General features: G+C 37.9%; 3 protein-coding genes across 5 annotated transcripts in view; all 3 read left to right on the top strand.

The window, feature by feature from the left end:
* Nucleotides 1–555: 555 nt before the first annotated feature.
* Nucleotides 556–58,263, top strand: LOC127626143 (ras association domain-containing protein 5-like). Of its 3 annotated transcripts, none has more exons than XM_052101719.1 (6): nt 556–1,296; nt 25,281–25,414; nt 52,073–52,183; nt 52,299–52,581; nt 52,674–52,789; nt 55,521–58,263. In XM_052101719.1, the coding sequence occupies exons 1-6, from the start codon at nt 576–578 to the stop codon at nt 55,671–55,673; spliced, it is 1,518 nt and encodes a 505-aa protein (XP_051957679.1). In that variant the 5' UTR covers nt 556–575; the 3' UTR covers nt 55,674–58,263. The 3 variants fall into 3 exon arrangements, with proteins under 3 accessions (XP_051957679.1, XP_051957680.1, XP_051957681.1); XM_052101720.1 differs by lacking the exon at nt 556–1,296 and adding an exon at nt 10,211–10,531; XM_052101721.1 differs by lacking the exons at nt 556–1,296; nt 25,281–25,414 and adding an exon at nt 36,503–37,248.
* Nucleotides 58,264–61,697: 3,434 nt separating this feature from the next.
* Nucleotides 61,698–75,007, top strand: LOC127626246 (dual specificity tyrosine-phosphorylation-regulated kinase 2-like). The gene is made up of 3 exons (XM_052101910.1): nt 61,698–62,592; nt 64,293–64,408; nt 69,051–75,007. The coding sequence occupies exons 1-3, from the start codon at nt 62,550–62,552 to the stop codon at nt 70,638–70,640; spliced, it is 1,749 nt and encodes a 582-aa protein (XP_051957870.1). The 5' UTR covers nt 61,698–62,549; the 3' UTR covers nt 70,641–75,007.
* Nucleotides 75,008–104,386: 29,379 nt separating this feature from the next.
* Nucleotides 104,387–144,179, top strand: part of mapkapk2a (MAPK activated protein kinase 2a) — a 64,172-nt gene continuing 24,379 nt past the window's right edge. Inside the window, exon 1 of the mRNA XM_052102007.1 lies at nt 104,387–105,041. Coding sequence (XP_051957967.1) covers nt 104,832–105,041 — 210 coding nt within the window. The 5' untranslated portion in view covers nt 104,387–104,831. The remainder of the gene's footprint in view (nt 105,042–144,179) is intronic.

Consider the following 144,179-nt stretch of genomic DNA (forward strand, 5'->3'; position numbering starts at 1 on the left):
CACTGTGTGAAACTTTTTTAAATGAGTTTTGTTCTTATTAAAAATTAACACTATTTATAAAATATATTGTTTTCACGTTATCTATAATAAATATAATATACATATTGATATTATGCATACATTATACATGTACATACATGTTGATATTATGCATACATTAATGCACAAATATTTATAATAAAATGGAATAATCTTTCGAATATTTTACACATTTGAGAATGTGACATGAATGTATCTGATACATGAAATGTAAACGTACTTATGAACTTTTTGCAGTATAATTTCTAACGGTTACTAAGCTTCAATGACAACCAAGTTGATTAATTGCATTATATTTCACCTCCAAATAAAAGTTTCTTGCCCTCTGCTATGCTATGTTTATTAACGCCGCAGTACAGTAAGTCATCACCATTACTTTTTGCTGGGCAGGCTGTGTCTTCTTTAAAGAGCGCGCGTCCGCTTCAGCCAGTGACATTCAAAGCGTTTCGCTGGATGAGTGTGCACGTCACCACACTCTCGCGCTGGCGCTTCAATTTAGTTTGTATTCAACGGGCATACTACTCCAGCCGAACGACATGGCGTCCGTCACTGTAGGACAGCACCCTTCTCAACACCACCTAGAATCGGACCAACAGCTGTTTCACAAACGGAAGACAAGCGACAGAAAGAAATTCACGCGTAAATGGTCTCCGGAGAAGATCATGCGACACAGTGAGGGTGATGTGGAGAGCGCGAGAGCCGCAGTCTCAGCTTCGCTTGTCTTATTAAATCACGAGCAACCTTCAACATCACAGAACCGAGCCTGTGGCGCCGGCTCGCCACGCTGCAGTAGTATGGATGGTGGACGTGACACTGAGATGCCAAAGAATACACAGAGTGGTGACATGATTGGTCACATATTACAGCAAAGCCGCGTGGAGATAGAAAACGCCAACAACAATAACGGAATAACACGCAGGCACAGCACCGCAGGGAGCCGGAGATGCTCGGTGAAGGACACTGTTAAGACCAACACGTCGTCTTCACCACAAGAACGTCGCAATTCCACACACAGCTCCCTGCCGGAGGAACTGGGGGGACTGCAGATTGACCGGTTGACACAAGCGAGATCTGGAGTTGTGAAGATGCGCAGCGAGCCTCTGAGAAGAGAGGCATCATGGTCTATTTTCAGTCAGAGGGACCCGAGGGTAAAGGCAGAGAGGGGAGAGGGCCACAGCTTCACCTCCAGACAGGTGAGCCAGGACTGGTGCGACGCCTGTAACCGCCAGATCAGCAGCGCTGTGCTCAAGTGTCAAAGTAAGTGACAGCTGTCTCTTTGTCATGAATTTATTTAACCATTGTTTTCTTTGTTCATTTGGTGAATGCTTTCAGCACAACTCTCTAAAGATATAAAGGCCCAGCAAACATTTTAATTGACAAAAAAGAGAACCAATCATGTTCAAAACCATGTTAAAGGGATAGTTCACCTAAAAATAAATAGTCTCTCATCATTTCAGCTCTGTTGGTCCTCAAAATGCAAGTGAATGTGTACCAACATTTTGAAGCTTCAAAAGGACATAAAGGCAGCATAAAAGTAATCCATAAGACTCCAGTGGTTAACACGATATCTTGAGAAGTGATGTGAGAAAGAGATCAATATTGAAGTCTTTTTCATTGTCAATATCACGTTCACGTTTACATTCTTCTTTTGTTTTTGGCGATATGCATTCTTTGTGCAGGGAATTTATGGTAAAAACTGACTTAAATATTGATCTGTTTCTCACCCACTCTTATCATATCACTTCTGAATATAGATATAACCACTGGAGTCATATGGATAACTTTTATGATGCCTTTATGTGCATTTTGGAGCTTCAACATTTTGGTACCCATTCAATTGCATTGACTTAGAGATATTCTTCAAAAAATCTTAATTTGTGTTCAGCAGAAGAAAATCACATCTGGAATGCATGAGGGTGAGTAAATGATGAGAGAATTTTCATTTGTGGGTGAACTATTCCTTTAAACTCAATCGACAATCTGGGTTACAGTGAGGCACTCGCAATGGAAGTGAATGGTCCGTAAACATTTAAAAACTAACCATTTCAAAAGTATAGCCAAAAGACAAACAATATGTGTTTTAACGTGATTTTAGTGTATAATAAAATTGCTTGTACCTTTTCTAAGTAAATTATATCCAATTTTACAACTTTGCTGCCTTGACGACATAATGCGATAAGCCCTAAAATCCTAAAACGAAATTTTAAACAACTTTACAGCTCTAATAATATAATTTTTTTTAACATAATAATGCATGCAAGAGCTTTTGTAAAATTAGAAGCTTCACATTTCTGCCTTTTTTAAACCTAACAAATATTGGCCCCATTCCATTGTAAGTGCCTCACCGTAACCTCAAATGTTCTTCTTTTTTTTTTGTTTTTTTTTTTTCAACCACACATGTTGTTGATTGAGCTTAACTTGAATTGAACCAGGAATATTCCTTTAAGCCAAACATTTCCTCAAGACACTCAATTTTTAGCCTGATGCTCTGCATTCTGTTGTATCCAAGCCATAAGTTGCATTTATTGCCACTTTTATATATGATATTGGCATTTGTTTTGAATGCCTCTTGTGTGAACTTCCAGTATATTCAATCAAAATGACGCATGCTGATACTCGCAGAGAGTTGAGGGAGGAGGTTGGTGAGAAAAGGAGGAGTCGGGGAGTCATTGTTTATTTGTTTTTCTATTTCATTGTCATTTTTGCTTATTAGTATGTGAAACAGAAGGGGATCCTCCCCCACTAGGCCAAGAGTATGAAGGGACTCTTAAATGACAGAATTGTGACTGAGGGGTTTTCTCTTCTGTTATACAATTGTGTTGCTTGTAGAAATGAATCATGACCATTTGACATACACAAGTGAGGTATTCTTGCCTGCCATGTAAGTATCTATGTGCAGAGGGGACCCAATTACCAGAATCATTTGCATTTTTCTTATTCATTTAGAGGTATTTGCTCATACTATTTACTGCACACTGGCTCTCTTGGTTGGTTGTCATTTCAATGCATGATTTGCCTCTGCTCTGTCGTTATTTCTGCTCTCCACTCTCCTATCATGACATGCACTGCTGCTAATGAGAATGCATCTCTTCCTTTTCGATTCCAAAGAGCTGACATTTCTATTAAAATATAATCCTATTCAATGGCTCATAAGCAACATTTATTACTAGAGAGCTGGACTTATCTATTGGCCAAACATCAGCTTCAGTCAATAAATCAGTTACTTGCAATCTCGGACATCAGCCGATGATCAGGGCCTATATTTCCAGGTTTAAGACGAGAGTTCATACAGAATGCTGGATAATGTCCTGCCATGATGGTTGTGAGTTTACCGTGATGCACACTGATTACAGACGTTCAGCCTGCGGCTCTACACAGTATGTTTGGTTGTATGTGTTTTCTGTATGTGTGTACATGGTGCATTTGTATAATTGTCTGTGTGTAAAGTGTTGCTGAGTTGGCAGTGTGTCAGCAGTTCTCTTTTGGAAAGGAACTGCATTGAACTGCTTGATAAAGGACAGACAGTGAAATTGCAATGATTTTATAGTGTACCATTTAGAATTGAGCAGGAATGAGGATTAGAGCCAAGAAATGGCACATTTAGTGATGCACTTGTCAGCCCATCCCATTTCAGAGCAGTCTTTTATCCCTGCAAATGGAAAAGAGTACATCTCAGTCTAACTAATACAGCCTATTCCAAAATATACTAACCGACTGCAGTGAAGTCAAATTCGGCCTTGCACTGACAGTCAGTCCTTATGACTTCTTCTCTAAAGCGAGAGAACCAATATTTTTTACATGGCTCATATGAAAGTCTCGTGCCAGTTTTCTTGTGAAATACACACTACAACAACAACTTTTATTCACTTTCACACAAATCATGGGCAAAACAGCAGATAATCAGTTCATAAACAATTTGCATTACACAACCAACTACATTTAAAGGGGTCATGACATGGGTTTTTTTATTGTATTATTATGTTCCCTTAGGTGCAATTATAGTATTAATATATTTTTTTTTTAAGAAAAACTTTTAGAATCTAGTGATTTATGACCTTTTCCCACCCTGTTTCTCATCCTCTGATTCAAACAGTCTGTTTTGGGGGCGTTTTCCATTTAAGACTTCAGTGTTAACGCTCACTGTTATGATTGGCTAACGTCAGTGCCTATGTATCAATTATGGACGCTCCCAGCCAGAACAATATGCAAGTAAACTAAGTAAAAACACTGTGATTATTCATAATGAATGAAATTGCGCTTTAAAAAGTAGTTTAAAGTTTAAAATAGATTACTTACAGTTTGCGTCGTCGTTGTTCCCAGAATAGTCGGCATGGACTTATCTTTGAGCAACAGTTTTCTGGCAAAGCCAGCATCATATTGAGATTTGTTCTCAAAACAGTCATCCTTAAAATGTACAGAACAAACGCTTAGGTTAACACTGCCGTGACTGGGACGTCCGCAAAAAATAAACTGCATCCATTTTTCCCTGACGTCTGGATCTTTCTTATTCAGAGGCTTATTCAGAGGTTTTGTTTGACCACAGCCAGGAACAGCACATCTGTGTGGCATCGTAATTTTCCTGTGCACAAGTAGTCTCTGTCAGAGCTTGCTGTCCATCGACTGAACACTTGTGAGGCGCACGGCGATACGAAATGAGCGTAGTTGTCTTGCTCTTAAAGCGTAGTTATCTTGTGCTGGAGGCGGTCATATGCAAACGCTGGTACGTCACTTCTAACCGTCACGTCACTTCTAACCATGAATCCAGAACGAGCTGTATTTTGAGCTTGATTAAATAAATGATTCGTTTAGAATGGGGAGGACGTCTTAAAATATTAAACTTGCAGGACGTTTTAATGATACAAAGACCTCTTATATGCCAAAAGATCAAGGCAAATTTGGTTTCTCATGTCATGACCCCTTTAACAAGCTTGTTCAAGTGCAGTAGCTCAATTGAGAGCGTTGCACTTGCAAAGTTAAGGATTTGGGCACGAATCCAGAAGAGAATGCGAGTCGACACTAAGACAAAAGCGTCATATAGAAGCACCACAAAATGGCGTAGTTGCCTCATGAATGCCCTTTTTGTCTCATTTGCTTTTATGATGCTATCAGTTAGGTTTACGTTTAATATTTAGGGTAGGAAGGTAGGTTTTGTTTTTTTAAAACTCGATAGAGCATTAAACTTAACCATCGGTTTGGGAGAAAATATGTCTTTAAGCGCCACACAGTGGAAATTTCACCTCAAAACAGCCATTCTGTCAACTGTCACTTTTCTCACTTTAGCTGATAACTGAGGGGGTGGAAAAGGCCGATAACTGGTTAATCTGCCAATAGTTTTTAAATTATATATATATATATATATATATATATATATATATATATACAGGGTTTTTCCTGCATAGAGAATTACTAGGCGGCCTCCATCAAATTTCGTGCTCCCTCCGGCTGTCTACAAAACTCTGGTGGGTGTCTTCGTGGAAAACACTAACAAACGTTAGTGGATTGTCATTTGTAACTACAAATCTCAACAATAATAATATAATAATTCTGTTGTCGAATAGTCGATTGATGTCATTTAACATAACTTGAGATCATATAAAGTTGACACGCAAGATGAGAGGAGCGCCGCCAGACTGGTTTGAACTGACAAAGTCTACGGTAACTCAGAAAACCACTTTGTACAATTGTGAGATGCGGGTTGGTGCCGTTTTGACCATACGAAGGGGACCTACACAATATTAGGCAGGTGGTTTGTGGCTGATTGTTGTGTGTGTATGTCTGTCTGTTTTGTAAAAATTTTTGGACCATCACTGTTGTAATTGACTGCAAAAAGAAAATGTTTCCAGACTGGTGAATAGTGCTGGGGGCTCCTTTATTAGTGGCTCATTTTGTCCACTTGCCATTTTTAGCTACACACAACACTAGCAGGACAGTGATGTCATCAAGTTGACCCAGGTGAAACACAGGTGGAACTTTATTTTCTTTGCAAAACCTTGTGCTCTAGATGCATAAATAAACATACTTTTTTTTTTTTTTTTTTTTTACAGAGAAGTGTTACACCCCTAATATATAGCCTTTCCTGCAGAGCAGCATCACCGAGTGGCACCAGGAATAATGCTAACCCAATTACAGCCATCCATCTTTTGAGGACACAGAGGCTACTGCAGTTAGCCAAGAGAGAAGAGGTAGTTTTTGCAGAAGCTCCATCACGTTTCATAGAGTTCCACTAATTCCATTGAAACCACATGGTTTTTAAGCACTTGTTCCTCTTTCTCCTTAAGCTTTCATTGTAAATGCCAGGGTGGGGTGCTTTTTTTTTTTCTAGGGTAGTTTTGTTGTGGTTTGTCACTGAGGGAGATTCAACCTGGGAGATTCAATTTGGGATGAGAGGGGAATTTCCAAAGGCAGTTTCTGAGATATGCTTCTTTCAGTTCATGGGGGTTTTGTGTGTTTGCAGCATTCCATGAACATGTTCTGATATGCCTTTATCATAAGCATTAGTTTCTAGTTCTCTTTCCTCTGTTGTAGGCTAAACCTTCCCTAGTAGAGATTTTGATGGAGTACTGTGTGGGAATATACCTCTTCATTCTTGGAATAACAAGTATTTGTTTTGTCAGAGTCTGAAAATACCATTGTTGCTAATCTTGGAGCATGCAGGGAAATGGTGTATTTAAGAGATTGTGGGGGTGGAGGCAGGCTAAAGATGGAGCATCTTGACTACTACGGATCACCATTTTAGTATGTGCACAGCCCATAATTACACATTATGAGAGAGAGCCAGTTTGAGAACATCAGTGGTTATGTCTTTCCATAAATGACTCTGCTCCGTCATGTTCAATTTCTTTCCCAAAGGAAAGAAAATCACAAATGAGATCTCAATTGTTTCAATGAGATTAAATCAAAGAAGACCAAATGGAAGTTTTCTGCCTCAGATTTTTCTCCTGTTGAAAATAACCCTAGTAATCTTCAGGTTGATCACACTGTGAATTCGGTTACAGGAGGCCAAAAGTTCTGCTGCTGAAAATGGTGCTTACCGAAATTTGAACTACTGCCCCAGTGGCAGAAGATAGAAGTGTTGTTGACGTGAAATCTCCACAGGATGGTGCCAAAAGCAAGTTGTATTTTTAGAGTTAAATAAAGTTATATAACCAATAGTAATACAAATTTTATTAACCCTACTCCTAACCCTAAACCATACCGTCGGTGTAGTAAAACTTTAATTTTAGAGCAAACATTCACCTTTGAATCTCACAGAAATGTTTGAGAATGCATTTCTTTCTGTTTGTCATTGAAGTGAACAATAAAAGAGCATCTTTGGAGCAATATCATTTTCCTCTGGCCTCTTTCTAGCTTAAAGAACACACACACACACACACACACACACACACACACTTTCAAAGCCTAAAACCTTTCATTAGTCTTTGGTTGCACAAATGCACAGCTAAACTGATTTTGAAAGACATACTGCGTGCTCTACTGTTTTTAGTTCTACCATTACAGAATTCTCTCTTGTAATCTAGTTACTCCTCGCTCTACAGTATATGACTTACTGCTGAGTCACAGCAGATTTAGACAAGGTCACAAGGTTTAGATGAGGTGAATGAGTGAGACGGCAAGTTCTCCTCGAAGCCTTTTCAGATATAAAGCTAAAAAAAGAGCTCCACACTGGGCCTGTCTTAAAGCATCAGTCTTACCAGCTCTGAGTACACGAAGGCAATCTCTCTCTCTACTTCAAATGCACTCCTCCTTCAGTCTGGCTTTATGTGTCTAATCTGGCTCATTTTTGTCAACCTCCCCCACTCAATTCAGCACCCATTTGTCTATAATGGAGGGATGCTGTCTGTCTGCCCTTGTGTTTAATCCATGCTAGTGTAAAATTGTATTTAGCCATATTGCAGATGGATTACATCCCGTGGATGCCAGTCAGACATCGGATTGATTTTTAATTAAAAGTTTCAGACAGTCGGTATTAGTTGGAAGAGTCATCCCCTTGGCTTCAGCAAAGTGAAGGGATGCTGCTTGGAGATGTAGACTAATTTACTATTTAAATCTTGACCTACGGAAGATCTGCATCCACTGCAAAGTCCTAAAAGCCTTTTAGACAGTTAAAATAAGAGGACAACCATTTAAACATTCTGAGATAAGTAAACATTTTGAGCTTTAAAAACCCATTTCCATTTAGCTTTTTTTCAGGTAAGAAAACTGAAAAACCTCCAGAAGAAGTGGTCTACTTTTCTAATCCCCCAGTTTAAAAAAAAAAATAAACCTTCTGGTACTAGCTTGACTCTAAACCTTAGGATAAAAAAACAACACTTTATATCAATGAGTTTATGTAATATCTTTGCTTGTGTTGTACAACATTTTAGAATTTTTTTGGTTAGATATGCATGGTGTTAACCTTGTTGAGGTCAACGGCAAACAGCAAAAGCTTTGTCTATGGGTTGTCAATGCAACATTCACCTTTAATGACAGATGGACTGGGCCTTTTAAATAATCACACTTCCTGTTTTAGTACTGTGACTTCACAGTATTCAGAGGCAGCGTTTTCTTATGAAACCTGAAAACCCTATTTTAAGTGGCCTTAACCAAAGTCTCTCTAGCAAGTCAGTCCACTCTGCACCATCTTTGGGATGCTCCCAGGTAGTAATTTGTAAACAAGTGTCATACAAGTGCAGCTATCTACTTGAATGAGGAAAGACCAAAATCTCCAAAACAATTGGTGAAGACTACAACCAAAGAACATATTTCAAATCATCAGAAAAATCTGACAACATTGGTATCATAAATTGTGCTTTTTTTTTTTTTTTTTTTAAACCTCTGATTATGCTAAAATCTCAATTTCCCCTCAGTAATAGCTAATGCGCATGCACATTCTCGAGTTGATTGATAGCCGATGTCTGCATCTAAAAGATGATTGGCTGTTTTACCTGAAAGGCGGGACTTCCTTTCTAAATCTGTTGACTGTTGGGTGTTCCAATTTCTTCCATTCATTTCAATAGAAGTGGCCCCTCTCTGTTAATAGTCTCTGCCTTAACTAGTAAAATTATCAGTGAGTTTTGCTTCACCAGCCAAGCTTAGCTGGTGAGGCTGGTTGACCAGTATGTTTTTTTTCTGGTAATGCTGGTTATCCAAGGAAGTTTTGCTGTTTAAGCTAGTCCAGTTCACCAGTATGTGTGTGAATCAGATGTTTGGGGCTGTATATATTTCTGCAGAACTGGAGTATTGAGTACAAGCAGAATATTGTATGTGTGACACAACTGTTGGGAGTTATCACAGACTATAATTAGGTTGCCCTTGGCTACTTCTCTCTACCTCTATATCTCTCTTGGACTCACTCCCTCTTCTGGGAGAACTGGGGTGTGAGGACCGCAAGAAATGTCTATTATGTATATTACATCTATTATAATCAAAAGTCAAATGCATTATATGCTCTACCTGGTATTTTTTCAGAGCAGCCATTGCTGGGTTTTGGATAAACAAAGGGTTAGCTTTAGTAACATGGGATTTCATTTTTCTTTAATAAAAAGACAGATCAAAGTTTTGAATCTCTAAATTGGAATATGCGAATGGAGATCTAGATACAAGGAGCACAGGACTTATTCTCCTTATTTATTGATAGAGAGAGGGACTAAGAAAAATTCAGAAAATGCAGAGAGTGGTCTTGAGTGTATTGGTGTTGTTCCCATGGGGCAGCGTGTTAATGATCAGAACTTGATACATCCTTTAGCACAACAGGTTTCTCCAAGCGTGGGATCATATTCTGACACCCAGGAAGTGGCATGACGATGTTGTCAAAGTGTGACAAGGAGAGACGCATAGAGGGAGGGACTGAGAGAGAGTGAGGGATCGATAGAGAGGAAAAGAGAGAGTAGGAGGTAGGAATGCAGTGCGGCTGTACCTTTAACAATTCAATAAAAAGCATGCTGCAGAGAGAGAGCCAGATGAGTGGGTGCAGTCTGATCTGGTATGAGTTCTGCACTGCATGATAAAAAAGGAGCACAGACAGAGAGATAGAAACCAGAGGAGAGAGAGTACCAGTGAGTGAGTAGAGGGGGGGATTGTGTCAGAGAGGGTATTGGGTGAGGGTAGGGGTGCAGGGTGGCAGAAAGGCAGGGAGGGTGGGTGTTCAGTCAGTGCACAACACAAAACCGAGTGCAGCCCTGCGATGGTGGACACACAGGATCGACTGGTGCAGGGATCCCACACCGCAACGCAACGGAGCTGCAGGCACCCAGCCCCAGCGGCAGTGCCCACTGTCCTGGCACCTGGAGTGGGACGCAGTGGTGGAACTGTGGTCATGGCCGCAACCGGCCGCAGATAGCGACGGTCATGCTGCCGGAGATGAGGACAGAAAAGGTGGTGGCCACCGCCTGCTTCGGACAGGTCTCCAAGCGCCTGGGTCGGCTCTTCCGCCGGCTACCCAAGTCCCGCTCCTGGTCCGAGGGCTTCCGCCTGTTGCGGCGCTCCAGCAGCAGTGGGACCCTAAAGCTATCAGGTAACAGGAGAGAGGGAAAAAGGACAAATGAGAAATAAGTGGAGGACAGGATGGGTGATGGCTTGGGAGGATAAAATGGTGTATGGTGTTTGCCTTGGGGGAACTTTATGTACTTTTGGTCTCTGTGACTAGACCTGTCCGGTTAGGCTTCAGTCAAAAACTCTTCAGTGACTTTAAGTCATCTTTCTTAAAGTAGCCCCATTCTGTCCTTGTTGGTGCATCATGTTCCCTCTCTTTCTTTCTCTGTCTCTTTCCCTCTCTAATTCTGTCTCTCATTCTCTCCCTACCTATTGTTTTCCAATTGTGTGTTGAATAGAGTGGGGTGGGCAACATTGATCTGTAACCCAGCCTGTAAAAAGCTCCTGTGGTTCTCGTATGATCCAGTAAACCAGACAGGCAGAGTGGAATATACAGTAATCATCATTGATGGTGTCAGGATAATGCTTAGTTATCATGCTATGGTGCCATAATAAACAATCCAACACATTTATTTAAGTAGTGCTTGACTGTGCAAAACTCACTGACACCATGCTAGCATGTTGTGTTTACTTGCCAGAGCATTGCACTGTGGTTTCTAAGATGTTCATAGTGGTCGCTAGGACATTGCTCGGTAGTTTCTAGGGGGTTGCTAGGTTGTTAACTGGCCTAAGTGAAAAGTTTGAGTTTGAGATAAGTGACCTAAGTTTGAGATTTTAAGTGAAAGCGAACCTTTCCTACTCAATATGACGAGTTACACTTTGAAGTTTAATACTTAACCATAATTATGAGCAATAGTAATATTGAGGCTTGCCTCAGCAAGTACCTCTAATTAAATCTGCCCAATCTTCAGGAAAATAAATTTGTATGTGTGTCATATCATATTCAGATTCCCATCAGAGACTATTTAGCAGAGACGGAGAAATTGAAACGCCCAATGGTCAACGGATGTAAAATGGAAGTCCTGCCTTACAGGTAAAAGAGCAAATATAAATAGATGCAGACATCGCCAGTCAATCAACTCAAGATCATGTATGTACACAATAGCTATACAATAACTGAAATTATTTTGTGTAATCTGAAGTAAAGAAGCACAATTTATGGTTCCAGTTTTGTCAAATTGTACTGCTGTTTTGAAATATGTTCAATGTGCACTGTCATGACTGGAAATAGCTTCCTGGGAGTGTTCCAAAAGATAGCCACCAGTGGACTGACTTGCTAGAGAGACTTTGTCTTAAATTTGATCTCAGTAAGGTTTTAGCAAAAATTAATTTTGAACTGTAGCCAAGGGAGCTGAATTTGAATTTTCCATTGATCTGGGCCGGAATCTCTTTGAGTACAGCAAGGCAAAGGTACAGTAGACCAGTCTATTGAATATAAAGTGATCTGCTTTAGTGCAACTTATCTTCCCTTGAAAGTAAATCAACACATTATTAGGGCTGTCAATCGATTACAATTTTTAATCGAATTAATTACATTGTGTCCTGATTAATTCATCGCATATACAGATATTTGCTGAGAAAGCCATCATATAAAAATAATTCAATATATAATTATTATATATATCAATATATAATTATACATAGTTATCTTTTAAATATTTTAAAATTATATATATAAAATACAAAATATTCAGATAATTACAATGCATTACATTCCTGTAGCAGAAGAGTTAATCATTGATAAGACCATACAAAAATATGGAATACAATGTATTGTTTACTATCATATTCTTGATCATAAGTCAATCATTGGCACACAGTTCACAGCAATCCATTTCACAAGTGAATTTGTCAGTCAGTTCGAGATTTATTATGAGGGCTTGTTTAAGGACCCAGTCAATTTACACCTACGTCAGACATGCTTGTGTAGCGACTCGATCTTTAAACACATCTTGAGATTTTCATCTTCCGATTTGCGCACCATCAAGTGTTTTGAACGCAAGAACATAACGCATGTTTGTGTTGTTCTGCCTACTGAAGCGTTTTCTTCACTGTATAAACTGCGCATTGCTCATACAGCTGAAATTTCACTTACTGCCCTCTGGAGTAAACAGGTGGTACTACAAGCTTGCATTTCTCAGGAATCTTCCTTTATTATGGTCCGGGGGCATGCGATTAATTGCGTAAATGTTTTGTTTACGCATAATTTTTTTGTCAAATAAATTGCACTGAATTAACGTGTTAAATCGACAGCCCTAAAATATTGATATATAGGCCTAAATAATTATGTGTTTTAAAGTGGAGTTCACCCAAAAAATTACATTCTGTCACTGTTAACTCATGTTGTTTCAGACCCATATTACTTTTTTCTTCCCTGGTACTCAAAAAGATACATTAGTCATAACATTGTCCTCAGTCACCATTCACTTTCATTGTATGGACAAAAGATAATGATTGAGACTAACATTCTGCTTAACATCCTTTTGTGTTCCACAGATGTAATAATGAATACTTATTAGAGCTGTAGTTCTATTATATGGCAGTCTGTAGCAACACTTAGAAATAAAATGGTCAATGCAGGATCACAGACTGAGTGCTTTGCTAATGATGCCAATCCAATTTGTACAAAAGCTGGTTGGCAAAGATGAGACTTTTTAGTCCCATATTCGGAAATGCATGTGATGAAGAGTGTATGAGATGACGGCAGCAGTTTTCTCCTTTTCCTCTTCATAACGTAGTTGGCCATCAGCTCGCGCGCACACACACTGACTCACTGCTGTGGATGACACATGCTAAGACAGAGCTCTGTGGCAGGGGGTATGGATTTTACATGTCTCAAAATTCCAAGCTTTTCAGATTTAAAGTTCATAATTGAGGCTTTGAGTTTTTGAATATGATATATATCAAACAAATGCAAATATAAAGGACAATTTTCTTTGAAGGCTTTAAAAAGCTGATTTGTATTCTGTTTTATTAGCAAAAAAACATTTAATTTATTTTCTTTAATCTTTCCTGGTTTGTATATAATTTTTTTGGGTGTAAATGCATTAGATGGGTTTACATTACAGTGAAGAACTGATATAGTCCAGGCTACCACGTGTATGTCCAGGTGACTGCAAAACAGTGTTTATTAAAGTCTCTGCCCACTATTGTGTCGAATCTCATGAAAACATGTCACAATTAACCCCAAAATCAAAAATGAATGAAAAGAGAATTATTATTTTTTATATTTTTTTTAAGATCCATTAAGATTCTTTGCATTGTGATGATATTTTAATGACAATTAGGCTTAAGCTCATTTCCCCCAAAATTCTCATTACCGTAATGCATCTAGAAGATTTACTTTTTATATATATATAATTTAATTACCAATATTGTTGTGATTCTGATATTAGATTTTACATCACTATAGTAATTATGTACTATATTACAGTACTTAAAGGTGCAGTATTTATACACTGAAAATAATATTTATTTTCATTACAGTCATTTTCAGAGGAGTGTCAAAATGCATAAACCCATCTAGCCATTGGTGTCTAGTGGTATACAGTACTACAGGATGCAGTTTTATAGAAGTACAGAAGAATTCTGCCAGCTCTGACAAATATACATGCAATTTTCTTTTTGTGCGAGTGAGCTTGATTTAGAAAGCATGGCTGTGAAATGCTGATAAGACCATAAACAATCCTGTCTGTATTCAGACTTTGACAGCATCTGTTCAGAGTAAATGTTACAAATACTTTAATTTATGTTTGTTGTCACTAATGACCCACCATTCACAATTACTGTGATTTTTAATTCACCATTTACCTCTTCTGCAATCAGGGTCAGCTTGACATTTGTAAGATAGATGTACATTTAAATCCATTTCAGTGGCATGTGTTAAGGTCCGCAGTGATCAGGGCAATGCATGCTTCCAGCTTATTAAATCCATTATATTGGCATCTAAAGAGTTTTGGTCATGCATCACAAGACAAAGCATCCTGATTCGGACCAAGTCGATACTTCACATCTTTTCACCTCAGCAGGCTTTGGTTTTCCTAAGCTAAGCATTAATTGGGTCAGGACTATTTATATTCATTATGTTTTTAAAGGGTAGGTATACTGAGTGCCAGCCATTGTTTTACTGTGGGATAATTCCCCCTGGATGAGAGCTGCTCTATATAATCTTTTATGATAATTGTTTTTATTATTATAAACTAAGGGAATTAGAATGTTTTGGTGACCGAACAATATTTGGACCAAATGGATGTATTAAGTCAGTTCTCCTCATGTACACACAGGTGTCCTAGTAACTGATGGTGTACTTCAGCACATCAACTGTGGACGTTTTACATTCATTTTGACAACCAGAAAGTGTCCAAATACTCATTGTCTTCATTCTGAATCCTTTAAAACATAACAGACTTCTAATAATGAAATGTTTTACTTGAAAAGTGCACTTGTGCTATATTTAAGTTTCCATTCGTTAACATTAGTTAACTCATTAGGTATCATGAACAAACCATTAACAATATATTGTTTACAGTATTTATTAATCTTTGTTAATGTTAAGAAATAGTTGACACCGCAACCAAATTGGCCCGGTTGCTAGGGAGGGTAGAGTCACATGGGGTAACCTCCTCGTGGTCGTGATTATTGGTTCTCACTCTCAATGGGGTGTGTGGTAAGTTTTTGTTTTTGGATTCCTCCCCTTTTCTCCCCAATTTGGTATACCCAATTCCCAATGCGCTCTAGGTTCTCGTTGTGGTGTAGTGACTCACCTCAATCTGGATGGCGGAGGACGAATCTAAGTTTCCTCTGTGTCTGAGACAGTCATTCCACGCATTCTTATCACATTGCTTGTTGAGCACATTACAGCAGAGACGTAGCGCGTGAGGAGGCTTCGCGCTATTCTCCGCGGCATCCACGCACGACTCGCCACGTGCCCCACCGAGATTGAGAACCACATTATAGCGACCACTAGGAGGTTAACCCAACATAACCCACCCTTGCTAGGGCAATTGATTGCTTGGAAGCCTGTCTCTCAGCAACAAATACAAATGTTTATTGTTAGTTCAGAGTGCATTAACCAATGTTAACAAACACAACTTTTGATTTTAAAAATATATTCGTATATGTTGAAATTGAGATTATAAATGCCATAAAAATGTGGTTCATTGTTGGTTCATGTTAACCAATTTTAACAAATGTATCCTTATTGTAAAGTGTTACCTATTTTATGTTTTAAACAAATACAACCTTGTATAATACTTTATGTAACACAATTACATTCAAACACTTTTTGGGGCCCACTATGCAAAACAGTTTAGCTGATTTTGTTGATCTATATAGGCTATATGTCATATAGTTTTTACACACACATGATGGGTGAAGGATGCCTTTATGTCACAATGAAAGAATGTTGCTTCTCACAAAGTTCCAGATGGCAGGGACTTGATGTGTATTAAAATTTATTCCATCTGTCCATGTGCTCTAACTAAAACTTGGAGCATGTTTAATGTATAGGCACTTGTCTCTGTTTTGGATTCATCATTTTTATCCATTGGGCCATAAACTACATGTGTGGTTGTCCATTTAAGTAAGAGAAGAAAAAAATAAACAAGGAAGCAGTGGAGGAAAAGTATACAGTTAGAATGAAACATTCCATATGTTGATATGTATATCAGTCTCTGTATCCAAATGAGTATGGTATGTATGACTTGTAGGATCATGTTGACTTTGTTCCCTTTCAGCAGTTATAGACTCTTGCTAATGCTACACAAGGACCCAGTGAAGTCTCCGTTAGCAAAGTGGAGGCGAGTCTGATGGAAGATTTGAACCCTGGTTTGAATTAAGGATCTGTTCAGATTAAATATGTACTCGCTGAGCACTTTATTAGGAACGCCTGTACATATTCATGTGATTTATCTAATCAGCCTATCGTGTCTCAGCAGTGCAATGTATAAAATCATGCAGATACAGGTCAGGAGATAGAGTTAATGTTCACATCATCGAGGCGCGATTGTTGTTGCCAGACAGGCTGGTTTGGTAACTCGTTAAAAGACTGTTATCAAGGGCAAACTTGAATCTTGACACCAGAAAAGATTCAGAGTAAGGTTATAGGGTCAGGTTCTCTGCCTTGGCTCAGAGAGAAAAACAGCAGAAAATGTTGCTGACAAGGCAAAATCTAAAAACCGAAAGACTGAGAAAGAGGTGGTTGGTGGAGCGTGCAGCTGGGGTGCATGTTTTTTTTTTTTTTTTTTTTAAAGCTGATGTGTGTAATTTTTATTTTTTTTTTTTCATGTTTAAATTCTCATATCCCAGTTAATATGTAGAGACAACTACAAAAAAGCCATAGATTAATTTAATCTAAAAGTATAACTCTGGCAACATAAAAACATACCTCTGTTGTTTAAGCGGCCGGTCCAGCCCAACACAACAACATTTGCTCAAGTTTGGGGTGGTACTATCTGTTTGTACAACCAATGTAAATCAGAGGAGTTTTCAAAACTGTAATTATTTTCACAATTCTAATTAGGATAGTAGCCCAGAACTTACACACTTCTGTGTCTGTGACTGGGCAAAAGTGGGAATTTATGGAGTGTTCATTCTTCAGAGCAAACTTAATCAAATTTATACTTACTGTATGAAAAGGGTGTCTTATACCCTGTAAAATCTAATAACCGTAATGGTGAATTCACACAAATCACAACTATTAACCAGCTGCAAAAAAAAAAAAACAATAGTCAAAAGACTTATCTTTTTAAGACTAAGTTTTTTTTTTAACCAAACAGACATAATTTATTCATTTTCTCTTTCACAACACAAGGTAAACACTCCGACACCACTCGCCTCTGCATCCCACTCCACAGCCATCAGCGTTCCTTGTCTGTGGATCACCTAAAATTTGATTGGCTAAATTGCCATGTACTAACGTTCGATCCACGCATTGGTCCGTCATGCGTTGGAGCCATTGGTGTGGGGGGATCTCACCAGAGGGTGAAGTCCTGCCGCAGCAGGTAGTAGCGGAGGGTGTGGACAGCACACTTTATTGGTAGACTCCTCAATGGTGCAGTCCTTCATCTCCCTCCGAGAGAGAGCTTGAGACTGATGTGCAGTCAACTCCGGCTCGAGCTCCGCCCTCTCTGGGACTATCAGGCCACAAGGACCGCCTCCATCCATGATTTTAGGAGGTTGAGGCGGTATATTTGACGTGCCCTGCCCCTATCCATTTGCTTAACCTCATAATCGGGATCTTCGACTCGCTGTGTGACCTCAAAGGGCCCTAGCCGCTTGAGGTGGGCAGTAATAAAAGCACTTTATCTCCCAGTGCGAGTCATACAGTCGACTTTGACATTTCCTGAGCTTGGAGCAAATTCTCCTGTGTTAGTTGACCCAAAGTCTCTCTAAGATTTGAATTGAACGTATTGAATATTATTTTTGCTGTTTTAAGGTTGCTCTTCCCAAGCTTCCCATTTGACCTCAAGCACACCGCATGGCCGACGCTCCTGCAACAGCTGGAATGGGGAAAACCCTGTTGAGGCTTGTGGGACCTCTCGAACTGCAAATAACAGGGGATCGAGTCATTTATCCCAATTTCTAGCATCCTCGTGTACAAACTTAGTAACTTTTCAGGGATTTATTAAATTGTTCCACCAACCCATCCATTTGTGTGTGGTAAACAGTGTTGCCGATCTGTTTAACAACTAATAATTTGTACAGTTTGCTAGTGTTCGTGACATAAATGTAGTGCCTTGATCAGGATTTCTTTTGGAATCTCCACTGGGAGCCTGTTTATTTTTTCATTCATTCCGAACCCGACTCAAACCCAAAGTCATAATTAAAAAAACTGACCTGGGCCCGGGTTGGGTTGCAGACCTCTAGTTCATCTAGGATGCTTTCGTTCTTCAGGAGAAAAAAGTTTGTCTTTTAAAGCCATTGTATAATTTAAGTTTAAGATTTATTGCAAATGCAATTAGTCTGTGAGCATTTCACACTAAGTAATCAAAGGTTGCCAGTTTTTCCCTGCAATAAAAAAAAAAAAAGAAAGTATTTTATGATTCCAAAATGTGTTTCAGACTGCAAAATCGTGGCCAAAATTGCACAGTGTGCACCATGATTTAGCTCTGAGATGAACTGTTAATACGGAGGTGGAAATATTTTTATGTATGGAAGAAAAGGGGAGATCAGAAATGTCGGAGGGAAGTGGGAGGCAAGAAGGCGTATGAGGGACAAAAAGGCATCAGTGTTCTCGCCTCTACAAACTCCCCCTCACATTCCAGCTATTGCAGGGGAGTTCGGTATAGTGTTCCAGCTAAGTAACCAATCCTTTACTGGTCAGCATATTTAACAACATGAGGAAGTAACCATGTTAATATGGGAAGTGATGTTTTAAAGGGACAGGCCCAGAGATTTAAAGAGCAGAGATGCAAGTATTTGACCTCTTGTACTGAGGAAATTCCACATATGGCCTAAAAAACATTGTGTTTAATGTTAGAAGGACAAGAGTTTGACCTCTGCAATGCTGCTCATTACAAGGGCTTCTGTCACCAGCACTGTTTTATAACAGCGCCAAAGCTTTTCCAGGTTATGTAAACAACATGGGTAATGCTCTATCCATAAATGGTAAATGGTCTGCACTTATATAGTGCCTTTTTAGCGCCTTTTTAACCTTAACGGTATTCAAAGCGCTTTACACTGTGACTCATTCTCCCATTCACACACACATTCATACACCAATGGTGGCAGAGATGCCATTCAAGGCACTAGCTTGCCATTGGGAGCAACTTGGGGTTCAGTGTCTTGAATGTCAGGACACTTCGGCATGTGGAGTCGTATGGGCTAGGATTTGAACCACCAACCCTGCGATTAGTGGCCGACTCGAACTGAGCCACAGCTGCCCATGACCCAAGTGTCTTCAAAAATTACACAAGAATTTTGACTGCTCGGTCCACAAGGGACTGTGGCCAAACAAATAGCATTTGGGGCACGTTTTCCTCCCAAAAATATACTAGACCTTCTCTCAGAACTAACTTTGTGCTGATCTCAGTGTGATTTTAGTGGATGTGTGAATTCTGTTTTCCTCTTTCACAGAGGTGTCTAAGCAGAGTAACCACAGGTGCAGTTCATCACATTAACTATAGACATTTTCTATCAACATTTGAAAACCAGATGGTGTCCAAATACTTTTTGCTAAATTTTGAACAATATATCCATTGTTTTGACATTTTGAAACCAGAAAAACTTGTTTTTGAAATGTTTTTCTTGAAAGGTGTGGTTGTGCTATCTTTTTCTAACATAAATGCCCCTTGGTTAGATATTTTGTAAATTAAAGCAAGAAACATTCATACATTTTTAAGTACATACATTGGGCCACTGTATGGGCCACTTCTACTTAACTAGGAAAAAATTGATAAATGTTGTTCCATTTAAAGTTATTCCATCCTTTCAGGTTGTTTAGTCCTTTTGGCTAAACAGCCAAAGTAAAAATTATAGGAAATTATTTTTACATTTATTGATTTTAGGATCTCTTGACTGTGGAACTGATTGTACAAAGTAGAATTTTTTTAGCAAAACAATTGGCCCTCTGTCTGGTCAGTCTTGGGCTCTTCATGGATATCGTATTATCCTGTACATTGAGGATACATCTAAAGACCTGTTAAATCTCAGCTCATCTTCTGCATTACTGTCTGTACCCCCAGAAGCTCTCAGTATTTAGCCCTTGGAGGCACTTCCCAAATAATAAGGGTTAGGGGGTTCAAACTGCAATGCATTAAGGGCAATGTGAAGATGGAGGGGGTAGGGAGCATATGTTCAGAGTGTTTAGTGCATTAGATTTAAAGGATAAGAACACTGGCAATAGAAGTGTGTTGCGTAGTGACTAATTACCTCGAGACCTCGAGCCTTTGTGTCTAAAGGGTTAATAATTAAACTATTATTGTGCTGCATTCTGTTTCGCAATGAAACACCCTGGCATTATATCTTTAAAGCATCCTTTATTAAAGTTCTAATAATAAGGAAGCTGGTTATGAAAATAAACTCTGAAACTGACATTTCTCTGTGCAGTCAGTGCCGTGTCTATGGGTTGCGTGAAGTGACGGTGGAAGAGATTGAATCCTTTCCCGGTTGATGCACACTCTGGCGCGGGGACAATTGTCACTCACGCGTTTGCTGCATCAAGAATAATAACATCATGGCTCGCAACGTAGTAAATCATAATATGTCACGGTGTGTATCTTATCATGAAGAAAATCGGCAGTACGTAGCTCTATTAAGAAGAGAATGTTTATTTTGAGTTAAAGATGGATCGAAGTGAACAAAGGTGAGGGAGTGTAGTCTTAACCCATTATACTGTACACTGGAACAAAGTGCGTTTTTGATTAGTCTTTTTTTTGTCTTGTTTTCCAAAATTACAAAAAACTGTACATTTAATTTAGGAGCTTTACTGCAGAAGAAAAAATTGTTATTGGAGAATGTTGAATACAATATTTAATCAGGACTCGACATTAACGCTTGTCTGGGACAAGTGGATTTTTGAAGGGGCAAGTGAAGGAGAATTTTACTTGCCTGACCTGGCAAGCAGACTGATTAAAATGTCAATAATGAAAAAATAACTGGCTATATTTCTGATAGCTTAGGCCATAGGTCCCCCTCGTGCCACCAAAACAGCGCCAACCCGCCCCTCAAAATGCTATTTAAAGTTTTTTATTATAAAGTTACCGTAGACTTTATCAGTTCTAACCAGTCTGGCCATTCTCTGTTGACCTCTCTCCTTAACAAGGTATTTCCATCCACAGAACTGCCACTCACTGGATGTTTTTTGGTTTTGGCACCATTCTGAGTAAATTCTAGAGACTGGTGTATGAAAATCACAGGAGATAACAGTTGCAAAAATACACAAACCAGCCCATCTGCACCAACAATCATCCCACGCACAAAATCACTGAGATCAATTTGTTTTTCCTATTCTGATGGTTGATGTGAACATTAACTGAAGCTCCTGACCTGGGTCTACATGATTTTATATACTGCACTGCTGCCACATGTTTGGCTGATTAGATAATCGCATGGATGATTGTTAGTGCCAGACGGGCTGGTTTGAGTATTGTATGTAGGTATAAAGGTTGGTAGGTAGGTTTAGAAAATGACAACAATGCTATAGTAGACCTCAGTGAAACCATTTTTCTATATTATTCGAAGTCAGACAATGGAGCCTCAGTATAGCCTTCAGTATATCACAGAAAAACATTTCTAGATTCTTTTCAGCAGTATTTTCTTCTGTGATATTTGCTGAGAACTGTTAACTACTGCTCAAGGTTCAAAATGTACATAAGATTAGGCTATTCAGCAGAGATGTTGCTAGGACTGAATGTTTTCATTGGTCTAAAAATATTTTTAGTATTAATGTATTAGTTTAAAATAGTCACATTTTTGTAACATTTCATACATATTATCTTTTCTGGTTTTAACAAATGAATTTTATACAGTTTTGTGTTCAGAACACTTACTGTAATTGTATGGTATTTGTAAAAAATATATATATATATATATATATATATATATATATATATATATATATATATAATATTTGTAGAAATATTGCAACATTTTCTCAAATTCACACCAAAGCAAAATATGCATGAAACATTTTTAAAATTTTTATTTTTTTTAACCAGTGGCTTCCTAAAATCACATTTAAGGGGAAAGGAAACTTTTACCCTGTATTTCAATGCTTGGATTCCCAAGGATCACAGTTAGTATATTGTGTTTATATGACCAGTTTAACCAGAAATCCAGGTAAATTCCAGCATTCACATACTTTTTTCGTGCAATTGCAATCCTAATAGTCTAATACAACAGAATACATTTATATTTTTTTGACTTGTTGATTTTATCCCACAACTTTAGTTTGATGTTTTTTACCTACAATATTACTACCTGAGTGTTGCTGCATGTGTCAGGGTTTTCCTCTCTAAAAGTTGTTCCCATACTATCGCTGTGTAAAGTTATCAGGATGTTGTGTTAAACTACACTTTTGATATCAAGCTGAGGTTGAAGGTGAGCGGCTGAGCCAGAGGGAAGCTTCACCTCCTCCCTTAATGCATTTCCTGACCCTCAGTTAGTCTGTTTGGTTTGGCTACTCTTTCTCAGTCCTGGTCAACATTCCCCTGAACATTTATATTTTGGCAGTGTTGCTGTGAGTGACACACCTAAGAAAGTGACGTTCATTTTCCACGTGTGTTATCTGTTTTGTAGGGCCTCTTGGCATTCCCAATGTCCTTTCACTGTATTTGGCACCTCCCTGCTCTTCCACACTGACAGTAACAATGTGTTTTCCACTGATAATCAATCTACTGATAATCTATCACTACCTCTGTGCATCAGCAGTGATATTGTTGGTCTTCAGAGACAGGTACACAACCTTGTCTAGATGTGTTTGTCTTTATTGGACTGGGTTTATAAAGAAAAGGTAAACACATTTGGCTCTGTCATTATCACTTCAGCATTTGTATTGCTGACCACAAACTAATATATAAGAACAAACCCTTGACACGTACTGTATGAATGTAAATACCATGCAGCCTCACTGCAGGATAATGTGGCTTCATTTAGAAAAGCATAGGCTACTCTCTTACTACTATTAATATTGCTGCAGTATAGCTGTGCACTTTATGCAGATTTTCTGTATGCATAAAATGGCATGATCTACAACATGTGACAAAATAAACTGTATACAACAGAGCTCACTGCATGGCATAATGTATCCTACAATGCAATGTGCTCTGCAATGTGCTCGACTTGACCATACATTTTCTGTGTGATGATTAATAAGATGATAGCTGGACACATTGTGGACTTAAACATGCAGTATACAGCATATACTATTCAGTATTCTGTACATGGTAAGCTAGAATTCCATTCCGACTATAGCCTGTGTCATGTAAAATCATGGTCAGCCAGTGCGGCAGAATATCTAGTCGTGCTGAAAGTTGTTTCCATGGTTACCATGTGGCTGTGAGCAGTGAGTGAAAATGGATGCTTGCTGGGCTTTTTTAGTTGTGTTTTTTACTCTCTGTACTGGTCTGACACTGGTGTCAGTTTGCCAGTAATGCTAAATAGAATGTTTTGGATACTAACAGCAGCTAGACTGTGTCTTCTTTGATATGCTAGTTTCCAGCAAGAACATGGAAGAAAAAAGGCCCTGGATGGGCTTATACGGGTGGAGAAAATTATCCCTCTTGTCAATGAGTCAAAAGTTTCTTGGCAGGTAGTTAACAACTGCAGTCTGTTGTTCTACGCCTTGTGAACCTTTTTTCACTGGCCTCCATTAACTTTTGATGATGTTGCACTCTGGTGCCATCTGGTGATTGTTGAGCTTAGTTATCTTGATCATTCTTTGTTGTCATGAGAAAGAAGTTGTGATTTGGATATAACTTCACAAAGACATGGTTAGTAAGCAATTTTATCACACTAAAATCATGTTAATACGTAACACATTTTGTTTAAGGTGTGCATGCAACATTTGCCTTTAATAAACAAATGAATCTCCAATGTGATTGGATCATTCAATAATCTGTAAATTTATCTCAAAATAAATTTGATAATTTCAGGGATTCTCATTAGCTACATAGATTTAAATAATAATTATATATTAGATCAAACTGCCTCAATTTAACTTTAAACATTACACAAATGTTCTCATGGATCTGGAAATTCTTTGCAGTGCATAGTGACAAACAGATGTTTAAGAAAGTACCCTGGGGGGACTTTTTTGTACCCCACTTTTGAAACAAAGGACATTTTAACATTTATTCACTGGCCTTATTTACTTCCATTGTAAGTGCCTTACTGTAACCACATTTTTTGCTTTTTTTAAATAAACGAGAGAAAATTTTTAATTATTTTTACAAAACTATGCCACAAACGTTGATGATTGAGTGTAACGAGGGTATTAATCCTGGAACATTTCTTGGATATTGCACGTTAAGATGAAAATTCTTAGGTAGGTTGTCAGGTTGAGAAGATTCAGCTTCTTTTTTTAATTTATATTTTATAGATGTGTTAACAAAATTGTAAAGAGCAAAAGAATTATACACACCCATATTATTCTCTGTAACTGTTCTTCCGAAAAGTGCAACATTTAATTGTGAGCATTAGATATCCACTAGATGGCGCCACACACACACACAACAATCTGAGAAAGCACAGAAACTGAAAGAAAGGTAAGTCAGCTTCAATTGATAAATTAGGTTGCCTGAATAGGGCACTGTTTTACAGTGCTATTGGCGTGTGTGTGTGTGTGTGTGTGTGTGTGTGTGTGTGTGTGTGTGTGTGTGTGTGTGTGTGTGTGTGTGTGTGTGTGTGTGCGTGCGCGCGAACTCCATATGACTGAATAAATAATAATATTTAAAAACATAACGTGCTTTTCTAGACCCTCAAAGCGCTTTAAATAGCATAGGGGGAATCTCCTTAATCACCACCAAACATTAATTATGTTGAGGCGACACCAGATACACTGGTTTACTTTACATGTATGTATTTAGCAAATGCTAAACGAGAGATAGTCATTCCAGAGCCGTTGTGTTGTCAGTGTTGTATGTGTGTGAATATCTGTATATATACTGTACATTTCCAAACTGCATGACATGCAGATTGTTTCATGTTGACACTGATATTTGCAGTGAATAAGCCACATGGCCCAGCCTTTGTCCACCCATTTCAAACATGGTGCTGTTTTAGGACCTGAATGAGTGTTGGCAGCCCTTACTTGTCCCCTAAACTGTGCTGTTTCTCTGTGTGATTCATGGCTTTTAGTGACTGTGTGTGTCCTGTTTGTTTCTGGCCCCCAGACTGCAGCTACACATGTCATCTGGAGTGTCAGGGGCTTGTTCAGCTGGACTGCAACCAACTAGACCAACATACAGAGGATGTGGTGGCATCCTCCACTCCACAGATGCCCAGTGCCACACACCCTCCGGATATGGTAAGTTCACTCACTCAACCATTAATGCTTTATACACACTCTATAGAGAGTTTTTAAATGCAAGGAAGCAGAACATTGGCAAGATCTGTGTCCTATAAAGTTTGCTGTAATGAAAAGCATTTTAAGAAAAAGCATTTGCTAAATACATAAATGTAAATGTAAAAAAAAATGCCAGTACAGATAAGAATTCCCTACAGATCAAGCTACAGATACGGCAATCTGTTTCTCACTAGACAGGTGTGAGAGACACAACTGTGTTTCACACTTTTCAGTGCCCTGGTGCACCTCCCTAAAGATAACATTTTAATAACAAACTCTTTTGGCTGTCGTTTTGTGCTAGTCTCATAATATTTAGTATAGATATTATGTGAACAGAGATGCAGGGTTTTTTTCAGAGGGACTGAGTTTTAAAATTTGCACAATTGTCTATTTTCCATGACATGTAGTACATTTAATATTGTCTCAATATAGTTAACGTTTTCATTTATTTAAAATGATAATGCTTCGCATGCACAAGCAGGATGAAACTGGTGTTCTTTTTAATAATTAAAAAAGTTTGAAACTTACTTTTAAAAGTGTACTTTAATGCGCTATTGAATTTTATGGCTGATTACGACTTCACGCTCTGGCAATCTCGCTCTCTCTCTCACGTACCCATATACAGCGCGCACGCAAAGAGAGGTAGTGCTTTTCCACTTTTGGTCAGAAAAATTATGTAAGGAAATGTTAAAAAGGTTTAAAATAAAAATACACAATATTTGATAGCCCCAGCTGTACAAAGCACATCAATATTAAGACAAATTCAAAATTAAGCAAATCTTAAAATCCCGGACAGATGCTTATTTTAGGGGAGGGGTGGGGTTGAAAAAGAGGATGTCTCCCTATCATAGTCATTGCTTAAAAAAGCCTTTCTGTCCAATTTCTCTCTTGTGGTGGCAGACTGTCTATCTGATTTAGGGGCCCCTCCTGTCTCTTTCCATCTCTAAATCGAGAATAAAGCAAGCCCAGCTGCTCTGTGCTGTCAGAGAGATTGAAAGCTGTTGAATGGTGAGCTGTCATCAGAGGGCATTATGGTTATTCCTCAACAGAAATGAAATTTCACATTAGTCCTCTACTCTACTCACTAAAGTGCTTTAGTGTTACTTTGGTCTTGTGAACTACAGATTGTATCAATAAGAGATTAGGGTAAATGCATGCAGTACATTGGCAACCCTGTTTACAATTGTCTGTTATCCACAGCCTCACCACAAGAGGCAGACATGAGCAGCTATATTATACAGAATGAGTCAAGGGTCTTGAACTTGTGTGATGTGTGATTTGCATGTGAATGCCTCCATTAAAGGAGCATGTGATGTCGGGGTGTCTACATGGATTCAATCTGCTACAGAACACATGAGACGCATCCCTAAAACAAGTAACTTAATGAATTGGGGCATATAAAAGCTTTGGTGTTCCATATGCCCTACACACTGGCATCTTTGTGTAGGATTCAAGGCGATAACAAGATACGTGTAATTGTCTTTGCTGCCATTTAAAAACCCCAGAGAGCCCTATCATTCTGCACTCAGACAGGCATTAGAAATGCACAGGAAATGCAGACAGCCTGTAAAGACTGCCTCTTACAACAGCCTGCTGCAGTGGCATCAGACCAGAGGTAATAGTGGACCTGAGTAACAGGTAGGGCTGAATCGATTAGTCGACATTATCAGCAACGTCGACAATAAAAATTGTCGCCAAAAATTGTCATTGTCGAATAGTCGTCTGATTTCATTTAACACAACATGAGATCTTTTAAAACGCTAATGATGATGCGGGAGAGCAACACTTCAGCTCGCACTTGATTGAGGAGAGGAAGAAAGAACAGCTCACAGTCCAGATGCACTCCAAACTTTCCAAACAGATTAAGGTGATGTAGATCACAGATTATTATAATACAAAAATGCAAAATAAATCAATACAGAAGCAGTGTCATTGTGAAATAAAGCGGAGCCAATGTGTATCTTGCTTTAAGGATTTTTAGATAATGTTAAATGGGAAACAAGACTAAAACACTTGATAACAATAGGATTATTTGCAGTAAAAAAAATTATGAATTCAACAATAAAAATACATTTTTCCCCTGTAATTCAGTGAATGTCATTTAGAGGTATTTTTAAAAGATGATGTTAGCTAGCCTGTTTAATACAACCTTTTAAGTCGGATACAAGCTGAATAGTTGGTTAAGAGCTAATGATTAATCACCATAAACATCACCATTTCTATTAGTTCAATTCGCGCAGTTAGACCAGTTTCATACACTAACTTGCAAACTCATCAATGCCACTTTGTTCATTCATGAAGTACCAAAAACATTCGTAACTTTGGACTGCCTTCTGCTGCACCACATCAGCTCTGTGTGTGTGATACCTGTGCCATTCCTAAATGTGACAGGCTTCAGTAAATGTTATATCACCCTATTGTGGTCTCCCAATGCTATTACACTAGACTGTTAAACAGAGGCCAAATAAGTGAATTGGAAACCATGCAAATTAGGCTTCTAATTTAAATGTTGGCTAATTTTAATATATAATGCCTCAAAAATATATCGATAAAATATCGTGCTGATTAATATATCAATATTTTATGACATCTCTAATTGATATTCCACAATATAATGCTGAAAATTTTATATTTGTTAAAAACATGCTATTGGTAGGAATAAAGCATCATTTTCCATCCATAAAAGTATGCCTTGTCTCCTCCCATATTCCTGTTTTATTTTCATAAAATAAAAATATTCACCAGTCGGCCAGTAACATTATTTACTGCATCATTACATGCTTTACATTGAACAGTAAGAACAACAATCTGACCATTGCTAAATAGTTTCTTGCACGATTAAAAAAAAAAAACTGTTTGTTAAAGGATACTAATGCAGCGCATATTCAAACGTATTTTACCTCAGTGGAAAATGTACCATCAGATGTTTATCTGATGCCTAAATGTTTCTTTCTCCAGAACTTCATGAGATACATGTGGAATTTTCCTCAAATTAAGAAATCAAAATGAAAATGTGAGTAATATAATCCTGATGATGTATATTTTCTGAGAGATGCAGTTTAACTGTACTGACACAATTAATAACCTGTGTTGTTTGTCACTGATACGCAAGAGGAAAAAACAGCGAATTAATTCCACTGTCATAAGGACAAAAAACACTCATGTAGATGAATCTCAACGAAATGAGTGTGTGCATCTCAAGGTCATTTGTTAAAGCAGCTCTTAGGCTTGAACAACACTGTTGTTGTTATTATATTGACATTTTCTGTGTGTGCATTTGCTATTTAGAGCTGTCAATCGATTCATTTCTTTTGCCAATTAATCAAATTTGATAGAAAATGCCCCCAAATAAAAAATATTTATTATTTTATATATTTTAATTAAAAATATAAAGTATCTATTCATTCAAATAATTAAATGTTTAACACACAATTTTTTTTTTTTACGTGATTACGTTTTTACCAATTTGACATTAGATTCTAATGTCAACAGCCCTGTGTGAGTTCCAAACCCTGGTTGGAATAGGGTGGAACCTTAGCAACGTGTCTGGGGGAAATTACACTTGTGTACACCCCACAAACACACTCACAACAGCGATTCTGTTAATGATCAAGTGATAGAGAAAGAACCTCTTAACCTTATTTTTTTGTTGTTGTTGTACAAAACAAACCATAATGAGACTTGTGATAAGCCGCATTTACATGTCCCGCTCGAGTGAAGCATCAGCATTTCCCTGGTGTCGTGTTGCACTTACGTTTTACCAAATAATTCAGATAAAGTATCATTACGTGGACAGTGCCAGCACTAAAAACAAAACAAGACATTACCTGCAAGCACTTTTCATGTGGTGTTCCAAGTGGCACAAATCATGTAGATGCAGCTACACAATTGCTGTAGCAAACTGGATAGCCACTATTAATATTGTGGAGGATGAGGCTTTAAGAGATTTATGCCCATTGCTATGAATTCACAAACTAAGGGGACTAGTTGTTTCAATTTGTCAACCTCCCACTTACACTATGGGAAGTGTTTAATGTTACTTGAAGCAAATAATGTTGATCATCTCCTTACAAGGCCACATGTCAAGGTCTGGGTAGATTAGATGGAAAGTGAACAATCAGTTCTCATAGTCAGCATGCTGAATGAAGATGAAATGGGCTGGAGTAAAGACCAGAGTGATTTTGACAAGGGACAAATTGTTGTGGCCAGACAACTGAGTCAGCTCCCGGTCAGCAGTGGTGAGTACCTACCACAGTGGTCTGAGGAGGGACAAACCACAAACCAGTGACAGGGTGTTGAGCGCCCAAGGCTCATTGATGCACAAGGGCAACAAAGGCTATCTCTTCTGGTCCAAACCGACAGAAGTTCTACAGTGGCACAAAGTCACAGAACATTTTAATGACGGTTACAGAAGGAATGTGTCAACACCCATAGGTGCAGACCAGTCAGAGCGCCTACAATGATACTCACCTGGTCCGATGAGTCATGTTTTCTTTTGCATCATGTGGAAGGCCGTGTATGTGTGCGCTGTTTACTTTGAGAAGTGATGGCACCAGGATGCACTGTAGGAGGGCGACGAGCAGGTGGAGGGAGTGTGATGCTTTGAACAATGTTCTGCTGGGAACCCTGGTGCTGGCCTTTATTGTGGACGTCAATATGATACATGCAACCTACCTAAACATCGATGCAGACCAGGTACACCCCTTCATGGCAATGGTATTCCCTGACAGCAGTGCCTCTTTCAGCAGAATAATGCACCCTACCACACTGCATACATTGTTGGGGAATGGTTTGAGGATTATGATGACGAGTTCAAGGTGTTGCCATGGCCTCAAAATTCCCCAGACCTCAATCCATTTGAGCATCTGTGGGATGTGCTGGACCAAAATGTATGATCCATGGCGGCGGCTCCACCTCGCAGCGCACAGGACTTGAACGACCTGCTGCTAATGTTTTGTTGCCATATACCACAGGACATTTTCAGGGGTCTTCTAGAGTCCATGCCTTGGTGGGTCGGCGCTGTTTTGGCAGCACACAGAGGACCAACAGCATATTAGGCAGGTGGACATAATGTTTTGGCTCATCAGTGTTTATAAATGCCAAAATATATGAATTATTATTTGATATGGATTTTCATACATGGCCATTTGTAAGATTACTGTATAGGGTTTTCTCAACAATGTCTCATATTGTGATCTCAAGATACCAATGTCTGCGATTTTCATTATGATTGTTCTCATAAAAGTTTTCCAAGACTAAATAATCAGAGCTATTCCATTCACAATTTTAACTATCCGCTCAATTTATAGCTCTATACTTACTCAAACTGCATATCAACAACTGTCTCATTTGTTTCTAATTATGTTTCTTCTAAGAATTTTTAGGAGTTAACTTTTAGGGAAACATTACTGATAACTAAGGTAAACATTAAATCTCCTTAGCTATGAAACAGAAACCTCTGTACAATAAATATATTTTACTCTTGGAAAAGATGAATCTCCCCTCTTAATCAAAATTTTCTAAAATATTCTACCCACATTTTGTTGCACTTCACTGCTGTTATTTTTGGGTGAAATTTTTCCATGTCTCGATCTCTCTTTTCGTACTTGTTTCATGAGAATACAAAATGTTCTTCATGCACAGTGCCCTAATTTCCCTCATATCATGCAGACACAATGTGCTTTCCGTCATATTCCTTTTATTCCCCTATGTCCTCAAAACATCATCCCCACTAGTGTTAACTCAGTCTAGTAATTGTATTAACAGCCTGCTTCTGAATGTTTTTCATTCTTGGTAGCCTTACAGTAACATCAACACTAATAGTCAGAATGTTACAGAGGGCAGAGATAGGAAGGCTAACCTTAGCTAAGGCAGTGCTCCACCCTGAGGCCACCAGATTTTACATCCCCATGGCCCTCGTAAAAATGACTGATTACACTTGAAAGCCCCTGGAGTCCACTGTGGGGTTCTACAACATCAGGAATAAGAATTAATTTGCAAGATTACAGAAGCTGTTATTATTTTCGGAATGTTTATTGTTTATATGTTTACTGTTACTTTGTGTTTGTTTGGGAGGTTTGTTTCTCCAGCTGTTAAAGGTATTTCATCGGCTTTGACGCTTGTATAGTAGTGAAGATAGGCGGTTGTCATCTCTTATACACATCCTTTTTCCTGTCCTCGGGTGTGTAAACATGCGCGCGTGCACACACAGCAAACACGCACTCTTTTGTGGTGCATGCACTGCAGCTCCCTCAAGCCACCATATAGCAACTGGGGACCTCAAGCATTTCAGCAGAAATGTCTTTCTCCCAATTTGCTTGTGCCATTTACACAGATTTTTATCAGCTCCGCCATCTCACCATAGCATCTGCTGTGTGTCCATATTTTAACTATCACCAATGTGATGTCACAACTGTAAACCAAAAGCCAAATAGCTATTTAGGTATTGTTTTAGACTAATGTTTTTGTAAAAGCAGCCTTTATCTTTTCAACCGTTAACATGGTAGTTTAATGCCATTTAACATTAATCAAATAAAGCCTACTCAAGCAAGTAAGAATAGATTTTACAAAGAAACGTTGCCATTGAGATGGTTTCCAATTTGAATATCCCAGTTAAAAAAACTACTCAAAAACTCTCCAGAATGCCCACTTTTAACAATCTTCTTGTCTATACAATGAAGTCCCATCCTAATTATCGTTGAATATTCATTTCACAAGGGAATACGTCACATTACACAGTTAGATATATTGAGAATACCAACTTAAGCTGACTTTAAAAGGCATGATGAATGACCCTTCTCTTCATGTGCTGTTTACATTTGTCTCTGTGCAACTATGATAGTGCACAGAACCCAGAATATATTATATACAATCACTTTTTTTTTTTCATTCCCCATTTTTGGAACCCACAGAAAATACCCACGCAGAGACATGTAATAATGCTCCTTACAACAGTCTCGTACTCTAATTACGAAATCTACCCATGCCCACACACAAATGCAAGCCATGGCTCAGGCTCTATTGCGTGGATTTCGGGAATGAGCTGGCAAGCCTAATTTACACTCCGTTCATTGTTGAGCTGCCTGTAAAATAATGCTGTGGCTAGAGCAACTGTTGAGCATCCCAAAAACAAGCTGAAAGAGAGAAAGGCAATAAAAGGGTATGTGCAGCATTCCACTATGTGACTTTTTACACTAGGAATGGAAAATACTCCGCTACATATTCAACACACACACACACACACACACACACACACACACACACATACACACACATGTCAGTGAGTAGTGAGCTGACTCCACAGGAAGTGATGTGCCAGATATGGCTGCTTTATCTACTTAAACACTCCATCGTTGTGGTTTCTCTAGCTTCTAACCTTTCAGTCTCTTCTTTCAGAACTCCACACCTCTGAAAACGGAGTGTACATGGTTGTGTGAATGGTGGTTAATCAAACGTGTGTATATATACACTCACTGCGCATTGACTAGACACCTGTACAACCTACTTATTCATGCGATTATCTAATCAGCCAATCATGTCGTAGCAGCAGTGCATAAAATCAGGCAGATACAGTCCAGGAGCTTCAGTTAATTTTCACATCAACCAGCAGAATGGGGAAAAATGTGATCCAAGTGATTTTGATCATGGCATGATTGTTGGTGCCAGATGGGTTGGTTTGATTAACTGCTGATCTCCTGAAATTTTCACGCACAACAGTCTCTAGAGTTTACACAGAATCGTTCCAAAAACAATCAAAAAACATCCAGTGATTGGCAGTTCAGTGGTTGACAATGCCATATTGATGAGTGGTCAACGGAGAATGGCCAGACTGGTTCATGACTGACTGACTCCGATAACCACTCTGTACAATTGTAGTGAGCAGAATAGCATGTCAGAATGCACAAGTCAAACCTTGAGGCAGATGGGCTACAACAGCAGAAGACTATGTTGAGCGCTTTATTAGGAACATAGTGTTACTAATAAAGTGCTCTGTGAGTGTATATACCATTGTTGCAGAGCATCTGCAAACTGTGCCAAAACTGTTTCTCCTACACACTTTGCCATTACCAAGCATTGAAAGCGATTTCAAGAGAGGAGGGAGAGAGGTGTTATAGCAGTATCAGAAACGTATCATATGGAGCATCTTAACGGCACTTAATACCACTGTGTAACAAGAGCTGAGTCCAGTGTCTGAGAGTTCAGTATCCCTGTCATGATCTGTTCAAGCCTTATGTTACTCTTCACAGAATGTGTCATCTGCACAATACTAAACCAATTACAGGAAAGAGCAATTAGAACAAAAATGGAGGAAAATACACCACTTTCTGCTTCCATGCCAGGAGAGACTGTTCATCTCATTCCCTGTTTGAAATGGATTATCATTGTCAGTGACATTGATTAAGCACAATACCCTAAACTCTCTATACGCACTTGAATGGCCCTTTTCACTCCATACTTCATTTAGTAGCGAGACAACTTCAGAGGCTGTATTTGATAGTGACAAATAAGGCTTTTCATTCACATTATATGTGATGAAACCTAGCAGGAGGGATCACACATGTTGGTCTCTCCATTTTTGGACCCCTTGCTGTTTCAGTGTGGAGCATTGTTTGGGTGATTTTACTTTGATTTTGCTCACACTGTCCAGCCATGATATTGATTATGTTTTTCTGGGCAATTGGATAACCCCCCTTACAAACTCTTTGGAAGAAAAAGATTGAGCTCTGGTGGCAATTAATTGGGGTGTATTGACAGTAGTCTTCTCCCCAGAGGGTTTGGATATCGACCAGCCCTTGAAGTCCTCCCCCCCGATCCAGCTCATTGATTATGATAATGCGACCCAAGGCCATAGCTTCATGTCATTTGTCATAAGCTGTTGGTGATGATGTTTTTATGTCTTGCTGCTCAAGCTCCACATTACACATCAGAGTTTATGGATAAGGGCTTTATTTTGTGTCCAGCAACAGAGAAGTCTGAAAGATGATGACAGAAATGTGGCCCAGTACATTGTTCAGTGAGAATCCAATAAAGCTGATGAGGGAAATCCAAAGTGGCTTTCAAACTCTGATAATTTATAGTGGCAAACTTTCATCTCCCTTTGTGAGGAATCACCTCCCTGCCAGAGAAACAGGGCTGAGGAAAGCGGGTAATGAAAAAGAGGTGACAAATGATCTCATTTCAAGCCATCATATTGCCAGTGTGTTTTACCATAGTAGCATTCTTTGGAATTGCATGCATTATGGTCTGTTTGTAGAGGCGCTAAAAGCATACATGGAAATGGTTACTGTAAGACCGCTTTATAAGAAGGTTTTTTTTAGTTAATGGACTGTTGGTGTCTTTTTGTTTGTTAATAAATAAAAAGTTGTTAGCTCCTATAATGACAATGAAAAGACTCTTGATTATCATGTACTCATATTTATATGGTTTATACAGTGTATACTGGTGCTCCAGCTGGGCTTTTGACCCAAGGTCAGGGTCAAAGGTTAAAACCAAAAGCCTGAATAAGGATCAGATGTCGCTTTAATTTTAACCTTCACAGAAAGTGTACATTTAATGTCTTGATGGTCTTGTAATGGTGTGTGTGTGTGTGTGTGTGTGTGTGTGTGTGTGTGTGTGTGTGTGTGTGTGTGTGTGTGTGTGTGTGTGTGTGTGTGTGTGTGTGTGTGTGTGTGTGTGTGTGTGTGTGTGTGTGCTCAGCTTTAATTAATGATCTTTTTGATTTAGATGCTGTCGAAATTTATTTGGCAATGTCCAACACTTCATCAGGTGAGCTACCACGCAAGCTAATCACAATGGAATAAATGGTGTAAATGTAGGTTGGTCTGTAATTCAAGCATTAAAATGTTTTTCAAATTATGTGTTTTGATATAACAACATAGCAGGGTAAGTAATGGAGTGAAAAAGTATGTTTATACAGCCATAAACCGCAATAGTACCTGTGATTTTGTGTGAAAGTGAATAAAAAGCAAAGTCACAGTGGAAAGACTGTAAAGTATGATAAATTATTCATATACAGTTCAACAGGATGTTCAGCTAAGGCCTTTTGAATTGTACCTATGGCTTTTAAAGGAGTCATGTAATGAGGAATCAAATTTTCCTTAATATTAGGTCATTGTACTATAAAAACATGCTGTGAGTTTCAGAACTCAAAACTTCCTTCCAGTCCAAAAAGAGCATTTATGATTTATACTCTGCAAAATTGACTTGTTTTGAAGTTGGCTACATTGTGACGTCACAGTGCAGTGTGAACAACTGTAGTAGTTTGATATCGTGGTTCACATAAATTAGAACATATAGCTATTAATGATTGCCTGGACTGTGTGCTTTCAGGGGATTTTGTAAATCACTTGCATGTTTCAGTTCCAGTAATGTCGGAGGGGGGTGTTTGCACTTCAGAAATGTTAGCCAATCATAACACAGTGGGAGTGTACAATCAAGTCTTAAAGGGGACAGCACAGAAAACCAAGTGTTTCAGACACTGGGCCAGAGACAGGGTGGAAAAGGTTAATTTTATACTATGAATGTTTTTTGTGCAAAAACCTTTACTAAATTTATAAGTGCACCTCAATGAAAATAACGAAGTAAAAAAATGCATGAAATGACCCCTTTAAATGTTTATTCCATTGATGTGTATTTTATTGAAAGAAATACAAAGGCTTTTTTTTTTCTTCTTTTGAAAGCCTGTATGTATTAATGTTACAGTTGCATTAACAATACTCTTGATTCATGCTGCCTGACATCAGGGACTGCCTGATGCACTTTGCAAATCAGATGCTATGTAAAATAGGCTCTAAAAAATATGCAGAGAGCTCTCTCACAAATGCACACTCCCTAGGAAGTGCCTTAAGTTGAGCAAAGAGCAGTTTCATGCAGGAAGAGCGATAGTGGAGGGGGGAGGAGGGTGTTTGCGCAAGCTCATAGGCAGATAACAGATCCAACCACAGATGGTAGTGCAAGCAAGAGAGAGCCTGCGCACGTTGGTGTGAGAGGAGGAGGAAGGGAGGGAGGTGCAGTACACCAGTTCTTTCAGTCACTGTGAGGCTGTAAGAAGCAGTTTGATATTCTCTCTTCTTTCTAGCATCTGCCGTAGCCTCACTGTGGACTGGAGCATCCATCTCAGTCAGCTGAAGGAATATTCACAATGTCTGTGCAACGTTCACACAACATTAACCAGATCTTCAGCGCTCAGGAGCCTTTTGACTGCAATCCTGTGTGACTGTGTTTGAGTTGGTAGACGCCAGTACAAGCAATTCATGTGCAGTGACATGCTTGCTTCAACCCTGGGCTTATTTTCTCTTCTAATGGGCAAATTGTGCTCTTATTTTTAATTTTTTTGTGGATTTCAAACACTGAACTGTTGATTAAACAAGCGAGAGAACCTACTTTTTTAACCACTGCCAGTTTGTCACCTGTGGAACTAGGCATCATTTATCGGCTGCAACAGTTACGCGCGCTCCTTGGAAAGTGCGCGCCGCTGAGTGACAGCACTCTTGAATTTCTGCACCGTGTTTCCGGTGGCACGTGGAGCTCTGGCCCTTCACCTGAAGTTGTGGTCCCCTGCTCCCCGCCCATCCTCCCCTTCCCTACCCTGGAGCCTGGAATGGTGCGTTTGGTCACCTGAAGCCCCGCAAAGGGTGGACACAGAGTCCCCCAAACTGGATCCTTCCCTGCAAATGACTGGCAGCAATAGCATGAGCAGTGGGTACTGCAGCCTGGACGAAGAGAGCGATGACTTCACCTTCTTCACTGCCAAGACCTCTTTTTTCCACCGGCCACAGGCCAAGCAAGTACCTAAGGTAGTGTATGAAGCCAAAGCAAATGGGATTGTGAGGGTTTTGAGGTACCGAGAGCAAGCACATTCACACCCAAATCAAGAAACGAGAAGCACCTCATGGAAGTTTGTATGGAAGTGAAACAGCATTGTTCTTGAAGTTTCTCAAGTGCCTAACAATTCATGAACTGCTGAATTGTGAGAATTTTTCATAGCATGCTATGCATGCATTTAGAACAGGTTTTTCACCTGATTGGTTTCCATGCGAAAAGCTGTAACAAGAATATGTTTAGTGTGATAATATTTGCCATCTCTTTTGTGTTTGAGATCACCCTTTTGTTCAGCATTACATGCACAATCTTGCACCATTTATGCTTAAGCGACATTAAGTGTGTTTACATGCATGATGTTGCACTGATTATGCTTAAGCGATTTCCCTTTATCTGCATAAAATCTTAAATGGTTTAAGCAAAAACCGATCAGCACATGTAGATTTTTGGCTGTTACCCTGACTTCATTCTGCATGTACACAACTCACTCAGCTAATCCAATGTGCACAATTGTTGGATGGATAACTGTTTATGTTTTGATGTCAAAAGAGCAAATAACCCATCGATTTCAAACCTCACGTGATTGTGGAGAGGATTTCTGGATTTTCTCCAATTCTAAATGTAAACAGGCATGCACACAAGGCATGCACTAAAACGTCTGTAAATGTGTTGTAGGTAATGGACAAAAATGTATGTGTGCCGATCGATTTTTGCTTAAGCAGTTTGAGAACTTTCTCCAATAAAAGAACACAGTAAGTCACTTACATGATCTTAAACGTTGTCAGGTTATTAAGCATAATTGATGCAAGATCCTGCATTTAAATGCACTCATTGTTGAGACTGTTATGGTAAGATTAGATGGGCTGTACAGTAGAACAAGAGCTTTGCCTATGAAATTGTCAGTGGAAACTTCCCCTGTATAGGGTGTCTGCAAACACTGATATAAATGAAGAGTTCTCTGAAGGACTCGCTTGACTTCATAAAGAAACAAATGTGTTTAATTGCATTATTATTTGACAGCAAGGGAACATACTTCTCATGGCAGCAGTGACTTTGGCACACCTGCCTGACTGAAAGCTTAGACTTACCCTAGTTTTAAGTAATGTACTTGAAACACTGTGCATAATGTGTTTGGGTTTGCCATTCTTGAAATGAGCAGATAAGGTTAAGGCAACATTTTTAAGGTTGACTCAGACTGGGGGGTGACTGTTCAAAAGTGTTAGTAGGAGGGAATTTCCACTTTTGTGTCAAGGTTACTTATTTACTAAATGTATCATATGCTCTTATGAAAGGTTTTATTGTTGAAAAAGCGTTTTAGGTCTCTTTTTCAAACTTTGAGATGGATAAGAGTAAAGTAGGCCTATTTCACAATCAATTTGAAGTACTGAATGTCCTGACAGATGTATATGTTTCGTTTTCTGTACAGCTTAGGTTCATTAATTTGCTCATCCTCAATTGGTGAGATTGATTCAGTATATCATCCACATAAAAACGTTGATGTGGATTACTCTACGATGCGGTTTTACTTTTAACTCATTAGTTACATAATGTATCTTGATGTTCACTATAGACACTCTTCTCTAACACAACAGTGTACATATTGTACACTCACACCCTCAGAGCTTTCTAATGCTGTGAGGGAATGAAATGGCTGCTGATTGTGCCAGAAAGGTTTGTTCTTCCCTGAATTTGTGAATTTGTTATTTTACATTGCTCAGTATTTTGACTGGCGTCCTGTTAGTCCTCTCAATCTTAGACTTAGATTTAGCTTCTGTCGTGGTCTGATTGGTATTCATGACTAATTGGAACAGACAATTGCTCCAGACATATGCACATGTCAGATGCATCTAAACCAGTTGTCCTCAAACACTTCAAACTTTACTTCCTTACCTGAGCTCACCAGACTTACATCACTCACTGTGGTATCAGGTTTGGAAGAGCTCCCAAAGCACTCTCCAGGATGTGAATTATTCATCCTGTTATCATCTGGACTCAACGCGAGGTACCAGTTTGAGGGCATTCAATGCACAATGTTTGAGTTTCAAAGTTTTTTTGTGTAGTTATCAGTGTGTTGCATGAACCTAGTGTAGATTGTTTCTATATCATGTTGCTAAGAGCAGGGTGCTACTTGTATTTTTATCTGTTGTGTGACAGACAATTATAAGACATGTTTTTGTATTTTGCTTTGTTTTTACTGGACACAAATTGAGAGCAGTTTGACCAGGCAGTTAAAACCACACAGAAAGTAACTGATGCTGTAACCCTAGGAGTAGATAAATGGGCAATTTGCTGACGTTCTCAGTTTAATGTGCATGTTCTTCTTGTGAGTTATGGGATTAATATTGGTCTATAAATCAATAATGCACTTCCTATTTATATGACTTCGTAAAACATAGTACACGGCTTTTAAACTAAAAGCACATGGCAGTATTGCTAATGGATAAAGAAAACTGCCTGTAGTGCCTTTTTAATAAACTGCATTTCTTATCCATTCAATAATTAGTCAGAGCAGGGCTATAACTATAGGTCAACTGACAGTGGATTTTGCCGATACCGATAACTAAGGTGGTTGAAAATGCCAAAAAACGATTTATCAGGCGATTTTATTTATTTGTTTTTAATCGGTTTATAGAATGATGAGTGATATAGATGAAGAGTTCTTAGTCTTTCCTTACTCTGACGTCCACATACATTGAGGCTACAAGAGTCCAAATTGAATAAAATTCTAAAAGTAGTGTATTGTGCAACCAAAATTTCAATAATTACCAGAAAATTAAGATTTGGGACATAATATGGGACTTTTAACTATAAACAACCCTGAAATACACCGGAACTTTTATTTGAAAAATGATTGAGACTTTGCTCGGTTACAATGCTCTCTATGTAACTATTTAACAAATTAAGCTTTTCATAGCTTTAATTTCACCAGATGAGGTTTATTTATGAGGAATAAAGCAACTATCCATTCTAAAAAAGCATTCCAAAAGGCAACTATCGGCACTGATTAATCGGTTTTGGAAATGTTAGCAGCGATCACGCTAGATCACTGTCTCTGGTTTCCTTCAGCCAAATTAAATTCCTTCCTCTTCATGGGCAGCCAGGGTGACAATAACATTTGAATAGGGAAAGTCATGTAAACATTAGCCAATTTGTTCTGAGTTTTGGTGTAATGTAAGTTATGGGCCATCTCATAAACCGTACTGAAGTGAATACTACCTATTGTAATATCTAGTTTGCTTTCGCTTTGCCGATGTGGTGGCGCTTCTCCAAATGGCTACTTACCTAGGATGCTACAGCAAAATGAGTCGAGGAGAATGCCTTTCTTATTTTGCCTTACTATAATAGGTGTTTAAATGATATCCATCATAGAAGTGCTGATTGCGTGTATCAAAATTGCTATAGAGATGTCATTAGGAAATATTGCTTAAAACAAACAGCACACTGCGTAGATAATTAAGACCTTCATTAAGATCATACACATTATCAAATGCGTTTGTATGTGCATGAGAGTGAATGGATAGTTTTGAGCTTATGTTTACAGGGGAGTATCTTGATGGTGTAGACTCTGTTGATGATCCACGCTGTTTATCCAGGCATGTAGATGATGGGATATGCATTTGTGCAGGGCTACAGAGTGGGAGGGAGGTCTCCTGCTGCACACTTGACCCAGTAATGAGAGAGAGAGAGAGAGAGAGAGAATGAGTGCACATATGAAATGTGTGGGAGGGAGCAGAACGCAAGGCATCATTCTTATACTGCGGCAGTGAGGGAAGAGAGGAAAAAATATAATTTCAAGTCATTTAAATCTTTAAAAATGAAGCTGATAAATGCCATCTAACTTCCTGTTGGCACCAAAGGCCTTACAAAAAATATGAACTGTAGCTGCTTTGAAATGCAGGACTAAGAATCACACATCTATGCATAAACAAGACATTAATAAAGCCATAACAATCTGCAATATCTGTTAAAGCTCAAGTGTGCTGTTTAATATAAGTAAGGCATTTGTGGGTCGATTCACCCAAAAAGTGTAACATTCTGGCTCTGTGGCGCTATGGAGACATCACTATGTTTGTTTGAGCATCCCGACCAGTCCGACACAGCGACATTGGCTCAACCAATGGCGTATGTTTGGGGTGGGACTCCATTTCCATTCAACACTAGTGCACACACAACAATGTGTAAAAAGACTTCCTCCTGAATGTTAGGGCTGTCTGCTAATGTTCACTACAGCTTGCAACTCTAACTTCCTGTAGAACTTTCTTTTTTTTTTTTATAATAATACTCACACTAAAAACTGGAATGTTCAGTATCTGTGCCATTAAACAGATGTAGATTGATGTATCACAGTCATTCTACAGGTGCATGCATAGATGGCTTGTTCATTGCCTGAAATTGACACGACTGGCATTGTGTTCCCTAATCAGTCTGAGTAGTCATGTGTCACGCTTAAGAACACCTGCTTGACATGCAGTGATGATTTGAAGATGTCACTCAGGTATCGTTTACAGCCGTGCCCTTCTCTCTCATGTGATGTAAGCTCTGTAAGTTGATATTTACTCAGGTCGTGCCCCAGGGCAGAGTTGTGTACATGGGTAACACCCTTTACTTATGCTTTAGATGATTTTCTTTCCTCTGTTTGTTTAACTCTAAATAAAAAATGCAGTTACTGTTTGAAAGAATAGGCTGGAGTTTTTAACAATGAAAAGACATTTTTCAAAAGAGGAAGCCGTATTGTTCAAATGCTCCACTCATGAACTCATAGAGGCAAGGTTTTATCTGTTTATTTGCTCAACGCAAGCCTTTTCCCACTTTTCTCTGGGCCTTATATTGTTTCCTAAGTATCAAAAAAATATTGTGCCAAGCCTAATACCTTGTCGATCTACCACAAGGAATCTTCTGGAAAGTTATGCTGTCTGCCACACAACGCTTTTTGTGCATTAGCAGGATATCCGGTTCTTGTTTGATTTCAGATCTGTTCACTCACTGCAAAAATCACAGGTTTCTCAGATCGGCTCTGTCTCAAATTTGGAGGGAAATCAAAACCCCACAGTTAGCTAGAGTCCATATTGAAAATGTTGTATTCAAAATGTAATTGAAACCTGGAAACAAAGAGAAAGTTTTGGGATAAATAAAGTTACCAAAGCCAATGTAAAAGTTTACTATTCACAGTAAGTCATGATTAATTTAATTATTGAGTGAAAGTGTTCATTGAGATTTAAGCAAGTTGTATTTGGCTGGTCATGTTATTTGAACATGGCAGCCCCCATGAAGGGACCCTTTTCACGTAGAATAGCTAAAACTGCTTTTTTCTTGTTAAATAAAGGTCAACTGAGTCTTCATCTCATTTGAGTGGTTAAGATATTATACATATGTTGCTTAAATGTTTAATTGTGATTAATCGCAGATTTTGAAAGTGCAGATGTTTGACCATATATATTCTTCTTTTTTGTTAAAATGCATTTATTTCCATCTTAGGAAAGAAAACACTATACAAGATAATGCTATATTAACATTTACCAAGCAAAGCCTTCCACAGTATAAAGATAGAAATGCACTAAAACGGCACCAATTCAGGTAACATCAAATGTTTCCCAAAGTCTAATTTGGAAGTTTACGAATTGAAAGAACTAGACTTCCCATAGTGTAGGTTGCATTTTCATTGTAATGGGCAGTAAATCTCTTAATATCTTATACAATTTTAATCTGCTGGCGGACTGGCTATCCGCTTTGTTCCAGCAATCATGAAGAATTCATGATCCACTTTGAACTCCACATGATAAGAGCTTGCAGACAAAAACGTCTTAATCTGTGTTTTGGTGATGGTTAAGATTTGACGTGCTTCTGTGGTAATTAAAATGCACCCTACATAGGCTAAAAAATTCTTGCTTTCTATCACAGGTACCAAGTGGGCTTGTTTTGTACTTTTAAATGGCTTTAAGAGCTATTTAACATTTTCAGTTTAACTTGTCACTTGCTATGCTGATAATAACATTTGTAATTAAAAAAGCTGTATCAATCTTGAAAATGCTAAATGGAAGTTTATTTTACTAGTGATCACAGACTTTCAGGCCCCTCTGTAGATCCTATACATTTATGTTGGTGCATTTTGCTTGGCAGGTTAGATTATACTACAGTGGTAGTGCATGATGCAGAATATGGGGAAGTATTTCAGGTTTGACTCAGAGTGTTGGAGGTCTCAAAGCTGGAAAATATAACCCGGAAAGAACTAATCAGGTTTTGCATGCCAAGGTTTTTTTTTAACCTCTTGTGATGAGGTTTGTCTCTGGGCCATGGTATACTGAACTTGTTTTGTGTGTGTGCGCACAGAACTGGGCCATCTCCCTGAATGACATGAGATACAGTTAGCAAAAAAGATGAGTGAATCGACTGGAGATACAATATCCCACGCTTAATCCACCCACTTACAATCTCACACACACATGCTTATGATGCCCTTTTTTATTCCAATTACAACTCCCACGCTCTCAAATATACACACTTGCACTGTTTTCTCCAGCATGAACCTGTTCTCTCATCAATATACCATCTCGTACACACATGTACACTGTTCAAACACATGTGCACTTGAATTATGACCTTCACTCGCAGATTGTTATAGCAAGAATTCTTCCCTCTTGCGGGGTGCACGGTCTTAAAGTGATTTCTGTTTACTCACTAAATAATGTATCTGTCCATATTATATTAAAGAAAAAATCTTCATAATCTAATGTAATAACTGTAAAACTACTTTTTCTGGTGACATCAGCAATTTCACTTTCTTTTGTTTTAACCAATCCCCTCCAGTCACCTGGCTCCATTCTGGGATGGAATGCCCACTTTTCATGGCCCAATCAAATCCCTGTGGATAAAATCAGGTCCTGCTCTACATTTCACTGGAAAATATGTCACCATACGTGAGTTGCGAACTTGCGGTCATGTACTAGAAGTATGTGCATACACCGATCAGCCACAACATTTAAAATCACCTGCCTAATATTGTGTAGGTCCCCCTCGTGCCGCCAAAATGGCGTCAACCGCATCTCGGAATGCTATTCTTTTCACCACAATTGTACAGAGTGGTTATCTGAGTTACCGTAGACTTTGTCAGTTCAAACCAATCTGGCCATTCTCTGTTGACCTCTCTCATCAACAAGGCATTTCTGTCTGCAGAACTACCCCTCACTGGATGTTTTTTGTTTTTGGCAACATTCTGAGTAATTCTAGAGACTGATGTGTGTGAAAATCCCAGGATATCAGCAGTTACAGAAATACTCAAACCAACCCATCTGGCACCAACAATCATCAGTGTGATTTATCTAATCAACCAATTGTGTGGCAGCAGTGCAGTGCAGTGCATAAAATCAGGCAGATACGGGTCAGGTGCTTCATTTAATGTTCACATCAACCATTAGAATGGGGAAAAAAATTGATCTCCATGATTTGGCATGGTATGATTGTTGGTGCCCGATGGGCTGGTTTTAGTATTTCTGTAACTGCTGATCTCCTGGGATTTTCACACACAACAGTCTCTAGAATTTACTCAGAATGGTGCCAAAAACATCCTTTGAGCAGCATATTTGTGAATGGCTATTCTGAGATGTGGGTTGGTGCTGTTTTGGCGGCACAAGGGGGACCTATGCATTATTAGACAGATGCTTTTACTGTTGTGGCTGATTGGTATATACAGTTAAAGTCAGAAGTTTACATACACTTAGGTTGAAGTCATTAAAACTTGTTTTTTAACCACTCCACAGATTTAATATTAGCAAACTCTCAAGGACATCTACCTTTAAGTCATTTTTCCAAAAATTGTTTACAGACAGATTGCTTTTCTTTTAATTGACTATCACAATTCCAGTGGGTCAGAAGTGTAAATACACCAAGTTAACTGTGCCTTTAAGAAGCTTGTAAAGTTCCAGAGAATCATGTCAAGCCTTTAAACAATTAGCTTATAATAGGAGGTTCAATGAATTGGAGGTGTACCTGATGATGTATTTTAAGACCTACCTTCAAACTCTGTGCCTCTTTGCTTGACATCATGGGAAAATCAAAAGTTATCAGCCAAGACCTCATAAAAAAAATTGTGTGCCTTCACAAGGAAGGTTCATCCTTAGGAGCAATTTCCAAATGCCTGAAGGTACCACGTTCATTTGTACAAACAATAGTGTGCAAGTGTATACACCATGGGACCATGCAGCCATCATACTGCTCAGGAAGGAGACCCATCCTGTCTCCTAGAGATGAACGTAGTTTGGTGCAAAAAGTGAAAATCAATCCCAGAATGACAGCAAAGGACCTTGTGAAGATGCTGGAGGAAACAGGTAGACAAGTATCTATATCCACAGTAAAACGAGCCCCATATCAACATAATCAAAAAGGATGCTCCGCAAGGAAGAAGCCAATGCTCCAAAATCGCCATAAAAAAGCCAGACTAGAGTTTGCCAGTGCACATGGGGACAAAGATCTTTCTTTTTGGAAGATCTTTTTGCCCATAATGACCATCATTATTTTTGGAGGAAAAAGGGTGAGGCTTGCAAGATGCAGAACACCATGTCAAAATCTCAAAACATCAGCCATGAAGTTAAAGCTCTGTCGCAAATTGGTCTCCCAAATGGACAATGACCCCAAGCATACCTTCAAAGTTGTGGTAAAATGGCTTAAGGACAACAGAGCCAAGGTACTGGAGTCGCCATCACAAAGCCCTGACCTCAGTCCGATAGAACATTTGTGGGCAGAACTGAAAAAGCATGTGCGAGCAAGGATGCCTACAAACCTGACTCTGTTACACCAGTTTTGTCTTTGATGAATGGGCCAAAATTCCAGCAACTTATTGTGAGAAGCTTGTGGAAGGCTGCCCAAAATGTCTGACCCAAGTTAAACAGTTTAAAGACAATGCTACCAAATACTAACAAAGTGTATGTAAACTTCTGACCCACTGGGAATGTGATGAAAGAAATAAAAGCTGAAATAAATCTAAACGATTATTCTGACATTTCACTTTATTCTTAAAATAAAGTAGCAATCCTAACTGACCTAAGAGGGGAATGTTTTCTATTATTAAATGTCAGGAATTGTGAGAAACTGAGTTTAAATATATTTGGCTAAGGTGTATATAAACTTGTGACTTCAACTGTATGTCAATGAGACCTTCAGTAGAAAAACTTGAATTCAGAATGGTCTCCATTGTTTGACTTCATTGTTCCAAAAGGCCACTTTCTATGCTTTGGAAATGCTTGGATGAGAAGGGGAGGGAGAAAGATATTTTTAGCAGCCCACGGTCCTCCTGTCACAAATACAGGAATTCCTGAGAGATTTTGGTTGTGTGCACCAAGGGACTGAACCTGTTGGGAAAAGGAAGAGGGTGCCACAGAAATCTGTTTTCTGTGTCTTTTTCTCTTAAAACTTGAATTTCATGTAGGCTTTCTTTAAAAAATACTGTATTTCATGCCAAAATCTAAATAAGAAGAAAAAAAGAAAGAAACTAACAAAAGGTGGTTTTCAAAGTCATGAAAAACTTGAAATTGTGTTGTCCAAACCTGGATATGTAATGAAAATGAATAAAATGTCAGATTTCACAAAAATATCCTTAGTGAATACATTTTCTAGATTTTCTCTGCTTTAAAATATTTCATTAGCTAGATATTGCTCTTGTGTGGAGTAAAATGTTGATGTTCAATTTGTGAGGTTTTGAGTCGGTTATTTTCAATGAGTCAATACAGTTCAAAAATCTGTTTTACATGATTCCATTGCAAATAAGTCTCACTCAAAATTATTTTTAACAAACTGTATTCAGTAATCGCAAACGCATGAAAAGGTCATGAAAAAAATCATTGAAAATTAATTGTTTAATAAAGTGTGGGATATTTTGCATACAGAAAATACAAAGTTTATATTATTTATATATATTTTCTGTTTATATTCCTATGAAAATATTAACATTATAAAAAATGTCACTAAGTAGAAAGATTTTAACCATACACCCTCTCTCTAAAAACCCTCCCACCAATGTCTGATGTCAATCAACCTGATGTCAGCATTCCCAAACATGTAAAATAATTCACAAGCAAAGAGGGCTTCCGATTGACTAAATAAAAGGGTCTGTCCCCTGAATCGGTTTTTCTTTTTCTGTTTTTTTTTTTTTTTCCCCCGCTCATTTTTTTCCATTTCTATTTCCACACAAACAATTTTCTTATTTTTCTTTTGATTTTAGAGTGAAATATGACCTGGACATGTTTCAATTACCCAGATGGTCTTTGAACATTGTCACTGGTTTAAACCAAAAAAATACGTTTTTTAAAGCAGGTGGAGAGAAATTTTAAGAAGTGAATTAATAAATATTAAAGGGAGTGTGCACAGGCCTTGAGATAGTTGTCAAACTCTTGTCACAGGAGCTCTTAGCCAGATATGGTGAGAGCATGGTTGCTGTGTTTTTGTTTTTTTTACCAACCAGAAGAGAATCTCATGCTTTGTAGATGCTAGTGTGACATTTAGACCCATTTTTCCCCCTCATTGACGATTTTGTGCCGCTTCATTTGCCGAGGCAGTTCTTTCATGGCACCACATACCACATGATGCAACATTACAAGTGCAGAAACCATTGCACATTTCCTGTCTTGCCTTGCTGTCATTTGAAATAATTTCTCAACTTACTACCCATATGGTTTTAACCTTTTATCCATCTCTAGTATGTGGGCCTGTGCTTAAAGGGATGGCTCACCCAAAAATTAAGAAAAAAAAAGTCAAATGGGGTTGATACTAAATGAGTTGATGGCAGAAATTTCTTATTTGGGTGAACTATCCCTTTAATTTGTTTATTGAGGTCAGGTGTGTTAAACATGGCTAGAGTGATCTTGAGATTACTCATTTGCAATAGGGTAAACACTATATATCGTCCCCTTCCTATAATAATGTCCTAAGTCATTTTTTTCAGAAATTTTAGCAGAGGTGGCCAGCATCATGAGAAGACGATTTAGGCAAACATGACTTGGGACATTATTTTAGGAAGGTGACGATATGTGTGATTGTGTAAGTAAAGTTTTCGGATACTTTGCTTCTGTATATGCGAATGTGTCATGACGTGACCCTAACTACAAAACGTATGTACTGGGTATAGCATAAATGAAAGATGTGTACGAGGTGCCACAAATTAACCCTGAATTGGGCTGAGCAGGAGTTAATTTATCTGCTAAGGGTTCAGATTCTCTTTCCTCTCTGTTCAGCCGTGTGTGTGTGTGTGTGTGTGTGTGTGTGTGTGTGTGTGTGTGTGTGTGTGTGTGTGTGTGTGTGTGTGTGTGTGTGTGTGTGTGTGTGTGTGTGTGTGTGTGTGTGTGTGTGTGTGTGTGTGTGTGTGTTCTGCTCAATGAGACATGGCGCTAACATGCTGATGCTCCAGGGATCTCCATGAATAAATGATCCCACTTTTTTCATTCTTATTCTTTCGTCCCAGAAAAAAGAAGAGAGAAACTCACTTTGAGTGCATTACGGAGGATGCAGCTAGTAGCTAAAAATACCCCAGTCTGAATCTTTGTTGCTAAGGCTTGCTCAGCAACTGCACTGCATGTCAACCCCCTAGAATACCTCCTCCATGAGGACGGTTTCTTTCAGTCACTGGAGATGACGGAATAATCAGTGTCACATATCTTCGTCTTTCTCCCTTTATTTCTGCTCATACTGCATTGAGGACAATATGTAACATATTAAGATTTTGTCATTTCAATGCTCATCAGAAGCAGGAGTAGGGTGCTTAAAGGGATAGTTCCCTCAAAATATTAATTTACTAATTCTCACCCATGTTGTTGCAAACCCATATGAACACAATATGAAATATTAGGCAAAATGTTAAAGACTGACAGCCTTAGTCACCATTCACTTTCAATTTATGGAAAAAAGATGCAATAGAAGTCAATGGTGAGTGAGGCTGAACATTCTGCCTAACATCATCTTTTCTGTGGAAGAGGTTTGGAATGACATGTAGGCAAGTAAATGATAACAGAATTTAACTTTTTGTGTGAACATCCCTTTAATTTCAGATATGATTATTTCCACCCCATCACAGAGGAACATTATTGTTTGATTGTTGAACCCACCACTTTCTTCCTTCTCTTTTATTGTCGTGGATAAGAGGGACAAATTGAACATCCTTGGGGGTTTGAACATGCAAACATTCTTTATGAAAAGTGTTTCTTTCAGTTGTGCTTATTGATTAATCATTGTAGATCAGTAGAGCACTCCTCAGTGACCATTATTGCAGCAAACATTTCTGTGTAAAGACTCCACCTCCTGTATAGATAAACCTGTTTCCTCTATGTTTAAAGCGGTCTCGACAGACACTGTGTATACAAAATGACAGCAACAGTTTCAAACACACACTTATGGGTATCTACAGCTCACTGAGTGACAATGACCCCTGGAGTTTGATCAATATAAATAAGTACTAAAGTTTGGCACAGTCAGCAACACAATTCTCCAGTAAATCTGCCTTTTGTAAATGAATAGACTTTAAAGAAGCTGTCAAACTGCTTCTATAATGTCTATAGAAGTTATTGTGTACCTTCCTAGCAACCACCCAGAACACACGTGCTTGAGCAATCTGTTCATAAAATATTAAAAGAATATGGCATTTGTGCCATAATGTTGATTACCACAAAAACATTATTTCAACTCGTCCTTCCGTAAAAAATAACAAATGAGGTTACATTTACAATGGTTAATTTTTGGCTAATTTTTAGAGGGTTTCAAGGCAGAAGTGAAGCATGTAAATTTATAAAAGTACTTACATTAATTCTTCTGTTTACAGCTCAAATAATACACAAGTTTTAAGTTGTTTGTCATTTTAGGGTTTTAGGGTTTACAGCATTACGCCGTCATGGCAACGAAGTTTCAGTTTGATAAAACTACACAGAAATGGATAGTAAGCGATTTTATCACACTAAATCATGTTAGCACGCATATAGTTTTGTGGCTATAGTTTTGAAACGGTGGGTATTTTAACGTGCATGGATTGGCCCCATTCTTCTATTTTAAGTGCCTCACTGTAACCCAGATTTTTTTTATAAAGAAAAGGAGTTACATGTTGAATTTTTCTTTATTTGTTTATTTTTTTGTAATCAACATATGCCAAAAGTACTGCTGATTGAGCTTAACCTCTAATGAACCCACAATATTCCTTTTAATTCAAGTTTTACTATTGTGAGCAGAAGTTATTTCATTTACTTTAAAAGAATGTGAAGGATCTCTCATACTTCCATGTAATGTTCAATATGGATTTAACATAATGTTGTAAAAATGCCCCTCATGTGCAATTATTTTCACCATATAAGCACCATGTACACTCAATGTGATCTCAGTGATTTTGACCGTAGCATGATTGTTGGTGCCAGGCGGGCTGGTTTGAGGATTTTTTTTAACTGCTAATCTCCTGGGATTTTCATGCATAACAGTCTCTAGTGTATAGAGAACGGTGCAAAAAACAACCAGTGAGTGACAGTCCTGTGAACGGAAATGCCTTGTTGATGAGAGAGGTCAACGTAGAATGGCCAGACATGTTCAAGCTGACAGACTATGGTAACTTATATAACCCCTCTGTACAATTGTAGTTATCAGAATTGCATTTCAGAATGCACAGCACTTCAAACCATGAGGTGGATGGGCTACAACAGCAGAAGGCCATGTCGGGTTCCACTTCCGTCAGTCAAGATCAGAAAACTGAGGCTGCGGTGGGCCTACCATTTGTGTACCTTAGCAGAGATCCAGATTTGTCAGACCAGGCGATTTTTTTTTTTTTTTTTTTTTTTCCAGTCATCTACTGTACAGTTTTGGTGAGCTTTTGCCCACTGCAGCCTGTTCTAAGCTAACAGTAGTGGTGCCCGGATGGGTCTTCTGCTGTGGTAGCCCATCCGCCTCAAAAAATGCTTTTCTTCATAGCACTGTTGTAATGCGTGTTTATTTGGGTTATTGTCACCTTCCAGTCAGCTTGGACCAGTCTGGCCATTCTCCTCTGACCTCTGTAATTAACAAGCCGTTTTCACCCACCAATTTGCAGCTCGCTGGATGTTTTTTGTTTTTCAGACCATTCTCTTTACACTCTAGAGACTGTTGTGCATGAAAATCCCAGGAGATCAGCTGTTACAGAAATACTCAACACAGCCTGGTTTGCCATGGTTGCCTTGAATGCCATGGTTGAAATCACTGAGATCACATTTTTCCCATTCTGATGGTTGATGTGAACATTAACTGAAGCTCCTGACCCATATCTGAATGATTTTATACATTACACTGCTGCCACATGATTGGCTGATTAGATAATCGCATGCATATGTAGATGTACAGGTGTACCTAATAAAATGGCGGTGAGTGTATAATGAAATGGCCTCTTGTGATGGGCAGATAACCTGTTATCTTGAACACATAAATGTCTTCTCTAATCTCAGCAGCAATCAGCCCTTCCCTCCACCTTTCTGAGAGACATTCTGCTCTCTCTACATTAAATGGAAGTAAATAAATAGACAATCTAATTCAGAGGAACTATTTGTTTGCAAAGCAAAGTTCACCAAAGAATTGGCTAAGAGCACAATCAGAGCAGTTCCTCTACGTCAATCTATCTGTACCCAAAGCTGTCAAGTTATGCCATGACACATTCATAATGTCTCTAGCTAGCTACACAAAACAAAATTAGCTTTTGTGTGATATTGATGCTGATGGCCTTTTCAAATAGTACTTTAGGACTGTACAAGGCCTCTTCTGTGTTGACAAAATGCATTTCTGTGACCTTTTATGCACTGTGTATTTTCTTGGTTGTAGAATGTCACAAGAGAGGAAGAGGAGGAAAAGGCAACATCTCTCACAGAAGAAGAAATCAAAGCAAAAATTGAGGACTACAACTCCAAAGTGACCGAGAATGGAATGAAATTAGTGAGTTTTTATATAAAGCATTTGTGCATACAAAACATCATTTTGTAATCTGAGAATGAAGACTTATCTTTTGAATGTAATAAGCTCTGATAGAAGTTCCTTTGTCTTTCTTCAGGGCACAGATGGCACATACACTGGTTTCATAAAGGTTTATTTAAAGTTGCGCAGGCCCGTGACTGTACTCTCTGTGGATGGGAACTTACCAGGACCATGTTCCTCTTCTGATAGTTCAGATAAACGCACATCCTTCTACCTGCCCAGCAATGCTGTTAAGCAGATACATATCAGCAGTACCACCACGGTCAGTGAGGTCATCCAGGGCCTGCTAAAGAAGTTCATGGTACAGGATAACCCACGCAAGTTTGCCCTTTACCGCCAGACACGACGCGATAGCCAGGGTGAGCAACTGAGCACGTCTGAATGGTTAAATGAAGATGAAATATACGTTAATATCATGCAAAATTAATGTGTTGTTTGCTTGTTTTGTCAGATCTTTTCCAAAAGTTGCCGTTATCAGAGTGTCCGCTCTACTTGAGGCTGTTAGCGGGTCCTGATCTAGAGAACTTGACTTTTGTTCTTAAGGAAAACGAGACTGGCGAGGTGGAGGTGAGCTATTCCAACAGCTATTTTGTAATATTGATTTAATATTGAGTCCGCATGGACTCAAAATTGACCATTTACTTTCTCAATACTACTTTCTGGTCTCATTGTGCATCCCTTCCTGAATTTCTTTCCTTTGAATATCCCGCTTCACTTGAAAAGCAATAAGCCATAACAGGCCAAGTGTTAGTGATTTTACTACAGGTAAAGAAGCATTCTTAATGAATTAATTAATGTTACATTTATATAGAACTTTTCTGACACTACACTCAAAGCGCTTTACACATGGAACAGGGGACTCTCCTCAACCACCACCAGTGTGCAGCATCCACCTGGATAATGTGACGGCAGCCATAGTGCGCCAGTATGCTGACCACACACACCAGCTATTGGTGAAGAGGAGGGTGTGGAGTGATAGAGCCAATTAATGGATGGGGATTATTAGGAGGCCTTGATTGAGAAGGGCCAATGGGGGAATTTGGCCAGGACGCCGGGGTTATACCCCTACTCTTTTCGAGAAGTGTCCTGGGATTTTTAATAACCACAGAGAGTCAGGACCTCGGTTTAACATCTCATCAGTAGGATGGAAGGACTTAAGCATGACATGAAGTGGAGTGCCTAAAACCTCCTTACCCGTGGTAAAATCACTGTAACACACAGACTCGAGTAGCTTATTGCTTTTATAAAACTGTTCAAGATACTATTGTATTTAATAGTAATAATAATTTGAATAACCAATTCTTCCACCAAGTAATACAGTTACTCTGGCCACATTTACACTATTCAGTTTGAAAACGTTTGGCTTTTTTCCAAAATAGAGAGTGTTTCCCAAAGTCTCAAATTTTAATGGAGGAAATAATATAAGTGGTGTAATAATATGGAAATAAGGTATAACTATAGGTGTGAATGTAGCAAAATAACTGCTCTCTCAGAAAATAATGGATTAGTGTGGACCCTGTCTGCTTCTGGCATGTCTGTTGATGTGACGCAATGGCATGAGGCTATTTATGCGTCTAAATGACGTGCAGATAGCTGGAGCTTGAGAAGACTTTATCAATGGTTAAATGGGAAAATTATAAAATATCCTACTTTTTCCAACTGAAATCCACTGGTTTAAACAACTACTTACTATATAATTATTATTGTAAATTTATTTTTGCTAAAATAAATATAATGTAATGTGGTTAGAAACAAAAGATGATCAAAAGCTGGCTTTAATGTAGCAGTCAGACGTTATTTAAATATGTATCTAACAAAATTCAAAGCAAACACATTCAAACAGATGATATTTTGTAAGTAAAACCATTTTATTTCCGATGGATGGGATAGTAAAGTTGCTGGAGTAACTCTGCAGTGCATCAGCAATATAACTGGGCATCAGTTTACAGTCGCACCAACGCGACACTCTGCAACAGACTGCATCATTGATTATAAAAAAAAAATTGTTGTTTGGCTGAACTTGATTCAGTTGTAGACTGTGGTTCCACGTGTTTGAAATAATTTTGCTTAATTTAAAATTACTATGTCATTTCAACGCAAAGATTTTGTGTAGATAGAACCTAGTTAAATTGGGTAAACCCAACTAAATTATATATGTCAATGTAACTCAGATAAATCTCTTATTTCTTAATGTACTAACTAGTAAAAGTGAATGTAAGCATGCTAAATACATGCTGGTTTGAAGTGCTAAAGTGTGAGATAGTGTAGTATTCTCAATGGTTAGCACAGCAATTGTTCAGCCAAGCGAGCAATCAATTTGAATGTGCTACATCTACTTATACTCATCGTTAGCTGGAGCTCCCAAAACTCCAAAATTACAGAACCTCTTCTAAATCTCAAAATAACAAAACATTAAACACTAACAAGTATCCCCCTTTATATTTATCTTGCACAAATACACAATAAATAAGTAACACAAACTTTTTACTTTACTCTTGCAAAGCATACTGGTAAATGAAAATCCCTGGCCCAGTTTTATCAATGCTACATTAACACCACAAAAAGTATTCATTTAGTCCCAACTCAAATAGATTAACTAAACTTCTGGTTTACAAAATGAACTGGATAGAATGCAATGAAATCAAGTTGGTACAAAACGTTCAAATTGTGTTGCTTTAGTTAATTCAAAATAATTAAATTGAACAAGCAGGTGTGTGTGTGTGTGTGTGTGTGTGTGTGTGTGTGTGCTGGCGTTTATCACTTTGTGGGGACCAAATGTCCCCATAAGGATAGTAAAACCCGAAATTTTTGACCTTGTGGGGACATTTTGTCGGTCCCCATGAGGAAAACAGCTTATAAATCATACTAAATTATGTTTTTTGAAAATGTAAAAATGCAGAAAGTTTTCTGTGAGGGTTAGGTTTAGGGGTAGGGTTAGGTTTAGGGGATAGAATATAAAGTTTGTACAGTATAAAAACCATTATGTCTATGGAAAGTCCCCATAAAACATGGAAACACTACGTGTGTGTGTGTGTGTGTGTATATATATCTGGTGTAGACAGGGTGTTAGCATCACTATAGTGCTTTTAACTCAACACAACAACTTGATGCATAAATAATGTGTAGTCACTGGTGGGAATTTATCAGCATTTTACAACAACTTAAAATGTTATCCTCATCCTATCAGAATTTAGTGCTTATTTAGAATTTAGAATTTAACCTAAATCTGTGCTATAATAGTTAGCGAACTTCATTTCACGATGACTTTAATAATGTCTCTTCTCTCTTTCTTTTCCAGTGGCATGCATTCTCAGTCCCAGAGCTGCAGAATTTCCTAATCATCCTAGATAAGGAAGAGAAGGATCGCATGCGGCTGGTGGAGCAGCGTTACGCTGCCTACAAGGAGAAATTGTTGCAGGCTCTTTGTAAAGTTCAGGGCAAACCAGGCTAATGCAGGACAATTACTCTCTCTTGCCCCATTTAGGCAACACAGGGCCAGCCTGGAGGACCAGTAGCCCAACAGACTAATTTACAAACCCTCCACTCAGGACTCTGTTGAAGCTCTTAGCATGTCTTTGTGATCTTTGGCCACCAAAGGGGGAAAAGAGTGCAAAACATGACCAAGACAAAGAGGAGGTTGGAGCTAAAAGAGTAATCTTTCTCTGTGGAAATGGCACACTGTTTAAAGGCCAGGAGTATGTGTCTGGCAGTCATGCTTTTTGATATTTAATTGGGATTCATTTGTTTTTTCTTGTTGTTTTTACATCAACCCATCAAGTCTGTCTGTTATGTTTTTTTTTTTTGTTTTTTTTACATGCTGCTGCTATTGCTGCTACTGCAAGTGTTACTTAAAGCATGACTTTCCCTTTGGTCTCTCTGCTTGTGTCTAGCGTATGTCCTCTATCAGGGAATATACATGGTTAATAAATAGTAATAACATGCTTATTACTGTAAAAAAGACAACTTTCACTCTCTTGAATTATACTCTTTATACTTGAGATTGTCTAACTTGTACTGTAGTTTACTGAAAGTGTTTCAGCCTGCAACTTAATTCTGTTGGGATCCAGTCAAGGTTTGGTTACATAGACCCCACGGAAATCTACGCCCCTTCTATTTCATGTAACAAAATGGCTGCTCTTCTCTTTGGGATGGCCATTATGGTAAAGACCCACAGCAATGGATACTCTATGTCATCTATACAGCTTCTGTGCATTCCCAGTTACAAACATTTTGAGCTGAATCTCCTAGAAATGTGAAAAGCACCCATGCAGACTGTTATTCTGAAAAGAGGGCTCATTTGTTCATGTGTCAAAGCTTGTAGCAACATTCAGACTCAGCACTGATAAATCACATGAGCATCTCACGTAAGCAACCAGTGCTTAATGTATCGTGCAGGGAAAATCAGTGGACTTGAGGATTGTTCAGTTCACACAAGCTACATTGTGTGCTCTGTTTATCAGTTCAGCTTTTAACACATAATATATAATATACATAATATTCATGTTAGATTGTGGGATATGTACTAGATACTTGGGCAAATGTGTTGTATTTTCTAGGATCTGAATCTATATTACAACAAAGTACAATAGGACAAGTCCCTTGGTTATTTCATTACAACAACAACAAAAAAAAACTCCTCACAAAGGCAATTAAGAGATCTTCCTGTTTATTTATTTTTTAAGTAGTGTGTATTGTTTGCACACCATCAAAGGCATGCAAATAATACACTGGTCAGCCAGTATATACAGTAATTCATATTATATCTGTAATTGGGATATGAGACACTCCTTTCCTTTTTTGCTTTGATAAATAATGCATTTATAAAGGGAATTATGTTTTTATGCATGTATCTTTCTCTGAAAATGATGTACCGTCAATCCTTGGAACAAGAGATGCATGTGAATTCAATTTGTCTATGACACTGGGTTAATTTATGGATGCCATTATGGATTGTGATTATCATTCAGAAGTACCAAATTGTTCATTCCTACTTTGAACCTTTCAATTTGATGTTCAAGTCACCGTTATATTGTTTACCATAGAAGCACAGGTAAGTCCCATAGCTTGAAGGGGCACTCTGTAACATTTCAGCGATTAGCATAGATGCAGCATAAACAGTTACCGATGTTGTTGATGTAAAAATGCACTATTCACTGTCAGCCATAATTCATTTATTCCACGAGTGAAAGCGTACGATTTAAAAGGGATCACCTCGACATGAATGTGCACCCCGCACAATACAGTATGTAGAATAAAGCAGCTTTTTCTTTCATATTTCGTGATAATTTTAATCATATTTTTCAAAAATACTATTCTTCTATTAGCATTTCCCTCTGTCTAGAAGTTTAGCAATTAGCAAAGAAAATTACAGAGTGCTCCTTTAATGATGTATGGAGTTATAAACAGATCGATTTAATTGGACATCTCTGGCAAGCATTTATGTCTGTTTTATCATTGCAGAGGTCTGGGTTATGATTTCGAATGGTAAGAGTTTGGTTTTTATTAGGGTTGAGCACACATTAAGAGGAATGTTTATAGAGATGGCACATCAGAGTCATAAGTTTCCATGTGAATCACTCTAACCTTGTACTCAACATGTTTGATTTGATCTTGAGCAAGAGGCAGGTGTTTGGTATGTCTGCTTGGGCTGCTTTTCCCTGACAGCCATATTCCTGCTGGCAGTGCCTTTAGTCTCTGTGTAGCTTATTTTTGACTGTGTACTGTACATATGCTCTAGATGTATGCCCCTATAACCCCACATGCTGAGAGATTCCACACAGTGGCAGTGGCAATAGCCAGGTGCTTTTCATTTCAAGCCATCAAGTTCATGTGGGACTTTTTGGGAATAGTGTTTAAAATATTGAAGAGTGTGTATGTTTGTGCGTGTTTGTTTAATTTATTTTTGGTTCACTTTTAGTGTGTGTAAATTTGAGTATGTGGACAAATTAGTACTATTGCCAATCTTTTTGTTTCAGAGTATAAAATGTTTAAAATATCTGTAAAGCTGAAAATATACTGAAGAATAAAATAAAAGGTCATCCTTTAATGTCGACAAGTGCGATTGACTGAAATGTATAGTACAATTTATTCATTTTATTATCATTTTTATTTAAACTGATATACAGTAAATTAGGCCACTTACTTGGGTTCCTAAAATTCTGTAAATACATATTTTGAATAGCAAGTGAGATGCCTGACTTTACCTACATTTCCTGTCTGTTTATCAAAGGTGCGTACGACTACAAAAAAATCAAACACATATATTTTAATTTACATTAGCAAGACAAAGTATGTGAACCCTTTGGAATTGGCAGGTTTTCTGCATTAATTGCTCATAAAATGTGATCTCAACTTCATTAAAGTCACAACATGCTTGCGCTGACATCACACAAATAATGATAATTTTTAATGTCTTTATTAAAGACATCCCTTTAAACATTAACAGTGTTGTGGAAAAGTAAGTGAATCCCTAGGCTAAAGAGGACAAAATAAAAAGCTCAGAGTCAGGGAGTCGGCAAACCTGATATCCAATTAATGAACTGAGAATGGAGGTGTGGGTTAGAGCTACTTTGATTGATAAAAAGCACTCAAAAATGTTTAGTTTGCTATTTAAAAGAAGCATCTGCAGACGTGGACCATGCCTCGCAAAAAGAGATCTCCGAAGACCTACGATCAATAATTGTTGCTTTGCATAAAGCTGGAAAGGGTTACAACGTTATCTTGAAGAGCTTAGATATTCATCTGTCCACAGTTAGACACATTTTCTTGAAATGGAGATTATTTAGTACTGTGGCTTCTCTCCCTAGAAGGGGCCTTCCAGCCAAGATGACTCAAAGGGCATGCCACAGAATGCTCAATGAAGTAAATAAATAAATAAATAAATAAAAAGAACCCAAGAGTGAGAGCTAAAGACTTGAAGAATTCTCTGGAACTGGTTAACATCTCTGTTCATGCATCTAATACTCGGAAAACATTAAACAGGCATGGTGTCCATGGCAGGAGACCATGAAGGAAGGTGCTGTTTTTCAACAAAAACGTTGCTGCATGCCTGAAATTTGCCAAAGATCACCTTGACACTCCAAAACGCTTCTGGGAAAATGTTTTGAGGACTGATGACAAATAAGGCTGAATTGTTTGGGAAGAAAAAAAGGCCATCGCAATAGAGATGCTATGGAATTACTTCAAGAGAGCCGTTCACACCAGATATCCTAAGAATATGGCTGAGCTGAAGCAGTTCTGTAAGGAAGAATGGTCCAAAATTCCTTCCGAACATTGTGCTGATCTAATCCACAGCTAATGGGAATGTTTGGTTGAGGCTATTGCTGCAAAAGGAGGATCGACCAGTTATAAAATTCAAGGGTTCACTTAATTTTTCCACAGCACTGTTAATGTTTAATGGGCTGTGTTCTGTGAAGACATGAAATATTATAATATTTTGTGTGTTGTTAGCTTAAGCTAAAACACTGTGTTTGTCTATACTTGTGAATGATGAAGATGAGATCACATTTTATGAGCGATTAATGCAGGAAACCAGCTAATTCCAAAGGCTTCACATACATTTTCTTGCCACTGTATTATTTAAGCTCAAATTAAAAGCAAAATCTCAGTCAAGAATGTGAAAATTTTTTGATGTTAATAGTTTATTACGATTTACTACATACAGAAAAGAAAAAAGTGGATTAATATGTATCCTAGTTTAATATGATTGGTTGCACAAGTCATGCACAACCAGTAGAGGGAAGCCTAATCTTACAGTTCCTATACAAAGAGTTTGTTTCAAGTGCAAGTAGTTAATAACCAAAGGTTATTTGTGGTATAACAATAGTTGTATTAATTATAGGATAGGTTAATATATAGATATAGTGCACAAAACTTTGCTGCATTGCTAAATCATATAAACTTACCTAAAGTTTTCCCTCACAAATTTTAACCAACATGATTCCATCATTTAACTATGAGAAGTATGTTGACTTATATGTCATGTGCATGGCACAAAGAGCATTAAACACAAGTTTCAAGGGTCAGAGAGTGCACGTGTACTTGTAAACATTATGCACGTCTGTGTGCACATGGCATATTACAAGAAAACATGTTAATTACATTCAGTTACAAACTTGGTCCGAACTGGCTCCACGCTTTAAATAAACAGTCAGTACAATCTACCAGCAGTTTCAACAGCATGCCCGTATTTGGAAAGACTTGCTCCCAGAAATGTTTCAAGTGATCACAAACAGATAGCAGTTATGAGTGTCCATCATAATGTTTAAGACCCCCTCATGAGGTGCTATTGGACACACCTGTCCAATCTGCTAGAGAGGTCAACCTGAAAACAAATACAATATGTCATTTAAAGACACAAATACAGACAGGTCTCAGCTTCTCCTAAGACTGGTGGCTAATCATAGCATACTATGGCCACAGCACCATTGTAAGCACACCCAATTTAGTTTGACATGTCTCACCATGTCACCTCTGACACCCCTATATGCACTCTTAGCAGTGTCGATATCTGGGCTGTAAAGAGTTTGTCAACACCAGACTTTCCAAGGCAATTTTAAGCGTAGAATAACACCAGGGTTGTGTTGTGATATTTTCCATATTTTCCATGTTTACCTATATTCTAATATACTGTATATCTTTATTAATTAAATTACAAGTTTTCTAACAGTGCTTGCTAGGCATTAATATTCTGGTTGAAACTAACTTTTTTGTAATAAACGTCTGCAACTGGATTAATCGCTTCATGTACAGATTCCCTTCAATGTTTTGTATGTGTTATATTTTTTGGTTTGTATTAACTTTTTAAAAGATATTTAAGATTACAGTTTTGAAAATCTCCCATTGACTTACATTGATAGAACTTCGTCATTATTAAAAATCTAATGACATAATAGTAATACTTGCATATTGAATTCCAATTGATCTTCTTATCTTATCTTAATTTTTAACTGTAAATCTTGACATCTGCTGTCTCTAGACATGATCATGACTTCAAGCTCGATTACACTTCATAGCGCTTGACAGAGCACTAGATGGGGCTAGGAAGCTTAAAATTGGGGTCGTCAAGGAGACTAGAGTAAATTTGACATTTTGGTGTATTCTCGCCAACAAAAAAAAACAAAAACAATGATTGGATCGCTTCAGAAGACATGGATTAAACCACTGGAGTCTTATGGATTAATTTACTGCTACATTTGTGTGGTTTTTGGAGCTTCCAAATTTTAGCCACCATGGGTCTATAGAGGTGAGGCATTCTTCTAAAAATCTTCGTTTGTATTCTGCAGAATAAAGGAAGTCATAAACATCTGGGAATGCATGATGGTCAGCCCATTTTGGCTCAACAGGCACTTCCTTTACCGGGCCAATTATTAACCCCGACAGCTCGCGGAAGTTTGAGCCAGAATGGCGTTGTTATGACCCCGCCTCAGCCAGTCTCCTCACGCGCTCCCTGTTTGATGACGTCGCGATGGGCGAAGCTGAAGACGCTCTTAGCAACACGCTCAGAAACCATACATCTATGCGCTCACCGATACAAAACACCCAAACCTTTCGAGGACACGAATTTTGAGAAAGCTTGTTTCATATGTTGCCGGCGTTCTGGAGGATTATTATTTAAAACGGTGGCCAAAACAATTTGGCTCCTACTCGCCGGACAAGAGGAAACGCTAGCTTGAGCTTTAGCTTCCTGTTGGACAGTGAGCTCGGGCTGGGATGCCTCGTCTGTTCAAACGAACAATACGATTTTCGAGAGAGGGTAAGAGCGGAGATGGTCGACATCGGTTTAGTGTTTGGACTCGGTGTGATTCTGGTTTAAAGAGACAGTTTGTGCTTTGCTGCGCGCTGACGGAAACGCTTTTGTGTCCCCTGCAACTTTGAGTCTCCAGCGAGTGTTCCGGCAACATCATCTTCATCAACGAGGTCGTTTCTAACCGCCCATTGTTTTAGTTTTATTTGTAAAGGGCTGTGTGTTAATTTAGCTAGTGATTATCTCAGTATCTCCTTGGTTGGCTCCTCTTATTTACTTTCAATTTGCTGAAAATATAGATGTCACCATTACTTCTCCTGTCTTGCAATACGGGTGGTCAAACTGATAAGCCCAGTAAAAACAACTTGAAGGGGATCATGCTTGAACACTGCAGCACTGTGAAGTTCTAGTCTTTAGACATTTGAGAGGCTTCCCCTCGGATATGAGACTGTATTGATATTCTAGTTTGCTTTCTAAGGACACCCCCCGACCAGCCATGAATTATAGTTTTGGATGGATCTCGCCTTGGTGAAAATATTTTTCAGAGGAAAAAGCAATATTTGATGTTGACTGCTTGCAATCATGATGATATTGAGCAGAAAACCAGATGGCCCCATAACTGCAGGTAATTATATCCAGTGTATTTCCATATAAAATGTAAAGTCCAGCTTTGTGAGTTTGCTGTGGCTCACTTGGCAAGCACAGACTATTTGAAGACGGCTGATTAAAAATGGTATTTATGAATATGCTGATAATGCCACTAAACCAGCACTACTTAGTTCAAATGTTATCAGTTCTTTGTTGATGCACCCCATATAGTTTATTGGTTGCACATAGAGCTGTCACATGTGCACCAGGCCTTAAAATGCACTGGGAACAACAGGCCCATATTATTTCCAAATGATCAGTTTATTGAATTCTCAGAATGTTCAATAAGTTCATTGGATATGAGGGATTGTGCAACGAATGTTCACAAATTACAAGTTTGCATCCAAATATGAAGCTCATTCTTTTGTTTATCATAAACTCTCTAGTGCCCATTTCTCCAACCATGCTGCCACCAGCTGTACTCATTGTCTTTTAAAAGCAAAATTGGTCTAGGACATTTGATAAAATGGAAACAATTTACAATAAGGTTCCATTTGTTTACTTTAGTCAACAACATTAGTTAACACGAATTAACAATGAACAATACTTTTACAGCATTTATTAATCTTGGTTAATGTTCATTTCAACGTATATTAATACATTGTTCAAATCTGAAGTTGTATTTGTTAAAATTAGTTAATGCACTATGAACTAACAATGGACTATTGTATTATTGTAAACTAACATTACCAAAGATGAATACATTCTGTTAAAATATTTTATTCATTGTTAGTTCATGATGCCTTACTCATTAACTAATGTTAACGTATGGAACCTTATTGTCAAGTGTTACCAATATTATAATAAGACAACAAGTTGTGGAAGCTGCTGACACTGAAATGAGTCATAAAGACTGGTTTAATATCTCGCCATCTGTTCTGTCGTGTGCTCAAGGGACTGCCTGTTGTACCTGCAACTTGGTTACATACCTCCCTAAGGGGATTTGTGTTACTTAGATGAGCTGTTGCTTTCTTTTACCTCTTCCTTAAGTATATGTAACGCTAAAAAAATCCTCATTAATGTAATGGATATATTGGATGAAAACATGAGGAGTGCATAATATTTGATTATTGTTGGAACACAAATGGAGACATAAGGCAGAATATTAGCCAAGTGAATGGTGACTGAGGCTGACATTCTGCCTAACATCTCCTTTTGTGTTCCACGAAAAGAAAAAAGATTGGAACTAGAGGAGAGAGAATTAATTATGGTCAGAATGTTAATTTACGTAAATATGACTGACTCTTCTCTGCTCAGTGGTTAAGCCAGTAGTTAAACTTTTTTGGTCAGTTTTAACCCTGCTCCTTCAAGAGCCTGTCATTTACACAAACTTGTCGTCTGTCGAAGCTGCAAATGCAGAGAGGTTTTCGACTGTTTTCCTCCCAAATCCACCATGGTCTTGGGCCCGCTGGCTTTTGAGGAGAAATAACAGCGGATTTGCGGTTGTGTTCTAGGCATTTCATGCCTGAATTCTTCCAGAGGTGATCACGTCTGAATTAAATGGGTGTCGTATAAGGAGAAAGTGGCTTTAAAAGAGTTAATTCATATTAGGTATTCTTTAAACAATCCATTCGACATGTCCCGCCCCTACTTTCTGTTTCAGTAGGAAATACGTCAAAACACCAAATAGAACTGCGCTTGTCAAGACACTCATTTTGTGTTTTGTTTTCTCCACAGCTCGCCACGGGGATGGTTTGTATGACTCTTACATGCGGACCGAACACACTGTGAACCAGGATGCTGATGTGAATGGACAGAGTCCCTCTGGGCTGCCCCCTCTCCCCAAACACACTGTAAGTCCTGACTTCCTGTTCCCCCAGTAGTAGAGTAGACCCATTGCCCAGGACTTTTTAGAGGTCATACTCACACAGCACACTTTCAGTCAGCCCTAGAAGAAAAGATTTCCCTCTTGCTCATCTGAACAGGAAACTGTGACTCACTGTATTGTGAAGAATAAGTAGGTTTGGAAATCTGACCCACTATAAAGTCATAAGTTAGCCAATACTGCTCTCTCCATGTTAGAACAATCCCCTGCCCAGTTTTTCACCCCTGTGGTTCTGAGGCTTAGCTGAGCAGTTGTGCTGCTACCACTTGTGCATCTAGGAATGACATAGATTTAGACAAGTCTTCCCCCCCCCCCACATTCTATCCTACATTCTAAAATACTATCCACAGCTCCTAGTTGAAAATAGTGAAATTGTGCTACACAGTACGTATATCACACAGGAAGTCAGTGCTTCAGTCATGCCCAGTTTAAATAATCAAATTACTGTAAAACTTAATTTAATAATTTATCAATGCTGTCGATTAAGCACGTTAATTTAGTGGAATTATATACAAAAATAATGTGTTAAAGTTAATGCAGAAACTTTTTTCAAAGTTTCAAACTGCATTTAACTTGATAAAGTGCATTAAAACACAGCGTTTATGCGCAAGCTGTCGAAAACCAGTAAAACGCAACCAAATTGAGACATTCCAAAATTGTCCGTCTGACATACAGTATGTACATATACCAACAAATTAAGCCCAGACAGATGGAAGAATGTGTCTTAATGTAGTTAATTTTTACTGCTGCTACTACTACTAGTACTTGACTCATTTTAAAGGAATGTTCTGGGTTCAGTACAAGTTAATCTCAATCGACAGTATTTGTGGCATAATGTTGTTAACCACAAAAATGTATTTCAACTCGTTCCTCTAAAAAAAAAAAAAGAGCAAAAATCGAGGTGACCGTGAGGCACTTACAATGGAAGTCAATGGGGCCAATTTTTGGAGGGTTTAAACACTGAAATGTGAAGCCTATAATTTTATTAACATACTTGCATTAATTCTTTTGTTAAAACTTGTGTATTATTTGAGCTGTAACGTTATTTAAATTGTAATTTTTTACAGTGGTTTTAGGGTTTGTTGACATTACATTTTCATTGTAACAAAGTTGTAAAATTGGATATATCTTTACACAGAAAAGGTTTATAAGGGTTATTATCACACTAAAATCATGTTTAAACACATATCCATTATTTCTTGAGGTTATAATTTTGAAATAGTGAGTATTTTAATGTTAAAAAATTGGCCCCATTCACTTTCATTGTAAGTGCCTCGCTTGAACCTCAATTTTGGCTTTTTTTTTTTAAGAAAAAAAGGAACAAGTCAATTTAAATTTGTGGTAATCAACATTATGCCACAAATCCTTTCGATTGAGCTTAACTTGTATTGAACCTGTAACATTCCTTTAATGTGCTTGCTATTACTACTATGCTAGAGCAAGAATTAGAGTTTAACTAACAGCTTCAACATTACCGCCGAGCAACATTGAATGTTGCGAGAGTTGAAGTACTCAAACATGCCCAGGGTGACTACGTGATACCCAAGTTTCTGAGTTGGGATGAGAGAAGTAAACTTTCAACATGGCGGAGGAGAGAGAGTGCTTTGTGTTTGAAACTGGTGTCCTCCAAGTTTTCCCTCCAACATCAAAACACCTGAACCTGAGTGAAATATTCTTAGGATAATTCTGATAGCATGTATGGCAGCATTACTCCACGGTCAGAGCAGCTTACTACCACACTATAGCTGAGGAATAGAGTTAAACCAACAGCTGCATTGTAACTGTTCATCACTGCAACAGACACAGGTGATCAGAATTTAATTAATTGTTTGTTGAACTGTTGTGTAAAAGCAATCTCACACTAGCAATCGAGCTGTGTTGTCCATTTATCAGCACAGCTGTGATTTCCTACAGCCGAACAATAGCTGTGCTGATAGATGGACATAAAGCAATCTTGCTTGTGTGATACTGACCATATTGAGTTATAATGTCAGTAATATGGAAATAAAGCAAACAAGATATTCATTTCTAAAGCCATTTTTTGTGGCTATTGTCTAATCACTCATCTGCTACAATAATTTAATGTCTTTGCATTATCTTAATTATTACATTTATAATTATTATTTTGATAATAATATATTGAGTTTCTCAGCATATATCGATAAAGGGCTCCAGACCAAAAAAAAAAAAAGACTATGGAGCCATTAGCTCCTAAATCGCTGTTTTTGTTGTCAAATTACAGAATGGATCGATGGTTGTTTGATAGAAGATAGAAAGCCTAAGAAAAGAAAGACAACTGATAACTGATAAATCAGCCAATAGTTTAAAAAAAATCAATAATAAACTTACTAAAATATTTGGTACATAATCTGGACTATATACACCGTGCCCTATATACACCGTGGACTCTTATTTTGAAATGTCTGCTCACAGGTGCTCTCAAACAGTTAAGGAAAACAAAATATGCACTCTTACAGTCATTGTGTATTACACTACTCTACAAAGTGAACATTTTCACTTAACAAAATAGGCAGTAACAGCAGTAATCCATCCGCAATTGCATGATATAAATGCCGGTAGTCTTTTGTGAACTCATTGACAGTTGATTTACTGTATGATGTGCTGAAAAAATAACTGATTCATTAAAAAGACCTGGTTCAAAAGAGTAATTTGTTCGTGAATGGGATATTGTGGCTCGGGCTGTGCTTATATTTGTGTGCAGCAAGCTCATCTCTACAGAAAAAGGTGAAAAGCAGCGTGAGACACATTAGCATGAAATCTAATTCATTAACTTACAAGATGATATCTGACAAATCTGATATGAATACACACAAAGTATTTGCAACTATTTTTGTTGAATTTTAGAGCCCTGTGATATGCAAATCTGCATCTTGTGTAATTCATTTGATTAAAAATATTGAATCGATTGACAGCCCTATAATTGATATTTTTCTGATTGTGCTGTTTTCTGAGCAATACACTTGAGACCTTATCAGGTGTTCAAACTGAGCAGGTTAAGCCCTTCAGTTTGGTCTGTGTAGCATGATGCTTCATTGTGGGACCTGAGATGATAAAGGATATGATAATCCAATTCCCTACTGTGATCTATAGTATTATGCAATAAATAATTCAGTGTACGTGTTGAACTTGGTGGCATTATTTTTGGTTATTAGATTGTATCACTCTGATACAGGGCATTATGTCGTTTTCTGAAATAACAGTGTAACACATTTTTATTACCCCCAGAAAAAAAGTCACTTGTAATTAGTCTTCCTTAATCATTTAATAAACTATCTTAGCTCTGAGTGAGCTGAAGCATAAGCGTAAGAGGTCGACTTTGATTAACTGTCAATTGGGATTGCCCTTTGTTGCTCAATCATGTAAGCTTCCAGTACTGCTCCTCGATCGTACCATTTCCCACACAACGGATTACATTTAGGTCATCATATACTGTATTCTCCCTGTTGATTAATTTTTGTCTAATTTCACCTAAGCACTTCAGTATTTAAGGATTTTGTTGTGATTGAACTCCAGAGTCTGTGTGTAGACAGCTGAAGTATTTGGCTAGTCTCTACAGTTTCCTTCAGTTCCCAGCACACAGGATTCTATTTTAGCCTCACTACTCTGAACCTCCATTCCATGCCCCTGCCCCCACCACTATGGTTGGCAAAGTGTTCTTGGTTGTGGTTTCAACTTATATTTTCATCTGTGTGACCTAATTTTTGTTCTGAAGCCTCTTTTCTGTCCTCAGCTCTCTTTGGCTGTTTTTCTTTTGCAGAATGCAGAGCCAAACGGGCTATAGCTTGGGCTAAACCATAAATCTTTGATAGTGAAATCTTGAATACAAATGGGACTTGGAGTGGCAGTCATGGTGCATTAAACATCCTGAATATGAAATATAGTTCCTCTATACCCAATCACTCAGCAAAGCCCACGATGACTGGTATATCCAACCGCTATTTATGTAAGGCAAAAGCTCAATGCATATTTAATGATATAGTTGGGTCTAGTGGCCATGTTGAGAATTCATTCCAAGTGCTCTGCTGAAAGTATGTGATGGAAAAATGTTACGTTGAAGTCATTCTCTCTTTCTTAATGAAAGTGCCCTCGCCACTTAGGTTTTCTAGTCCACCATAACATTTGGTTTGTTGGGTCTTTTTTTTTATTGACTTCCTGGTTTTTGTATTGGGGTAAACAGCTTGATCACAGGTCTTAACCTTTTGAAATAGACTTAAGCTTTCATAAGGCTTTACCTGAATCCTCTGTGAGTATAAAAGAAACATCCTGTTCTACCAGTTTGCTGTTCACGTTCCAGTCAGACCATGGAGACAGTGTCTAGCATTCTCTGTCCCCCGAAGTTCCCCGATGGACCCAGGCTTACTTGCCAGCTGATCAGTGCTGCACGTTTGCACTATTGATTACTTGACACTGGTCTGATAGAACTTCAGAGTTATAGCACAATCATTCCCAGCCACATTCTTTTGCCAAAATCAATGTGAGGCAGCCTTCCTTTGGTTTTGAACTTTGACTCATCTAAAAAAATAGTGTTGCTATGGTCAATTTATTTGTCCTGTTTTACAGACTATTAAAATATCTCTTTCTTTTTAAAGGGTGTCAACAAGCCTACAATGAAAGATCACCAAGCAGTCCGAGGAGGACAGATGAAGGTGAAGTATGTTTACGAAGACACCTACAACCGCAAAGTCAACGTTGTGAGCCAGCACAATGGCACAATTCAAGTACCAGCAAAACCCCAATCTGCGATCTCCAAAGAGAGAAGTGTGGACAGTAACAGTTCTGTTAAGTCTTTAGAGAGCTCAACGAAAGTCACAAAGCTTGCCACCCCAATGACTCCAGAGCAAGCTCTCAAGCAACACAGGCAGCAACTGACCACCTTGGAGCAGCAGGAGATCCACAATTATTCTGAGATCTACTTCCTGGGACCAAATGCCAAGAAGAAGCAGGCAGTGGCAGGGGGCACCAACAACTGTGGATATGATGACGACCAGGGTGGTTACATTCACGTACCACATGATCATCTTGCCTATCGTTATGAGTTCCTCAAGGTAATCGGCAAAGGTAGTTTTGGACAGGTGGCAAAGGTTTATGACCATAAGTTACAGCAGCATCTTGCCTTAAAGATGGTGCGCAATGAGAAGCGATTTCACCGGCAAGCTGCGGAGGAGATCAAAATTCTGGAGCACCTAAAGAAGCAAGATAAGACTGGCAATATGAATGCAGTCCACATGTTGGAGAATTTCACCTTTCGCAACCACATATGCATGACTTTTGAGCTGCTGAGCATGAACCTGTATGAGCTCATTAAACGCAACAAGTTCCAGGGTTTCAGTCTGCCGCTGGTACGCAAGTTTGCACACTCTATTCTCCAATGCCTGGAGGCTCTCCATTGCCATAAGATCATCCACTGTGACCTAAAACCAGAGAACATCTTACTGAAGCAGCAAGGCAGGAGTGGCATCAAGGTCATTGACTTTGGCTCCAGTTGTTTTGATCACCAGCGGGTCTACACTTATATCCAGTCACGTTTCTACAGGGCGCCGGAAGTCATCTTGGGTTCTCGATATGGTATGCCTATAGACATGTGGAGCTTTGGCTGCATTCTGGCAGAGTTGCTTACAGGATACCCTCTGTTTCCTGGAGAAGATGAAGGTGACCAGCTTGCCTGCATGATGGAGTTAGTTGGTGTGCCCTCTCAGAAACTACTGGAGCAAGCCAAGCGTGCCAAGAACTTTTTCAGCTCCAAAGGCCACCCACGCTACTGCACAGTGAGCACGCTTAGCAATGGCACCGTAGTAATCAATGGGAGTCGTTCTCGCCGAGGAAAAATGCGAGGTCCCCCAAGCAGCAAGGTGTGGGTGACAGCCCTAAAGGGCTGTGATGACCCCACATTCATTGACTTTCTGAAGAAATGTCTGGATTGGGACCCTAGTACTCGAATGGCACCTGTTCAGGCTTTGAGGCACCCCTGGCTCTACAAGAGACTGCCCAAGCCTGCACCTTGTGGAGAGAAGTCCATGGTGCCCAAACGGATCCCAGAGCACAGCACCTCTTTTCCCACCATCATATCCAAGGTACCCCCTGTCATGGGCCCAACCAACAACAAAATCCGGACCACCTTGATGGGGGACACCAGTGGAAGTATACCCTTGCGCACAGTGCTGCCAAAGCTCGTTTCATAGGGATTCCTGTTTTTCAGGGATTAAAGACATATTTGTAGCAGTTTTAGAAGTGGATTTTTCTTTGTTATTGGTTTTATTTCTCTGAATGTCAAAACTCTATGTTTTGACTTCAAATTTGACTGAAGTGTAACAAGCAAAAAAAAAAAAAAGCTAACTATACTGCGTTTTAATCAAATGGCATTTGGAAAGGTGTGTGAAATTGAAAGTTGATATCAGGGCTGTTTTTTTTTATATCTTGGTCTGGAATGGAATGCTGATGATTGAGTGGGGGTGAAATTTTAATGCTGACTGCTCATAGTTCTGTCCTTTCTGTGGTTTACACTGTTCTGCTCAGACAAACGTAAAACATTTTGCATCTTTGAGGGCTGTTTTTAGGTGTACGTGATTCTTTTCATTTTTAAGGGCTTTGAGTGAAATTTTTATTGAATTTTCAGCATTTAAAAAAACCATGATTTTTGATAATTATCTTCATAGTGCTAAGTCAGAAGAGCACATTGCTAGTTTTATTCTGTTTTAAGAGTATACTTCCCTTAAACTTGCCCAGTTGCTCCATTTCCCCCACACCAGTGTGTCATGGAGAGGATAAGGCTTCACCTATCTCAGTCCACAACACTGTTTTGAGAAGCTGTTATATTAGATATAGCCCAAAGTATACTTTGGTCAGACGCGAATGGTAGGCGGACAGTATGCGTGAAGCAAATTTCATCATCATCAAAGTGCTCGAGCACTGAACTCATGGAGCCCAATTTTTCTAACCACTCGTACTCAGAACGCGCAGTATGCACGTGCTCCTGGAATTATTTGCTCTAATTTCTGGGTTCACAAGGTGGCAACATTTACAGTTGAGCCATCGCTGTCACTAAGAAATGCTAGATGATATAATCGTCACTGAACAACAGGAGATGAATGTGGAAATGTGAGGAGGTCAGGAGATGCCTACATTTGTATAACTCAAGTCTGAAGGAATATAAATACATTTTTGGTTCTAAACTATTGAAGATAAATAGTCCAGTCTTTCAGAGCAGTCGTAGTGCACATGTGCCAACCACCTGTGTATGCGCACACAGTCAAATGGAGTACTTTGAAAGGCTAGCTTTCGACTGTACAAGGACGCTTGGCGTTTGCATCAAAACTAAAGTATACTTTATGCTTAAGTCACCCTAGAAAGTTAGACTTGTTTGATAATGACAGAGTAACAGTGTCTATATGTAATTTAGGGACACAAAGTTATCTTAATGCCATGCCCATTTCTTTGAGGTATTGGGAAAGATGGCCGCTATTTCACAGACTTACACATGCAACAAGCATGTCGGTGGTACTTTGAAAGATATTGGTAGGGTTTTACTTGAAGGCATTAGGCAAGTTCACATGTTTGCCTGTACAAGGAAATACGTGTTTCCAAAAGCAGATGGTGGGGTAAGGGAATTGCAAGTTGGCAATGTTTAAAATTTTAAAATATTTTCAGTGTGCTCTTTGCCCTGAGCAATGATAGATGCCAAACAACCAGCGTGAAGCTGTGACAATAGCAAAGTTCATAAACATGTTCACTGTACTGGATAAAGACAGAAGCCTGCCATATATTAGATGATCACACTGCCCTTGGGGATTTTTTTTCGGTCCTCTTAACCACCACCTTGTCCACAATTTTGATACTATAGAATTTCACATTTTTATTCTTTTTAGCCTGTGGTGACTACAGCAACCACTATATACACTGTTAGGGTGGGATTATATTACATTATGTGCACATGGGCAATTCCTCTCCCCCCAACGCTCAACATCAGGATATAGAGACTGCTGACTGACTCCAGTTGAGAGTGTAGTGGTATTGTGTAGTCTGAAATATCTCTACATTGTGACCTAAATCCTCTCCCTTTCACTCTTCCTCAATACTTGAGGTTTACATGACAGAATCCTGTTCTTAATACAGTCAAGCACACAGCACATTCACCCACCTTGTTTGCGATCATTCATAATGGCTCTTGTCAGTGTCTGCAGTTTGAGTATTTCTTATTAAAGTGTCTCTGGCAGACTGTTTTGTTTTCCATCTTTCCAACTTATATCTGTTAGGACAAAAGGTATTTGCATCTTTGGGAGAGTTTTTATTTTTTAATTGATATAATGTAAGCATGTTGACACTGCCTCACTTTTTCTAGCTGTGAATTGAACACTGAATGCTTAGAAACTAATTGTTGCAAGGTAAGACACTAATATGCTAAAGGGCTGTGAAACTGAAAGGTGCTTAACCCAATGGCACTGACAGGTGGATACAAAGCATCTGTGCACTACCTGGACCTAGGTTAGAAATGAGGATACCAGATAAGTGACTGCAAATGTCCCCTTAATTTAAAAAAAAAAAGAAGAAACAACCTAGGTCTTTGTCTTTTCTCTTTTCCATTGATACAAAACTATCTGTCTTTCTCAGGTCTTAAAGAACATTTGCATACGATTTGCGTATGATTCCACATATCCAGCAGGTGCAAGGACAATTAAAGGAACATTCTGGGTTCAATACAAGTTAAGCTCAATCGATGGCATTTGTGGCTAAATACATTTTTGACACTTAAAATGGAATTTGGAGCCCAATCCCTAAATGTTAAAATATGCATTGTTTAAAAAGTTGCCACGAGATGTGAATATGCATGTTAACATAATTTTAGTGCGACAAATAGCTTGCTAACCTTTATTATGTTAAGTTGTATCAACTTTTACGACTTCGTTGACATAGCGACATAATGATAAAACCCTAAAACAATTGTATTTGAGCAACTTTTCAGCTCAAATAATAGGCCTGCTTTTATGAAATTATAAGCATCACATTTCTGCCTATAAACCCTTCAAAAATTGGCCCCATTAACTTTTTTTTTTAAGGAGGGCTAAATCTAAATTATTATTTGTTGTAATCAACATTATGCCACAAATGCTTTCGATAGATCTTAACTTGTACAGAAGCCGGAACATTCCTTTAACTTGTATTGAAGCCGGAATATTCCTTAAGCACTCAAAATAAGCTAGGTGTCAGGAGACCTAGTGTATTTATAGCTTTAAAGACATTGGTGCTTACAGTTTTTATCCAATCATAATCAGTTTTGGGTTCATATGTCGTCATCTTCAAATTTTTGGAGGTTCAGTGTCCTCTTGGAATACAAAAATTGCAGTTAATGAGAAGTATCCAGGCAAAAGTGGTTTAAAAGTTGTTTTTGGTGTTGTATGTCTACCTCTTTCTACAATAACTCTTGCTTGTAAAATCCTTCCTCTCAATCCATCGTCTATGCTCTACAAAGATCTCCATAAATAACTTTCTCGCTCACTCCGCTTTGTGCATCACTTCAGTGTCCCTGCCTGTTTGCATTACCATTAATTTTTTACCAAAGCACCCATTCACATTGTTGTCTCTCTTTGCTTCGTCTCTGTGCATGGACCCCTCATTTGGGGGAATCTACATCTGTGCCTTTAACTGAACACACTTGACTAAATCATCAAGGCTCAGCACGGGATGACTGTTTCTCTTCCAGCTTATTGATCAGGTTTTTGTACTACTTTTAGTTCACCCTTTTATAGAGTTTGTACTGTTATTCATATTTTAAAGAGAAATAAGAGGTAACGCTGTAATTTTCCTTTAATGATGTTTGTTGACTAAGGGGTTCAGAGCATGATAATTAAAGAACGCATGAAAATAAGTGACCAGTGAAAAGGAATAAATGAGTAACATGATGAGATGTAACCAAATGAGCTTGTATTTGTTTCTTAAAAAAAATAAAATCTAATACAGTACCAGTTTTTTGGTTTGAAATGTTTGTTCAGTTTTCTGTGCAGGCATAATGTTGATTAGCACAAAAAGTCATTTAGATTTGTACCTCCTTTTCTTAAAAAGTAAGGTTTATAGCAAGGCAATTGCAATGGAAGTGAACGGGCCAATTTTTGGAAGGTTTAAAGGCAGAAATGTGAAGCTTAGCTTTAAAAAAACAAACACTTTTAATTCATTCTTCTGTTAAAAGTTGTCTATTATTTGAGCTGTAAAGATCATTGGGTTTATGGTGTTATGTCCTCATGGCAACAAATTTGTACAATTGGAAATATCTTGTCTCAGAAAATGTTAGTAAATGATTATATCACACTATAATCCTGTTAACATGAATATTGTTTACGTTTTGTGGCTATACTTTTGAAACCGCATTTTAATGTTTACGGATTGGTCCCATTCACTTCCATTATAAGTGCCTCATTAGAGAAAAGTTGGGACAAACCTTAATACATTTTTGTGGTAATCAACATTGTGTCGCAAATGCTGTAGATTGAATTTAATTTGTTTGAACCCGGAATATTCCTTTAAACACTGATGTATTGCACCGGTTCAGATTGAAATGTCTGAAGAAGGCTTGCTTCCAGGGTTCATATTAATAAATACAAATTTGAACATTAATGTTTGGATGTTATTCCATATGACAGACTGACAGGCTTATGAGCACACCTTTGGTTACAAAATGTTTATGCATGCATGAATGAGCACAGAAAAATCCTTGCTATTTGTGGCTGCATCATTTTCATTCTTGAGTTACGATTCATCACAGAAGTGTGCAAAACGTCTTAAAGTACATTGTTCATTGTCGTGTGGACATAACTGTATAGTCTGGCAACAGGCTTTTTTTAAGTTGTTTTATATGGGGCATTAATTGTCTTTAGAGATGTTCTTTTTACCTTCACACATCTGTAGTTGTAATATACAGGGGTTTAAACAATGCTCTGGGTTCAGTACAAGTTTGTGTACTGAACAGCATTTGTGGCATGTAATGTTGATTAGCACAAATAATAATTTGTCTCATCCCTTGTTTATTTAAAAAAGAAATAAAATGTTGTTAAAGTAAGCATTTACAATTAAAGTGAATAGGGCCAGTCTATAAATGCTGACAAATTTGTTGTCATGATGATGTAATGCTGGTAAACCCTGTAATTTAGCAAATGTTATACATCTTTTATCACACTAAAATCACCTTAAAATGTATAATATTTTCATGTTCTTGCTATTCTTTTTAAACTGTTTATTTTGTATTTTATGGACTGGCCCCATTCACTTCAACTGCAGATTTTGCTTTAAAAAAAATATGTTTATTACAATTCGTATATGCTCCAGTCCAGGTTCTGTTTGGTCCAGAGAGGCACACTTCTCTAGCGCTGGTCACCGCTAGATATGAGAGTTTTCCCTACCTCCAAAATCTCAGTTTGAACCCTGGTCAGACCAAAGTATGCCTCTGCAAATTAGTTCTCATCCGAGCACATTTCAGACTCATGTAAACAATGACTGATGTTCGTGATGTATGTTTTATTACTTTATAAACTGCATCAACAGATATGTCCAACACGTAAATGTGTGAGTGAACAGGACTGCCAGTCTGAACAGTTTGTATGTGCATGAAATCAAATCAGCAAAAAGCAGTCCATTTTAATGTGCATTTGGTAACACTGTTTAAAAGCACCTACTGCTAATGTCGCTCTTATTCCATTTTTCGCTTCAATTTTACATCCAAGTAAAATTATTATTGGTTATGTTGGTTAGGCCTATAGGTGTAGAATTGGGCTGGGAAGGGAGTGATTTATCTTTCCTTGTTTATATATTTTTATCAACGCTGAAAATAATTTAGTATGAGAAAATTTAGTATTACTAGTGTGACTGTGAGTCTGACATAATCAAACAAAAAATCGCCCCCCCTTCCATTGTACGAGGTTTTATCGCCGAACTAGATGGTGGGTTGCTGTCCTTTCCTGCATATCGCTGCCCCCTTCAACATATCGCGGTGCCATTTTGTGGTATGTTCTGCATAATGCAGCAGCCTATTTCAGCTTAACGTGGCCCATTCGGCTCTGTTTCGCAGCCGGCACTTCAGGAAAAGTCCCGATTCTGCTGATGGCCAGTCCGCCCCTTTACCTGTTACATTTCTCAGCGCTGGCCAGGATGGGCCAATCACAGTTGTTTTTATTTATAAATAAAAAATTTTTACTCAAACCTTTCAGTTTGCTTCTGAATACATTAACTGATTGACTGGAGTTGTGTGGATTACTTTTCTGCTGCCTAAATATGCCTTTTGGACCATCAAACAGCAAGCAGCGTAATGGCACCTGTTTACTTTCATTATATGGACAAACAGCTGAAATGTGGTTATAAAAATCTTCACTTCAGTTCTGCTGAAGAATGAAAGTCATACACATCTGGGATAGCTTAAAGGTAAGTAAATCGTGAGAGGATTTTCATTTTGGGGTGAACCAATCCTTTAATGTTTTTCTGATACATTAACCTTAATTCTTTTACTGAATGTTTGCTATGATACATAGTGTATACATATTTAAGAGTATAATTTTCTGTGCATTCAAACCAAATAATACACTTTGGTTAGGCAGAATGTGCACACTTTATGAAGTATTATAGACACAAAAGTAGGTCATTAGGCAGAATAATGTGGAAACTTTCATAAAACAAGATACTTAAGAACAGTAGGTCACAGGACATCTGGAGATATTCAGAAATAAATACCGTGTCAATGATGCTAAATATATTGTGTCTTTGTTCAGCCTTCCTGAATAGGACCAGAGCAGACAAACAGGTCGGTTGGTATATTTACATATGATGAGCTCATAAACTTACCACAATATTTACATGCTCAGTTGATTCATTTTAATTCATACAGGAAAAGCAAAGACAAAATTGTATTACATTTTTTACCAACATCCCATTTAGTCAAATTATGCACATTTAAATCTTTTCAAACAGATTATTTCAAGATAGGATCTCAGAATATTCTTAATTGTAAAAACTGAAAACTTTTAATATTTTGAATTTGGCAGGACAAACTGCACAGCTACTTAAATGTACCCATATCCTTCACCTTTCACCCAGTTTTGTTTTTCCTGAATATGATTTGAAGCTTGTTGTTAACTTGCTTAACTCAAAGAATTTAAAATATGTCTATTGTTGATCATATATTCAAATGAATCCAGAAACACTCCTTCAATGTCGACTTCTTAGTTTAGTGGCTTAAGCTACTCTGCATTTACACTGCAAGGTGTTCTAAGATTGCTCTGTTGAGTTTCAATAGCCATTAGTTGATCCATTCATCTTCAGGTTATCAATGTTCATGTTTAGTAAATAGTTTCCAGAGTATATATAGTGTATGTGTTTATAGGAGATTTATTAGAGCAGATGTGTCAGTATAGAAGCCTGTCAGGGACAAGTAAGGACAATCCCTTAAACAATCTACACAATATGGCCAAACGAATCAGGAAACCCAAACACCACACCCTGATACTTGTAATACTTGTTGAACATTTCATTTAAAAACAAAGGACATTAAAAGGGATTAATGAGCATTCAATAAGCGATGCGACCTCATTCGCAGTCGGCATTCCAATTTATCCCAAAATGGTACGTGTCTGGGCTTTGTGCACCCTAGTCAAGTTCTTCCACGTTAGACTCAGTAAAACATTTCTGTAGTGCACAAAGGGGCTTTGGTACACATCATTCTAATGTTTGTCTAAGGAGATTGCATGGTTGGATACTTGATTTGATGCACCTGGTAGTATTGGGTGGAGCTGAAATAGCCAAATTAAGGGGTGTCCATACATATTTGGCCACTTTTGAACAACATTGATTCAAGGCAGCTACTCGTACCTCATCCTTTCTTACTCAACTTTATTTATTTAGTGACTACATGGTTGATTTAGTCTTACAAATCTGTTGTGCTAGAGGAGAGCAGATTAAGTCAATCCCATTAAGGATCCAACACACTGAACATATGACCCATATGGACTCATCAGTGGCTAGCAACAGAGTCAAAGTTTCCGCACCCTCCCTCCCTTTACCCTTTGTATCAGAGACAGTTGTCCAGGCTGAGGGTTTTACAAAGACTTAGTCCTGTGGCCATATGGAGTGTTTATAAGGGATTATAGGCCACCCGCTGTCATCTTGTTGTGTGCCTGAAGTTTATGAAGGGGAAATACTCCTTCAAAAGAAACTGAGCCTGACTTGTATGCTTTTCGTGAAGGACATAAGTGTATACTGCTTCCAGGCACTGGTAATGTCATGGAAATGTTTAGCTAAAAGAGGCTTATCTTTGATCTTATTTTCAATTCGTCAGATATATCGTTTTGGATGTACTCCAAACTTACTCAGGAAAATTACGCATTAAAGTGAGGCCTGATATTGCTCATGCTAGTACTTTTCATAAGGGCAGCAGTTCTCTAGAAAGGAAGTGGTCTGTATTAGATGTGGGCAAAAACAATGCAATATTTCCATGTTGTGATATTTTACCTCACAGTACTGTATCAGTAGTCTAATGGCAAAAATGAAGAATTAAGTTACATTAACATTTTTGGGTAAATTTTTTTATATGTAATGTCTCTTAGGAGAGAAATATTAATTTTGCGTGAACATTTCCTTTAATATTTTATTGGCAGGTTCCTGCTGATTCCCACCCCTAGTCTTGTAAATATGTTATTCAGAGTTTTAGAGTAGTAAATTGTTATGAGTCCATAAAACCATAAAAGGAGGGAATCAAAACAACAGCTGTTCCCATGCTGTAACTTCAGGGAAATTCAGCGATGCCCTCAAGAAAAGCATAAAAAACACGCTCCTTGTTTGTTCATATTGCTGTCACATGCCGCATGCTTTTACATGCCTATTTTAGCTGATTTGGGTGTTTAGAGAATGCGCCCATGATTTGGTACAGTGTGTTTTAATGTCAACTAATTTTGTGCTCAGTCTACTAAAAGATGAAGAATGGGTCACTTGAGTTCAAAAACCTCCTGAGACCCGAGCGTGACTGCAGTGTGTATGTTCCATTTCCCTTTTTGATTTGTAATGAGTAACACCTAATAAACATGAAAACATTCTTTTTATAGTTTTCCAAAAACATTGATGGCAACCTATGTGGACAGTGGGACTAAAAGTTGTGAAATTTTAAATAATACAAAGCTACATCAAATTGTTTATTATGTTTCCAGGAGTGTTGGTCGTTGATGTTTTTGTGATTTTACAGACATTATATAAGAAATGTGCATAATTAATTTGGATTCAAAGTAATGGTCAGCATCATCTACTCACTGCCAACCATGTTAAAATAAAATGATACGTTATAATTTTCTGTATGTAATGATAAATATTGTCCCATGTCTGCCAAACCTCATCTGCAGCCTGAAACTGAACCTTTGACTGGATGTTAGGAGTGAATGCACTTAGCTGAATATAGAGAGCTATAGGATGCTCCCTTACTCCCTATTTAGTGAATGACCTGGCCTCCAGTGTCATGACTGTCTACACTGGTCTCAGACAACTTCAAAATACACCTTATTTTCATCCTAACTCCACATATAGCTTCAGAAATCAAATCTTTTGGATGAACCCAATGATTGTCAATGTGATAATGCACAGTAAATACAGGATTAATAAAGGAAGAAATGCGCTGAAGTACACATTTGTGTACATTGTGTTTAGCAGCGTGGCATTTCGCGATAAATCGCTCAAATTTAAAAAATGCATATCAGATGAAACTATAGACTCTAATCTTTTGATTCAAACAGGTTTCAATGTAAAATTAATTGGGTTCCTTACCAGATGTTGTTTTGTTTGCGTTTCTCTCAAAGACAAACTCCACTGTGGTCAGTGCCATGATGTTTTGTCACATGACTTCGTGCATCTAAAGTTTACCTTAAGGTTTAATTTAATTTAAATTATGCATTGCGTATAGCGAAACCAAAATACAATGTGCATGCAAGTTTATGCAGGGTCGCATGAGGTTAAGCTCTGATAAAGGCATAAGGAGAGAAAGCAATTTTTACTCTCTCCCATCTGGCCATTTTGACAGTCATAATTTTATCTTGATGGTGCAAGCAAGGTAAAAAAAATATTTGCTTTAATTAAATGCAACAGAATTCTTGAACATTTTGTCACAACAGAATTTTATTGTGTGCAATCAATTAAAATAATTTGTAAAATGGAAGTTTGCTTCATTCCCATTTGCATTGGGATTACATTAATATTCATTAGCTGTACGCCTTACCAAATGTACATATGTCCAGATCCAGACACACAAAGATATGTTGGAAACTGACCATTACTTTTTAATGTAACAACATCATGTAGTTTAGTTCATTTAAATCTCTACTAGATTAAAATATGGATCACTAGTGGTGGCAAATGTACAGTATATTTAAAGGTGCACTGTAGCTCCTTATGGTACAATTATATTCCCAAAACGAGTTAAAAACCCTCACTAGAGGTACAAAAAAGCTACATTGAGCAGAGCGATAAGCTATGCATGTAGTGTGATACTCAGCATTGAAGTGTGTTCAGGTGACCATGTTCGAATACCACTCAGACCTTCACATTTTCATTACATCTAGCTCATACATGACTATTACATATCTGTTATAAAATATTATTTTAGTTAAGTTAAAACAATTTCACTAAATAAAGCACACCGTTACTTGAATAGTCAATTAGCTATTCAACAAGATCTGATGATAAAGGTTGGATGGGAAGGATCGAATCAGCTCTAAAAACAAACAGATTTTATTGGATGCCCACCTGAGTAGCAGTCACACTGATGAAATATGTCAGTGTAAAGTGAGTCACCAATGTAGGGTTGGGGAGTAACGGAAAACATGTAACGGGATTACGTATTTTAAATTGTAAATATAAGTAACTGTATTCCACTACAGTTACAATTTAAATCATTGGTAATTAGAATACAGTTACATTCAAAAAGTATTTTGATTACTGAAGAGATTACTTTGCATTTTATTGTCATTTGTTTCATTTAATATTTAGTCCTTTCAGATGGAAAACATTTATACATATAAATGATGTGATCCAAAGTGCATTTGAACAGCGGTGAAACACTTGCTTATGATGTGTTACATTCATACGAGCAGAGAAAGAAGTTTGAAGTAAGTTTGGAGCAGAAGAAATAGAAATAAACCTTGTGTAAATTGTCAGAGTTATGCTAAGCTAAAATGCTATTTCTAGCCATTTTACATTCACATGTTACCAGACATGATCATATTTTTTTTATCAAGAATGTCGGATCATAACTTCTTTGATATTAGAGCAAAAATCATATTCTTGATAATAATTTTTGGATTGTTTTCCTGTAAAAACATCTAAAAATCAATTCGATTAATCTTGTTTAAGAAACAACACAGCATAAGATATTTAGGTTTTTCAGAGAATGTATTTTTAACAGGTGTATTTTGTCTTACTGTACTGGCAGAGTTTTTAATAGTCAAATCTACCAGTGCTGAAGAAGTAATCCAAAGTATTTAGATTACATTACTGACCTTGAATAATCTAACAGAATACGTTACAAATTACATTTTACAGCATGTATTCTGTAATCTGTAATGGAATACATTTCAAAAGTAACCCTCCCAACCCTGCCAATGTGTCATGAATTTTACACTTATTCTTTTACATTCTTTGCTTTTTATTTGGTTTACAATTTTACTAATTTCTCATAAAAGAAATGCTATACACTATGACCATGCCATTATTGTGACAGACTATGGCTGTTAAAACAATGGCCTTTATGGAAGGCTGTGTATTTATAGCTAAGGCCACGCGACAGGCTTGGCAAATTCTGGCTTACAGTAACTCTTATTGAAATAACTCTCATGGCATTTTTTTCAAGAATCAGGATTGACAAGTTTGCCAAAAAAAATATTAATTAATCTTCTGTATGTGCCACTGTACAATAAACATGACATTTTTAGGAGGTGAGTCTGCATTTGCTGTCACAATCATTGCATGTCTTTGTTTTCATTCTTATAATGCTTTGAGTTTCGCCATTGGGTTGAGTTCATACTTTAATAAACCTATGCTCAGCAAACTTGTGCTGCCCTGCCCCCTGCACACAGGCACTCGTGCAATTGCTGTCTAACACATGTCCACACAAGCCACGCAGAGATCCCCACAACTGTGTTGGCAAACATTTTCGTAGGTGGGGCTGCATTTAAGGAACATTTGTCCCACAACCCGAACATTCCACATTCCTGTGCCACAACCAGAGGCCCCAGTAACAGCAGCACTGTTCTTGGGTCAGGACGAGCCAATGATTGCAACCCAGTCAAGGAAGAGGTAGTAACAAAAAGTTTGGGCTACTTGTATTACCCCATCAACAGGTTTTTAAATCTGGTATGTGAATCTTACGAAACCTGTCAGGAATATGTCAGTGTTCATACCAAAATCAAAAGAAAGAATTGAGAAATTATATTTTGCTTTGAAGAAAAATAACAATAAATGAAAATAATAATTTGAATTATTATATACATTAGTGTAATGCCAAAATATGTTAAGTACTGTAATGCAGCTAAAAAACGACATGTTGTTTAAATTATTAAGTATTTATTTATACATAATGGTAGTATTTTTTGTATTATCTTTAATTTATGGTGATTCAAATGTAAAAAATGCACAGTATTACAATTATCATTTTTTTATACTAAAAGTAAGAATGAAAAAAATCATTAAAAATGGAAACATTATTATGATATGTATTATGAGAAAGGGGTGTTATACAGGTGTTTTATGTATTGTCTCAACTGTTGTTTTTTTGTGTTTTGGTCTTTGTTTTGATTTAAGTTTTGCTTTGTATTTTGTTTGTTGTTTTGTTTGTTGCTTAGTTTTGGTCTTTGATTTGTGTTTTGTTTTGTATTTTTGTTTGTTGCTTAGTTTTGGTCTTTGATTTGTGTTTTGTTTTGTATTTTTGTTTGTTGCTTAGTTTTGGTCTTTGATTTATGTTTTGCTTTGAATTTTGTTTGTTGCTTAGTTTTGGTCTTTGATTTGTGTTTTGTTTTGTATTTTTGTTTGTTGCTTAGTTTTGGTCTTTGATTTATGTTTTGTTTGTATTTTTGTTTGTTGCTTAGTTTTGGTCTTTGATTTATGTTTTGCTTTGAATTTTGTTTGTTGCTTAGTTTTGGTCTTTGATTTGTGTTTTGTTTTGTTGTTTTGGTCTTTGCTTTGTTTTGTTTTGCTTTGTTTCGTGAACTTCCCCATTTATCTGTGTATCAACAAATGTTGTCGCCAGGTGATTTATTTATTCTGTTTAACCTTATCAGCAGCTGTATATTCCAGAATGAACTTCCTGAAATTGTCTGTTTCTCACCTTTGTTTGTCTTCTCCTCTCTTAACCTTAATCTTAAATATGTTATGCTCGGTCTCTGGCTGTCTGTGGTCTGTTTTTGCTTTGTGTTTGAATTGAGCAGGCCTCAGACAGCATTGAAATAGCACATGACTCCACAGTCTGCCTGGAGAGCAGGAAAATGAGGACATGTTCCTCTTTAGAAACATCTATCTGAGGAGCATCTGCCTGGAAAAACTTGTTTTTGTGGTGTAAACATCTCACCTTATTTCTGTGGGAATAAAAATAGGAATTAGTTTTTTTATTCTTACAGGCACCCTCATAAAAACTCACAGCATCTGCTCTCACTTTTCTCTCTTCCTGGCCACAAAGTAATTACCTACACTTTCTCTTTTTACTCTTCCTAAAACTCCATTCTGGTAGTTGTTACCCGCTTTAACAGAGAAGTGCAGCCATTAAAGGTGTGATACAGTTCTCTGGCATAGCTCTCCACACACTTTCATGATAATGTTTAAATAGCCAGACAAGAGACATCAGCAATGACTGACTCCACACTTAATGTCCCAGGGCAAATATTTGTTGTCATGACATGACACACAAGTGTTTTGTGGATATTTTAAATTACAATATAAAATTATTTCCATCCCTCCTCATTTTGATCTAATTTAACCTTTATTTTGTCCGTGCTATATATTATATATAACCTATAGTGTAACATTACTACATGCAATACTGACTCAAACAAAAGAAGAGAAAGCACAGTCTACCATTCTCTGATGGACACCAGACTTATCCAGAAAAGGGAGTATTGACACCACACCAGGAATAAATTATGACTGACCTCTTGCTGCACTGAATAGACTGAGTATTTCTGTATATACTGCTGTTTACAAAAGAGAAAGAACATTTGGACTGCAGCCCTTTTTTCTAAGGGAATGGTTTTGTTCAAAAGCAGTGCTATTAAAATGAATTGCTGATAGCATCCCCTGAGTGGCCTATTTTTCTCCTGGGCAAACCTCTAGAGCAGAATGTGATCCATAAAGCTGCAGGGGTATGAGCTGTACGGAATATATGGAAGGCATTCACAACTTTTATTTTTAACGGGATTTTGCCTTTAAAGAACTAAATGAAAATTCTGCTGTAATTCACTCACCCTCATGTCCTTTATGACTTTCCTTTTCATGCAGAACACAATAGGAGATGTTTTGATGAATTGCTTGGTGTGTTTTGTCAATATATTGGCATCGGATAGGGCCCCATTTTAAAGCTTAAAAAATTACTCAAAAGTATCATAAAAGTAGTCAATGTGACTTGTGCATTAATTTCCAAGTCTTTTATGTAAATGCGAGAACTTGTACTGCTTAGCGCTTAAAACAACATTCTTGCATAAACTTGCATTCCACTGTGAACAAGCTTCCCTAATGCTTTAATGAATGCACAACGGACGTCAAGAATGTCACTTAAATGTCAAGTTTCAAGGGACTCAACCTATCATATGCCTTCAAAAGAGTTTGACTATTGTGCACAAATTGCATAGACTACTTTTATCCAACTCTTTATGGGTTTGAAATGACCTGAGGGTGAGTAAATTATGACAGGATTTTTATTTCTGGTTAAACTATTCCTTTAATGGATATGACATGTAGAGAGCAGAAAGTTGGAATGAGAAAAAGGAAAAATGGGATCAGGACCCAGGCCAGATTTTAACCAGATTTTCTAAACTTTTTGACAAACTTTTTGATTTGAATTGATATTAGGGCAACACTTTACGGTAAGGTTCCATTTGTTAACATAGTTACATTCAGTTGGTATCATGAACTAACAATGAACAAAATATTTTTACAGCATTTGTTAATCTTGGTTAATGTTAGTTTATAAAAGTACAAATGTTCATTGTAGGTTAATGTTTGTTTATAATGCATGACTAATGTTGACATATACAAGTTTAATATTAACAACTTAGTATATGTTAAAATGAACATTAGCCAAGATGAACGAATGCTGTAAAATTATTGTTTATTGTTAGTTCATGTTAACAAATGGAAACTTATTGGAAACTGTTACCGATATTAGTGTAGTGCATCTGGTAATTGTGTAATAATTTCTATGCAATAAAGGTCAACATGCAGTAAACTGGCTATAGGCCAGCCATAGCATATGTGCAGATCAATGAACTTACTAGACATTGGCTCATGCCATGGTATCGGAAGATTGTTGCCAGTCATCGCTGTTGCTAGGTAAACAGGTTATTTGTACCCAGTGTCAGGTTTTATTTGGGAGGCTGCAATGCAGAAAACCATCTTGGACAAGATTACAGGTGGCTTTCCTTCCTGTCTGTCCCTTGTAGGAAGAGTTATTCTCCCTACAGACCACAAATAAACAGGAGTGACCTATTCTTAAGGTACTCGTGACTGACTAGATGCAAAACAATAATGCAGCTCTAAGCTACTTAATTGTTGTCTGTACTTAAAAGTATTTTAAATGATGCTGAAAAATAGTTAAGGTATCAACAATCATTCATTCAGCATCAGATTCAGCCTCTAAAAGGTGTGCTGCTATTAAGGGACCAAGCAAAGGAAAAGGAAAAGACCTTTATGATTGTAACAAGCACTAAATTAGTCCAACAGGTATCCACCTATTCATTAGACAGCTTTCTGAAATACTTGATTCTGATTGGACAGTCATGGAATTCTACAGCCAATTATAAGCCAGTTTTCCCTGGTAACACCTGCACTGAAAAAAAAGTGGTAATCTATAATTAAGATCTAACCCATAAAAATGTTCTTAAAAAAAAAAAAAAAAATATATATATATATATATTTTTTTTGGTATAACCTAATCTTTTAGGTTAAGTAAATAAAAGTTTTGACTTGGATAAACCAACCAAAATGAAGAACATTTTTAAGGTTACAAAATAATTTACAGTGTACATAGCTGTGCTAGTTCACGTAGCACTCCACTGTCTCATTCTTCTCACATAATATAATACTTTCAACTCAAATCTACAGTATATTTAATGTTCATTGATTCATTTATTTAATAAGTAGCCATATAATGTAGAGTCAGCCAATCAAAAAGGATGATAAAAGATCATTATATTCATTTACCTTGTGCGACGGCGCATTGTATTTTGCCTTCGCAATCTGTAGCACATAATTTAAATGAATTTAAACCAACTGAATATTGTTCAAAAACACTATATTGTCATTTTAGGTTTAAACGTTTGATGCACAGAGTTACGTGACATAACAACATGACTTTGATTTCCGTAAAGTGCTTCAAAGGGCGCATAGCCAACAATTTTTACTTTCTATGGGTTGGTATTATTTAAAATGTCACAACTTAGTCCCGGTGTATACATATGTGGATATCAATTTGCTTGGAAAACTTGATTGTTTATTAGGTGCTACTAGTTCCAAATCAAAACAGGAAATGGACAATGCACACAGCAGTTATGCTCGGGTCTCAAGTGGTTAATGTCTGGGTGACTATACATCCCTTACTCATACTGAAATGTATTGATATGATTTGTGCAATTACAAAAAACAGACACAAAAGCATTTTAATTTTTTGCACACACTATAAAAATGTTTTGTCAAGTAACATAAACAAGATATATGCTTCATGTGGTAGCATCTAAATAAACTGGTTTTATTCAGGTCAAAACATTTTTTTTATCTAACTAAATCAACCTGACAAATTAGGTTGTACCAACAAAAGTCATTACTCTGGGTTAGATCAAGTTAAAATAGATCCTCGTGGTAACAATCAAAGGTACCACCTTTTTCATTTAAGATTTATTTGAAAAACTTCTTAGGTTGTAAGGCTCTATGAAACCCTTTCCTAAAACTGTGTATGTGCATGAGTCATTTGCCCATGGATATGTATTTGTCTGTGTGAGAGAGTCACGTGTATGTGTTTTAGATGTGTGTTTGTTGTCTTTGTTGCATGCGAGCAAATGGTGAAAGAAGCACAGGCATTCTATGGTCAGGCCTTCTGTCGAGCAGCTGTTGGAGCAGCTCAGCTTTGTTCTCCCACCATTCTAACCATTTAGTGCCTTCCCATGTCAGCAGAATTGGGCAAAAAGGAAGGCCCTGAAAGGCTCTACGTCTGTCTGCATAATATAGGGTGCTGTTTCTCCTTTTCCTCTGATCCAAAGCCAGTTTTGTGAAATATATAACATTGATTAAGATAATGATTTAGGTCAGTACAAGCTGGTCATGGATCAGTATAAAAATAGACAAGGCAGCAGTCAGGGCAAGGTAAGTGAGTGAGTCCGGCTCATCTGCTCAGTCAGAGGCAAAGCAATTACAGACACTTGATCAGGGATTAAACAACCGTAACAAGCAGACTGAAGGCCAACCACACAGCCATAGAACACTCTGTAACATTAAATTTGTATTAAGTCAAAACTGATCCTTGGAATAAAATTTTACTGAAGGTTTTTAGTTTATTGTTGTATGGGGAGACAAAGTGTTTACTGTAATGGTGATCCTTGTCATTTATTCTAGGGATGCACCGATCTGATATCTCCCCCCCACACACTCCTCCACAGGCCGCTCCTGAGGCACGGAACACCAAACATGGAGGACGACCCTGCCTTCTGGGAGCAGGACGGTCCGGGTACTGATGGTGGAAATCAGTAAGTAGAGTCGGATCCAGGATGTCGTTGTGAGGGACCCAGGACTGCTCCTTAGGAGCGCACCCCTACCAGTCGACGAGGTTTTGTAGCCGACCCTGCCGATGCCGGGAGTCCAAAATGGCCTGAAAGGTATAAGTCGGACCGTATTCCAGGAGCAGTTGTGTTGGCAGGGGGAGGACCCCCATCAGTTTCTGCAGGGGAAGGAGAGAGAGAGAGGGTAAGTAAGGCTTCAGAAGGGAGACATGGAAAGTGGGAGAAATTCTATAATGTGAAGGGAGTGATAATCTATATGTAATCTATATGATTTGATGTGTGATGGTGAAAGGACCTATGTATCGAGTACTTGTCCCTGGAGGAGAACCAGACCTTCTGACCAGGATGGTACTGGGGGTTTTCGGATCGTCTTGCTTCAGCCTGGATCCTTTGGTGACGGATGATGAGTGTGTGCAGTGTTCCAGGTACATTCGCTATTCCTATACCAGAGATCCACGGCAGGAACCTCGGAAGACTCTCCAGACCAGGGAAATAGTGGGGGATGAAAGCCAAGGACAAATTGTAAGGAGGTGAGACCAGTGGAAGGATGAAGAAGGGAGTTTTGGGCGTACTCCACCCATGATAAATAGCGGCTCCACTCCTGCTGGTTATTATGGCAGTAGGTACGGAGGAAGCAACCTATCTCCTAGATCTTCCTCTCAGTTTAGCCATTGGTTTGGGCATGATAACTTGAGGAAAGACTGATGAAGACACCCTGGAGAAGGAAGAATGCCTTCCACACCCTAGAATTAAACTGGGGACCTTGGTCAGAAATAATATCTTCAGGCAGTCCGTAGTTTCTGAACACAAAGTTGAACAAGGTTTCCATGGTTCCCATGGCAGTAGGTAATCCCTTAAGATGTATCTGTCTGCAAGCTTTTGAGAATCGATCGATCGCTACCAGGACACAAGTAAACCCTGGAATGGATGAAGGTCAGTGATAAAATCAATGCCTAGGTGTGACCAAGGTCATTGAGGGATTGGAAGTGGCTCTAGTTTTCTTGCTAGATCGGATGTTTAATTAGCCTGATAAGTGAACGGGTGTATATAATCACGACCCGGCCCCGCCCTCTGCCCTGTCACACAAGCCTAAATGTCAAAATATCTACTGTAAATGGCAAAGTGCATTTCTCCTATATACACAATAAAATGAGCAAAATGCATCCCCAGACAACATTTTGCTAGTTTGAATGGTTGCATATCACAATAACGCTAAGCATCAAAAGTGGTCTACAGTATATGATCTTGTGTTAGCCAAAGTGTGTTTGGACTTAAACTTGAAGACACAGGCAAAATCAGTAAAAAAAAAAAAAAGGCAAATCAGTTTATTTCTTGGTCCATAATTTTATACAACTTCTAGTTTTCTACAATATGCAGACAACAACCGTGAAAGCCTCAGTAAGAGAGCAACAGAAAAATATTCCACTGAGCCATCAGTATGAGATCTCTGAATAATTCAGATTTTTAGTTATCTAGTGTAAATGCCAGCCTGGTATGCTATTAAGAATGCAGAAACTGGAATGATGGTTTGTAATTATATTTGCTTGTAGGTCAAATCATACAACTTTGTTTGTAGGCATCTTGTTAATAATGCAGTTTCTCCATTTTCTGAGCGTACAGCTCTTTCTTTGCCATTCTGGTCATTCTGTCACTGAAGTTATTGTTAATAATGGGTTCAGAACATAACTAATTTGAAATTTGTCTCAAGTCTCTTGTCAAGCTACATTTCTAAGACATTGTACACTCCCTTACTCTCAAGAAATACTTCAGAAACCATTGCTAACTTCCAGCTTTCCTTTTGACTTCTGCAGAAACAGGTTACAGTGTGTGGATCTCTTAGTAAAGACCAAAATGAGCTGCATTAGGTGCTCTTCTGATTGAGTTTCCCTATGCCCACATTAGCTCTTTGCATTGTTGCTTGACCACAAATAACCTGGTGTAAATATTTTAGTTGAGGTGCAATGCTGTGCATTCTAGTTCAAGGTTGGACTAGACGGGGTGAGGAGTGCAATGTGTCCATGACTCCATTCTTACTGGCCCTGGTTCTGGAGACATCTGTGCACACTATTTAAGTTGAAGTCTAATTGGCCAAGAGGCCTTGTTGGGGTAATTCAGTTAATCCTATTAGGCAGTGAAATCTATACTGAAACGTGAGGCCTGTATTTGCAGCAATATCAGAATGTGATACGTATGCAGATATCTCAGGCATGGCAGTATATTTTTAACTCTCTCCTCTGGAAGACATGAAGAGGGATTAGACTAGTGACTACAGCCCATGTAAGAATGATAAGGAAACAACTCAGCTGGCCTTTGGTTCAAATACCCCAATATGGTCATTGAGTATGCACGAGCACTAACTGTGGTGGTGCCCATCCCAGTCCTGTGCAATATATCTGGGGAAGGGAACGATGCCAGGTGGGAGGGCTAAATGTAGCCCAGGTGGGCAGCATTCAAAATGCATGCACTGAAAGATATTAAAACATCTTGTATCTCAAATTATCTTAAGGTCATGGAGCATCAGCAGCTTGCAGCTAGAACAGGGGCATTGCTAGACTTCAGTGACATCCGGGCTTAGCCCACAGTAGAATAGTAAAATATAAAAATAAGAAGAATCCTTCCTTCAATTACTTAAAAAATAACCACCCTACCTGTCAAATAACAATTAGGGCCTATATTAAGTGCACAAAACTGACACAAATTTATATGAGCACATGTCAGGTGCACAATAAATGGATCAAACACGTATTTAATTTAAATTGCAGAGGATCAAAGTGAGAAGTACAACTTGTCAGCTCATTTGTTCATTGTTCAGAAAATAACACTAACAATAACGTCATCGTGATTTAACAATTTTAATTTGCAATTGTCATTTATCATAATATTTTGAGAATAAAGTAAAAATTATAGACTCAAACTCAAGTGAAGCAAAACATAATTGGAACTGCTGTGAATTATATATCAAATCAAGATATTGTACGTGGTACATCAATTCAGTTACAGTATTGTTTAGAGAGGAAAACCCAATAACAACTCCAAGCGGGACTTCTCGAATCTGTCTGGTTCTTTCTCCTGACTAAATTACATTTCCTACATAACCGCTGCAGAGTCCGGATAACTCCGGTATTGATGAGACAAAATACCAAGGGTTTCTTTATTGCAAAATCCTATCCTAAAGTATGATGTAACTACGTCCTCCACATCCATTTCTTGCATTAATGAAGCTGCTGGCTCGGCATCCATTCTATCGCTGTGATAATGATGCTCTGTTTAGCATAATATTGAGATTTTTTCCCACTTTATTCACACAATGCTATGACTTTTTCTAATAATTTTGACTTTATACTCATATGAAATTTAATATCATAATGCTACGATTTTATTCTCAAACTATTACGACTTTAATCTCATAATGCTTCAACTTAATTCTCGTAATTTTTACTTTATTCACAATATATTACGATTTTATTATCAAAATCTTATTTTTTTTTATTACCACGTGGGATCACTCAGTGCTCACTTGACGTTGGGTTTCATAACTGTTATTAAACATGCTTCCAGGTTGTTTTTAATAAAGCAAAGCTTCAATGCTTGATAAACGGTAAGATAGTGCTTTTTTTCCTTTCGCTCTGGTGTGCAGACTTAAGTACAATAATTAGACAAGTTCAACGTAATTTGATTTGGAACCATTTAAAAATCAAGGCACCCAAAGAGACTATTTAAATGCAGCAGTGTAACTACATGCACATGACATGGAAATGTGAACCAGCACAGGCAGAGCACACATACAGGCTGTGCCAGTTTGTTCATATTTGTTTGACTTTAATGTGATATTTATCTTTTCAAACCCTTTGTATTGTACTATTTAGGCTTATAGCTCACTGTGCTGCTATTTTGAGCAGCGTTTGAGGAAATTCCATTGCAATAAATTCTTTATTCTATATTTAGAAATATTTAGAAATAATGCTTGCATAATTCAATATCTGTGCCTCTGATATAGAAAAGATGCATCCCCATGAGAGAAAACAGAAAGCTCTTACACGAGGCATTCAGAACTATTTGTCTGATGAACTTGAGCACGAACAACAGGTAAAAGTCATAGTGCGAACTGTCAATTAATGCAAGTTGGGCTCACTAATCAGAATTAATTTACATTTGAAGCCAGAATTGCAGCCTGCCTTTTTGCGTTTGTCCCTGATGTAATTAACATTAAACCTTACACATTTTTTTTCCATCACAAAACAAAAACCATTCGGGACTATTAAAAGAGCCGGGGCTTCAGCCCTATCAGCCATGGTCTTGATATGCCGTTGGTTAGAATCATGTTAGTTAGTGGCCACTGCTCCAAATATGAATGTCGTTATCACCTCAACAGTTGAGCGGATGGAAAAAGCAACCTATTAATTTATCTAGGGCAGTAGGCTGTACAGTAGTGAGCTGAGGTGTCAAGTGTTAAAACGTGACTGGGATCAGGCAGGTCATAGATAAGCGAGCCACTGGACTGACGTGGTCAATGTAAACAAATACTGAAATTTAGTGGGGTCCAACATCTGAGACCAATAGTGAAAGTGCTTCTTTTTTGCATTTTTCTAATTTAATACAATAATTTGTATTAGAAAAATTAGATCAAGTCAGCATAAAAGTAATCCATAAGATTCAAGTGGTTTAATTAATGTGTTCTGAAATGTTCCAGTTGATTTTGGGTGAGAACAGACCAAAATCAAACTCCTTTTTAAATGTGCAACTTGCCATTGAAGTACAGAAGTACAGTGAAAAAAGAGTGACATTTTGGTCTTTTCTCACCCAAAATCGATTAAATCGCTTCAGAAGACATTGATTAAACCACTGGAGTCTGATGGATTGCCTTTATGCTGACTTTATCTGATTTTTGGATCTTCAAAGGCCTAATAACCATTTACTTCCAGATATTCTTCTAAAAATCTTTGTTTGTGTTCTGAGGAAGACAGAAAGTCATACACATCTTTGATGTAATGAGGGTGAGTAAATGATGACAGAATTTTCATGTTTGGGTTAACATCCTTTAACAAGGTCAATGTGAAAATGGGGGGAGGGGAGGGGGGTCCCCTATTTTAACTGTGGTCTCAGACTTTTGGACCCCACTATAAATACTTAATCAAAAGAGTTTGCTTAAGAAGGTACAGTAAGTCCTCTAGTAGAGCAGAGGACTTACTGGGGAAGAAGAAAACCAGAGCAGTTAAAAGATCCAGGTGGGCTACAAAGTGACCTTATCCCAGTCTTGAATTAAACACTTCACAATTATTCACAGACATGCCTGAGGTAGCATAGATTATCCACAAGCACTGTATCCTATAGTGGTGACTTCTATTTCAGGGGAAATCTTGCAGACAAGTGGCTCTTGTAATCTAAAATGCAGGATCAGAAGGTTTAGAGGGATTTGGCGTCTGTGCCCAGAAGCACCTTATGCATGGACCAATAGATCTGTAAGATGAAGCAAGTGACTCACATTTCCTCTCTCTGCACCTGGACAGAACTGGTCAGAGATCAACAGGCACAGTAAGGGGAGGGGGAGTCGACAGCTGGTGTGTGGATCTGCTGTACGTGGACATGTGCCCTGTATATTGGACAGGCTGCCAATAGGCCAAAATGCTGAAAAATAAACTACTCAATTATGGTTATAAGCACAAAAAGGCACTTGCATGAATGATGCAATAAATATAGCAACAGATAATAAATACACTCACTGAGCACTTTATTAGTAGCACCTGCACACCTACTTATTCATACGGTTATCTAATCAGCCAATCGTGTGGCAGCAGTGCAATGCATAAAATCAAGCAGATACGGGTCAGGAGCTTCAGTTAATGTTCACATCAACCATCAGAATGGGGGAAAATTGTGATGTTAGTGATTTCATCTGCGGCATAATTGTTGGAGTCAAAAAGGTTGAGAACCACTGATCTAGACTTTCTATTGGTCCCATAAATGATCAGGACACTTAACTTTGCATTGTATTGGATAACAAAAATCAACTAAGTAACATTTATTATTGCATTATAATTATTTATTATAATTTATTATATAGATTATAATATATTTTCAAAGAAAACATTTCACAAAAAAGTAGTTTGTTTTGGGGTCGGGGGTCAGGGGGCTACAGAGATTTTGTTTTGTTTGAAAGTTAATTTCAGGCCCATTCTGACAAAAACACTCTGTTCTGTTCCATGAGTTCTTGTGACTGAGTAGTGAAGTGTAAGTGGGGCAGTTTTTCTTGCTGAGTGGGACACAAGGGAACCTGGCACTTAGAAGTAGGCTAAACAAATTTCCGCCATCAAGCCCTTTGTTGTTTATGGAAATGACACAAGGTGGAGACAAGCACTGCGACCATTCTATTATCCTACAGTAAGCCTCCTTCACTGCATGAACATACTATTCATTGTATACCAATACAACGTTGGTGGGGCAGTTATGGATGCTTAGAGTACAAAGGAAGTGATTGTTCCCCATTAAGTTTCAGATACGAATGGTGTACATACAGGAAGACATTAGACCAATAAATTATAGTTTTGCTGGTTGTCCTTGTCCATCTGAGAAACAGCTCCATGAAGTGTACAATTAAACAGTTCCTGTAACATAAAACATCAGTCAAAATAGAAGCTGTGCTTATCTCAAACAAATTCACTTTAAACACTTTGGATAAACTGCTTTGTTTACAGAACATTCATTACATTTTATTCCTCAAAAAATATTTTTTTGCATGTATTAAAAAGACTTCAATGGAATTAAATATAATGACCTCAATGGATATTGGTGTGCACATGTCTTCCGTTCCAGCACATTTCGTTAGGGTCAGGGTTAGGGTGACGATACACTTCGACCCTTTGCTTCACCTGCCCTTGGGGGAGTCTGAGTATAGGTATAATTTTGGTATAATTTTGAGGGTCTGTTTGCCTTGCCCTAAATTTACCAGGTCAGATAATGTTTACATTTATATTTAAATAATAAAAATAATCGCTATAATATCTAAACATATTCCAAAGGCATTTAATAATACTTTGGCATTTAAACAAAATAACTACAGTCACAGTAATTCCAGCTGCACAATGACTGAATGAACTCTGAATGGTCTTGTTTGTTGTGATATCAGTGGTTAGTTCAAGAATGGTGACATCCATTCCTTTAACCTTTGTTCCTTATCTTTTTCTTCCCAATCATCTCTTCAATATGGCCTAAAGCCATGACGAAATTGCTGGTGAGCACGAGTGCTAGTGCTTCCCGTATTAACAAGGCTTTTATTCTGTGGCAGAACAGGGGAAATTCCACACAGAGTCATGTGACCTACCAGAATGAAACTTGGCAGTTTTATGAGTTAGGAAATATGTAGAAGTTCCTTTTTCATGTTTACTCAAAGCGTGTTGGCCTTGTTGATGCTTTTTTTAAAAAGAATTTACTTTTATGAATTTGGTGTATTCTCGATATGTTATTTTAAAACTGAAGTAACGTTTTTGGTGTTAAAATATTTTTTTCTATCCCAGCTTAATATGCAGAGACATTTAGTAGTAAGCCATCTGTAGGTTCATTTTCTAGAAATGGTAAACAGTGTCTTTCTGTGGCGCTAAAATTCCTTTGTATTGAGCGACCTATCCAGCCCGACACAACAACAGCTTTTTGAAAACAATGTTTATTTTTTCTATTTATGTGGTGCAGAAATTACACACTTCAGCTTTAAAGGAATATTCTACAAAAAAATATTTTTGTTCTGTCCCTTCTTTAAAAAAAGCAAAAATCTGGGTTGAAGCCAGACACAATAGATGTGAATGGGGCCAGTCTGTAAATGTTAAAATACACAAAAAGTATTAAAAGTATAGCCACAGGACATAAACAATATGTGTGTTGTCATGATTTTAGTGTGATAAAATTGCCTACTAAACTTTCCTGTGTAAAGTTATTTCCAATTTTACAACTTTAATGTAAGTGCTTTTATAAAATGATAAGCTTTTTTTTTTTAATTGGACCCCATTCACTTCCATTATAAATGCCACACTATAGCCCCGATTTTTGCTTGTTTTTTTTTTTTCAAAATATATTTTTGTGGTAATCAACTTCATGTCACTAATGCTGTCGATTGAGCTTAACTTGTATTGAATCCAGAATAATCCTTTAAGTGTAACATATGTGGAGCTTTTTTTTTAATATGTTTGTGTGTATACATTTGAACGAACAAGGATTAGGCAGTGTTGTTAAAGGCTCGACTGGTCACACACAGAAGAAATAATTATCCACCAAGGAATTGTCTGTTCTGAACTTGAATGCTTGAAAAATACATGAATAAAATGAATAAACTAAGATGCCAACTAATGAAAACTCTCATCTTGTACTTCCGTGAGATGGTGCATCACCATAGAAACACTCCACTTTAGGACAGTTTACACTGTCACATGCCGACTGGAAAGAGACTCCTATCAAATGATACATCATGAACATTTTACATAGCCGCAGTGTTTTTTAAAATCCATTTTATTGCTGTCTAATGGTGCAACCTATTATGACAGTGGCATTTCTAAGGTTCCTATGAGTCCTACATTAAATGTTTGGCATTAATGTTAATTTAGCACTGTATCTTAAGCTACAGGGCCTAAATTCCAAAGTCTCTGGATAAATAGGAACATGTCAACCTTCTTCTGGGGTAAGAGGGTAGCCACTCTAACTATAGGCTCTGATTAGTGTGGCTTTTCATCTGATGTCCCTCTAAGGAAGCTTATGGCACTTTCAAAAGCAATTTCTTTTCTAGTAGTTAGTTAGCGGTTAGTGACATGGCCCTGTGGGAAAATAGACAGTAATATTACAGCTTTATGCAAGATAATCCAGAGTCATATCAGAGCCATTACTATTAGCAGGTAGCAGATGGTAAACACTGGTTGAATTTTTGAGTGCAGTGGGTTCACACACATCTGTCCACACAATTAAGCCAATTCCACTTTTCACATAGACTACGTATGAAATCAGATCCTACCCTAAATATAGACTTCTCCACTGGGTTTGGATGTTTTTAGCTTTTGGGAAGCAAGTGTGACTGGAATCCGACATGAAAAACAAATATGTAACCTTTGGCTTTATATAGCATGTAAATGCTGTAAAATAGGATGATTAAATGATCAATGTAGGTATACTGAAACAAACAGCATGCTTCCAACCATTTCTATCCAACTCTACCAAACAGCATTTAAGAAGCTTGACTCATATCAAGAGCAACAACAGTTTGATTAAAGGGGATTTCCATCTCTCCATTCCTTTTAGCTTTGTGCTTTTGCTTAGTACTGTGCTTTTTTTGAGGTCACTACCTTTAACAGATAAAGGGGCTGCAACTGTAAAATATTGCTGACTTGTCACAGAGGCCAGCACACTGATATCAGCTACAGGGCACCTTAACGACTCGGTTACTAACGTAACCTCGGTTCCCTGAGAGGAGGGAACGAGTATTGCGTAAGTAGATTACGCTATGGGAAAACTCCGTTTCTCGAGAAATATTGAAGTCTTTATGTAAAACGCATTGTAGCTGCACAGCAGACAGCAATGAGCGAGGCAGCTCCGTCATTGGCTGTGCTGCGGCAACATGCTCGAACCAATGATGGGGCGACTCTGAACGCGCGACCAATGAGCGCTTCACGCTCAGCGCTCAGAGCCCGCCAAGATTGCCGTGGCTAAGGCTATATATTAGGCTCCCATCATGAGAGTTCTTTAGGTTCAATCGACTGAAGCGACTGACCAAGCACGAGCACGGCAGCTTACACAATACTCGCTCCCTCCTCTCAGGGAACCGAGGTTACGTTAGTAACCGAGTCGCTCCTCTCGAGAGGTCTCTCCTATTAGCGTAAGTAGCTTACGCTATGGGAACACCATGCAAAACGCCGTGCATGCTGACTTCAGCTCTATAAAGCCAGAGGCAGATGCCTGAGCCTTAAAGCAAAGTGATTATTCAACGAGCCGGCCAACGGCGAGCTATATAATGGGATAATACAGAGCGCCTTTGCCCCAAGGTGGCCCATGGTGGGGCGCTCATTGTAAAAACACACGCACGTACTGATTTTTCTTTTTACTGATATGCATAAAAAACTCCCTAAGTCAGTCAGAGACGGACCTTATAAGGGAGGAGATAATGCCCAGCATATATGTACTCCAGTCCATACTACAGTCAGGCTGATAGAATATTGGAATGCAATGAGGGGACCTGTAGGTTATAAAACCTGATAAATGTCGAAGGCGAGGCCCAGCCTGCCGCCGCACAAATATCCTCAATGGGTATCCCACTCGACCACGCCCACGAGGAGGCCATGCTCCTCGTAGAGTGAGCTCTGACGCCTAAGGGGCATTGAAGGCCCTTGGCTTCATAAGCCAGCGCTATAGCATCTACTATCCAGCGCGATATTCTTTGCTTTGAAACTGCGAGACCTTTAGTGCGGCCGCCAAAGCATCACGAATAATTGTTCCGTCTGTCTGAACGGGCAGAACGTTCCAAGTATACTCTGAGCGCCCTGACCGGGCAGAGTAAATTAGCGTCGCTTTAGTCAGCTGAAGACGATAGCGCTGGCAGAGATATCACCTGTACTCTGAAGGGTGTGGAGAGCACTTTAGGAATATACCCGTGCTTTGGCCTAAGGACAACTCTGCAGTCGTTAGGTCCAAATTCTAGGCAAGCAGCTTGATGACAGCGTGCAGGTCGCCCACTCTCTTGACTGAGGCGAGTGCCAGCAAGAGCGCAGTTTTGAGCGAGAGCTGTTTAAGGTGCACGGTTCGGAGAGGTTCGAACGGGCACTCTTGAGTGTGTCCAGGACCGTGGCCAGGTCCCAGATCGGTACCGAGGGGGCGAGGAGGGTTCATCCTCCTAGCCTCTTAGGAAACGAATGATTAGGTCGTTTTTCCCTAATGAGCGTCCTTTATCAGGATTGTGTGATGCCGCTATGGCAGCCACATAGACTTTGAGCGTGGAGGGTGTGCGGCCCGCCTCCAGCAGCTCTTGCAAAAAGGCGAGTACACTTGGTATCTCGCGACGATTTGGGGTTCAAGCTCTTGGTATCACACCAGTCACTGAACACTTTCCACTTTTGGGCATATAAGGCCTCGTAGAGGCGCCACGCCTCAGTGATGGTTCTCAACACTCCGCTGGGGAGGTTCTCTGGAACCCGTTGAGGGGCCATGCATGAAGGGCCCACAGATCGGGGCGGGGATGAAGAATCATCCCGTTGGCCTGCCTGAGGAGGTCCAGCCTCAAAGGAATCGGCCATGGGGCAGATGTCTGAGATCTAGGATGGGGCGGAGGCCACCGTCCTTTTTCGGGACGAGAAATTAGCGGCTGTAAAAACCTGCCTCGCTCATAGAGGGAGGAACAGTTTCTATAGCGCTCTTCTCTATCAGTTTGAGCACCTCGGTGCGTAGAACATGTGAAACATCTTTCCTCACTTTCGTCTCGACCACCGCTGAAAAGCAGGCACGTGCGTTACCTTTATAGTATTTCCCGCTTTTACTGGGGAAGTGTTTATATCTGTGGGAACAGTGCTTGTGTGTAGTGGTGCCTACATGACAATAGGCACACGATCTACATTTATGGGGCGTCCAACTTGAGCTGGGGAAGTATTCGGCACTGTTTGGACAGTATTGATATGTGGGAATGCGCACTTTAGTGTGGACACGTGACCCCTTAGTGACACAGGCAGTAAATGACTCTTTTTGTGATTTCTGCGTGTTGCCGTTAAAACGCCGTTTGATTGCAGGTGAGCGAGTTCTGTGACTGGCCCATTGACTGCTGTACAGACATTTCCAGCCGCTTGTAAGGGGACTGGGTAATGTTTTACACGTTTTAGAGAGAGTGGTCCGGCTTTTGCGAGACACGCACTCTCTCTCTTTCTTCCTATGGCTAGGAAGGCTTACGAGGCTCGGGTTCAGCACGATCTTGGGCCGAGGTCCCCGTCGCTCAGGCGGCTGCTTTCGGTTAGCGGAACGCGAGCGGCATCGAGCGTCCGTTTCAGGTCTGGGCTGGGAGACGGGAGGCGCCGCCCTGGCTCGCTGCTGCAGCTGAGGCGGTCTCTGGCGGCTCTGTGACGAGCTGGAGCGCTTAGGCAGGAAGTGACGCATAGCCTGCGAATTCTTCTGGGCTTCAGTGAAGCATTCAGCTAACTCTTTTACCGCCGGTCCGAACAGGCCGCTTGGGGCGATAGGCGCGTTGAAGAATGGCGCCTTATCCGCGTCCTTCATTTCTGTTAGCGTCAGCCACAGATGGCGCTCAAGGACAGTCAGGTTAGCCATGGCCCTGCCGATGGATTGGGCGGTGGCCTTTGTGGCTCGCTGGGCTACATCAGTGGCACTGCGCAGGTCCTTGAAAGCCTCAGGTTCAGGTCCAGATTTGTCCATGGTGCGGAGAAGTTTGGCCTGATAGACCTGCAGAACAGCCATGGAATGAAGCGCTGATGCAGCTTGGCCGGCGGCGGCATATGCGCGACCGGCGAGAGCTGAGGTAGATCTGCAGGGCTTCGAGGGATGAGAAGCTTTGGCTTTCCATCCAGCGGTGGAGGGTGGGCACAGATGGTTGGCCATAGCCTCCTCGAGGGGCGGGTTCCTCGTAGCCTCTTTCTCTCGCGCCGTCCACCGAGGAGAGCGAGGAAGAGAAAGAAGGCTTCAGGCGAGCAGAGTGCGGGGCTTTCCACGACTTTGTGAGTTCGTCGTGAACTTCGGGGAAGAAAGGGGAGGGTCTCTGTCGAGGGGCCTGCCGGCGCCCTTGCAGGAACCACTCGTCCAGCCGGCTGCGGGCGGGTTCTTCCGGAGAAGACCAGTCGAGCCCGAGGTCTTCCACGGCTTTGGACAGTATGCGGATGATTTCTGAGTCCATGCTGGTGCCCCTGCTCGTGTCCGGTGGTAGCAGGCTCGTTCGCGGCAAAGGCGGCAAAGCGAGCGCGCAGCTCGGTGAGGCCCAGGGAGTCACATTCGGGGCATCCGCCTCGAGTGAGAGCAGCTTCTGCGTGGTCAGGTGCCAGGCAGCGAGCGCAGATAATGTGACGGTCCCCGTCAGGAAGAGGGCCTCTGCACGAGGCGCAGGTCGAAGGCATTTTAAACAACGCCTCGAATTTGCTCTTTACTAAGGACAAAAAAGCGTCGCAGAGGCGAACACTTGAAAAGTTATTGCTTAGTAAAGGATATAAGGTGATGCGCGCCGGATGGCGTAGCAGAAGGCTTTGAAGGCGGCTGAAGGCGCCGGCGTCCTCGTAGCAGTCCTGCTGTAGGCTTGTCGACGGCGGGCTAAAAGACTCCAATAATCCAGAGGATCCAGCGAAGAGAAGGTCTTTGCTGAAGGAGATTAAATCTAAAGAACTCTCATGACGGGCCTAATATATAGCCTTAGCCACGCCAATCTTGGCGGGCTCTGAGCACGCTGGCGTGAAGCGCTCATTGGTCGCGCGTTCAGAGTCGCCCGTCATTGGTTCGAGCAAGTTGCCGCAGCACAGCCAATGACCGAGCTGCCTCGCTCATTGCTGTCTGCTGTGCAGCTGCAATGCGTTTTACATAAAGACTTCAATATTTCTCGAGAAACGCAGTTTTCCCATAGCGTAAGCTACTTACGCAATAGGAGAGACCTCTCGAGAGGGAACTGTGTTAAGACGTATGCATGTGAGTGTGTGAGAGCTGTAGGCCTTTGCTCAGTGAAGCATGTGAGGCTTGGTTAAGTATTCAGAGAGTCTATTTACACACAATGCAAATATCCCATCTGGTTGGCAGAGGCGATTTACACTAACTCCACCCACCCCACGCATACGCCCACCACTGCTCAGACCAAACTCAAGACACCAATAAAAGATTTATTTGGGGTCAACTGCTGATCAAATGAAGGCAGCCATATATACATTTTTCACGATGGGGCAGAGACATTAAACTGGTTAATGGGTTATAAGTGACTATTTATGCTCCAATAGTCTGGTGGAAACACAGGAATTTACAACATAACGCACCCCTAGCTGTAGTAGCTCTGGGTGTAAAAAAACGGGATGTGTATGTGTTGTCATGCTGGAGATCTGGGTTCAAATCCGACTACTTGACAAACTTTTCCCAAGTCTTTACTCTTAATATTTCCTATAATACCACTTATATTAATAAATCAAAGAGATTCCTTGCAGTGATTTGGTCACAGTGAAGGTCGAGATTTGAGAGAAGAATTTGCTCTGGATAAAATTAACCATTGTTTTACTGTATTAATATTGTATTAATATTGTAGTAACAGTCTAATTCTATTTATATTATCCAACATATCCACTTCTGCCATTACTTACATTGCTCTGTACATAATATACTGTTTTTTTGTTCTTTATATAACAGATTGTAATAGATTTGCACTACGTGTGTGTATGTGGGTATGTATGAAGGTGAGTGTAAGTACGTATATGTATAATTATTTATTTTGTATTCTTTTTTGTTGTAATTACCTATGTCTTGCTGCTGTTTTTGGTATTGTTTGTATTATTGTACACTGGAAGTTCCTGTCACCAAGACAAATTCCTTGTATGTGTAAGCATACTTGGCAATAAAGCTGATTCTGATTCTGATGTGCTTTGGTGAAAACTACAGTCGTGGCCAAAAGTATTGGCAGTGACATACATTTTGTGTTTTGCAACACTTTGATTTTTAAATAATTTACATGTCTGAGTAATTGTGTTTGCTAATGGAGCTCATAAACAACAAACATACATACAGCTAGAGGTGACATAATGGGGATTTCAGTCATTTCTCAATAATACCAGCCGACTTCATTCAACCAGACAAGCCATTTGTAAATTATTCAAGTCCTTTTCCAAACTACAATCTGCAAATATTTTCTGTGCCTTTGGCTATTTTATAATACGATAATTCTTTTTTAAACATTTGTGTTTCATACATAAAAAAAAAAAAAATTGCATTGAGGGGGTGAGTTCGTTTTTAACCAATCTTAAGCGCCCCCTTATGCCTTTTAAGATCATGACAATACAAAAAGCAAATGAAACATTTACTTACGTCTTCTTATGATTGTACTTTAAAAAAATATATAACACTGTTTTATTATGATAGGTGCAAACAGAAAGCATAGATTTACAAAAGATAGTTACAGCAGAGATTCTATTATTTACTGAAATAACTAGCTCCGCGCGTTTACCATAGTTGAGAGCGTAACGATCAACTAGCTTGTTACGACAGTAAGTCATCTTTTGCGGATACCATACAAATGAATGGGGAGAGCCGTAAACTGAAACAAATCTGTCGCAAAATTCTCCATGAACTTTCTTATAAAACAGCAGTTTTATTGTAGTGAACTACACAATTAGTTCATTTCGAAAGGATTATTATTATTTTATTTTTTTAAATCTCCTCGCCAGTGTACCGCCCACAGAATGTCTATGGGACCGCTGCGTTATGCTATTTAATGCTAAACTTGTAGGCTCAATTTGTAGACGGGTTATAGAGTATCATCTGTGCAAGCCACCCTGAACCACTTGCAGACTGAGCCCTCTTGTGGCTATACTTTGCTGACACTTTATTTATTATAAAAATATTAATACAAAATATATATAAAACAGCGACACCTGTTGTCGATATTTGCAGCCAGTTCAAAAGTATCAAATCATATATATATATATTATTTTTTGCTCCTTTTCCTTATATCAGGTTAGAAGCTTGATTTCATTAACACAACGACTAAGGGACCATTTACACCGAATAGTTTCTCGACACGGCCCCTTATTGCTCTCTTTTTAAACTCAATTCTTCTGTAAATCCACAAAGCAACCTTAGCCGAACGTATACCTGACTGAAATGTCCACGTTGGAACAGTCTAACCCGTGTAAATGTAACACGTTAAACCCATTTAGTAGCGTTCGTTCAGTAGTTTTTGAACGACTCAGTAGCTGTCGGCTCCTTTAAGAGCTCAGGCATTCCAAATCCACCATGACGTCAGAGAAGCAAGACGCTAGACGAAAGTCGCGACTCGCTAAGGGCCAGAGCGAGTCTCTCAGAGGGCTGGCGTTTGAGCACATGTCGTTTTCGACTTTTTAAACTAATTATTTGTGTTTTAAACTTGCTCAGCGTCTTTTTCGAATACTCTGTGACAATTCGAAGCAATTTTAACCTTGAAGTGTTGTTATATAGTTAGCCTTTTTAACTCTCTGAGCCCAAATTTGGTGGGTTGACCCTCGACATGGATATTAGCTAGCTAAGCTAGTCACCAAGAAACCGAAATAGAGGCGCGTCGAAGGGGTTGTGTCAGTTTTATCGCTTTTAAACGCAGTTTATGTGCGTAAAGTCGAGCTCTCTGAGGCTAATATTCGCCTTGGGTGTTGCCAAAGACGGACTGAAGTTCGTGAGAAGTAGCTAGTTGGTTAACCGAGGGAAGAAAAGAGGTGGGAGATGTTGACCAACGCCAACAGTCCGCCGAAGTTTCCGAACCAGCAGCAGCAGAATCCAGCTCAGTTTACGCTGGGGAAAGCCTCACTCCAGATCAAGAAAAATGCCATAACCGACGACTACAAGGTCACTAGTCAGGTTCTGGGGTTGGGCATCAATGGAAGGGTTCTGGAGATCTTCCACAAGAGAAGTGGAGAGAAGTATGCGTTAAAGGTAAGTGGGTGGCTAATGACCATGTTTGAGATGAAGATAGATTTTTGTTTTTATATTTAATAATAATCAGAACACCTCAGCTTTGCTATTAACTCTCCCATCTAAGTAACATTTAAATGCTTCATATTAAGTTTATTTGTCTGTGTGAACAATGCCTAAGGGGTTTTCAAGTATCAGGTAGTAAGCAAAGGTGTCGTTCTGCATGTGTTCTTTTAGGATACTCAGTGCAGAACAGTGATTTAAGACTGAGTTAATCATTCATTTTAGGAGCTCAGTGGACATTGGAAAGCCATCTATTTTCTTAAGAACCAGGTGGCAGAGCAGGTCCATGTTCCAGCTGGTCTTTGATATTGAGTGTATTAAAAATAATGGATTGGAGAAGGCAGAGCTTGACATAAAACGTCGCCACCTCGATTAGGTGGTGTGTGTTTGACGCAAATCTACTCACAATTACGCAAAACAGGAAAGCGAATCTAGTTTTGATCAGGTGATTTTGGAAAGGGTGTGACAGTTCCGTTGATTAAAGGGATACTTTGTCCAAAAAGGACAATTCTCTTATAATTTACTCCCCCCTCATGCCATCCCAGAAGATGTGTATAACTTACTTTCTTCTGCAGAACACAAATAAATATTTTTAGAAGAATATCTCTGGCCCTAAAAGCACATAAAGGCAACATGAAAGTAATCCATATGACACCACTGGTTGAATCCACATCTTCAGGAGCTTCCACCTTCTCACCCTCAATTTTTGCCACTTACTGGGCAGGGAGGGGAATTTATAGTAAGAAAAATAAAAATTGACTTGTTTCTCACTCACAACTATCATATTGCTTGGGAATATATGGATTTAACCACTGTAGTCGTGTTGATGACTTTTATGCTGCCTTTATTTGCTTTTTGACCTTCAAAGGGATGGCATAAGGGTGAGTGAATTGTAATTTTTGGGTGAACTAGGTGCTGGTATGTTGGCATGTAACGTTGGTTGATTTACAGTAATGGGAACAGGGACAAGCAGAATATCTTTTTGTCTAGTCTAGCATCTTTTGAGTTCACAGTCACACTAGGCCAGTTTTTGGTGTAGTTATTTGGAATTTACTTTCCTACCATTTAAGGACTGGGCGATATGACTATATATATCGTGGCAATGATATAAAGTGTCAACCGTTAGAGATTTTGCTATACCGTGTTTTTCGTGAAATGTAAATATACATGTGCTCCGTGTGGGCTCGTGATATAAGATTTTGGTCAACCCCTACTACTGTTTGTGAGGTTCCACCATAAAAATCACACAATTTTACAATTAATACACTTGGCTTAAGATTATTTGGATTGGGTAATTGAAAAATATTTCTTCTGTGTTTAGAAGATAATATGAATAAAACCCACCTCATTTGGAAAAAATAATACAATATTATATTGAGAATTAATTGTTCTGTTTTCACTTGATTAAAGTTTTAATTTAATCATTTATGTAGACACCATTTTGATGATAAAACTGAAATAAACTGTTTAAATAGATTTCATAAAAAATAAAAACAAATAAACGGGTATCGGCAAGTACTGAATAGGAAGTATCCGTACTGGTATTGGGTCATCTCTAGTTGGCAGTAAATCTATAAGCGGCTCTCTTTAGTGAATTAAAAAGACTTATGAATCAGTTGGAGCTGACGGAATTAAATGACTCACTTCAAATATACTAAGAACTGTTACTGTGTTATGTGTACTTAAAGCTCATTAGACTCATGAGTTACAAATTGTTTGTTCATCTGAAAACATTTAGTTTAAAATACAACTGTATTTTTGTTTTTATAAGTAAATAATCTGAAAAAGAATATGGACTATCTGGCAAATAAATATTTAATAAATAATTATTTTAAAAAACAGTTCCCTATTAAACGTGTATTGTTTATTTTTCTCTCGTCTAAAATCCACTTTAATAAAGTGCAATTAAATAAATAAAATTAATACATTAGCCGGTAAGAAATCTGACTGGGTGGTAATTATTTATTAATTTTTTTCATTTACCAGCCACCTTGTTTGGTGTGCTATTTCGGCCTCTGATGACATGGATTGTGTGGATCTTGTCTTTTGGACACGCATTACACTTGACGTGTCAAAACCAATCTTTTAATTTCATCACGCAGTGAAAGGATCTCGGTGCTTAGCTTCTCGACACTATACTAAATCACTGGTGAGTGAAATCTTACCATTTACCTGCTTGTGGCTACAAAGTATTTTTTTGTCCCATAGCATGAAATTTGGTCACTTATTTAAATTAGTTACGACTTTGTTGCCACAGAGTTAAAGATCAGTTTTGGGGTTTAAGAAACGATATTGAGATTGTTCAAATAAAGATTGTGGTGCATCGGGAAATCATTATTTTAACCTAGCCCTAAAGAGCTGTTCAGGTTGAAGTCCACAAACTTGGAAGATAATTTGCCATGGGTTCCCTCTGGATTTTATAATGGGTTTTTATATTGGGGTTTAAATAAAGAGTAAAATAAGGTCTGTGGTAAACATTACTTGATGTTATGTGGACATTATTTTACTTGAAAGTTGAAAAACCCCATTATAAAAACCCAAATCCAGAGGAATTTCCTATGGTGCCATAGGGCTACTAGGACCACTGTGACAACTGCCCCACCGTGGTGAAGTGTCACAGTGGTGGTGTCCACGAGGAACCTAAATGCATCAACTTCTCAATATTTTCCAATGTTTGTAGGGCTCCACCATAATTAACCTTGAATGTGGACCTTTTCCATCTTTTTATCACACACTGTTGCAAAGGCAGATGACTGCATCAGTGAATGAGAGATCAGGCGCTGAAATGCTCCGTCTGTCACGACTATCACAAACTAGAGATGTACTGATACTGACTTTTTTAAAAGGATCGGGCATTGGGCCGACGAGCCCGATCCAAATCCGATACTGTGTGTTAGTCATATGCGTTCCTGTCAAGCTCCAAAAATGACATGAATGAACCATAAAAACAACATTAAAGCAGTTCATATGACTTGTGCGTTTTTACAAAGTCACTTGAATCTATGAATCACAAAATGTTGTGTTTAAGTAAATCTATAGTATGCGCAGCACCAGCGTGTTGGTGAATGTTGCTGCTCAGTTGACAAACTCACGCACAGGCGGGGGATTCAGTCGTGGCTATTTATTTTTCTCCCAATTTGGAATGTCCAATTCCCAATGTACACACCAAGTCCTTTTTATGGTGTAGTGACTCACATTAGTCCGGGTGGCAGAGGATGAATCCCAGCTGTCTCCTCGTCTTTGACGTCTACTCGCACATCTTATGTTGCTCAGCACCTTAGAGCACACCACCTTATAGCGATCACGAGGAGGTTACCCCGTGTGACTCTACCCTCCCTAGCAACAGGGCCAATGTGGTTGCTTAGGAGACCCTGCTGGAATCACTCAGCACGCCCTGGGATTCGAACTCCAGTGGTGGTAGCCAGCGTCTTGACTGCTGAGCTACCCAGGTCCCACACTCTAGGCTTTTTTTCAAGAACAGCATCTCAGATGTAGATGCTCAATAGTTCGGTTCACTTATACTATGACCCGGAGGTGCATTTTACCATAAATTGAATAAGAAACAAATTAAACTACTGTGAACTTGCTTACAAACAGGACTTCCTGGAGAGCTTAGAATGTCAAAATAAAACTGTGAGGGTTTAAAAAGTACAAATTAAAATGTTACTGTTGTATTTAAAATAAAATGTCAATAATAATAATAACAATGTATTATTATTATTGTCACCTTTTAGTATTTGTTTACAATTTATAACCATGTTTTAGTTTAATGGGTTCCAAAAAATAACTGTGGGAATGAAATGTGGACGGATGTCTTACAACTAAATTGAGCAAAAAAAAGAGATCGGAACCCTTTAAAGTCCAGATGCAAGTTGAAACATTTTTGGAAAAAGAAAAAAAAAAGTGCAAAAATAAAACACTGGTTTCTTTTCTGCTGAAGACTTGAAAACTGGAGTTACTGTTCATTTTGCTACTACATTATCCAGTATACTAGTTAATAATAAAGTGTTTCTTAATAAGCTATACATTTATATTGAAATAATGTGTAGTTAGAGGTTTGTGTTTCTTTACACATTAAAGAGTACTCCCAATTAGTTCCACACAGTAACATAAAGATATTCTAAACTGATTATGTAAAAAACAACACCACTGGTATCGGCTTGGGATCGGTATCAGCCAATACTGAGATTTTTGGAATCGGATCGGAAGAGAACAAGTGGTATCTGTGCATCCCTACCACAAACTTTACACAACTGGAAGAGAGAAGGAGAAATAGAGCAGAAAGCTGCTGGGAAAATGCTGCTTCAACTTTCTTTGCACCAAAACTGCATCTTGTTTCATTTTGGCAAAATAATAAACACATTTTTCTCTCCTGTCTTGTCAGAGAGCATTCTCTCTTTCTTAGCAGTGTATAGTAAACAGATATGCAAATTAAACATTCAGCATGGTTTATGAAATCTCACCTTTGAAAATAAAGGCATCATCTAAGGTTTTGCAGGTACATATGAATGGAGGTTTACATGAAGACATGAAAAAATGCATTGTCATGCTCTTGGTAAAGTAAAAAGCAGATTTTATTTCACATGACTCTAAAATTAAAATCATCGTATTCTTGCACAACACACAATTGATTTCAGTATAATTTTTATGAATGTTGAGTCTTTTCTCATTTGAATAAAATGTCTTCTAAAAATTTAACCATCTCTTAAAACATGGCTACTGTCTATTTTAAGAATGGCACATCTCTTCACATTGAACACACAGTTCTGTGCAGTTTTCCTGAGTTTTGGAGTGATTAAGATACAATGACATGATGTAATACTATTAAGTAGGATTTTGTTTTGTGACAGAAGATATTAAGATATTTCTTATCATAGACCAAGGCTACACATTGTCCTGGATTTCACTCAGTATTATCATTTATTGGGACTGCCAAATATAATAGGATTATTTAATTAACTACGCAAAAACATTTTCCAGCATTGTTTAATGCATTTATCCCACTTCCTTTTATTTGACATTAAAACTGTTTTAATTAACTGTTCCTGTTGTGATATCAAAACCTTGAATTGTACGTTTGCTGCTGGGTGACGGATTAAAGCTGAATGCATTACATTATGAAAGGAAACAAAATCTACGAAGCACATTTCTGCAAAATAAAAAATTGAGAGGCCTATTCATTTAATTGACTCCAGAATATGATTATGATCAAGAACCTGACAAAATATGGCATTGTATCTTATGGTTATTAAAAAACTTGCTGCGGTCTGTTTTTAGGCAGATAGTTGCAAGTAAATAAGATTACAGTACAAATTACAGTACGCACAGATGTTATACACACTCCAAAACAGGTTTTAGTCGAAATATGAAGAATTAGTTTACTGCATTACTGTTTTTGTCTAGCTGGCAGGGTAGAAAAGGGATTTTGATTGTTCTGTTCACTTATAGTGCTTGTCGTAATGTAGTGTTTGGAGTGAATGGAACCGTTGTTTATATTGAAATGCTCCCTCACCTGACATTATCAAGCCGGTTTCATGGGTGCACTTCAGTGGTCATGTTCACGCGGATGAAATGCTGCACAATATATAGTGCCATATTTATTTTCGGATGACTGTACGCACTGTTCCAAGAGTCCACCTAATTGTCATTTCTTGACACTTTTTCAGTTCCCGCTCTGTTTTAAACCAGCTAGGTTCTGTCTGGTGGTATTGAAGACACACCTCTGACTTTGGAGCTGGCCAATCATAGTGAAGATTTTGACATTGCACCCAGGATGGCCAATGGAGCCAGCCAGCACTTACTTAATGTCATTGAAGTACTACGCATATACATTTAAAAAAATTAAATGACTTATACTGTGTACTTTTAAAATAAGCTATAGTTTTTGTAATTCAAATGTAAAACAAAAAATGTTAAAAGAAAAAGATTAATTATAAACGAAGATCTGCATCAATGGCATCTTTTTTTTCTGTTTATTCCCCTCTTTTCATCTATTGCAAGGCGGGCCAAATCAAAGGTCATCACGAGCCAAATTTCACCCATGGGGCCCTAGTTTGGGCACCTCTGAGATAAAGTAACAGATTTTGACATTCTAGAATATTTTTAGCCATGGTTGTTTACATTTTAGTATAAGATAAGCTGTTGGTGCAATAACAGACTGAATTTTAAAACCAACAAAATTTATTTTTTGGTTTTGTATCATGGTATTTTACATATTTTGTGATGTTTTACAAACGGATTAATTTCTTCCCATGTTCCATGACGCACTTTTTAAAGTTTGATCCACAATTAGCACACAATTTGCACATGCCCCCTCCCCCCGCTTCCTAACCACCAAACTGGTGGTGGGTGGCCCTTAAACAGCCCTAGTGTTACAGCCGTGGCTAAAAGTATTGAAAGTGACAACTTGTGTTTTGCAAAGTTTGCTGCCTCAGTATTTGTAGATTATTTTTTCACACATTTCTATGGTATACTGGAAAACAATGATAAGCATTTCATAATTTTTAATGGCAAAATCATTCAATATATGCAGATAGTTAATATTTACAGTGTTGACCCTTGTTCTTCATAACTTCTGCAATTCGCTTTGGCATGCTGGGTATCAGTTGCTGGGCCAAATCCTGACTGATGGCGATCCATTCTTGCCTTATTAGTGCTCGGAGTTGATCACAATTTGTGGGCTTCTGCTTGTCCGTTCACCTTTTTTAGGATTGACCACAGGTTCTCTATGGGATTAAGATCCAGGGAGTTGCCTGGCCACGGATCCAAAATTTCAATATAATGATCACCGAGCTGCTTCATTATTACTCTTGCCTTGTGACATGGTGCTCCATCATGCTGGAAAATGCATGGATCATCACCAAATTGCTTCTGGATCGTTGGGAGAAGTTGCTCTTCCAGGACGTTTTGATACCATTCTTTATTCATGGCAGTGTTTTTGGGCAGAATTGTTAGAGGCTTGCACTGTTTCGGACCGCAAAGCCCTGAAGAGGATAGTGAGGACAGCTGAGAAGATCATAGGGGTCTCTCTTCCCTCCATCAAAGACATTTACAAAAACACTGTATCCGCAAAGCAACCAGCATTGTGGACGACCCCACACACCCCTCACACAAACTCTTTACCCTCCTGAGTTGCACTTTAATTACTGTCACTTTAGAACTGTCTGCTACCTCAATAACTGCTATGTGCATAGAACGCTATCTCATAGTATGTTATGTTTACATTTTTAGAAACTGTCATCTTTTTGCACTACTGTGTACTGGTCGGCGCTGCACTTTCTCTCACTGTGCCTATTGTCCTGTTCATTGTTCGACATTTCTTGTACTGTCCCGTACTTTTTGGACATGTGTTTTATATAGGTATTTTTAGTTATGTAGTCTCATGTGGTTCTGTGTTTGTCCTACATTGTTTTTATGTAGCACCATGGTCCTGGAGGAACGTTGTCTTGTTTCACTGTGTACTGTACTAACTGTATATGGTTGAAACGACAATAAAAACCACTTGACTTGAGGCCACTCCCTTGGATGAAAAGCAACCCCACACATGGATGGTCTCAGAATGGTTCACTGTTGGCACAAAATTCTTTGCCTCACTGTGCGTGCAGATGCACTCACACCAACTTGCTGCCAATATTGAGCAAGCTCTGCACTGGGGGTGACAATGATGCTTTCAGGTGCAATATTCTTTGCAGCAATTTCCTTGCATGTGAGGCCATTTTGATGCAAAGCAATGATTGCTGCACGTCTTTCTTTAGAGGTAACCATTGCTAACAAGAACACAATGATTGGAAGCACTTCCTCCCTCCTTTTATAGCAATCCGTCTGCTCTTATAATCCAATCAGAATGATAGTGATTTCCCCAGACTAGTAATTGTTCACACTTTCACAGGTGCTGCTGATATGATTAGTGAAATTATGTTAGATGGTCATTTTGTGCCAGGGCCAAAAAATATAGTTCATCAAATGTGATAGTTAATTTTTTTGGCCAATTAAGCTTTTTGCAATTATTTAAAATGCATCTGTTCACTTTGCACAATAATCTAGAAATGATGTGAATCAACACCACAACTGAAGCAGAAAACTTTGCAAAATACAAAATATATGTCACTGCCAATACTAGTTGTAGATGGCTATGAGTAATTTGGTCTGAAGCACAGACTTGTATCAAATAAGATCTTATATTAAACAGAGCAATATCATATCTACCTTTGGCTTATGCAAGTCACTGAGTGCTTTAAAATTCATCAGTGCGATGGACTACAATCATGACACAACAGGTGCAATGTGACCTACAGCTTGTACAAATGATATCCTACCAGATAAGTTTTATTAGAGCAAAGAAAAAGCTAATGTCAAACCTTTAAAGGGAATGGACCTGTGCCCATCCTGCATCAGTCTGATTTTGGAAGCGTGTGTCTTGTTTTAAAGGTTGGAATTCTGTGTAGGATGAGGCTCTAATCCTAGCCAGAAGATTGTAGATCAAACAAAATGTATGGACATGATTTAAAGTGGTTTTAAATGGTTGTTGATCATTCGGCTGAAGAAACAATGAAAAACATCTTTCTAAAAAAATTTCAGTGCAAATTGTGAAGATTACTTGTGATCTGGGACCTTTATACAGCTTTATAGAGTGCATGCTATTGAAGAAAGTCCATCACTCACAGCCCCGTTTCCATTCCTGTCAAAACTTATTTGAAGTCAGAATTTTACGTACACCTTAGCCAAATACATTTAAACAGTTTTTCACAATCCTGACATTTAAAGAGCAACATGCAGGTTGGACACCCCTATATAGCATAGTGTATGTTGATGATAAAACAACTAGATTTTCTGAACTGGAGTAATATATATTTAGCCATTAACGACATTTTGAGATAAATTGTGATAAAATAACTTCCGCGTCTATAAAGCACTAACCGGAAGTGACGATGGGCGAGGGAGTCTGGTCAAGTTCAAGCTCAGGTTACAATGGATGCGAATGAAGAAACCGAGTTCTCCGGTGTGGACGAACATGCCTATGATGGCCCACAGGCCTATAATTATGAGCAAATTAAGAGTTAAAATTATTAAAAGTAAGAAGTCCTCGTTTTCGTTGCACAGAATGTCTGCTAACGTTAGCACTTTGTCCTCCAGTCCAGCCCGCGCCAAAATCCGGTGTACACTTTGACGGTGGACTTGATTCCATCGAGTGCACCGAGGGAACAGCATCAGTAATCAGCCTCACGTGGTCCTTACTCCGAAATCCCATCCGAGACTCCAACAAATCTCCAGGTCGATAATTCTCCGGAGTGAAATGTGCGCCACAAACGACCGAGTGTGTGGTAACAGACGCGGCAGTGAAGTCTGCTCTCTTCACCTGCACAAAACGCACTCAAGACCGAAAAGCCTTGTTTTTTCTAGAAGGAAAATGATGGACACGATGTCCTGACAGGCTGGAATTGCGTGCAACTAGCACAAACACAATAATTTACCATTATGGCTTCTCTAAAACTTTCTGTCTCTCACTACTGCTCTAACTACATCAACACCCACAATGAGAGCTGACCGCGAGCTCTTTTGTTTGCCTCAGCCTCTACGTCATATGACGCGTTGATAGCGGGAAAGGCGTATTCCAGAGCCTAGCACATTTTCATCAAAATCTCTACATCAAATGAGATTTCATTAGTAATTTCTACATATGTGTTTTTAAAAGACCTCTGCAGACAATATAAAGTATTAATTCAGTTATAAATTCAACCTGCATGTTGCTCTTTAATCATAGGAAACGTTCCCTGACTTAGGTCAGTTAGGATCACTACTTTATTTTAAGAATGTGAAATGTCAGAATATTTGTAGAGAGAATGATTAATTTCGGCTTTTATTTCTTTCATCACAGTCCAAAGTTTACATTACTTAGAATTGGGTAGCATTGCCTTTTAAATTGTTTAACTTGGGTCAAACGTTTTGTGTAGCCTTCCACAAGCTTCTCTCAATGTGTTGCTGGAATTTTGGCCCATTCCTCCAGACAGGACTGGTGTAACTGTGTCAGGATTTAGGCCTCCTTGCTCGCACGCTTTTTCAGTTCTGCCCACAAATTTTCTATCTGGTTGAGGTCGGGGCTTTGTGACGGCCACTCCAGTACCTTGACTTTATTGTCAAGGCATTTTGCCACAACTTTTGAAGTATGCTTGGGGTCATTGTCCATTTGGAAGACTGATTTGTAACCAAGCTTTATCTTCCTGGTTGATGTCTTGATGTTGCTTCAATATGTACATAAAATTTTCTTTCCTCTTGATGCCATCTATTTTGTGAAGTGTGCCAGTCCCTCCTGCTGCAAAGTACCCCCACACCCTTGCAAGCCTCACCCCTTTTCCTCTAAAGATAATGATGTTCATTATTAGACCAGAAGACATTTTTACCAAAAAGTAAGATCTTTGTCCCCATGTGCACTTGCGAAATGTATTCTGGCTTTTTTTTTTATGTTGGTTTTGGAGCATTTTAGAGCATTTCAGTTTATGCCAATATAGGAATGTATTTTACTGTGGATATAGATACTTGTCTACCTGTTCCCTCCAGCATCTTCGCAAGGTCCTTTGCTGTTCTGGGATTGATTTACACTTTTCGAACCAAACTACGTTCATCTCTAGGACACAGAATGCATCTCCTTCCTGCACAGTATGAAGGCTGCATGGACCCATGGTGTATATACTTGCATACTATTGTTTGTACAGATGAACGTGGTACCTTCAGGTGTTTGGAAATTGCTCCCAAGGATGAACCAGACAATGTTTGTTTTCTGAGGTTTTAGCTGATTTATTTTGATTTCCCCATAGCGTCAAGCAAAGAGGCACTGTGTTTGAAGGTAGGCCTTAAAATACATCCACAGGCACACCTCCAATTAATTACACCACCTATCAGAAGCTTATTGTCTAAAGGGTTGACATACATTTCTGGAATTTTCCAAGCTGCTTAAAGGCACAGTTAACCTACTGTATGTAAACTTCTGACTCACTGGAATTGTGATGGGAAAGTGAAACAATCTGTCTGTGAACAATTGTTGGAAAAATTACTTGTCATGCACGAAAATAGATGTCCTAAACAACTTGCCAAAACTATGGTTTGCTAATATTAAATCTGTGGAACAGATACAAAATGATTTTTAATGACTTAAACTAGGGATGTCCCGATCCGATACCTAGATCGGTATCGGCTTCGATACTGACGTTTTTAGACGGATCGGGTATCGGTCTGACGAGCCTGACCCAAATCCGATACTCTGTGTTAGTCATGTTTGTTACTGTCAAGCTTAAAAAATGACATAAAAGAACTGTTAAAACACCATTAAAGCGGTTCATATGACTCGTGCATTTTATTCAAAGCCACTTGAAGACATGCGATAGCTCTGTGAATGGCAATAGGCTGTGTTTAATAAGTAAACATATAAATGCACGCGCAGCTTCAGCCCGTTAATGAATGGTGCTTCGGTTTACACACACACGCGTGGCTATTTATAGCCTTCACATGTGCACAATATTTGAGCGCTACAAACGAACATCTCAGATGTAGATGCTCAGCAGTTCGGTTCACTTATAATATGGACTTAGAACGGCACTGGAGGTGCATTTAACCAGAATTTAAATAAGAAGCGAATTAAACTGTGAATAAAAAGTGTGAGGGTTTAAAAGTTAAAGCTGTCATGGAGAAACTCACAGCAGAGATATGAACTCAGTAGCAGGGTTTATTGAGCAGAGGATTGAAACGGTGATGTAAACATTGTGAGTAAATCCAGTTAAGCAGAGTGGCAAACAGCAGGTAAGTAATATCCAGACAGTGTATAGACACGATGATAAGAGATAAACAATTTTATGATACTTGCAGGCAATAATGATGACACATGTTTGACATAGTATTTCTGAGACTCCAGAACTTTCTACTATCGATGAGAACAGGCAGTGAGTGAGTGAGTGAGTGAGTGAGTGAGGAGTGAGTGAGTGAGTGAGTGAGTGAGGAGTGAGGAGTGAGGAGTGAGTGAGGAGGGAGGAGTGAGGGAGGAGTGAGTGAGGAGTCTTGACGCAGAAAGCGGGGTATTTATGCAGTCATTGATTAGTGTAATCAGAACTTGGGGAGTGCCAGTATCCAGTAGGCTATGCTAGTTAATAATAGTGTTTCTTAATAAGCTATACATTTATATTGAAATAATGTGAAGTTAAAGGTTTGTGTTTCTTTACATTATTGTGTGGAAATAATTGGGTGTACTCTTTAATATGTAAAGATATTATAAACTGATTATGCAAAAAAACAACACTGGCATCGGATCGGGATCGGTATCGGCCAATACTGAGATTTCTGTTATCGGAATCGGATCGGAAGTTTAAAAAGTGGTATCGGGACATCCCTAACTTAAACCTAAGTGTATATAAACTTCTGACTTAAACTGTAAATATGGTGCTACTCTTAATAAGTAGGTCTGGGTAACTCTACACACTATTTTTGTATTCAAATGAAGAGTTGTATAAAAATCATTACATTAGGACTGGGTGAAAATAGTTTTTCCGATGCATTGTGATATTTATTTGATCACTTTCGATATTGAATCTTAAATTCCAAGATCTATATTTTTACTAAATGCACAACTCTCTAGAAACCAAATTTCGCACTGTGCTACTAAAAATGTCTGTTTAGCCACCGGCTGGTAAATGTCTAGATTACACTCACCTGTCATTTTAAGTAGTATATTGGCAAAGAAGCTCAGCATCCTTTCACTGTGTTGAAAGTTAAAGTTTAATTTTAATCATTCAGTCCAAAGTCGAGATCCACGCAAACCAATTGTCACTGAATAATGTCTCTTTTAATATGCTTTCTGTTCTTTATTGTCAAGTGTTAATCAACAAAACAAACATCTAACCTTTTTATATAACTGCTGGATTTCTTAGAGACAGTACTGATTTGTTTAGCGTGTGTTCTACAAATCAATGTAAAAATGTGCTTTAAACAATAAGCATGTAATATATGAAATATAATATTTAATGTTGGAATACATGTATTTGTATTTTTGTCAAATCTAAAATATGATAAAAATAATGAAAAACAAATAAATTATTTGTAAAATTATATCCGCAACATCACTATTCACAATTCTATATATCGCAGCACATCACAATATTATAATTGGATTGCCATTGAAACTGCCCAACATGCAAGCGCGAGAGATTGCAGGATCGGTTTCAACCTATTTATTAGCTTTTGTCCAGTACAGTGCCTCACAGTTGTGGCTCTAAACACACTGAGAAATGTTGGTGCACTTATTTAGATTACCTGGTTCTTCATTAATAAAACTGTAGGAAATATTAATGCATGCACACATTAAAAAGAGATCTAAATATAATAAGGTAAGAAAAAGAAACCCAATATATTGATTGATATGTGATCGTATTGGCATAGCCCTATTTGTAACTCTGATCTGTTTTGACCTGCCATCAATAGAGTTTGTCCTTTGTTCGTGTTATGATTTTATTCTATTTAGGTTATATATGGTCTTGTAATATGGGTCTTTGTTTTTGCTCTTATTGCTTTTTTTTTTTTTTTTGTCGAGGAAATGCCCTTAATAGATAGGACGCGTATCTTCTGTTACTTCAGAATGTAAAATGGTCTGCACTTATATAGCTCCTTTTTAACCTTAACGGTGTTCAAAGTGTTTTACACTGCGTCTTTACACTGAGCAACTTGGGGTTCAGTGTCTTGCCCAAGGACACTTCGGCATGTGGAGTCATGTGGGCCGGTAATCAAACCACAAACCCTGCGATTAGTGGACAACCCGCTCTACCATCTGAGCCACAGCAGCCCCATGTACTGAATCTTACCTGTAAAAACATTTCATTTTAAGTAGTTCAAAAATAAAGGCCTAGTGCCTGTAAAGCTATCATATCTTGCAATTATGTAATATTTTTTGTTTAAATATAGCTAGTGATTAGTTCCTCCTTGAGCGCAATTTCTTATACGTATTTGTAATTTTGCCCTTTCACATAGTGAAAATGTCAGTCATCATACAGCCAAACTTTTAGTACATTTTTTTCCTTAATCTAGCTTCACACTTCCTGTTTACACATTTTAGTTTGGTCAGCGTTTAATTGGGTCCTACAAAACAGAATGTGCACATCAAGAGTTATTTGTACTCAAACACAAATCTGTGTTATAGTGGTTATATCAAGGACCGCAATGGAAATACATTTTTAAATTTATTGTTTTATCCTTGACAAATGAGTTTAATTTTACTTTATCAAATCAGATACTCAAATACAAACTGTTTGAAGTAGTCTGGAATTATCATTCTTAAATGAGTAGTTTGGGTCATGTATTCAAATTGGTAAAATACTGTATTCTAGCTTTGTGAAAAATGAACATGGCTATATTTGATTCTAAAACTGTACATGATCTGGGCCAGACAGGCACAAAACCATCAGGAAGCCACAAAATACTTGGCTCCTTTAGACTGTTAAAGCTATGCTGACGTTTGCAAAGCAGCTTGTGATACGTGGCTCAATGAAATGTATGTCCTTTTCATTTCTTAAACAAGGAAGTCACGTGATCTATCGAAGTTTGTCACATTGGTTTCCATTATACGATCTACACTCACCGGCCACTTTATTAGGTACACCTGTACATCTTATTCATTCAATTACCTAATCAGCCAATTGTGTAGCAGCTGTGTAATGTTTAAAATAATGAAGATATGGGACAGAAGTTTCAGAATGGGGAAGAAATGTGATCTCCGTGATTTAGACCATGGTATGATTGTTGGTGCCAGATGGGCTGGTTTGAGTATTTCTGTAACTGTTGATTTCCTGGGATTTTCACTTGCAACAAACAGTCTCTAGTGTGTAAAGCGTTTGATGCAACAAAAAAAAAACAGCGAGCAGCAGTTCTGTGGACGAAAAAGCCTTGTTGATGAGAGAGATCAACGAAGAATGGCTGGACTGGTTTGAGCTGACCAAAAGGCTGCAATAACTCTGATAACCCCTTTGTAAAGTTGTAGTGAGCACAATCGAATCTCAGAAAGCACAACGTGAATCTCAGAAAGCAACTCTGACTCAGGTACGGAATCGTTCGGGAAGTAAAGTAACCTGTGCATGCGTTTTAGCCGATGATGATATAATTTGTTTCGACAGCTCACGAGGATCCACAAATTCAAAAAGTAATGACACCACAATGACATACAAATACAATCATAACTAAAAATACTGTTTATCTATCCAGGGCTCGACATTAAGGCTTGTCCGCTTGTCCGGGACAAGTGGATTTTTTGTAGGACAAGTAGAAGAGAAAATTAGTTGTCCGACCGGACAAGTTAAATTTCAAACAAAATAAAATGCCATGTTACTTCACGTTATGTGCCACTCATTACGTCTATTTTACAGATTTAATTTAATCGATTTGAAACTAACACATTTTTTAATAAACAAGATTTTGACGCATATCCAAGGGTTTGTGCGGAGTGTGGAGCCGCGACTGCATGGAACAGAGGCGCTGGCGCTAACACTTGCGTTTTCCTATCAACAGTGGAAACAACTTAAATACTCTATCATTTCTGGTCATACTGAAAATAATAATACATAATTTGCAACTACTTTTATTTGTGTAAATTCACAATAACAAGAAAACGTGCTTTTGCAAAATAAAATAAAACAATCAGGCGGGCTTTCATGGTCTCCGTGAACTGAAACTGAACTGAAACAAAATATAGTCTATGTAACGTTAGGATAAAGCTTGAAATGTCCACTTTTAAAGAACCAATTCGAATCGAAAGAAAATAGCCTAACGTTACCGTCTGATTATGCAATCCATATGAATTTCTCTCTAAAGGCGCATCCGCTTTACATCGGAGATGGAGGTATATTTCCAGCAAACACTGATTTAGAAAACATTAAAATGCCTCGTTAATTTTTCAGGTTATAAACAGAAAAGCTCCAAAAACAAGAAGTCACCTTAAACCAACAACATAGGAATTAAAACGGGAACGAAATTTTTTAACCAAATGGAAAGATGAATTCGACTGTGTTATTTATGAAGACGGAGTAATGTTCTGTGGCGTCTGTCGGGCGCAACCCAACCTGGCTGACAAGTGACGTTAGCTAGCTAACTTAGCGTCGGCAGCTGTGTAGCTACTGTAAGCAAGCATTAAAAGCATTAAAGCATTAGTTCACCTCAAAATGAAAATTCCATCTAATTTTCTCCTCCAACTTCAAAATCGTCCGACATCTTTGTTTTATTTTATAATTGTTAATAAAAAATAATATTTCGTGGACGTTTCCAACGTCGCAGACCAGCACAAGACCAACAATTGTGGTTATAAAAAGTATAAATATTTTTTTTTTTAGAAAATGAACGATCGTTTCGCTAGATAAAGACCCAATTCCTCAGCTGGGAACGTGCACAGCCCTTTGAAGCACTTCAAAGCCCTTTTAAACTGCATCGATTTGGACTTCAACGTGTTGTTAAACTTAATCATATTTATTTAGGCATATCACATCAGTTAATTGCCTAGGCATTGTTTCTAATTTAAAATAATCTATTATTTAGATTTCATTTCAACTTTATTTCAATTGCTGAGCAATGGTTGCGCTTGAAGTCCATTGTGTGGAGAAAAATCCTGAAATGTTTTCCTCAAAAAACTTAATTTCTTTTCCACTGAAGAAAGAAAGACATGAACATCTTGGATGGCATTGGGGTGAGTAAATTATCATAAAATTTTCATTTTGAGGTGAACTAATCCTTTAACAGCATTTGTATTGGTTGTACAATGTACATAGGGGGGTCCTAGTTAAATATTACTATTAGCCATTTGCCTACTTTAGCAAGTCACAGTATTTCCAAGCCCTGATAATGTACGAACTGTAACTGAGATGACGCAGTAAATAATTCCTCTTTCAAGTAACTGCACGGTCTGTATGTTACCAAAGGATCTTGGGACGAAGCTGCAAAACAGTACATAACAGAAATTGTGTAAATGTTTTAAATGCTTTCAATGGTTTGTTCGAATTCTGCATTAGCAAAACACAAAAAAATAAATGAAATTATAAATCTTTACCCGGGCAAGTGACTTTTGTGCAAGGACAAGTGAAACATAAATTTACTTGTCCGAAGGACAAGTGCCTCAAAAAGTTAATGTCAAGCCCTGCTATCCACCATATAAATAGTATATATGGGTTATAAATATAGGGTATAATAGGAGATGACAGTGGCAATAACTTCACGTTGGACACGAGCGTAAGCATGAAATTTAAACATACCGGTAGATGCAGATGAATTCCTTGCAATCAGCTGTCTCCTCAGCAGGCCGCTTTCCCCTGGACATCTGATTGGTTACGCCATGAAGCGCACATATACGCAATTGACATTCACTCGTGCTGTGCATAATGGCACCAAAAAAAAAAAAAGCAAAGTATGATGAGTCACGTTGTGTTAACTGTGCTTGTTTGTGATGACGTAAGATGAACTCAAATGGACCAGGGTTCGATAGAATCAAGTGAGAGTGAAACCAGACCAACGCTGTGAGGGGCACCGGGAACAATCGCACTAAGAATCGGACCGCAGCAAAAGTGCCTATGTGAAAGCCCCCTAAATCACTGAGATCACACTTTTTTTTTTTTTTTTTTTCATTCTGATGGCTGATGTGAAAATTAACTGAAGCTTCTGGCTCATATCTGCATGATTTTATACATTGCACTGCTGCCACACGATTGGCTGATAAGATAATCGCATGAATATGTAGATATACAGGTGTACTTAATAAAATGACCGGTGGGTGTATAATCCAAATATTGAATTTGTTTATCAACAAGCTGATCTTTGGGTCACACAGCACCCTTTTTTTTCGTGCTGTGATTGGCTGATCAGTCAACCCTTATGTAACAGTTCAATGGAATGAGAAAGCAGGAGATGGTGATTCCAACTCAAGAATGTCTCTCTTTATTAATGCACAAAACAATAAAACGCGTTCGCATAAGGCGTAACAGAAGCTTCAATCTATTGATGAGGGCCAGGCGATCAACTCACAGTACGCATAGCCTGAGATGAAATAAAATGTTGTATCTGCTCCAGATATCCTCTTATTTATTTTTTTTATAATATTTGTATTAATTTTATTTAAAATATGTAATATTAATATGACGGTAATTTTAGCGCAGCCTCTATAAAAAATTTAAACGTGTAAAAAAGATGATACATTTAATGGGGAAATATTAACCAACTAGTAATTCCAGTGTTGACAAGTCTAGTTTTTTAATTTTATTTGAGGTTCAATGGCATATTAGAAAGTTAGGGGTCAGTGGAAAATAATCCTCAATTTATAGCAGAGTCCTGATAAACACTCTTTCATGAATAAAAAATTCTATATTTTACAATGTAGAGCATGTTAGTTATTGGTGTTCAATCAAATAAAAATAATGATTCTGCTTTTAAACTATGAGCAAACATGCTTTTCAAAGGCACTTTTCCTTATAAGCCCACATGAAAAGTTGTATTTCTGGATTATAATTACAGACAGGGCAATAAATCTTGTTTGACCTCAAGTAACTTTATAAATATTTTCATTTAAAGTGTCTGTCAGCAGTTTTTATTCTTTTATACGTCATCTTTAACTGCAGGCAGTGTCCTGCACTTGCTCCAGATTCTCATAAATTTCATATTTTCAAATACAAAGTATCGCTATTAAATAAAAAAACATATGATATCAGGTTGCATTTGATTTATTAATCTCTTAATTTTTGCTTATTTTTGTAACATTCCTCGCCAAGTTTGTTCATATGATTTCTGAAAAATAGCTTTTTTGAAGTCTTCAAAAACTGTTTTGAAGCAACTTCCAAAATGAAGTAGCTTATAATATTAAGCTAGCAGTTCCAGGAATAAAGATTAACATTTTAAATGTTTTTAAAAGAATGTGAATTATTGTACCGGCCACAGAAATTCCATATCAGTGCATCCCTTACCAATTTATGACTTGTATATGATAAGTTGAAATGCAAATTATTTTCTAACCATATGATGTAATTACACACCATATTATGTTTCATACCGGTCATTAAAGGTCAGTCTTTGACCTAATTGAATTATATGTCATCATTATAGCTAAGGTTATTAATCGGCTGTTTCATCACGATACGATCTTATATCAGCCTGCGGTCTGATATTTGCTGATACTTCAAAGTGTGCTGCGATACAATTTCGTTTAGATTCAGTGCCCTACGATCGATATTCCGATAATGTGTGCCTATTTTACACAAATGAATTACAATTGTTTTTGCCCTCAAATGCAACCAAAATATAATTTGAGTATTTTACTGAGCTCTCTGACAGTCACACCATTTTTATGGTTACACCATTTTTAAATCTCTTTTTAAAATTACAGTATATTATACAAATACATAATTTGCATTAAATCAACATAAACACAGCCAACATTATAAACAGCTTACTGCTTTTTACACCCTGGACATGTGGGGGAAAAAGGGATGTCACATTAACCACCCAGTCACACATCAGTGGTGTGACAACTATTTATAGCCTAGCTGGTGAGTTGTTTCTGTGGCACCCTTTGGCTTAAAGTAATACAAAAGATGCCTGGTATTTTAACGTTTGGCCTATTTGTATTAAACTCTGTGTTTGACATCGTTATGTATGTGAAAAAGGGAACTCTTTTTGTATTCATCCTGATGGCAATGGCTGTTCTTCCTCTTTCACCAAAAGTGATGTGGTGACTGACTGTCAGAGGTTATTTTCATGACCAAACCTCTGAGTTACAACTGTGGGTGAATTTAGTGAATGGCTTAAATTTGAAATGTACTTTACTGTGTTTGTGGGTGGATCTTACTTGTATCGTACTATTTTATGCTTTCTGCTGACAAAAGCATAATGCTAGGACAATGTAATAATCAGGGACTAAAAGCAAAATGTTTTTCATTTCAGTTCATTCAGAGCAAAAACAGTATTTTTTCGTTACGGTTCAGAAGTTCCACAATCTCCCTTCCAAATGGTAACCGGTTAGAACAAAATAAAAGAATGGTTAATGACATTCTTTTTAAAATCACAGTACTCTGAGCTAAGGGTGGGTGAAATATCAGTTGCAGGGTTTCCATATCTCTCAAGAGAAGCAAGCAATGTGGTCTGGTAAAACTAGACCAACATAAGCCACTTGCCAAACCAAATAAGTGAAAATAAGCCATAGTTTTTTTTCTGTATATTTTCTATCTCTTCTATCTATCGATCGATAATTATGTGTTTTCTCTAAAATGGCTCATGTTATTTATTTTTTTTTATATATCACAGGAACCATAATTTAATCCAAACAGCTATAGTAGCCAAATTGATTAAATATTTTAAAGACATTACAAATATAATAATTAGTTTTTCATTATATAAACACAAGGGAGAGTTAAATGTAATAATTTTCATTGATATGCACTTTATATTTCAAACACAATGATACATACTAGTGTAATAAAAAGCATTATTTACCTTCAAATGTTTTTACTGTGCTAAGCAACTTCACTGACTTATTTAACAAGGGTTTAAAAAATATTGCATAATACTAAATTATTACTGTGGGACTCATCAGGTTGATTCTTATAATATAATGTTGAATTATCACTGGTTATTAGAATTGTGTTCTACAAAAAGTACAATATTTCTGTCCTGTTTACATCGTCTTCACCTGGGGCTTTTATTTTGACACTGAAAGTGCTGCAGTATTTATTTCAATGTCACAAGGAGCTTCTATAAAGCAATAGACTTTTTTCACACTTTGGGTTTTGGAACACAGAAGTAAACAATTGCAGGGTAAACTTCAACAGCAGTGAATGGGAGACCACAGCAAATATTATTTTCACTTACCCATTTGCTCCAAGAACAAGAGAAAAAAATCCACTTGCATTTGAAAAAACCGAGTGGTGGATTAAGACACTCAGATGGGAGAAGATAACAAATTTACTGTCACACACTCAGCAGCTGTAATCGAAACTTCACAGATGCGGTAATTCATTTTTAAAAAATGAATTCCAGGATAATATAACACAAAGCATAATGTTATAAACTTGCACTCGATATTTAAAAAAAAATGTTCAAAAATGTTTTTGCTATATATATGCTGCTAAAAGAAACTCATCACAATCTGTGTATTTGACAGTTTACAATGTTCTGCATTTCCTGAAACGCTGTAATCTCCTCCTTTTCTGTTATTCTGTGCAGCGTTTGTAGATTTGTATAATATCTTGTTGTATAATATCTATCTTAGCATGGATGTGATGCATACTTCAAATGTATAAATCTGACTGCTCATAATTTCAAACTCCTCAGTCATTTAGAATCATTCACAATGTATCACATGACAGAGCAATGACAATCTATTGTGAACCATGCAGCACATACAAACTATATATTTACATAAATCACAGCATTTGCACATTAAACTTTATTTATATAGCATTTAAAACAACAGAGTTGACCTAAGTGCTTTACAGTAATAAAATGTAAAATATAACATTTCAAAATTACCTCATACTCCGTAGTCTAAATGCAAACACTCCAAAACTGTGTCCTGCATTTGTTTCTCAGACTCAAAGGCCAGTGTAAAGATATTTTAGATGTGTCTTGAAAGTCTTCAATGATCACTCTGGGCCACGAACTGTTTATCTGGAAAAGTGAAGCATCCATCAAAAAACACATGTTATAAAAGCATGATTCAAAAATAAAAGCTAGATTTCAATAAAAGCTTGAAATTGAAGAAATTAAAGAATTGTATACAAATATATTACAACTGTATAGTAAAATGTAATATTCACTGTAATAACAATTAATCGATATATCACAAGCAAGACAGCTGTTGAATAAACGTTTAGCAAACAAAAATGCAATGACAAATTAAGTTCTATTTTCACTTTATTAAAGGTTTTAAGAATTAATTGATTAGACACCATTTTGAAGATTAAATTATATATACATTTAAAACATGTTCTGGAGAATAATACTTGGTACAAATTATTATAGTTTAATAATATTAAAATAACTAAACTTATGTGTTCAATAGCACATCATCATATTAGCATATTTGGTATCGAGAACTGTGAAATTTCACTGGCATCAGTATCGACTATTGAAACTTTGGTACCGTGACCATACTTCTACAGAGATTCTAAAAAAAGTCTTCATTCACAATGTAGCATTCACAACAGGCAATTATGTAAAGAAATTTTTGATGCAGTAGCTTTCTTCAGGATCAAACATGTTTTTTCAGGCAACACCTGTTATATAATTCCAAAAATGTACTGTGACAAACCCTTTAGCCTTTGGTTTCATAAAAAAATAATTGGATTGAAATGAACTGTTTATAACCAGTTACCAGCATATAAAAATAAAGTTTTCACTCTGGAACTATTACCTGTTTTCAGTTACATTCTGCAAAAAGAGAATTATTATATATTTTTTCTGTTTTCGTTCCTTGAACCGTTTTCAGTCCCTGGTAATAATTTTGGGCTTGATTTAATGAAGTGAACCAGAATCGTTTTCTACTATACGGCCTAGTTTTCTGGTCAATGCAAACAGGCCTGTTTGCTCATATTGGTGTTTAGTTACTGTATGGTTTAGGCCTAAAAGTAACACTTTGGATTGCTTTCTAGATCCGGAAGATCACACTTATACACCCACGTGATCTTGCATGCCGTACAGATTGAACCAGCTTGATGGTACATTGAAGCCTTCTGCTTATTTTACCAGTAAAGATAGACCGTTTTCACTCAAACTGGCATTCTGGCATTATTTTCTCATTCAGGTCATTCCACACCTTTATAACTTCTGCGGAAACAAATATTTTTTGTTCGAATACATTTTTTAAATGGCAGTTGCTTATAACAACCTGAAATGTGTCAAGTGTCATATTCAATGTCATGTAAAGTTATATTATGAACAGACAGTCATTATTCACTTGACCAAATATCATGACAAAAGAACCAATGTGGGTTTGATCTTATTGATTTTCTGTCGTATTTGATTTGGGCTCTGCATTCATGAGTTGGTGAAATATTTGATTTGAGTGAATAAAACCTGGTCTTTTCATCATTCAAGTGATCGCCTTCAGAAGACTTGGTAATTGACACACAAGATGCATGGGATAGTTATATCTCTTATAATTTAATCACGCTCATCCTTAAAATGGGAGAAGATTGTGATTTTAGATATTTGTAGGTCTAAAAAGAACAGATAGTCAGCATAAAAGAAATCCATCTGCCTCCAGCGGTGACATTAATGTCTTCTAAAATGAATTGATCACTTTGTGTGTGAAAAAGAATAATCACTTTTGATTCATGATTTAAGCACTTTTTAACTAATAAAAGATTGCTTCCAGTCAGGTGTTGATGAATGGCTGAATTTATCTGAGTGCTCCCGTGACGTAAGCGCAATGGCACGTAACCTGACGAGTGACAGACACACAACTGAGTCGAAGGAACGTGCTAACGTGCTTGCATCACAGGAGCACTTCTGACTGGAAGCAATCTTTTATAGTTAAGAAGTACTTAAATATCGTTTTTGCACACACAATGATCAGTTCACTTTAGAAGACATTACTGTCACCACTGGAGATAGGATGGATTTCTTTTATGCTGACTATCTGTGCTTTTTGGACCTACAAATATCGAATCGCCATCCTCTCCCATTCTAAGGACTTGCTCAGCTTGGATCTTTTTTTTTTTTTTTACAAATCTTCAGAAGTGTTTTGCAGAAGAAAGTCATACACATCTCAGATGCCATAAGGGTATCAGAAAAGTTTTATTTTTGGGTGAACTATACACTTTTGGGTGCCTTTTTTAGGCTTTTAAATGAGTCGTTATCAACTGTTTTTGTTTGGAGCATCTAAACATAATATAATGTATGTTCTTTAAAATAATATAATTTTGTCTTTCTCTGAAGAAAGTTATATTGGTTTGGAAATATTTGAGGGTGAGTAAATGATGACTGATTTTGTATTTTTTGGGTGTAGTGTCCATAATGAATGGAAATTAATTGACCACACCCACTAAAGGAGTTTCCCAGCTCTTGAAAAGTGAGACAGGTGGAAAACCCCTATAAGGGAAAATGGATGACTTGGCCAACTAGAGAAGGGTGATTGTTGAAAGGATCCTTATCATTAGCTTGATTTTGCTCAGTGGTGCTGATATGATCAGAAATTACATCTGATAACATGGGGAAATTACATCCTCAGAGTTATTAGGAGTATTTCAGATCACACCTACTCGCACAACTTAATGGTTCAGGGTAGCCATTTCCTATTTCTCAAAAAGCACACAACTGCACATTCCAAAGTAGGAAGTGGAGGCTGGCTATGGTGGACTTGTAGAAGTGAAACCTCTAACCGTCATTTTGTCTTGCATGCATTTGTTTTCAAGCAAGGACACCTGGTGGATAAATGTATGTTTTGTAGTCTGAATACAGTATGTTTAGATCTATTTTCTTTTTACTCATTTGCACCTTTATGGTTGGAGCTATGCTACTCGCACTGCTAACGAGTAATAATAACAAATAATGTGAACAAAATTTGTGACGCTAAAATATTTGAAATTATTATATATTAATAATATAGTATTTGAAATATAATTTTTTTGCAAATTCTGTGTTTTTAAAGTTTAATAACATTTTATCATTAAAAAAAATTGCCTAATCAAATGAATACAATTTTAATCAAATTAAAACCTTACGATTCATTTTCGACATAGCTTTGAAGCATTATTTTGTATTAAATGAAGAGCATCTATACTGATCCTCACTGCACAATCCAAAACTCAAAATGTGAGTTTTGTGTTTTTATTCATTTAAATTTATTTTTCAAAAAAGTGCTGCACAGTCAAGCATCACAGTATTAATGAAAGCAGTGATGGAACTCTTACTTGAGATATTGCTTAAATATAATGCAATTATTACTGATATCATTATTATCATAATTATTATTACTGCTATATTGAATATTACATTTTACTATACAGAATTAAAATAATTGTCACACTTCTTCAACTTCACGCATCTAGCCTCTTATTTTTATGGCTTCTCTACTTGCCTCTGGAAATGCAGTTGTGCCGTAAGGGCTAATTTGCTTTTATTCTGCAAAAGGCTATGATTTTATTATATAATTTAATATTTATATAATAAAATCATATGATCTGCATGTTTAAGTGCTTCACACTGAATAAAGTGATTTGCATTTTGTCGTTAATACACACACAGAGCTCACGTGACATTTAATGTTAATGATGTTAATACCATTTATTGAAGCATGTAGATCATGCAGACCATAAATTTAACCCACGCCTTTTGTGGGTTAATCAACACACTAGGACATATAATGATTTTAATTTGATTAATTGTGCATTTATACATTCATTTCTTACCAAATATGCTTGGTGTGACAGAATCACTATGGAGATATCTGCATTTGTGATGATATGCAGCCAAGTGCAATAAAACTTTGAGATCAGATTAACATCTTGTCATCTCTTGAGTAAATGAAGAAGCTCATTTGTCACTAGTACCTTGTGATTCCAGTGATTGTGGACTAGTATTTTTCATATAGGGACTGTGGGAGGGGCTACAGCCTGTGACAAAGACAACGTCTGCAAATGCAAAAATGGTGCCTTTGGGGGCTGTATAAGGAGGTAGGTTGAAATTAGGTGCTTTTGGTTCAGAGACCAATTTCCTTGACCGTACGTTTCCACTGGTGCATTGTGAGCAATGGTGAGCGAGAGTTTTCAGTGCATTCCTATGGAAGGTGAGCGCCACGCTCGTGAGGTGATTTTTGGGATTGACAGTGGCGTGGAGCAAGCTGTTCCCTAGCTTTGTGAGTGGCTTTGAGCGGATTACTTCCATGACAGTGGAAACTCAGCTTTAGAGTTCCATTCATCCAAAAACGCTATTGGCACGATTAGGTGTAATCACGGGTATGCCAGAAGAGAGGAGATTATTTTATGTATATAAATTCCACACCTGCTTTCCAGTCTACATATTGATGTAATCCTTCTGATCATGCAGCATGTTTTCTTGAGCTGAATGGGAGGCTAAACAAAAAGTTAAAATGTGAAGAGACTGCAGTATATCCAACAGATTCGTGCAGCGCTTGCAAGCCATTGCGCATCACGAGCCAGTCACTTTCAGTTAATCACGTGAGTAAACGCATCCGCTTTGCTTCGGTCAGGCTGCACGGATGACATCCTACATTCCTTGCTTGTTTCATGTGTATGTGTAAGTGAGTGCCATTTTTTTATTTTCACAATGTCAAAAAGGTTGCCGACCCCTGGTTTAGACAGTTAACTGATTAAGCAACGGCCTACGCTTTTGGATGCAGCTCTAACAAAAGTGTAAATCTGATCCTGGTGTCCTCCATCAGTGTTGTTGATTTCAGTGATGATGTTGCTGCTGCTGAATCATGTGATCCAACCACATCAGAAGAAAAATTGATACTAGATGACGTCACTGATTGTTAACTTTTGGGAATGCGAATGACATTGAGAAATGGGACACCCAAGGAGACTTTTCCAGAGTTCTCATCTAGAAAGTTACTAAAGGAAAAGTACCAGGACTGTAGGTGAGAAAGGGCCTATATTAACTTTCCTTCACTTTTCTCATGAATACAAGGCATTTGTGCATCCAAAATGGCACTAAAGTACTGTTGTGACAGTAAGCTGTTGGTTGTTTTGGAAAGGGATGACAATGTTGAATCATGACATTAAGTCAGTTCTAGATGTAGGAGAGGATCTAAAATGTGCTGTTGTTATTCTGTTTCATGGCCAGACCCTTTTGTTCTCGAAATGAAATGCTTTATAACAGTGAATTAAAGGGGGAGGGGGGCGGGGCTCACTGGCAGATGCCTTTAATCAGATCAAGACACTTTGAAACAAACATGTTTACCCTGCCATATGGATGAGCAATAGTCTCTCATCACACATACATGTCATCAGAAAATCAAGATGTTAAGTAGCTTACATGCTGTTGTATCTAAACAGAAGCAGGTGGATGATACTGCCCCCACCTCCACCCCTCCCCATCCTCCAAAAAAACCCTCACCCTACTCCTTTGTGTGAGTGTGGTGGGGCTGTTTTGTGCTGGGCCACAGGAAGGTGAATGGGCCACAACACCCACTCAGTAGGAGAATGGCAGAAGGCAAAACAGTCAGGGCCTCGTTTCTCAAAAGCATCTTAAGCCTACGTAGATCGTAGATTCCAACTTTTTTTCAGCGTTTATCTGGATCTAAATGCATCACTTTACTGGTAATACGATGTTAGTCCACCTTTTAATCAGTAATTTATTGGAACACAAACAATTTTGATATTATTGTAATTTGTAAAATAAGATTATAATAATTATTAGTAGTACTACTAAATATTAGAATTTAATTATACAAATATTTAAAAAAAAATTTAGGAAGACTTTCAAGTGTTCGTTTGTAGGTGAGTTCACAGTGGTTTAATCACTTTTCAATATCTGGACAAATGCTCTTCCGGTGCCATTCTCAATGGATGTTATAAGTGAACTGAACTGTCATGCATCTACATCTGAGGTGGAATTTGTGTTTAGCGCACTCATATTGTTCACCACTCTGAAAGCTAAAAAAAGCCTTGCATCACGAGCCACATTCATGTTATTAGTGTTTATCAACAGAGCAGTGCGCATTCAGTGACACGTATTTATTTATTTAACACATTTGTTAAATCGTGTTTCAATTCACAAAACTACTGTATATCTTAGAGACTTTGGATAAAATTCACTAGTCATATGGATTACTTTGGTGATTTTATAGTTTTACTATGTCATTTTTTTTAGTTTGATGGTAACGACCATTACCAACATGCGGCGTCATACCGATACCAAATTCAGTTTAGAATTTTGTTTAATGAACACCTCTGATGTGGGAAATATGTGCAATTTTATAAAGTTATGTTGATTACACTCGTAACTTAATAAATGTTCTACTTGGTGAGTTTTCTTTCCACACTCGTCAATTTTGTATTTTTTTTTAATTAATGTGACTTTAACAAGTCTAGTTTGTTGTCTGTTATGGGGTACATTAACCCTACTCATGGAGCTGAGGGACTACATAAATGTAAAAAAAATTAGAAAGGGGGGGTTAATAAAGATTGCTGTTGACATGCAAGTGAAACGCAACAATAAACTTGAAGGGCTTTAAACAGAAGCAGTTGAAGCACATTGTGATCAGTTGAAAACCTTTGATTCTATTGTTAAAACAATCCCGTTATTTTGGTTTTATTTGTATTACATATTGTGCGTGTATACTACTGTGGGTGTCACATTTGTTTGTGTAGAAGTCTTAGCAGGTTGTTGTTTGTTGTCAGGACATTAACAGGATATCAAGAGTGCTTTGGGTTTGGCATTGAAATTGGAGAAGAGTCAGCCCCACCACACGTTTCATAGGAGAAAACTAACACCCTCCCCCTCTCACATGACACAACATGTGACGCCACCCCTTCTTTCATACCCCCCTTCACATGAAAAACAAAGTTTATGCCACCTGCCATATGTCCTTTCCTCCATGTCACTCACAATGGTCCATGCAAGATTTGTTAATGTAATTTAATATCTTGAAGCCACTCAAGTCCAATATTGATGTTCCACTTACATTCACTGGACAATTAGGTATTCTGGGCTTCCCTTCCAAGCCTTGTAGTTGTGATAAAAGCTAAATACACCCCAGTTGAAGTCAGAAGTTTACATACACCTTATCCAAATACATTTAAACCAAGTTTTTCACAATTCCTGGCATTTAATCGTAAAAACTTTCCCTGTCTAAGGTCAGTTAGGATTACTACTTTAAGAATGTGAAATGTCAGAATAATAGAGAATTATTTATTTCAGCTTTTATTTATTTAATCACATTCCCAGGGGGTGAGAAGTTTACATACAATTTATTAATATTTGGTAGCATTGCCTTTTAAATTGTTTAACTTGGGTCAAACATTATGGGTAGCCTTCCACAAGCTTCTCGCAATAAGTTGCTGGAATTTTGGCCCATTCCTCCAGACAGAACTGGTGTAACTGAGTCAGGTTTGTAGGCCTCCTTGCTCACACACACTTATTCAGTGCCTACAGATTTTTGGATTGAGGTAGGGGCTTTGTGATGGCCACTCCAATGCCTTGACTTTGTTGAGGTATGCTTGGGGTCATTTTTGGAAGACCCATTTGTGACCGAGCTTTAACTTCCTGGCTGATGTTTTGAGATTGATACAATAGATGCACATAATTTTCCGTCCTCATGATACCATATTTTTGGTGAAGTGCACCAGTCCCTCCTGCAGCAAAGCACCCCCACAACATGATGCTGCCACCCCCATGCTTCATGGTTTGGATGGTGTTCTTAGGCTTGCTATCCACACCCTGTCTGTAAACAATTGTTGGAAAAATTACGTGTCATGCACAAAGTAGGTGTCCTATACAACTTGCCAAAACTATAGTTTGCTAATATTAAATCTGTGGTGTGGTTAGAGTTTTAATGACTTCACCCTAAGTGTATGGAAACTTATGACTTTAATTGTAGTTGCAACCAGAGACTCTTTACGATACAGTTTATTTCTGTTTTCCCTTATTTACAGTCATGGCATGCCGGCTCTTTGACCTTACTCTGAATGACGGTGCAATTTAAAGAGGCCAGTAGTGGTGATATAACAGAAAAACACTGAGCTAACATTCAGTCAGCTGATAAAGGTTTCCGCTGTCACCACTTTATTGCATTTGATCACTTTTACTGCCGAGAATAAAAGTGTCAAAGGTTTTTGACAGGGAAAGGGGTTCTTTCCATTCTTTTTAGTATAACAAAGAATGATATCCCTTTTTATAAGCCATTTTTTTTTTTGTCAAGTATGAGATGTGTATTTACATTAAATTAGTTTAGATTTGGTCAAGAAATTTTCTTAATTTTGATGTGCTTTTACATCTGCTTGTCAAATAGCCTCCAACAACTTCCAACCTCCAACAAAAAAACAAAACATGGCGAAAGAAAAGTGATTAAACCCTATATTGAATTTCTGATTTCAAGCTTTTTTCTGAGGTCTTCACAAAAGCAGGTATTAGACCAGTGACGAAAATGTATCTCTGTTGGCTTGGCAGCACTTTCAATTTGTAAGCTCTGCATATAATTACATGTGATCCTTGAACAATGAGGTATCTCGCCTTACCAAGCTGGGCTTTATTTTAGATCTAGATACTATGTGTTTTCCCAGATAGCATGGCCTTCTCACACAGGAAATAATGTTGGCATGGCTTGTTTGACACTTAAGAAATATTACACACTGTAGGGATTTAATTCCGATAATGACCAGCTAACTGCACATTATTCCTCTTTTACATTGCCTACTTAGCAAATATACAAGGACATGAAATATTGATTTTAGTTTTTAAATTATATGGAATTGTATGTGAGCTGAAAAAGAACATGGAGTGATTGACATGAAACTACGAGGAATTAGAAGCAGCAGGGACCTGGCGATACAATTAGGGATGGGCATAGTACTCGATGACTCGTGTACTCAGACGTGGCAGCAATGATTGATCATGAAAATGATCAATAGTTATCACGCATGCTAAGACTTCACTTAATTTGAAATCCAGTAACAATTGCCTGACAACTAAACACAAACGTGTCAGAGGGAGCTTATTTTTACGACTCTGCAATGCTATCGTTACAATAATCAAAACAGAGAGGGTAATAAACCGTGTTTTTAACACCTGTCTCACCAAAATGTTTGCTAAACACACTTTTCATCATTTAATGTAAGAACTTTGACTCGTTAATGGATATTATTTAATAAAAGTGAATAATTGTGACTGACTAAACCTACCTGCCCTGCGTGACGTAACGCACACTTACATCTCGATGAAATTAATGAAGATTTCCACTTGAGTTTCCAAGTTAGATATCCGATAGAAAGTGTCATTCCGTTGCACTTTCCTACGTTGAAAGGTGGAAATTCAGACTCTCCGAGTTGAATGGAACACGGCATGAATCAGCAACAATACAGAGCATCGCGTCTTTCCTCATAAGAGCGAACATTTGTGGACACACACCAGGCGTGTGTGGCAGTGTAAAGCAGGCAAGTGTTTCAAAAAGCTAGACTGAGCGCAGTTAAATGGAACAATGCGGCAGCATCAAAACTGAACTGCAACTTAACCATTGCTTTTTAATTTGCGTGTTATGCCGCCATCTGTTATTTGAAAATAGTCACTAAAAAAATTGGTGCGCATTTACTAAGATCACTACGGTATCCTGAAGGAAGAACACAGACGTGCGTTGTGCACATTCAGAGTTGGGAAGCGAATCTTCATATAATGACAAAATGTGATGCATTATATTTTGATTATGCAATATTTTGTACATTTTGTAACATACTATTTTATAACAGCCTATATATAATGAATAGACGATACACTGGAACAACAAGATGCAATACTGCAGCCATAGATGTTTGTCAGACATGTTATGTCTGACAAACATAACATGTCTGACAAACGGACAAAGAAATGATCAGTCTATAATTTTAATTGTAGGTTAATTTGAACAGTGAGAGACAAAATAAAAACAAAAAAATCCAGAAAAACGCACATCAAAAATTTTATAAATTGAATTGCATTTTAATGAGGGGAAATAAGTATTCGACCCCTCTGCAAAACATTACTTAGTACTTGGTGGCGAAACCCTTGTTGGCAATCACAGAGGTCAGACGTTTCTTGTAGTTGTTCACCAGAGGTTAGATCTTTGAAGAACTTTGTGCTCTTGTAAACAATTTGTGCTGTAGTTGTAATTTAACCTCTTCCCAATCCTGTAAAATTAGCCTAAAACACCTAATCAAGGCATATCCAAAGTTAAAGCTGTTCTTGAACCGTTTGGAGTACATGCATGGTTTTGGTCACATTTGAAAGGGGACACTCTGAAGTTTTTTCCCCAGTAGTCAGAATTACTGTAAGTGCTACTGATTTTGAGTAATAGAAGTTTGAACACAATGAAATAGAAGTTTGTTTTTCCACCTGAAATTTTTTTTTGCATACAGATGCCTGCAGATGACTATAACTTGTAGCTATTAGCTTGAGAACACAATGGGATCACAGCATGAAGCCTTACCTAGTCCAAGTTCAAATTTTATAACAATACCATAAAAAATGAATATTTTAGTTTTTCTAAGGGTACACCCAGGCGTTTTACAAAAGTGCCTTTTGGATACTCCAAAAGGACCCTTTGGTAACCTAGGACAAAAAGGCTACTACTTTTGAACGCTTCAACGTACAGTCATAATTTTGGGCTCTAATGAAAGATGACACTTAGAGCTATCATATTCCATATCAAGATCCACTATTAGTTTTGCTGACACAGAGTTCTGATGCATAAACACATTAGAGTGCCTTTTCCCTTCTTGAAACTAAATGTTGTGCATATAAAAGAGTAAAAACTAGTGCTATGGTGGACAATTTGTTTATATAAAAATACACAACAAACTATTTACATGAATTTTTACACAAGTATTTACAAACCATTATAAAATTGTACATGTTTCTAACAACATGCCAGTCATTGTAGCAGTCACATTTGGGTACAAAGCACAAAGGCACATCACAGGAAGAGTACTTCACTGGTGTCTTTGCATGACACTGCCTGCACTTCAGACGACCAGCGGTGCAAGATTTGGTGAAGTGCAACGGCCTGTGATGTGCTCTTCGTGGAGCAGGAGATACGGGTCTGGCTGTGGAGTGAGACCCCAACTCTGCCAGTTCCTCAGCAAGGGTCTCTCTGAAAGCCCTCCTCTCTTGATGAGGTGCTGTCCTGCTGCTCCACTTTATGTGGCCGCTTGCTGAGTGGGGGAGAATAAATAAATGTAATTTACAAAGCTAGACACAACTTTTCCATCTTTTCTGTATATATATATATATATATATATATATATATATATATATATATATATATATATATATATATATATATATTAGTTTTTCTTTTCGAGTGCGTAAATATGTATTATTGTATGTATATTTACTGTAAATACTGTATACTTTGCCAATGTACTATGGAACAAATAGATGGGCCTACACCTCCCCCCATGAATTCAGCATTGTAACAAATAGATGGGCCTACACCTCCCCCCATGAATTCAGCATTGTAACAACAAATAGACTCTCAAACACAACATATATTCTTATTTTCAACTTTTATTTATTTATATATATATTTCAGTCCATTTATTTATTATATATATATATATATATATATATATATATATATATATATATATATATATATATATATATATATATATTTACAGTAAATATACAAAACATCTATATAGCATGTCAATAGATCTGAAACAAACAATGAACTAAAACCTCACACACGCACAAACGGTTCAAACACTCACTGAGGAAACACACGACAAAGGGTAATTACAAAATGTGTATTCATTATTCAAACTAAAGCTTATTTATGCGGAATATACAGTAATATATGTTATAAAACACAAGAAAACACTTACTTGTCCAGAGCAATGTCTCATCTCTCCATAAACATTTCCTCTGCCTCCGAATCATCCGTATTGTTTTCAGAAATTTCATCTCCAAACTCAAATTTTCACAGTGAATGCCTTCTATCACATCCTGGGGTGAAAATACAGTTTTTCGCGTCCGTTTCACCATATTTAAATCGCCAAATGTGTAAACAGTTCCAAAACAACACTCCAATGGTTTTACGCACGGACGCACAAAACACTGGGTAATGGCAAGGCAATTTTGCGCACACACATTACAGAACCGTGCTCTAATCGTCCCACTAAAGCCGCATATCACTGTTTTCAGAATTTCATTGGCTATACGATGCGTCAGTCATTTCCACTCTTCGATGTAATTGGTTTGATCAGTAAACAAAGGAAAGTGGGTATGCCCTTACATTCGACACAGACTGTGGTTGGGTATTGAAGGCTTTGGACAGGACATGGAAGCTCCTATTGGGTCAAATGAGGTGTCAATTTAAAGGTCAGTGTGCGTGCTTCCATTTTGATACCGGATATAGGAAATGTTTACATCTGAACTGAAGTTATTACCGATAATATGTGAAAGTTTAGGTACAGCTGCCAGGTGCTTTTAAATGATGCAACAAGAGTCTGTGGATAGTTATTGATGTAATAATGTGATTTGGACTAAACATTTTACTTGATTTGATCATTTGGACATTTGACAATGAAACAACACCGTTTTTGTCGGGAAGTTATGGATCAGTGGAATACTATGATGCTTCATAGGTGAGTTGCCTAAATTTTGTTATTGGTTGTTTATATGTTGGTGGTCTGACAAAGATATAGATTGTACCTGCTGTTGTGATTGTATCTTAAAATGGTTTATATCAATAGAAAATCAAGAAATGTAGCTTTCCAAAGATATGTGGCATGTGTACCAATGTAACACACAGCAGTTTTGTTTATCGCATACTTTTATTTTGTACATTGAAGGGCCCGTCCGCAGGCTGTGAAGTCTATCATGTTAATCATAAACTCATTGGTTGTATAGATATAAATGTTGATGACAAGGCAAAAAGCCACAAAGCATGGTAAACGAGACTGAGTTTAACACAATTCGCAAATGGTCAAAACACAAAATCGACAGGAGCATACATTTGAGCCAGGTCTCGAAATTAAGCATTGTCATGTGGTTGTCCTCCGGACAAGTAAATTGGTCATTCACTTGTTCAACAGTTACTTGTCCAGAGAGAAAAAGGACATTTAAGTTAAATGACCAATTAACATGTCGAAGTTTATGTTTGTATATTTTTCAAAAATTAGAATCGATACCCAATCTTATAGTGCACCTATGCAATCACCTCAATTCTCTGTGATAGAAATATAAATTGCGCTGGGTAGGGGAGGAGGCTCATAATTATTATATATAATTATTTTGTTACATATGGTAGTCAAATAAAGAAAAGCCTCCATCACCACCATTAACAGCATGGATGCTCATAGTTTTATGGTATGAGATCTACTTTTTCATGTTACTGCAGCAAGATCTACAATGTACAGTAAAGGCTTTACATTATCACAATAGCAAAATTTCTGTTGTGAAATTTGATAATTCTCAATACAAGCTTCAAAACCACAACAAATAATAATACCAATTAATATGTTAATTATGGAAGAATGGTTTCAAATTCTTAATTCAAGACTTGAAAACAGTCCGTAATAAAATAACAATAAGAAAACCGCAATTAATTGAAATAGATTAAAAATAATAGAACAAAAATACAAATGAAGCAAATTCATTGCTTTTTTTTTTTAACCGCTTTTATAAGTTTTTAACAGCAGTAGGCTATCAAGAATTCAAGGAAACATTCAGAATGAAATGCAAACTAAAATTACAACTGGTCTTTATCGTACAACTAGAATGCATCAATATTGTTTAAAGCTACTAAAGTTATTCAGTCAAGCGCAGTGTTAATTTTCTTGTTATGGTTATATAATAAAATATATAATGATTATTTTAATGCCACTAGACAGCAGCAGGTCTATTAGCTAAAAGTACGACATTTTAATACAAATATGCTTTTTTTTTTTTTTTTCCACTGTTTACGTTCACTTTAGACATCTCTCTCTGTGTGTACATGAATACCTCAGAAAGACCCTTCAGGTGCACATCAGCGTGAGCATTTTCAGAATACGCGTATGTTCAGCACACATATGCGGCATCTGTTAATCAAACGGGGCAGCTGTTACTAGATCGCATGCAAATTATAAAATGATGTGCTCTTGATTACTTTCAACAGCAGAATAATAATATGAACTTTCTAATAAGTGACATATGCCTAGGCTATCACAAATATAGCTGGTTATATTTTTGTTATTGATATTTTAATCACTCTGCTTGTCTGGTCGGGCAAGTAAAATTCTCTGTCACTTGCCTTTTCAAAAATCCACTTGTCCCGGATAAACAATGTCGATCCCTGTGAGCCATCAAAGAAATTAAGCAAAAGTTTCCTGTGTTGAACTTGCTCCTCTGATGCTGAAAATAGTTACATTGTCAGAGCCGCTGGTAATTATGTTAACACTAGGTAATTGGTTCGGTGAGTGTGGGAGCATGCGAAAGGACGGGGAAGAGGTGTGAGATGCTTTGCCAAAGCAATGGCGCAAAAAACAACGTTAGAGATCTTTAATGTCTACAAATATTTTCAGTTCATTATGAAACTGTGGTGGAACCACCACTGTCTAGGTCATGTTTTGGTTACCTTTTTCACTAAGGAGCCTATTTTTTTGGTTGATTTATTTTTTTTGAAAGAGCCATAGCGCAAACAAAGTTTTTCAATGAAATGTGTATATTGCTCATAGACGACTCAAAAACGCACACAAAAAAACAAATGTATAAATGTATAGGTAACGTTGCAAAAGGGAATTGAGTACATGTGTTTGTGTGGGTCTCCATAAAATTACTTTTTGTTCATGAAAAATTTTACTTCCCTTTTGGGCTGGGCAATATGTAAAAATATTTGAATGATAATCGCCTTTAAAATATTGTGATATCCGATAATATGGTCAACCCTGCCAAGGGTCTGTAAATATTTTTGCTTTATTGAGTTTGCTTTTAAAAATAAAATACATTTATTGAAACATGAAAGACATTTCTAAATTCAAGTTGCCTTTTAAACAAAAGGAATTAAGCAATTCAAATAAGTGATTAAGAAATCTTAAATAACCGTCTCTCCAAATCCAAACATAATTATAATCATAATAAGCCTAATAAATTCCCTTGTTCCCAAAATGTTTTTGCTAAATCCTTTATCGAACGGGTTTGTATTGAATTTTGGTAATAGTTAATGTTACCTAAAGAAAATTAAATAAAACTTTAGGTTCAAAGTGAACGCGTCTTGTATGACTAATAAAAAGACACCTGTTTATATTACTGAACCTGCAGAGTTGCGTTCACAATGTGTAAGAGCGAACTGCTCCATTTGAAATAAAGCAAACTAAACTCTCAGCACCTCACAAGATAATCGGAGATAATTTTCTCATAGTCTACATTATTCTTGCGAACAGTTTTCAGTTGAATGAAACCGAAAAATTTGTGATAACTCTTTACATGCGCCTGTTTCACTGTTCTTAAAAATATATTAAAGTGTGTTTCTTCAAGCATGTGTCTTTTTGATTAACAGCATTTCTTGTCATGTGTCACTCTGAAACGTCTTACAGGTCGCCCACTTGTTGCGGGGTAGATGAGCAAAATGACTCGCGAAAGACCTGCATTTGATCGAGAAGCTTGTAAACTGGATTAAGCGTCGTCGTATTTGTAGAGTATCGGGTGTTATTTCACACCCTGGGCGTGCACAAAAAATAACTTCGAGCTTTCATAAAATTGCTCGAAGAAAATGTTCTTAACACCTAAGATCAATATGGATTTAGTAGTAGTAAGGAGTAGTTGAATCACATCTAAATGTACAGATTCCTGGTTTAGTTCAGCCAGATAAGCTCTTTTAGCCCCCTGTAGCCTGGTTTTGAGTATGTGAAGTTTCACTGACTTGATGTGGGTCATGGGCAAAGAAAGGAATCCTGAGACCTTTAAGCCAGCTCTCTGGACGAGGGAATGACTGCCTATAGAGGCCACACCCCCAGAGGGATTCTTTCCATTGCTTGTCATGCATAACTGTGCAGTGCACAATACAGCATGCCCTAGGAGTGTGTAACTAGTTTTGGGCATTCATGACAAACAGTTAAAAAAAATTTTTTTTTACATTAGGTTGTTGTCTTTTTGTTCTCTTAGGTAGGTCACACAAAGCTGTTAACCTCAATTTGAATGGAGACAAAAATAACATATACTGATGAAAACCTAGCTAATGCATTTTCTAGACACTGAGCATTCTGTTAATGCTCCGTCTGATTGGTGAATATAGTTTAGGAATCTCAAGGTTACATAACATTTTGTCTTGTTTTTTTCGTGCATGCTATGAGGTTATTGGATTAAAGGTGCTGTAAGTGCCCAACCAGAAGCAGTTGTCAAAAACAACAGTACAAAGTGCCCTTAACCTGTTGATACGCACCCCCCTTTTTGAGCACAAACCATGACAATAACATACCTGTCCAACTTAAATGGTTGCATTTACTGGACCCTTTGGAGTATGGATGCAGTTGTCTTTTGAAAGAAAACACTTTGGGCTTTATTTCCCAATTTTCCCAATATGTTATTTTTTAAAGTTAGAGAAGCTGAAGTTTATAATAATGGAAATATTTTGTGCTGAACATGTTTTTATGATCTAAACAATAATAAAAGTGCCAAGACAAGCCAGAAATACAATGTTCTCAAAGCTAATGTTCTAAGCACAAGTCTAAAGAAGTTATGTTCCAAATTTTAAGATTATCTAACAAAAAATGAGGTTCCCGTAAGCTGTTTTCGCTGTAATATCGCTGCCAGCGTAGAGTAAAATTTAGGCTCCGTCTTTCAAGACGACACAAAATCTGACTGCACTGCTTGGCTATAATGAATAAAACTATTTTTTAAAATAGACTTTGGAGACAGGCTCTTTTTGTTTACGAAACTCTAATATATAAGATAATTTACAGTTTTACAACATGCATGCTGCTAAGATTGCATAGTTTGAAGAACGACAACGAAGGGTAATTCTTTCAGGTGAGATCTCATGTAAACAATGGAGAATATATCAATATTTCTCAGAATTATCACTTTTATGGACAAAGTGCTATTGGATGCTTGTCATGGACAATTGACCTAAGTGTGGCGAACTGGATTCATCTGGCTATTTGCATTTTCATAACAAAGGTATGAAGTCCCGTTTTGATATTGCATGTTTTAATTTGTACTCCTGGCACAAATAACTAAATTGCTGCTTCTGGAGCATTGCTATCGTGAAATGGAGCTCTGATATCAATGTTGAACCCTTAGACCTTTGAAAAGCTGTATAATTTGTCAACATTACATTTATAGACTTACATTACAGGTTAACAGACAATTGTTATGAGCAACATGGCATAAAAATGGCATTACGCCTCGGTAATTCGCTGCAACTACAATGCTATGAGAACATGCAAAATGATTTGCAAGCAGAAA

This window comes from Xyrauchen texanus, chromosome 32, assembly GCF_025860055.1.
Source record: "Xyrauchen texanus isolate HMW12.3.18 chromosome 32, RBS_HiC_50CHRs, whole genome shotgun sequence".
Classification (NCBI taxonomy): domain Eukaryota; kingdom Metazoa; phylum Chordata; class Actinopteri; order Cypriniformes; family Catostomidae; genus Xyrauchen; species Xyrauchen texanus.

Excerpts from the sequence above, each read along its gene's own strand:
- LOC127626246 (XM_052101910.1), top strand. The coding sequence starts at position 62,550 with ATGATGATATTGAGCAGAAAACCAGATGGCCCCATAACTGCAG. Across the intron at positions 62,593-64,292 it reads AGATGGCCCCATAACTGCAG|CTCGCCACGGGGATGGTTTG; the intron begins GTAATTATATCC and ends TTTTCTCCACAG. Across the intron at positions 64,409-69,050 it reads CCCCTCTCCCCAAACACACT|GGTGTCAACAAGCCTACAAT; the intron begins GTAAGTCCTGAC and ends TTCTTTTTAAAG.
- LOC127626143 (XM_052101719.1), top strand. The coding sequence starts at position 576 with ATGGCGTCCGTCACTGTAGGACAGCACCCTTCTCAACACCACCTAGAA. Across the intron at positions 25,415-52,072 it reads CCACACACCCTCCGGATATG|AATGTCACAAGAGAGGAAGA; the intron begins GTAAGTTCACTC and ends TCTTGGTTGTAG. Across the intron at positions 52,790-55,520 it reads ACGAGACTGGCGAGGTGGAG|TGGCATGCATTCTCAGTCCC; the intron begins GTGAGCTATTCC and ends TTTCTTTTCCAG.